Source organism: Poecilia mexicana, unplaced genomic scaffold (assembly GCF_051168715.1).
Source record: "Poecilia mexicana isolate PSO_F unplaced genomic scaffold, ASM5116871v1 scaffold_2, whole genome shotgun sequence".
Taxonomy (NCBI): domain Eukaryota; kingdom Metazoa; phylum Chordata; class Actinopteri; order Cyprinodontiformes; family Poeciliidae; genus Poecilia; species Poecilia mexicana.
This window is the reverse complement of record NW_028263371.1, coordinates 1709273-1831168: the sequence shown is the minus strand read 5'-3', so window position 1 is coordinate 1831168 and position 121896 is coordinate 1709273. Positions and strand designations below refer to the sequence as shown.

General features: G+C 39.1%; 6 protein-coding genes across 9 annotated transcripts; 1 reads left to right on the top strand and 5 right to left on the bottom strand.

The window, feature by feature from the left end:
• Positions 1-334: 334 nt before the first annotated feature.
• LOC106906083 (oxysterol-binding protein 1-like) lies at positions 335-23612 on the bottom strand. Of its 2 annotated transcripts, XM_088008786.1 has the most exons (18): positions 23299-23612; positions 15591-15770; positions 14297-14505; positions 14049-14211; positions 13826-13937; positions 13549-13747; positions 12366-12480; positions 12216-12273; positions 11949-12116; positions 11595-11840; positions 11344-11464; positions 10778-10881; positions 10599-10694; positions 9350-9534; positions 9007-9236; positions 8754-8801; positions 7625-7663; positions 335-3339 (listed from the first exon to the last, which is right to left on the bottom strand). In XM_088008786.1, exons 2-18 carry the CDS (start codon positions 15731-15733, stop codon positions 3197-3199), a joined length of 2379 nt encoding a protein of 792 aa, XP_087864912.1. In that variant the 5' UTR covers positions 15734-15770; positions 23299-23612; the 3' UTR covers positions 335-3196. The 2 variants fall into 2 exon arrangements, with proteins under 2 accessions (XP_087864912.1, XP_087864908.1); XM_088008782.1 differs by lacking the exons at positions 7625-7663; positions 8754-8801 and having other exon boundaries at positions 23299-23601.
• A 650-nt stretch (positions 23613-24262) lies between these two features.
• sart1 (spliceosome associated factor 1, recruiter of U4/U6.U5 tri-snRNP) lies at positions 24263-27228 on the bottom strand. Its single transcript, XM_015012522.2, has one exon. It carries the CDS (start codon positions 26871-26873, stop codon positions 24555-24557), a length of 2319 nt encoding a protein of 772 aa, XP_014868008.2. The 5' UTR covers positions 26874-27228; the 3' UTR covers positions 24263-24554.
• An 800-nt stretch (positions 27229-28028) lies between these two features.
• pcm1 (pericentriolar material 1) lies at positions 28029-58262 on the top strand. 3 transcript variants are annotated; one of them, XM_015012517.2, is made up of 40 exons: positions 28029-28190; positions 29229-29343; positions 30305-30550; positions 31495-31812; positions 33205-33375; positions 33916-34032; positions 34247-34433; positions 34709-34818; positions 35121-35394; positions 35486-35627; positions 36493-36711; positions 36897-37063; positions 38157-38383; positions 38913-39055; positions 39135-39264; positions 40448-40618; positions 40712-40890; positions 41480-41671; positions 41772-42030; positions 43056-43201; positions 43282-43508; positions 44115-44289; positions 44399-44700; positions 44815-44976; positions 45173-45229; positions 45434-45606; positions 46092-46223; positions 48647-48773; positions 49186-49341; positions 49459-49556; positions 53599-53733; positions 53821-54027; positions 54123-54182; positions 54441-54594; positions 55149-55309; positions 55398-55458; positions 56018-56226; positions 56313-56405; positions 56485-56608; positions 57541-58262. In XM_015012517.2, the coding sequence occupies exons 2-40, from the start codon at positions 29248-29250 to the stop codon at positions 57564-57566; spliced, it is 6333 nt and encodes a 2110-aa protein (XP_014868003.2). In that variant the 5' UTR covers positions 28029-28190; positions 29229-29247; the 3' UTR covers positions 57567-58262. The 3 variants fall into 3 exon arrangements, with proteins under 3 accessions (XP_014868003.2, XP_087864882.1, XP_087864876.1); XM_088008750.1 differs by lacking the exon at positions 28029-28190 and adding an exon at positions 28613-28788; XM_088008756.1 differs by lacking the exon at positions 49186-49341.
• A 40-nt stretch (positions 58263-58302) lies between these two features.
• On the bottom strand, positions 58303-63891 carry asah1b (N-acylsphingosine amidohydrolase 1b). Its single transcript, XM_015012521.2, has 14 exons — positions 63553-63891; positions 63429-63475; positions 62495-62585; positions 62328-62414; positions 62161-62239; positions 62009-62083; positions 61866-61911; positions 61047-61191; positions 60912-60966; positions 60743-60824; positions 60164-60295; positions 59783-59906; positions 59613-59669; positions 58303-58776 (listed from the first exon to the last, which is right to left on the bottom strand). Exons 1-14 carry the CDS (start codon positions 63724-63726, stop codon positions 58687-58689), a joined length of 1284 nt encoding a protein of 427 aa, XP_014868007.1. The 5' UTR covers positions 63727-63891; the 3' UTR covers positions 58303-58686.
• A 6439-nt stretch (positions 63892-70330) lies between these two features.
• frg1 (FSHD region gene 1) lies at positions 70331-79126 on the bottom strand. The gene is made up of 9 exons (XM_015012524.2): positions 78958-79126; positions 78354-78421; positions 77202-77324; positions 75523-75580; positions 75173-75287; positions 73401-73505; positions 73118-73209; positions 71100-71210; positions 70331-70499 (listed from the first exon to the last, which is right to left on the bottom strand). The coding sequence occupies exons 1-9, from the start codon at positions 79014-79016 to the stop codon at positions 70463-70465; spliced, it is 768 nt and encodes a 255-aa protein (XP_014868010.2). The 5' UTR covers positions 79017-79126; the 3' UTR covers positions 70331-70462.
• Positions 79127-92283: 13157 nt separating this feature from the next.
• On the bottom strand, positions 92284-96141 carry LOC148160328 (uncharacterized). The gene is made up of 4 exons (XM_088008744.1): positions 95543-96141; positions 94217-94300; positions 93534-93626; positions 92284-92667 (listed from the first exon to the last, which is right to left on the bottom strand). The coding sequence occupies exons 1-4, from the start codon at positions 95654-95656 to the stop codon at positions 92557-92559; spliced, it is 402 nt and encodes a 133-aa protein (XP_087864870.1). The 5' UTR covers positions 95657-96141; the 3' UTR covers positions 92284-92556.
• Positions 96142-121896: the final 25755 nt, after the last annotated feature.

Genomic DNA, 121896 nt, shown 5'->3' with positions numbered 1-121896 from the left:
AAGAAGAAAATACTAACACGATGTGGTGGTAGGAGCATCCACCAGTTAATTTAATCTCAACTTTTCAACACCTTTGCCTGACCGTGTGTGCATTTTGGGGATGACATGCAAGAGGTTTTTAAACAACTTTAATATATTGTGAGAATCTTGAACCAGAACATCTTTTTTTCCAACTAAAGCTGCTTTATTCCTCATGGCAATTTTTTTCATAATTTTTTATAATCTCTAATTATAATCCATTTCATAATCCTCGTTTTCAATAACCGAAGTGAACAAAACTTGGGAACCTTTAAAATGAAACTTTCCAAATGACAAATCTTTTAAGGACCCGACATCCAAATGAAACCAACCATTTATTAGTCATATTACATCCTGGAACACTCAGTTAGATAAAGTTTAACTTTAAATCTCTTCTGTGAACAGTGAGTCTACAAAGTGCAGTGTAGTAACAATAATAAGTGGAAATGGAGAAAATGAGATTAAAAAAGATTTAATAAAACATACAGACCGAAACAATGGAGCAAGAAAACCACAGAGGAATTTATGTTTAGAAAAAGAAATCAAGAATCTGTGAAGTGAATCATTTGAAGAGATGCAGTTGGAAGTTTAAATGTAGTGGGTAAAAACATGCAATTTTGTGGGACAAATCTATAAATATTCCAAATACAAAGCTGGCCCTGCTAGTGAAGAAACTTCAAACTGTAAAGCAAAAAACAACTTTAAAGTGCTTCTCTATCTAGGACTCCTGCAGCTTCTTCCTTCACCGTCTGATTTATGTACACAGCATCGTTTTTCAACACGCCTTCATTTGTAAGTACACTTTAATAAGAAATATTAACATTTCACTTTCAGCTGCATCATATCCCAGCTTGAATTATACAACAAAGAAACAGAAGTAGCTCCTTAAGAACTAACACCCAGTAATATTGCTCTGGAAGAATGTGACACCTGCAGCACACAAATAACTCAATTCTCCTTCCATAAGGTTAAAGCTGTGATTAAGAAGTTATATGGTAATAATGAAACCCTCCTTCAGAAAAAAAAAACCTCTTGGACCATGTTTTTTTTAGTTCACTACTAAAACTCCTTCTCAAAGGTGAAGATCAAATCCTTCATCTTCACCTTTTATACCGAAGGATTGTATGAAACCAGGTCATTATAGCTAAAGATACAACCTGCACTGTTTAAAATGAACTACTGAAGGAAGAGACACAAATTGATTCTCACTGACCTAAAACTGATTTCTTGGATTGTTGCTTTAGAATTCATGTTAGCAACTCCTTTATTCACAGGAGGGAAAACAGAAATAAGTAACACTCTGCACAATATCAGGAAAGATATTCAGAAACTGGAAAAAAAATAAAAAATACACCACCACTTAAAAATGAAGCATCTGGACATCCAGAAACAGCTTCTCCGATCTTTACCATGTGTTTCTATATTATTCTTTAAAGGAGGGCAAGAGTCTGGAAAGAAAGGACTAAATAAATACTATTAAAAGGTTTTTACAGGTTAGAAAAAGTAGACCTCCGGTAGAAACACACAGCACAAGGGTCTACATATTTTCCAGCTTTGAGATAATTCAACTTTGCTCAAAGTGAACACGGATTCACTGCAAAATAATTCAAATCAAAAGAAGAAAAAAAACAGCAACAATGAACTGCCTTTAATGGAGTAACTCCCATGAACAAAAAAACAAATACATACAGCGCTTTGGAAAAGTATTAATATTAATATGTTACAACCACAAATTTCAAAGTATTTTACTTTTGTTATAAGTAGCGTATAATTGTGACATTGAAGGAAAATGATACAAGGTAGTTAAAAATGATGGGGTGGATTTCTATTTAGTCCCCTTTAATCTAATGCCCTCAAATAAAACCCGGTTCCAACAAGTGCCTTCAGAAGTTGTCTGATTAGTCAATAGTCGACCTGAATGTAAATTAACCATAAATCCAGCGGGAGGTTGCATCAGAGAACAGAATTATGAAGACTAGATGTGCAAAACCTGTAGATTTTGTATATTCTACAGTATAGAAAAGATGTGGAGTTGTAGCAATAAGAGGTTTATCAGGGGAATTTAATGGAAATGCACCTGACATTTTTACGCTTTATTTCAATTAATCCTTCCTCTTCCACTTCACAATTACACACTACATTGTGCTGACCTATGAGATGAAACTTTGACATAACGTACTGGAGTTATGATATGACAAAATGTGAAACGTTTAATGGAAGGTGGGTGAATATGTTTATAAGGCACTGTACAGTGGATGATCAAATCATAAGAAGATCAGAAGATTTCAAACTGGGAGAAGAGTGGCAGTGGAGAGAGGAGGAGCTCTGAAAGATGATGCATTTCAGTGAACACGAGTCAGATTTTCTGAGTTCTAGGAGTAAAGAAGTTGCTTTTTTACACCATCCACTCCAAATCCAACACCGCTGCTTCATGCATGAGGAAAGCTGACGGTTGAGCACTGCGATTGTTCAAAAACACAAAATTCTCAAGTATTTTTGGTCTAGTTTCTAGTTCAAATATCTTAGTACACACAAAATAAGACAAAAGTAACTTTCCAGCAAGATGATATGAGCTTGTTTTAACTCAAATTCCTTAGTATTGATGAAAAAGTTATAGTTTCACTAGCAGATTATTCCCTTTTTAACAAGACATGTTTCCCATGTTATAAGTGAAATAATCTGCTTTACTTTTTCATAAATATTAGGGAATTATTAACTTAAATCAAGACCCTATGTCTTGTTGAAAAGTTACTTACAAGTAAATTTTGACTTATTTAAAGTACACTAAGATATTTACACTAGAAACCAGATCAGAAAGATTTGGTGAAATGTGTTTTTGTAGTGAGGTGATCAACTTTAGCTTGTTTCTTCTGTCAATTTGTCCAGGAATTAGTGAATGTTCTGTTCCAGTGACTGAATGCACAAAATGCAGTATTCTGTGTTTTCTCCTCGTGTCAGTAATAATAGTTACGATTAGCATTGAGCTGTCGGAACATAACTTACTGCTTTTCTCTCTTTCCCCTGGAACACGGTGGAACTAGAGGGTTTTAGATCTGACTCATGAGGCCAATGGAATGCAACACAACCAGCAGCACAATGACTACAATACCCATGAGCACTGAGTGTGCTTTGAGGGCGACATCCAACAGACTGATCCTGAGGCTACAGGTATCTGTAATCAGAAGATGTCGGGACACATTTCCCAACTTCCCTGTTCCTTGGCGTCCCAGTAGCCTCCCTTATAGACATGCAGCGTCTCTCCAGACACGGAGTCGTGGATCTTCTCGAACCACAGCGCTTGGTAGTTGTCTGGATGGGCGCCTGAGGAGGAAGCCAGACAAAATAAAATCACAGTTTTAACACAGAATGTTTAAACTGCAAGTCGAGAAGCAACACATGAAGCTTTAAAGCAGTAGTATGTAACTTTTGTTAAAAAAAAATAAACAAACAAAATATATATAAATTTATTTTTAACATTTGTTGAAACTGTCATTATGTCATGGCAGTATAGTGACAGTTAATCTGAAAGAAAAAAAAAATTAAGCTACTCTGCATTCTCAAAGTGCTCTCTAGAAAACCAAGCAGAGCCAGGAGGAGGGTTTTAGCGCCGTCAATCACCACTCTGTGTGGCGCTGCTTTCATGAATGCTCATGCTAATTAGCATAGCCACCGATTACAGCAGATCAACATGTTCCTGTAACGGTAAGTCGTTTCTCCACCATTAGCACAGTTAGCAGTGTGTACATGAGATGATTGACAACACCAAGACCCTCCTGCAGTCTCTGATTGATTGTTTTTAGTTGGTAGCAGTGCATTTCTTCAGACAGCAGTAGCAGCTCAGGGAGGATGTAGAGCAGGTTGATCTTTTCACTGATTATTGGGGCATGCCATTAGCATTACATAGAGAAGAGCTATGTAATGCATGGCAGGCACCTATTGTTCTACACCCAATAGAATGTCTCTTCCTGACTACCAGGAAAAAAAAATATTGTCCAATCACCTTTTTTTTTTAATTCCACAATCTTTGTAAGGTAATTAGCATACTAAAAACTTTTTTTTTGGAAAAAAAAAATTTATTTTTGAAATATCATGTGTCCACTACAGTGGACATCGGAACCCCATACATTTGAAATTGAACCTTGATGGCAACCAGTTTGTCCCAAAGAAAATATCCAAACATCAAGATAAGAATGAATTTCACATTGACAAAACTGAGCACTGTTGCCTAGCAAGGCGGCCAAGAACCCAGAACCTGGCCCAGGGTCTTTCTGCATAGAGTTTGCATGTTCTCCCTGTGTATGGTGGGTTCTCTCCGGGTTGGATGGATGGATGGATGGATGGGTTGGCGGGAGGATGGATGGGTGGGTGGGTAAATGAATGAGTGGATGGATGGATGGATTGATAGACGAATGGATGGATGGATTGATAGATGGATGGATGGGTTGGTGGGAGGATGAATGGATGCGTTAATGCGGCTCGTACCGCTGCGTGTACCCCCACAAAAGTGGTATCAAATCGTGCGGCTCGATGCCGAGAAGGGAGCTATTACTTTTAGTGGGATTCTGAGATAAAATGACAACATAACTTGAGAAAAACGAGAAAAGTTTAGACTGAGTGTCTCACAGAATCACTAAGATTTCTCTCTGAAACACACACACAGCACAGTGGAGATCTGACTCCAAAACTCTTTTTAACTCCCCCTCACAGGCACAAATAGAGGCCTATTGATCTCAAAGTTGGTCATGACATAGACACATGCTTGCTCCAGTAAAATGTTTTCAAAATTTTCCTAGGGCTTATGGTTTTTTGTCAGGGCCCTGAGACCGACGCTGGGTGTCTCACAAGTATAGAAACAGACAGAGCCAGCCCAGGTGCAGATAATTAATTACCATAGCAACGGGTCCTAGACAGAGGCAGTGAGTAGACTCACAGCGCTGAATCAGATCTCACAATGCATTGTGGGAAGAATACATATTTCCTGTGACTTCATGTTTTGCTTACATAAAATTATTACTTCTCTGAATTTTTGACTGTAAATTAAAATCCTTAGTATAAAAATTTTATTTATTTTAAGAAATAAAGAATTACCAACTTTCTTCATGTTTTTTTTTATTTATTTATTTTGAACCATGAGTGAGAACAAAATGTGCGAAGCTTATAATGTACTGAATTTCTCTGACCTGGGATTTAGCCATAACATTTTAATATTGACTCAGTTCATGTATATACTTATGATATACTTGACAATACTTTAAGTTATGTATGTTAGACCAGCATTGATCTTTTTATCAGGACAAATCTAAAATGCTGGGACTGAAGTGATGGGCACACTTTGGCAGGCCTCTTAAAATTTCTGCAGGAATTTTTTAGTCTTCCATTACCGTTAATGCGGCTCGTACCGCTGTGTGCCCACCTACAAAAATGGTATCAAAACGTGCGGCTTGATCCCGGCATTGGAGCTATTATTTTTATTGGGAATTGGAGTTACGATGGCGACGTAAAAAGTGAAAAACGAGTGAAATTTCCAACTGCCGAAACGCAGAGTGTAACTGCCACCAAGTGCCGCTCTGTTAGAGTGAAAAATGGACTGGATTTTTGACCCCAAAATGATTTTGAAATCGCTCTCACGCCTACAAAAATTGGTCCATCGGTATGAAAGTCAGTCATGACATCGATACGCATGCCTGCTCCCGTAAAATGTTTTCAAAATTTCTCTAGGGCTGACGGTTTTCTTTCAAGGTGCTTCAGAGCGAAATCATGTCACAGGGTAACCTCAGGCACTAAACCATTCATTTTCAGACTTTTCTGAAAAATTTCTGAGCTCAGCGCACACCATCTTTCTTTCATCACTGCAATTACTCTGAGTGACCTACAGATGGTAATTGCGGAAGTATCGGAGACGACAAATAGCCCTCTCATATGCTTCAAACGGTTTTTGGATCGGCCTTACGGATCCTGAACGGGAAGCAGTTGTTCGGACTGCATTTTTTCATCAAAACTGACTGGGTGTCTCATGAAGATAGAAATCTTTCTCCACCTCTCTGTCTCACACACACAGCAGTTGGCTGAGGATTAATCACTATAGCAACAGAGAATACAGAGAAAGGCAGAGCTGCTGGTTTGGACTACAAAGACGCTATCTTTTGGCGGAACACTTTAATATAAAGGGCAGAGCAGAATGTCAGAACTGGAACACTCAACAACATGCTAGTGATGCTCCACATGCTACTGGCAACATTTAGACTAACATTAGCATTTTGGCTAATTTTAGCTTATACACTAATTTTAACATAGAGAATGGCATAAGTCCATGCTACTCAACAATGCTGTTGAGTACATTGCAGCTTTCTTTAGCATTGATGCTAATTTTTTAGCATCAAAACACTGGGTTTCAACCGACTGGGACACTTTGGCATGCCCTGGTTAAATTTCTTCAGAAATTTTCTAGTGTCACCACATAGAAGCAGTTTTAATAAATATGCAAAAAACATGTTTGTTTTTTAAAATAAAAGTTACATACTGCATCTTGAATTCAGTTCAGACGGTCATAATAATGCTGTTTTGGATTAACTTTATTTAAAACAAAGCAGAAAGAAAATGAATGAGGAGTCAGTGGAAGCAGCCAAGGTTCCATCAAACGCCAGCAGATACACAACTGTTACACCAAGCTTGTACATCTCAGCCTATGGAGCAAAATTCTACAGCCAATCACAGCTGATCTACATCCAGCTCTATGACAGGTTACAACAGAGAACAGGGCACTGTTACTTGCTTTTGGCCAGGGCTCCAAAAGGTTGTTCTTTGTCTTCCGCTGAGAGAGGGATAGTGAGACGGAAAGAGGAAATGAATTGATTGCTTAATATTGTGTAGGGTTCTCAAACCAACACCCTACAGGTGTTGGTTTGTTTATTAGAGCTATAGGGTCGATCGGATCCCATTTCTGTATCTGAGCTGATCCCCTTCCTTAAGGAAGGGGATCAGCTAAATATAAGGCTCTTGACTTATATTCATAGGTTCTTGACTTTTTTTAATTTAATTACTTTATTTTCACAGTACATGGCTTAATAAAACAGGAGTTTGTTCCTCATGTATGCACACAGTGCAGGGCTACCTCTGCTCATGATTAATTGATGACCGTTGGCAGAATTAAATTACACATTCACAAAGTAGTTTTGTTGTAGATCAAGAGGCTTTTTAGCCCATTGTACACTCAGATAAACCCTCAGAGTAAAAAGCAGAAGACTTCGTTGACTTCTGGAGTCTACAGCTCCCCCAAAGTGCTTATTTAGTGTCCAAAATTAAAATTAAATATTAAGCCTAAGGCGTTCTGGATCAGAAACTATCAGTGTCAGCAGATATTTATAAAAATTCAGAAACTGGGATTGGATCAAAACCCCCCCCAAAATTGGGTTCTGAGCATGTCTAGTTTTTACTACATGATGATTTTATCTGAATACTTGCTTTGGTATAGAGGGACAGAATGTCCATAAGGGGCTAAAGAAAGAAAAAAAAGATTAAAAGGGTGATTTTCCTAGAGTTTACACATGATATTTATATTTCCGTTAAATAAATACAACAGAGGGTGAAAGCGTTGAGGGATACTTGCATGCAACAGGTGTGAGGGGGGGAGAGTCCTCTGCATCAGCTGAGCAAACCCCAGCACAAACAGAAAATATCAGTTCATAAAACAATCCACACAATGTCGATGTGTAGTTTAAAAAAAAAAAAAAAAAAGTGCCATGCGTTGCATTAATGATTCTGTTCAGTCTGGCTGATTTATTTAGAACCAGTTCACAACAAATGTCATCTAAAAGCGTTTTAGAAGGCGCACAAATCCATGTTTAACATAATTAAGTAACTTCTGCAATCAAATCTTGATTTTAGCGGCCGTGTCTGTCTGAAAGTGACAGGAAACAAAGTCTTTATAAAATTAAAGAGTTTGCTTGGTTGTTTGTTGCTTAATCCCAAACTTTTGCTTTGACAACATTTGAGCATTTTGGCAGCAAGCTCTCCAGTTGGCTTAAACCGACACAGACAAATCTGTTGAAAAATTCATTTCCACCATGAGGACTGTAGACTTTGGAGTGGCTTCTGATCCGTTTCATTATTTTGTTCTCCAAATATGTGACCTGTAGCTTTCAAACTAACTTTATTAAATCAAAATATTTTATTTATATTGTTTTAGCTTTACTATGAATCCTAAATTAATTTAATACTGACATAAGTTTTATATCTCAAAAACACAAAGACAGGGATTACTACTAAAATGTTATTCAGTTTAACGGGGCAGAATCATGTATTTTTCAGGAACATGGTGCCAATTGGGTCTCTTTAAAAACTCTTGCTCCTTCTGGAACTCCACCTCCAGGAAGTCATCCCAATATGGCTCCTCTATTAACCCTTTAACAACATTTATACCAGCGTTTCACTGAGAAGTAGCTCCTATAAAGAGCTCAGCAGATGCTCAGTTTTACCAGGTGTTTGCTAATTGCTGTTGGCTAGTCTGAGAAACTGAGTGGGGGAGTCATGGAGGAGGCATGCTCTGTGAGGCGGATGTATGAAGACTGCAACTGAATGGTTGGCATGGGAGATTGAATAATTTCTAACACGCAAATGAATCAAAGCAACAGGAATGTTTTGTGTAAATTTCCCATGTTGTAAAATTTACAGAAATTTCTTTAAAAAAAAGCAACACAGGGCACTTTGTTCCGAGTCAAATATGAAATGATACTTGCTTTCATCAGAAACCTCACTTCCTGTGGTGCCACCCTCATGTGCAAGAGCTAAACGGAACAAATATGGATGAAGAGATGTTAAAATGTAGGGAAGAATGTTATCAGCAAGACAAAAATGAAGAGTGAACCGATTTCAACACCAGTTGCATCCTCAGACATGAACTTGGTTTAGGGATGATGACTGAAGGTGACAGAACATGGATGGACAGACGCCAGATCTGCAGATGAACGAGTTTCTCTGATCGGCTCCTACCTTCCTCAGGCGTTGGAGCCGCTTTAACTGCGTCTCTTTCCCGTTCTCGCCGGGTAGAGCGCTGCTTTTCTTCAAGCCGTTGCTTCTCTGCATTCGCTTCGTCCCAGCGACCTTCTTCCATCAGGCGCTGGTCCGGACGCCGCCGGCTGTCTGTCGGCGCCACGCCCTCCTCGGGTTCGTTCAGGGTCAACGCGAGAGAGGAGAAGTAGTACATGTTCTCTGCTCCTTCCCTGTAAGGACATCGTCAGGCAAGATCTGAAGCACCAAGCGTCACTCTGGAACCTCGTGAATTTTCACGTTCGCTCTAAATATTAGAAGGATTAGATAAAATAAAAAAAATTACGGTAACGGGTTCTTTCTCCAGATTTCTTTGGGTTTGAGGGTTTGGTAAACAGTCCTCTGTTTGCCCTCGGTGCCATTCTCGCCTTTGCTGCTTTGCATGATCCTGGAAAACTCCATCTTCTCATCCCATGTTCCTGACAGAACATAATGAGCCTTCCCGTCCTTATCCGTCACAACTCCTGTCACCTGAGAGGAAAATACCCACATTTCACATCCCGCGCAGTATTGGACAACACGGAACTGACAACACACAGTCTTTGATTCTATTGCTGGGCCCATAAGATTATGATTCTGTGACCATGGCTTGGTATATATATTTTAATACTTAATACATTAATCCAGAGTTTTGCACACATCCTTGGGGTCTGCTTCCTACAACAATGTATTAGGGCCATCGTAAACAGGGGGAAAATAAATTAAAGAGTACATTTCTCCCCAAAAGCTCAGAAATTTTGAGATTAATCTCAGAAGATTTCTGAGCTTCAAAGGTTGAAAAGACATGAAAATATTTGGATTAATCCAAAAAATGTTCTACAATTTCTGGACAAACAAGGAATTTTTTTGATTAATCTTAAAACATATTTTATAAAAAAAAAGGACATTTCTGAGTTCCCAAAGTTTTTTTTGCTAGAATATTTCTGAGATGATTCTCAAATTTTCTGAGTTATTCCTTTGTTGTTCCCCCCCACCCCCCTTTCTACAAAGCACCGAAAACGCCGCCGTAGTTTTCTCTCCTTTCAGCAGAAAAAATTGTCTAGGACCTCACAAAGGACTATAGGAGTTAACTCGGGTTAAGTTTGTAAATTGAATGTAAACACATTTTTATTTTCAAATGTAAAAACAGAGAGATTGGTTTAATATAATGTGAAATGCAGTGTGCCCAATCCTTTTAATCTACATCTGATAATTTGGCTTTGCTGCTGTCAGAATAGGTTTGCTCATTTAATACCATGCAAATACCAGAGTCATTGAGATAATCAAGAAAAATATTTTAAACCTCAAAAACTTTTTAATTTGAAGGATTTTTTTTATTATTTCAATGTAGAACACGGATTCAAGACAGAAAAATTACCAAAATCCTGTTCCAGGTTCTGAAATATTAAACACGTCACAGTACATCTTCCACCTAGAACCTCTGGAAAAGATGTCTGCAAAAACCTTAAAATGCTGTTTTCCAATCTGAATCCAACAGAACAGAAAGAAGTGCTTCAGGCAAAGGAGCGTGCTCCTCAACCAGAACGCTGGCTCACCTTCCGGGGTACATCTCTAGAGAAGTAGCTGTAAGGAGCAAACTTGAGGTGGCATCGATCTCCTGTCTTGTGGTTCACCACATCGATCTCTCCTGACTGACGGAGGAAGTCGAGTCAAATACAAAAACCACTGAGGGTTTTTACACAAAAGATCATTTTCATACAACTGCCACCGCTACCTGATCAATCCACAGTTTCCCAACGATGATGTTGTGTACAGTCGTCGTGACTTTTTTCCAGGAGTAGTGATTGTTGCTCTTATCAAACATACACTGGATGGAGCCTGGTGACAGATAACCGGAACAGAGGTTTATTCTACTCAAAAATAAATAAATAAATAATACCGTAATAATAAAAAAGAAGAACAGCCAGGAGGAGGGTTTTAGCGCCGTCAATCACCTTTTTGTCTCTTACGGTCATGACATAGTCACAGTTTTAACAATCATGTAAAAAAAAAACAACAACTAAGTTTTGTAAAAGTTACATACTACAACTTTAAAAAAGCTGAATATCGATCAATGCTCGCTTGTTGCCATGGAAACACTAACTACTCCCCACTCAGTTTTACAAAATAATGCCAAGCTAAAAGAATTGCACGAAACTGTCAAAATTCGCACAGAAACATAAAGGTAGAACCCTAATAATATGCTTAGACAGTTTATCAGTTACAAAAATAAAGACAAATAGTTGATTTAGGGATTAGTTTCACTTTAAACGACAACTATACAAACAGCTGAAAACTTACCCAGAGGCATAATGGAAAGGTATTTTCCCCGGAACTTGCTGGCCAGTGTGATTTCCTGTCTGAGGGTCCAGCCCTTCTCAGAGAAGGCATGGTGGGCTGCAGCTGGTGGGTGGTGGCTCACCTGAGAGGGGCGGGGCCATCAGGAAGACATTTAATCATTCATTCATTCATTGCTGAACACAACACTGAACAGAAATAACCGGCATAATCTAAGCAAACAGCTCAGGTGTGTATGTATATTTTTTGCAGACCTGTTCACAGAGCGAGCGGTAACCGGACTCTCGAAACCGGTCCAGCTCAAAGGTTTCTCCCAGTAAGGGGTTGAAGGGCTTCCCCGTGCGGTGGACCGTGGTGGAGTAGGACGAGACAGTGAAAGCCGCTACGTAGCACATCTGCTCTAAAGAGCTCTGACACTTTGCAGCTTTGTCCAGGAGCTCGTAGTACTCCAGGTCTTCAGACAGACGCTGAAGCATCGACAGCGGCTCATTGAAGTTCACCTGGAAACGCAAGACAACAAGGAAAAAAAAAACTTTGTTTTACTTCAATTAGGGGACAAAAAAAAAAAAGAAAGATCCAAGATTTCAGGTGACGGATTGATTTCTTACCGGCATCGGTATCTTTGAGAGCTCCTTCCCGATACAATTCTTCATGATGCTCCACAAATTAAGGTAATAGTTGGGTTTGTCGGGAATACGAGTCCGTCTTTGTCTGACCGGCTCCAGTTCAAGAGGCGGAGAAGACTCAGAATTAGACGCCAAGGACATTTCGTCATACTGATTGGGGAAGAATAAAAGGGGGAAACATCTGGAAGGTTAGTGTAAAGTTAGCCCGTTAAGTCAATGCAGATCAGGAGAGAAAAACGAGAACGTTACCGACTGGTCGTCCATTCCCGTCTCGTTGCTTATCCCACTGATATTGCTGCCAGATCTCCTAGAGAACAGAGACGAGAGAAGACATGACGCATCGCTGGAGTGAGGTACTGCAGAACACAATATTTAGAAAAACAGAAAAAGAAGATCAACCTGTGGTACTTGGGATCAGCAGGAACAGTAATAAATCCTGTTGGGTCTTCCATTGCATCGAAGAACTCGTTGTCATCGTCCTCATCACTGGCATCGCCCTTTCCTGAAACACCGCCTTCAAACATGACAGACAATAAAAACATAATAGAATGAGAGGATAGTTGAAAATATACTTCCAAAATATTTTACATTTTAAAAAAAAATCTTCTGAGATCAATCTTTTCATTTTTCTGGCCGACTGAGTATAAAAGAAGAGAAGAAGAGAGAAGAGTTTATTATCTCTATGTTTCAAAAATGACGACACCAACACGTCGATGTATTTTAACTGAGTTAATGTGGTGAAGGCAGTAACTCAACCTTTATCTTTAAATCTAAAATGTTTAACAAACGATTGAGTAGTTGTACCTAGTAGATCAAATGTTACCTGACCAAGAGAAGCGATCTACTCGCTATGACAACCAAAGAGGTAAAGTCATGTCAATCATCAGTTGTCAAATCACTCAGAACTATTTTATATGGAAACAGGAAGTAGAACCAACCTGGAATGAACATGTTTGAGAGATTTCAGCTTTCTTCAGAACCATTCTCTGTGTTACCACATCTGAACAGGAAATGGTTTGTTTACAGGTAGAGATGGAAGGGAGGAAGTGGTCACACATGGGGAATGCCAATACTTTGTTGACCCAGTTCAGGAACAACAGGTGCAGTTTGATTTTGAAATTGATGTGCACTTATCTGAGCTCTCTCAAACACCAAAACAATCTGGATTTAGAAAAAAAATTCTGTGTTTTGATTAGACAAATTTCTATATTTAATTAATATCACTGTAAAAAGTCATTGAGATTTTATACTTATTGCTAATTTAATAAGAAAGTCCCAACTGGAAGCTACTACATTGTTCCATACGTCACCAAACCTGGACAATGATCAAATCAAGCGTTTCCAGAAGAGATGCAAAACTTTCAGGGTCTAGTGATTCAATTCTATTATTATTTTCAGAGACACAATTCGATTCAGAACATATTTTTTGTGCATTTTGAATAGATTCTGAATTCCCAGGACTAGGAATTGTAATTCTCAATAAAATGAATTTGTTTCTGCACCTTTAGTTTCCAGCCGCTTAGACTGTGTAGGATTTCTGGTAACAGACTAAGAAGACAGAAGTCCAAAATGAGAGCCTTACTTTTAATGCTTAAGTTGGGATTGCTGAGGGAAGGTGGCAGAACAGTGGCGCCTCTGAATGCTCTCTCCAGATGGTTGTGCTGTTTGGCTAGTTGCTCCAGTGTCTCCTCCAGGCGAATCCTCTGCTCCCTCTCAGTCTGTAAGGCCTTCTGCCAGCGCTTACTGTGGCTCTGGGCGATGGACAGGAAGTCCCTGCAGGCCTTCAGGATGAAAACTCTGTCATGTCAGGAAGAAAAACTCAGAGCAGCCTCAGCAGCTCTAAACAGACTAAACCTTACATTGATCATGGCGTTGGAGGTGATTCGGAACAGTGTGGCCCTTTCTGTGACCTGTCTGATCTTTTCCCCCATGTCCGTTCCAACTTGCAGCCCCTCCAGCTCTGATAAAGACCTAATGTTTTGTGAAAGCAGTAAAAAAAATAAATAAAAATAAATAAAGCAAGAATGCTAATGAATCATTTGCAGCTTTGTTTCTCCTGGATGCTCTGTAGCAGACGCTAACCTTTGGAGAGCAGAGCCATGTTTAACAATCAGATCGTTGCAGGTGGTGAGGTCCTCCACCTTGCTGCCCAGGGTGCGCAGCGTGGACTGGACTTCTGACGGATGAGATCCTGCGGCCTGTGTGGAGGCAGGGGTTGCTGCAGATAACTCATCAGCAGAGTCGTCTGATGACAAACACAAGCAGCATGTCGTCTCTGAACGCAACGAGAGTGATCGTGACGCCTGTCTTTATCGGGCCTTTTGTCTCACCAGATTCGTCCTGCATGCGCACGGCTTTGGCTTTGGCAAGTTCCAGAGCGGTGATCCATCGTTGGCGCTCGATTTCGGAGCTGGCCTTCAGGTGGTACGTCTGCGCCCCCCCGTTGGAAATGACGAAATTACAAGAGTCCTCCACGGTGATGTTGGCGGTGGCCAGGTTTATGGTGCCTCTGCAGGTGTGACCCATCTCTGCCTGACACCTGGAGACAGCACCACAGTGGAGAGTCAAAAGCATCTGGTTTCAGACACACAACATTTCTGCAACATGAATGTGTGTGTAAACAAAAACAAGGGAAAAAAATTACTTAAAGGAGATCCAATTTTTAAACATAGCTTTTTGGGGTTCTTCCTCTTAAAACAACAGTCTAAGTTTTGTTTGAATATAATCTTAATTTACCTGCATTTATACAAGTAAATTTCAACAAAATATTCCATGTTTGCGTACTGTTTGTTTGTGTCCACCAAACTATTCTTCCACTCAACTTTATATATGCACACACACACACACACACACACACACACACACACACACACACACACACACACACACACACACACACACACACAAACACGCGCACATAGCTTTTTATATCACTTCCAATTTTTACAATGCCTGTCTGCTCTTTGACTGACAGGGGCATCCAAATTGCATGATATAAAATAAATTCATTCAATCAAGTCCAAAAGAATTAGAAAACTGGATGCTTTTAAAAAAAAATATAATAAACATGAAAAGTCTTTTTTAAGTTTTGGACCTATTACAATAAATAACAACCCTTTCCTACAAAAAAATACAAATTAATCTACCTTATTTGCTTGATTATTGTTTTCTTATTTATTTTCTTGGCCCATGAGTTCTTTTGACTTGATGATTTTGGCCCATATGACAAAACATTTGGACCGTGAGTCAGCAGTTCTGACCATAATTATGTAGTTTCAGTATTAAAAATAAGCTTTCCACTACATCATACACAATTGCTAATATTCTAGCATTATTTCAATAGAAACAAAATGTAGCGTTTTCACAATCATCCAAACTGACAGAAATAAATGTCTGGCTATAAACCACTCTGAGCGTAATGAATCTATATACTAGATTTGGAATAGACTTTATTTACATGAATAAAATATTTGAAAGTAAAATGTTGTTTGATACCAACATATAATAAAACCACTTTCTATTTTTGAGGTTCCATGTACATTAGCAGATAAAGCAACCTGAATATTTCCCCCATCGTTTTACAGGTTTTATACATTATTGTACATTTAAATCTGTACTCCTCACCTGTAGTAAGACAGCAATCCGTTGCTGAGAACAAACCATCGTCTCTGGTAACCTTTTATGTAATTAGTCCATTTGAAGAGCCATCCCTTGTACGTGTCTCCAGGGGTCGGGGTGGTAGGAGTGGGGGGTTTGGGCTCAGACATCACAACTACTTGTGATTTCACTCAGCGAGTTTAAATCCTGGAGTGTGACAACACATATTAAGCATGTACAAACAAATAATTGCAAAACATTATCTTATATATATATATATATATATATATATATATATATATATATATCTCAGTGATTCTTGAGAATAGGGACAAAACAGGTCCTATGGATAAAGCATGAAATTTGAATAAAATATACACAAAATATATTTTTTTCAAATATCTAACTAAACTAACCTGGGTCATGTGAGCACAACAATGTATATTTTTCTTTTTTTTGCTGAATATTTTTTTATTTTAAACATTGTAGTTGGTGGATGATGCATGTAAAAGCCCTTGTCCAGGAGCAGAACTCAATACATTCTTATAGTTTAAAACAATTAAAGAAATACTAAAATTATATATTATGACAATTAAGTATAAGTAGTCATATAAATAATTATAAAAGTATCTATAAATTGAATTAAAAATAATTTTTAGATATTTTCCAACTCCGTTGAAATTTGTCCTTAGTTTTTGTCAACACCGTGAGAAATGAAAAGAATGTAAAAAAAATCAGGCATTATTGGGGGGCACCAGAACTTCTGAGGACCCCATGACGTTGTCTTTTCTCTTCCTTTGCTAGGAGGGCTAGTTAGCTCCGGTTAGCTTAAGTTATTCTTTAGTTTTTTCTTCTGTTTTATTCCTAAGTTGTTTGTCACAACCATGATGTGTCAACTCCATAACTGACAATTTACAAAACTTTGATGAAATTTTGCGAAATAAAAGCTTAATTTTGGTATAATGTAAAGTAGAGGTGTGCCGATCGATCGGTCACCGATCATAATCGGGCCGATTTTCGTGAAAAAGTGCATGATCGGTGATCGGCGATCATTGTCTCTTTTACCGATACCCATCACCTGCTTCTCATTTCGCAGCCTGCCTGTGCAGCTGGTCTCCTCTTTCCTTCACACTGCGCAAACGCGCAACAACAAATCTTAAGCGATGTGGAACTATAACGCACTGAGTGAATGGGGAAGTTTGCGTGTTGTGGGGAAAATTGAAGCACGTCAAAAATGCATCAACACAAGGAAGCTAATACGACATAAAAACAATGCCATACTTGACGGAGTTTGGCTACATCGAGGCTCACACTGCAGTAAAAAAGACATACGGAGGATCAGATAGCAGGTAAAGCAGCGCACAGCTACAAACACTCACCTGGATTAGCATGACGGTCAGAAAGCTAAACAAATAACCTGCAAAATTATTTAAGTCTTCGAGCTGCGATGTAAGACGCTGGTTCTGCTCTCGCTGTTGAACCGCTGCTACGCTACAGGTAGTAATATTTGACAGACGGAGCTTCGCTTCTGCTCCACCTGGTAGTGACTCTCACACCGAACCTCTGCTTAAAGCTGCAGCATCTAACTTAAAAAAATACATTTTACCTACATATTAAAACTTTCGCTGTCCTAACATGAGACAGATAATCTGTAAAAAAAATAATCGATCTTCTCCCTGTTCTGCATAATTACTCCGCTCAGTCAGAAACAGCCAATCAGAGCTAGCAGTAATCAGCTAGCCACCATGCTAACAGGAAGTTTTCATTCAGTAACTGGATTGTTTATTGTAATGGAACCTGTTTTTGCCTTTGAATGTTAAGTTTTATACTTGAACTTTTTGGCAATGTTGAGAGGTTTTATTTTGGCTCTTTGCATTATTTAGCCTCTTCAGAGCTTTCATATGTTTTCAGTCTGTTAAAGGTAGTATTATCAATACCAGTACAATTTGCACATTGCCTGTTTAGTTTTCTTCTTGGAAAAAGTTATTAAAAACAAGTTTTTGTCTAAATTAAGGTGAATTCATGGTTCCTTTTTCCACATAATGTAACCGGTAGTGTTTGATAAAAAATAAATAAATAATAATTATGTGATCGGTATCGGTGATCGGTATCGGTGTATCGGCCCTCATGGGTGATCGGTATCGGCAGGAAAAAAACCTGATCGGCACATCCCTAATGTAAAGATTTCATGGACCTGACGAGCTACAATATGGCCTCCTTCAGAATAACATCATATAAATTGAGGTAGTTTGGCATTTCGTCAACTCCGTCAGATGTCAACTCCGTCAGAGTTTTTCTGACTCTTTCAGTGAAATTGTTGTCAAATCTCACTTAATTGTGCAACTAATTCATTTTAATGTATTTTACATGAATTGCATTACTTCACATGTACCAAGTTTTTCATTTTACTCACTAGTTTGTCACCACCTTCAGTTCTGTGTCAACTCCGTCATGCACTGTCAACTCCATCAGATGGACTTTTTCTTGTTTTTTGTTTTAAATAATATTTATTTTATTTCTTGAGAAGCATTTGTCTGTAAATTGAATAAAAATATCACTAATGGGGTATTTTAAAAATCATTTTAGATTTATTTTTGTCAGATGGTGATGACAAAGTTTTGGGTCAGGTCGATTAAAAATGTAATTTTTTTTTAAAAATTCGCAACTGGGAGCCTGTACCTTAGCATCTTCATATTTTCTAAACATTATTTGTCATATTTGCATACATAAGGTTGAGAAATAATTTAAAAAAAAAATGGGAAAATTAAAACCCATTTTGTCCCTATTCTCAAGAATCATATGAGAGATGCACACACAGTCCAGGCCAGTTGCATCTAAAATTGAACAGAATGGCACAACTTAGAAACAAAACAAGAGAGATCAGATATTTTATTTTACTGGGAGATTCAACACTAAAGCTCTGATGAGGGAGATCAGACTTGGATTTAAAAACTACAGAAGAAACCAAAACAATTCATATTTATCCTGCAATACACTAAAATTTATAATGTGAAATAAGATTGGGCCTGTTTGCCAAGTGGAAGATCCATTGTTTACAAAGAAATTAGTCACACTGGCTTTAATTTAAAAGTATTAAATAAAAAGTGGAGTGAATACAAACATATGTTACAGTTTTTAGATTTGAACTTCAAACTAAATTCTGAAAAGCCTGCATCATTTTACTACCTCTTCACAAATATGCACAAATTTACACTTTGCATACTCTGCATCTGCTGCTGTTTGTGTGTAGTTCTTACCTTGTATATTTAACATTACTGCAGTTTCTATTTTAGTTTTATTATTACCAATCTATAGCTGTATCTGTTTGTTTCTTTGCTGCTGTTACATTGGAGATTATCTATTTACATATATATATATATATATATATAAATTTCCTTCTCCCCCTCTCTCTTTCATCCTCTGAGCTCGGGTCCTCTACCAGAGGCCTGGGAGCTTGAGGTTTCTCCTCCAGTATCTTGGCTGTGCCTAGAACTGCACATTTCTGGACTGAGATGTCTGATGTTGTTCCTGGGATCTGTTTTAGCCACTGCTCCAGTTTGGGGGTGACTGCCCCGAGGGCCCCGATGACCACAGGCACCACTGTGGTCTTCACCTTCCAGGTCTTTTCCAGTTCCTCTCTGAGGCCCTGGTATTTCTCCAGTTTCTCCTGCTCCTTTTTCCTGATGTTGTAGTCACTTGGTATTGCTACATCCACCACAACGGCTTTCCTCTGTTCTTTATCCACCACCACAATGTCCGGTTGGTTCGCCATTACCATCTTGTCTGTCTGGATCTGGAAGTCCCACAGGATCTTAGCTCGGTCATTCTCCACCACCTTTGGGGGTGTTCCCCACTTTGATCTCGGGGCTTCCAATCCATATTCTGCACAGATGTTCCTGTACACCACATATGTCAGAGTCAAGGCCCGCGGGCCACATCCGGCCCGCGAGAAGTTTTTTTGCGGCCCCTGGGATGATCTTGATTTATTATTAGAACCGGCCCGCAGACCGCAGCAAGCCGGCACAACGTCTGAAAAAAAATATCTTCCTTATTTGAACTGTAAGTAGTTCTTTAAATGTTCTGTGAGATGATGTACTTACCCATGTATCCATAACAACCGGAACTTTCAATATCCACCAAGTTATTGCCGAAATATACCGTCTATTAAACGAGTGCCCCCCGGATTAATTACATTCTCTGCAGCTGCAGCTGCGAAGTTACCGTATTAACCCGATACTTGCTGGAAAGTGCAACGTCTCCCCTTTCAGAAACCGTTGGAATTTTTCCACTTAGCGCTACGTGTGGCGGAATTACGGTACTGCAAATTTAGATGTGTCGCCAGCGACACATCTAAATTTGCAGTACCGTAATTCGCCGGCGACACATCTAAATGCCTTGACTCTGACATATGTGGATTAGTAGATTTTTGCACTTTATTTTATTGTATTTCAATCCAATTATATTTTAAAAATATTTCAGTTGTGTCTGTTGAAAATTAAAGATTACTGACAGAGCCATAAGAAAATATTGCTTTATTTATCTGATCATATTGGAATATATTTGTTAGGTTTTCAGTAGGTTCAATTAGGTTCACTAGACTATATGCGTCATTTAAAAAAATTTCAATGAACATTCGATCAGTCCGGCCCTCGGCTTGTAGCTAAATTTTTTATTTGGCCCTCCGTCCATTTGACTTTGACACCCCTGCTGTACACTATGCCCGCCACTTGGTTATGTCGTTCCATGTACGCTTTCCCTGCTAGCATCTTGCACCCTGCTGTTATGTGCTGGACTGTCTCAGGGGCCTCCTTGCACAACCTACACCTTGGGTCTAGTCTGGTGTGGTAGATCTGAGCCTCTATTGCTCTGATCTACCACACTGTATAATTAGCTTCAATGTGGTAGATCAGACTGATCTACCACACCGAAGGTGGTAGATATATATATATATTAGAGATGTGCCGATCAGGTTTTTTCCTGCCGATACCGATCACCCATGATGGCCGATACACCGATACCGATCACATAATTATTATTTATTTATTTTTTATAATAAACACTACCGGTTACATTATGTGGAAAAAGGAACCATGAATTCACCTTAATTTAGACAAAAACTTGTTTTTAATAACTTTTTCCAAGAAGAAAACTAAACAAAACAGGCATTGTGCAAATTGTACTGCTATTGGTAGTGCTATCTTTAACAGACTGAAAACATATGAAGGCATAAAACCTCTCAACATTGCCAAAAAGTTCAAGTATAAAACTTAACATTCGAAGGCAAATACAGGATCCATTACAATAAACAATCCAGAGTTACTGAATGAAAACTTCCTGTTGGCATGGCGGCTAGCTGATTACTGCTAGTTCTGATTGGCTGTTTCTGACTGAGCGGAGTAATTATGCAGAACAGGGAGGAGATCGATTATTTTTTCAGAGATTATTTGTCTCATGTTAGGACAGCGGAAGTTTTAATACGTAGGTAAAATGTATTTTTTTAAGTTAGATGCTGCAGCTTTAAGCAGAGGTTCGGTGTGAGAGTCACTACCAGGTGGAGCAGAAGCGGCGCTCCGTCTGTGAAATATTACTACCTGTAGCGTAGCAGCGGCTCAACAGCGAGAGCAGAACCAGCGTCTTACATCGCAGCACGAAGACAAATAATTTTGCGGGTTATTTGTTTAGTTTTCTGACCGTCATGCTAATCCGGGTGAGTGTTTGTAGCTGTGCGCTGCTTTACCTGCTATCTGATCCTCCGTATGTCTTTTTTACTGCAGTGAGCCTCGATGTAGCCAAACTCCGTCAAGTATGGCATTGTTTTTATATCGTATTAGCTTCGTTGTGTTGATGCATTTTGACCTGCTTTAATTTTCCGCAGCAACATGCAGCAAACTTCCCCATTCACTCAGTGCGTTATAGTTGCACATCGCTTAAGATTTGTTGTTGCGCGTTTGCGCAGTGAAGGAAAGAGGAGACCAGCTGCAGAGGCAGGCTGCGAAATGAGAAGTAGGTGATCGGTATCGGTTAAAGAGACAATGATCGCCGATCACCGATCATGCACTTTTTCACGAAAATCGGCCCGATTATGATCGGTGACCGATCGATCGGCACACCTCTAATATATATATATATATATATATATATATATATATACACATACACACACATACATATATGGGTGATTCTATAATTGGAGATACATTTGGCACTTCAAGAAATGACAAAAAATTTTCATTTCTTAAAAAGTTTCTTAGGTAAATCTGTAATTGCCAAACATTAGCTACATATTTTATAATTTTTTCTCAGGAAAAAAACGTATGTGTTGCGGTATGTTATGTCAACTCTGTAACGGACAATGTCAGTGAGTGAAAAAAACAATAAATTCTAGCAGACTAAAATATTTTTATTCCATTAGACCAAGTGTCCTACTACCCAAATACTTTAAATTGAGATGTTTTACTTAAAAATACATTTTAAAAAATCAAAACATACTCAACTTTTCACAGAGTTATTTGCATAGTTTTTCATTAAAACTCATTGAAAACCATCATTCTTTTAGAAATAAATGGTCAGCAATACTAAATCACAGCAGAAGTCAACCAACAATGTATATGGTGCTCTAGACAACAGTTTTCCTTTTTTTTGTGTGAAAATATGTCATGAATATGTTAACTCTGTTACCTAACAGAGTTGGTGTTAGTAACAGAATTGACAGGACCATAATAATTTAGAACTAAAAACTCTGTTACCATCAACTCTGTTACCCTATTTGGTAACAGAGTTGATGGTAATAGAATTGACCATTTCAAACATTTTTGTTAAAAGCTTCACTTGTGAGTAGAAATGCTGAAAATACATGACACCAATGAGATAATGGTTTAAAAACCATTAAATAAACTTGTCTCTGATCAAAAATCTGTGGGTTTTTTCTCATTATAATTTGGTAACAAGATTGACGTTGAAAAAAATAACCCCTGGTGATTGTGATATTTAGACTAAAATATTTCCCAGAGAATGGCACAAAGACCTCTGTGTGTTTGGGGTCTTATCAGTAAAAGTAAGTGACCTAATTTTATGCAGTTTATACAGCCGTAGAAGGCAATTTCACAGACTTACAGGGACAAAACCATATGGTAACAGAGTTAGCAGAAAATTCTCAGACACATTTTTTCAAAAATAAGGGTATTTTGAGTTAATTTAATGTGATGTTATTAAATTGACCATTTAGGCAGTTTAAAAAAAGATAGAAAAAACAAATTTACAAAAGAAAAATAACATAGGTTTTTGCATCACTTTTCATGTTAATAAAAACACAGTACCCAACTTGGACAACAAGAAGTCTTGGTTTTTCAGCTATATAAAACAATTTTAAATGTATTTACCTAAATGTTTTTACTTGTTAAATATTATGATCCATTAAAATGAGTAATAAATTACTAAAGCAAACCTACTCAGTTCCCATAACAGAATATGTACAGTTGTTCCTAAAGACGACATTCAGGACCAAATGATCACCGTATGGATACCGGTGGGTAAGTTACAAGTGAAACAGACGCCAGAGCTCTTCACTTCAAAGCTACTTAAACTCTGGCTGCGTTTAAGCTCACAGCAAGCTAAACCAGATGAAAACGAGTTTAAGCCTTGCGCGCCCGAGAAGCTAACTATACGAACTGAGCAACTTCACTAAATGTTTTTATCCCATTTTCAGAACTAGGTCAACCATCTCTAGGTCTCTTACCTGTCCGCAAGCATCTCCTGTAAGAAGACAGGACGAAGGAGCAGAAGCGTTAGCTGTGCTAAATACTTAGCAACGCGTTGTGCATCGGAACGGTGTCCGGCCAACCTCTTTAATCGTTCTTATTAGTTCCGCTGAAGACTAGCTATAAAAAAAAGAAAAAAAAGAAAGAAAAAAAGATAACCGCGATGGATCAAATCACGTCAACTGAATGTAGAAATAAACTTTGCAGATTTTTTTTTCATAATTACTTTTAAAAATACTTTCATATACAGGGCTGACATATCAAACTGCAGTGATATGTTAATAAAAAACAACCAACATTGCAAATACAGCAAATCTATTAATTAAATTTGCAGTGTTTTCTATTGTATTTTGAGTTTTTCAAAAAGAATTCAAATAAAAGTGTATATTAAAAATAAAATGCAGCAAAACATAAATGGTCTATCTAATTTAATACTTTCAACCTAAGATATTCTTTGATGCAATTTATTAGATTTTTATTATGTGATATTTTAAATGTAAAATATCTGATATCTCATTTGAGGGTGTTGCTGTTAAATCAACTTGGTTAAAATCTCTATTTCATTCCATTTTTTTAAAATGTGTAATATTTAAAACAAATGGGAAAATAAATGTGTTCAATTTTTGTTGACTATTCCAGGCTAAATGACTAAATCATATTTGTAGTCATTTAGGGGTAGGATCTAAACATTGTCAAAGCTACTTCTATCATGTCTATGCATAACAGAGCCAAACATCTCCATAGTTAAATGAAAGACAGCTCAATTATTTAATATAGAACCAACCCAGTTTGCAAATTCTTTGTAGTTTTATGTCAACCGAGCTGTTTAATACAACTGTATTAATAGTCTTCATATTTTATCCAGTTACACGTCAGATAAGCTGCATAAAGTGAATTTGACCCGTTTAAAAAAAAATCAAAGTTAAAACCACTGAGAAGAGCTTCATAATTTCACCAATCTTTATTTTAAAACATGTTCAGAATTTTAGATGCATTTTTCTCTTTTCTATATCCAAGTTCAAAATTATGACACTGACTGTATCTTGCAACTGAAAATATTAACAACACAAATAAAACTGTCTTATAGTTGCACTGATTTTATTCAACATTTTTATAATCTGATTTTTTTTTTTTTTTTTTTTACCAGCTAGGACAAAAAAAAAAAACAAGGAATTATCTAAAAAGATCTCTGCGTATGTCTGTGTGTTTCTATGCTACACATCGGACCAGGAAGTCATTTAGTGATGTTGTTTGCATTCATGCTCTTCCCACTCCCACTAAGCACTATGTATGGGGTTTTCTGAGATTTCTGCTTCTCCTGGAGCAAAGCCACCGTCCCGAGAGGAGTATCGCTGCTGCTCATCTTCTTCAGCAGCGCCTCTTCCTCCAGCTTTTTCATCCTCTTCTCTGTCTTCATCTTTCCAGAACCCTTCCCGTGGAATCGGTGCGACAGCTGTCTGAAAGCTTCCTTCGGCGTGAGCTTCCGCCCGGACTCATCCACGTACTCGATCTTGACATCGGGCTTATAGCTGTCCTTCTCCTTGAATTCCTGCGTGAAGCCTCTGTACTCTTCTCTGCGGCTGTACTTGTCATCGAAGCCCATCTTGTCCTCAATGCAGTAGTTGTCATTGGGCAGGGCACCCTTCGGTGCCTTGACGCGGGCCACCTTTTGCATCTGGGTGTCCAGCAGGCCTTTATTGGTGCACAGCTTCAATGCAGCTGCGAGGCCGGAGTTAACAATGGGCTCCTCGTCCAGAATAGTGGCAGAGGCCGTGGAGAAATCCGCCTGTTGCTGCTCTTCATCCAGGTTAACGGTGCTCCATCCGACGTTCTCGTCAATTTCAGAATCTGAACCTCCGCCGTCATCTTTTTCTTCTTCGTGCTCAAAGTCCATGATGTCCTCCTGGTCCTCCCGGTTTCCAGACAGTCCGTACGTTGGAATGTCCCCCAGAGTTCTGCAGAACTCTGAGGTGGCATTGAAGACGATGTTGTTCTTCTTCTCGGGATCGTGGTCGTCGTCGCCTTTAGCCAGTACTTTGATCTGCGCCGCCACCTTCTCCCCAGAGTCTTTGAGAAGCCGCTTCTGCCTCAGCTTCCTCTGCTTCTCCAGCTGCTTCTGGAGCTCCTGCTCTGCCTCGTCCTCCTCAATCACGGCCGGCTCAGGAGGAACGTAATCATCTTCGTCACTAATATCCATCTCTGCCGTCCTGATGTCATCGGACATTTGGGGCAGTTCGTGCGGCCAGCTGCCACCATCTTTAACTTTCTCTTCGCTCTCCTGTTGTTGCTCCTCCTCCGCCTGTCTGTGGCCTCTGCCTCGCGCCCTTGAGCCGAAGTCAGAGGTGCGGGTGTCGTCCAGAAGTTCATCTGCGATCGTCACCTTCTCTTTCTTCCTGATCTTTTTGACTTTGCGCTTCGTCTTCTTGAAGCCGACCATCTCCTGAGGCGTGTAGTACTCGGAGGCGATGGTGAGAGCAGGCATCTCCAGGGACTGAGCCTGATTCCGCAGCGTTTCTTTCATCGCCTGAAGCTCGCGCTCTCGCTCCCCATCCGCGAAGCCCCAGCTGCCCAACCGAAAGCTCTTTTTCTTCTCACCCTCGATTTCTTCGTCGTACTTTGAGAGCACAGTGTGCGGCTTGAAGGTGACCATATCGTCCACGCTCTCCTCTTCCTCGTAGGGCTTATAGTCGGGCTTCTTCTTCTTCAGCTCCACGTTCTTTTCAGCTTTCTCCTTGTCCACCAGTCCCACGTTTACCAGCACATCTTCCTCCTCTTCCAGCACACCTTTGTCCTGCAGGGTCAGGACAACAGTCTGGCCCTCGGTGAAGGAGTCCACCTTGTGCTGCACTTTGAGACCCTTCAGATCTTGTGATGAATAAGAGTCCCGCTTGCTTTGGACAAACTCCTCCTCCACCAGGCTGCTGACTCCAAACTCTTCGTCCATCTCTTCCAGGAGCTTGGCTCTCTTCTCTGCCATCTCCTTCTCTTTGGCCAGCTTCCTGCTTTTCTCCACCCAACCGGCCGTGTCGTCCAGCCAGTCATCGTCTCCGATTGATTTGACTTTACCCAGTTTTTGATTGAGCAAGCGCTTTTCTTTCATGGCAGCGAGCTTCTCTCGCATCTCCTTCTGCTGTCGGATCAGAACGGGGTTGATGGTCTCCGCCACCATCGGCGCCTCCTTGGTTCCCAGCTCCTTCTTGCCCTCGTTCAGCTCTAGGGGCTTCAGGCCCAGCTTAGCGCGCAGTTTGTTTGTTTCCTCGATGCTCAGGGAGGCATCTCCGCTGGTGCTCTGGGGCTGGATCTCTGCGCCGCTCTCCTCATAACCAGGGTCTACCTTCTCCCTCTTTACTCGGGGCTCTCCGCCGCCTCTTTCGGCCTTGCTGTGGCTCTCCCGCCTGCTCTTTTCTCTGGATCTGGAGCGCTTTCGTCTGTCTTTATCACGGTCTGACACATCTCTTTCTCTCTCCTTGTGGCGATGTTTCTTATGTTCGCGACGACGATCCTCTGCGTCCTTGTCGCGGCTCTTTTCCTTGTGTTTTTTAGAAGAGCCCATCGCTTCCTGTGCTGGTTACAATTATAAGGTCCAAACGAGTGGGTGCGCAAAGGCTGAATCGCTTACAGAGTCTTATTTAGATGGGTTAGCGAGGAAAATGCTGCTAGCGTTCACTCTTAAGCTAGCTAACATTAGCTTCAGAGGCTAAATGAACCACGATGACAACTCACTCATTTCGAAGAAACTTAGATCTTGTTTTCGAGCTCTGATATCCACAAAGCGCAAGTTAAGTTGTTTGAGCTTTAATAATTTGTGTTTTTCAGTCCAGTTTTACAATCCACAACCTTTCACGACGCTAAAGTTGAAACGAATGTCGAACGACAACCTTTTTCTTCTTTTGCAGTTATCAGGCGGCTCGCAGAGCATTATAAGGTGAGCTAGCGCCACCTAACTGGATTGGATTCCCAACAGGAGATGCACTCGAAAATATTGTTCTTTCACGCGTCTTCGTTAAAAAAAATTATGAAGAAAAGCCATGTACATTGCACAGTCTTTAAAAGTCAGTACATATGTATTTTATTCTAAACAAGTGCACTCAATTAGAACAGCCTTAATAACAAATAAATGTGTGCGTGAATGAACATGACTGACTTCATATAAAGCGCTTTTGAGTATACCAATAAAGCACTATTTAAGTCTGATGTAATTTCATTATTATTATTATTATTATTATTATTATTATTATTATTATTATTATAAGCAGTAGCATAAAAATAGTTGCGGTCTAATTTATTTTGAAGAGCCAACTCTACTTCTTGAGAAAAAAAGAGTAAAGACTAAACAATGTTTATTCAGTGGTCTCACAATAAGTGTATTAATAGTTTGTTCTTCACATCACTGATAAACATATGAAGCTCATGGTCTAATGCCAAATGTAAAATGTAAAACCAAATAAAACCAAATAAAGATAAAAGAACTTCAGTTCTATTCAGACATGTAAGTAAATTCAAAACATTTTTTCTTTTGCAATATAATTTGAAACAAAAGACAAATGCATCATAGTGTCACAACAAACTAAATAGTCGCAAGTTGACCCCAAATCCTTGGAACAGTACAGCACTTTAACGTTTGTCTCAAAAAAATGCCACTCACAATGTGGCGGTGACAGCTTTCCACATCCTTTCGTTTTACCTGATGCATTGTGTTGCCACCTGTTGTTGGGAGGTTGTAATATCAAGCTAGTACCATAATTGGTTGCTGCGATGTTGGGAGCCATGGAAAATAGTTACAGATTCGTGGATTAGCAGAAGAACATATACTGTCTTTACTTGAGTATACGAGGCTTGTCACTGCGAGTCTGTTTTATTGTTTTAAACGGTGAGATAATTTTCCGGTTTAAAATGTTTAGCTAGCTGTTTTTGAAGCCAGCCACAGCTTGCCTTGTTGACGTTTGTTAGCCTCTGTAGGTGTACAAACGGTACCCGTGCAAGTAACTAAGAAGATAGTAGATTTCTAAACGTTATGCAAGATTTTTTATTTTATATCAAATATTTTATTACGGATATATTTTAAGTTGTCTGTGTTGTGTGAAGCTGGGACCAAGCTAATGGGTATTAGCCACCTAAATTGTTAAGACATACAACTTTAGCAACTTGTTAGCAATGATTTAGGGTAAGCCTAATACAAAAAGTGAAAATACTTAAGTACAATACAAAAATATCGTATTGTTTGTTGCCATGGCGACTCGTGGTTGGAAATAAGTCACAAACGTTAGGCTAGTGGAGTTCACCAAGCATCAAGTCTAGTGTGAACTGATAAGAGTGGCTACGACAATGGCTGTTGTTTCACTTTTTACTTGGTAACGAAGGACCTAACTGGAAGCTCGTGCTAGCCTCTCGCGCCGTGAGGAGACGGTCAGTCCAAGCGGGCCATCACCACCACGCACAACCCAGCTGCAGCTAACGCTAAACGACAGGTCACCAATTAACCATAACGGTTTTTTTCGTTCTCGTAGAGTTACGGAAAAGTTACACCGTGGAAGGTTAATGTTTGTCGCAAATAAGTATGAACTCATGTCAACGTTAACCTCTAACGTTTGGTGTTACAGCTTAGAATAATAATTATGTTTTCGTTTTTGGCTAACTGATTTGAAACCGGTAAGCAGTTTTGAGGAGTCTTTTTGTGATAATAATCAATATTGCATACAAATCTAATTTTAAATTGTTGTCGAAAAAACTCATTTGTGCCTGTTGTGAATACAAACACAGTAGAAGTAGTACACTGATGAACATTCGTTATAAATTATGATTGAAGTGAAGCAGTTTATGTAACAGCTCTCTTACTTTGGGGTTTTGAACTGAATTTTCTTGTTTTCCTGTTCTGGAAATTGACCCTCACACTGTTTGTTCTTTCCAGCAAGCTGTAAGTGGGTGACATGGCAACCGGAGGTGCTCCATTTGATGACAGTGCAGAAGAGTTGCAGACCTGGACAGCACCCAATGGCAGTCTGGAAGACAGACTGAACAACATGGTAAGGGCTGACACTTACACAAAGTCCCACTTACACATCGTTTTTGGCAATACAACATACAGACCTATGGTACCAGTTATTTTCCTATTATTTTATCTGTACATTATACAATGGTTTGTCAATCTAGCTCCTTTATAGAACACTCTTTATCAACCTTAATAAAACAAAAACCAATTGAATGTATAATCTTGCAATAATAACTATCAATTAGAAGCAGTCAATGTTTGCTGGCTTCAAAATCAGATATTGGGTATTTGAGCAAAAAATAAATAAATAGTCTTGTAATTTATATCCTCCATTTTAAATTAAATAGAACTGCATCTGTCCAGCAAGTTTTAATTGAAGGCAGACATTGGCACACCCAAATCTGTTTTTATTACATTTGACAAGCAAGCATTTTCAAAATTATCTTCTTATTTCTGAGAGTAGACCAAATGTATATATTTTTTCCCAATAGTGTCCAGAAGAATGTGCAAACTAGATACCATTCTTTATTAAGGCAAACATGCAAAGCCTTCAAGTTTTAGATGTACAATGATTTATCACTTTCCTACAAAAAAAAATGTGACTGGTTTATTTGTTGGATTAAAGTATTATAAGTGTATTTTATTGTTGAGCGGGTAAAAACAATACTCAATATAATTTTTTGCTTGTTTTTCTTTTTGGGCTGCGATTACTTTGGACTTGACAGTTTTGGCCAAAATAAGAACAAGTTTGCATTCCTAATGTAGAGCCTGTCTGGAGATACAAGGCTTTCTGTTGCCATTCATTTTCAATGCAAAAATCATCATTGCAGTTTTAATACCTGTGATCCTCACTGAGCTTGCCATTACGATAAATGTCACAAAAAGTGTGATTAACATTTTAAATTTGTGTCTCCCATCATTAGTCTCTGCAGAGAAGTTTTTTTTCTTCTTATTAACAAACAACATTTCTTACGTTTGCTGTCGTGTTTGAGCAGAACTGGGGGATTCAGCAAAAGAAAGCTAACCGGTCGACAGAAAAGAACAAGAAGAAGCTTTCTGCAGCAGTGGAGAGCCGCCTGACCAATGATATTTCACCAGAGTCCACCCCAGGGGCCGGCCGCAGGAGAACACGCACTCCTCATTCTTTTGCCCACATCAAATACACGACCCAAATGTCTGTTCCTGACCAGGCTGAACTGGACAAGCTGCGCCAAAGGATCAATTTCACAGACCTGGACGAGGTAGACATCACAATGTCTTTGACGTTCTGGATCCACATGAAGTATATAATAAGGAAAGTAGCTGAGGGGACTGACTGGGAGTGGGATGAAACTCTTCAGTGTCTCAGGAGTTTTGGTTGTTATGTGACTGCAGAACTCAACCAAGTCTGTACAGATCAATCAACATATTTTTGCTTTTGTGGATCTTTAATATTTGTATGAAATATCCACAGAACATATTTAAAAATATAAAATAAAAACCAGTAAAAAAAAAAAAAAAAAGGATACGAAAGTTTAAAAAATAGTTTAATGACCCAGGGGGGGAAAAAAAAGTCATTTGAAGTTGGAGACAGAACTGCTGGCATTTCCTGGGAGGTTGATGTCTCCATGGAGACCACTCATTACTAACTAAGCCTACCTAGAGCAGGTTTTGGTGATCAATCCTGGTGTTTCTCTGAAGTCCAATATTTTTATTCAATTGTTTTTTTGTTTTGCATTTGCGTGTTGTGTAACTGTAGCCTATTAATGTGCGTAAAATTCCGTCAAAGTTCCCCACAGTCTCAGATCTACCTTCAGGATTTGCAGTTGATTTGTTTGGCTTTAAAACCCCTTTCATACATGATTTACTGAATCAGGAAAATGCCTGAAACATCATTTGTCAGAAGATCACATTCCTCCACTCTACTGTCATAGCAGCAGTTTGACTTTTAGTGTCATAGGAAGGTTTTTTTAGTTTACCAGCAGAATGTTAGATGATGCTCTTATATCAAATAACAGCTTCATGTTTTGTTACTGAAAACCATTTCCTATTAAATGATGTTTTGTGATATTTTTTTAAACTGTAAGGCACAAAAAGGGCATGACTGATGAGTGCTTGTGCGTCTACGTCGCTTGAAGTTTGAAAACGAAAATCACGGCCAAGAGCCCAAGTAATGATCTTTGTGGTCTGATCTTTGGTCAACCAGCGGAGCATCGGCAGTGACTCCCAGGGCCGCGTTACGGCTGCCAACAACCAGAGGCAGCTAGCCGGAGAGAACAAGAAGCCTTTCAACTACCTGCCTCTGCATGTCAACACTAACAAGAGCAAAGAGCTGCTCCATCCCTCAGCTTCTGCCCCAACTACCCCAGCTATCACCAAGAAGCAGAGTCCAGGGCGGAGGGAAACATTAAGTCCCGTAGGTCCTCGCAAGGAGTCGCCAAGGATGAGTCGCTGTGGGACAGACAGAGGACTTCTGATGCAGAGAGAGTACGGGAGGCCAGAGCCCAAAATAGACAGCAGCCAGGTAATGCTTTGTGGTTAGAGACGTCTGTATGGCAGTGACCAAGTGTTTGATGCTGTCAAAAATAGAAAAACTTGCAAAACGATTGAAAAGCTAGCATTTTACATTATTACCACAAACTTCAATTACTCCCGGATGATGTGGCTGAAAAACCTGTCAGTCGATATCAATATAATTGATATCGATTAGTTTTTTGTTTTAAATATCTGAAGTAACACCAAACTGGTGGCATGACCGTTCCTGTTGTACCCACAGTTTTCACTCCATGCAACTGAAACTGGAACCTGAAACTGCTGCTGCACACAGTACTCAGCAGGTTGTTGCTAGGTAACCAAAGACTGAGTGAGTGAGTTGAAGCCTTTCCTCGTCAGAATGCCAGAATGTTGTGTCGTTCTGGATCGGAGTTCAGTGAATATTGTATAAATGACATATTGAATATTCTATCAGACACATTATTTATTGATATTGATCACATCATATGTCTGTTGTGATATATATTGTTATAGATTTATAGTCCAGCCCTAACTTCAGTGCATGTTATTTTGATGGACCAAAACAAAAGTAATGATGAATTGGAGGTAAAATTAAAATGCAGCTTTTTATTTAATGGTTTTCAAAAAATATTACAAACACAAATACAACAAATGTGAGGTGTGGCTGTGTCAGTACGGAGTAGAACCAGGTTCTGCTGAAGCTGCACTTGCTCTGGGTTTATCTCCACCATTTCAAAGCAAAAGTCTTGGCCTGTTTTTATTTTTTTTTATTTTTATTTTTTTAAAGCTACTCAAGCTTACTAGAGCTTTAAATACCTGACATATCTGAGATCATAATGACTTGTTGTCATGTCAATCAATGATCCTAGATCTCCCACCTTCATCCTTGCTCTGCTTTTTGCTTTTCTCTAACTGGACGGCTTGTGGGGCAGAAAGCCAAAAACATTCACTGCAGAGTTTTAAAAATTTCTTTCCAAAAAAATATAAATTGAGAGCCATACCATTTACTTTCACTTTGGTTATTCACTACTTTGTGTTGGTCTGTCGTATAAAATTGCAACAGAAAGCGACAAGATGTGAAAAACCCTTTGAAGCAGGGTGAAAGCTTCTTTGTGTCTCTGTACGGCTGTGTATTTGTACATGGCAGTTCTCTCGACTGCTTGGGGAAAAACCAAAACTAGGATGAAAGTGAGGGAGAGGTTGTGCAGCTAAAACCAGACCATATATAGGACAGCTTCTAAATATGCCACCAATGGCGCCCTGCGAGTATCTTGCCCAGCCCCCTCTCAGCCCTCGTGTGTACCAGTCACAGCTATATCTACAGATGCTCACCTAATATTTTTAGGTGTTTTTCTTCTCTTCATCACAAACCTCCACCGTACTCCCATTTGTGCGCTCTCAGGTGGTGAGCAAACTGGTTCAGATTCGGGAATACATCAGTAAGGCCAGCGCCATGAGGGACGATCTGGTGGAAAAGAATGACGTTCCCGCTAACGTTGAGCGTCTCTCTTACCTCATCGACCACCTCAAGGAGCAGGAGAAGTCCTATCTACGCTTCCTGCAGAAAATGCTTGTAAGTGTGTCCGGTTTTCTCATGCATATCTGTAGTGTTTTTTTTTTGTTTTTTTTAATGCTATAAGACTTTAGCTAAGTTACTTCAAAGTAATATGGCCTGAGTAAACAATTCCTCAAAATCATAAAGAAAGAAACCTGTTGCTGGGTGGCTGACAGGTGTATAATTTTAAAGGGGCGGTATTATGTAAAATCTAATTTTTTGAGCTTTACATGATGTTATAATGTTATTCCCTCACCAAAAACTTACCTGGAGTATTTCTTCCATGTATGTTTGAGAAATCCTTGTATCCTTGTAAAGGGGTCTATGTGCCAGGAAAACACATAATTGTTCTCCTTTGATGTTTTAAGTGGAATATGTAAGTTAACTTCTTGCATATGTATTCTCTCTGGGGTTTGGTTCAGATTTTTATTTTTTTTTTAGTTTTAAAATTTAGTTATTCCATTTCTTCTTATTGTGTTCTGAAGTTTAACTCGTACAGTTACTTTCTTCGGCATGTAGCATAAGTTCCTGATGAATGTTTGTGTGACTTTTCTCCAGGCCCAGGAGAGTGACTGTGAGGTCGGGACGCTGGACTCCGTGGTCGGATCAGGGTCACTGGCTGACAGCTCCTCCCTTAACATTGAGGTCCAGTCTTCAGATGCTTCAAATATAACAGTGAGTACATTTGTGGGAGATTGTTTAATATTTTAAACTTTAAATTCCTAGGAAAAGAGGACAAACTACAACACTAAAGGAAGATCTAAGCGGGTGTTATTAGTTAATCTACTGGAATTTAACAAACCATTTTTCTGCCCAACCCGTTTGTGCATACTTGTTCCTCTGAACCATTGACCCTTGGTGCTTAAAATTTTGTATTGTGAATTTTCAGGGTGGTAGGACAGAGGGTGGGCATGCCGACCAGAAGGAGGAGCTGGAGAACCTGCGTAAGCAGCATGAGCTGCTGAAGAAGATGCTGGAGCAGCAGGAGCAGCTCAGAGCGCTGCAGGGCCGACAGGAAGCTCTAATGGCCATGCAGCACAGTGCAGAGCAGGCGCTCGCTGTGATCGAAGACACAGGTGATGTACAGGCCCACAGAGACGCACGTTTTCAAACTAGTTCTATCTGGAGCTTAGGTAGATCTTTTCAGTCACTCATCATTTCAGTTCCATTTCTTCTTTCCTCACAAACAACTTTTTTAGATACATTGTAGGAATAAAACTGAAATATTCATACATACACTTTTCTGTTTTGGAGCTAAATGTTTAAATTTTGGGAATAAGTTTTCCAAAAATATTGTCAGAAAGACACTTGATATATTTTTTGCTCTTTTAACATTTGTTCTCGTCTGCAGTCGTGACAGAAACCACCGGCAGTGTTTCCGGCCTGAGCATCACATCAGAACTGAATGAAGAATTAAATGAGCTGATTCAGCGTTTCCACAACCAGCTGCACGACTCTCAGGTACAGGAGAAACTGTGTCTATGGGTAAGTTACCATGGTAACTGCCCTGATATATCTGTACCTTCTTTAAAATACTCAAACAGTGTGCCTACCTTTCATCTAGTGCTGGCCACAATAATTAACATGCATATTAAAGATGTACAAAAAGTCTTAAAGTACAGTGTGAGAGGTTTGCTGCTGGAAAAAATGAGTTAAAGATCTTATTACAAATGCTAATAAATGTAGCTGTTACCGTAAGTATTAAAGCTAATAGATTTAACATTAGACAGTTGGTTAAGGGGTAAACTGCTGTCTTCCACCAGACCAAAACGGTGCCAGATAACCGTCGTCAGGCTCAGAGCCTGTCCCTCTCCGGAGAAGTGTCCTGGTCCCGCCCCCACCATGCTGTTGGTCCACCTCAGCACAGACCGCTCCTCCACTCCGCTTCCGGCCCGCATGCCGGTCTGGACGCCGAGGGAGCGGCCCCCACTGCCAAACTCACCAAGTTACAAGAACTTAAAGACAAAAAGCAAACAATGGACAAGATTCTGCAAGAGTTGCATTCACTGCGAGACCAGACTCTGAACAACAACCCATGTATGGTTCTTTTTCAGCCTTCTTTTTTTTCAACCTTAGTGCAGCTTTAACCTTTAAGAAGTGGTGATGAATTTCCTGTGGTGTCCTTCAGGTCGGGGCTTGTCAGCACAGTGCAGTCCAAGTTTAGGAGGATCTTCAGATTGTACATCAGCTCTCTGCTCCAATGCAGCCTCCACTTCCTTTCAGCCTTTATTCACACAACAGGACGGCTCCGGTTCTTCAGACAAGCTCAGGTACAAACACACACACAGCTATGAGCTCAGAGTCAGATATGAACAGCAGAGTGTTTTGAAGCATAGGTGAACTTTCTGCTGTCCATCACCTGAGGACCAGTTTTAGTTTTCCTCTGCTAAATTAAATTTTTAGTGTTTTTTTGAAATGCAGTCCTGGCTGGAAACTTACTTTCATCCATCAGCATTATCAATGTGATGTTGCTTTAGGATTTTTGTGTTTTTAACTTTTACAAATAACGGCTTACATATTTAGGCAAGTTCGAATGTGTATGTAATTCTTTTTTCTTTAATTAGCACTGTGCCAGGAAAAATGGAAATGAACATAGAAATACATATTTGGCTTGATAGTCTTTTAATGTGTGAAATATTGCATCCAAAAAAATGTATAGAACCTTCCCAACCTATTTAACTATACAATGTAACATAAATGATCATTTTTAACATAATCAGGCATTTCATTTTCCATTTTATTTCCGATCTTATTCTTTTTTTGATCATATTTTTTTCATATTCTGTATTTATTCAATAATTTAATAATTCCCTTTTTTAAAATCATATATTGATTTATTTTCTACATTTCTTCTTTGCACTATCCTCCTGTTTTATCTTATATTTACAGATTTTTTTTATTTCCTGCACGGTCCATAAAGTGTTAATGGGGTTTAAACATTAGATCACCTCATTTTTACTTTAAACGCCATTGAGGTTGTGTTGTCGTTGCATAGTCATCCCCCACAGTGCAATGGGATGCCATCTTTAAATAAACCATTAAAAGAAGCAGAAATGTAACACTTGTCCAAATTATGAGTGAATATAAAGTTTTCCACTGAAGCTGCATTCATCATTTTGTCTCATCTGGCAACAGGAAGCTGAAGGAGGTCCATAAGCGCCTTAATGAACTGAGGGAGTTGGTTCAGTACTACGAGCAGACGTCTGATATGATGGTGGATGCCGTTAATGAAAATGTGAAAGAGGCTGATGATGATGATGAGGAGGAGGATGAAGATGAGACGGAGGATGGATCCATGTTTGAAACTGTGTTTGAGTTGGAGCATGAGAATCACCATTCTGGTGCAAACCTTAGGTGGGTGGGAAAACTAACCGACCGAATACATGTAGAAATGGTCTCTGTTTTTTTTGTTTTACATGCCACTTTCTCATTCAATTCGGCATGTAATTATGGCTAAATGTCGTCATGGCTGTCAGTTGGTCACATTCCATACTGATCGTCCTGGACTGCATCAGTGATGCTCCCCTCTGTGTCTCCAGAAACCCACAGCGCAGCAGTAACCGGGCAGACTTGAATAGCCTGACCAACGGCCGCAGCTTCAGGAGCGGCACCACAAACAACCAGGACGGTCGACTCAACACCGAGTGTGAAATCAACAACCGAGCAGCAGCCAACCTCCGCAGCCTCAACGTCACCACGCCTATAGGTCTGCTCAAGCAACGCACAGTGACACTAGACCTGAGGAAAAACATTCATTCTTATGGCTGCAGTGTAGTTAGAGGATTTAGTTTGGGGGGTTTTGTAAGAAAATGTTCATAAAATCATATACTCGTAAATGACAGTTGTTACAGAATTAATTACATATAAGTACTGGAAGTATTATCGCCAACAGGTTAGTGTTTCTAATACAGCAAAACTAATAGTCTCATCTTATATTAGCAGTTTCTGTTGTTTACATCAGGGTTCCTGCTGGCTCGTAAATGTTTTCAAACTTAGGCTCTGCCTGTTACGATGACAAATTTTGCTGGATGATCAGTTGTCCCAGAAATTATTGCGATGACTGATAATGTTGTTTTGAGAGCATTTTCAGGTAATATGTTGATAATGGCATAATAATACTTTAATAGGTTTTCCCTCTCAAAGACCAATATGCTTTTAATTTTGTCCACATAACTCCACACTGGAACTGGAAAACATTTTAAATATCCAAACTAAAACCACACGCATACAACCAAAACCATAAATAAAATGGATTTTGATGTCTCTGTGAACAAAATTGCCCTTCAAAAAAAAATCATCAAAATGGAAATTATCAAGCTCATTTTAATTTGTCATGCGATTAATAGATTAATTGCTTATTGTTCATTCTTGTATGTCTGCAATATGGGTGAGTGATATTGCCAAACAATAATATCAATACATTTTATTAAATACCTCTAACAATATCATAGATAATATTCCACATTTTCTGCCTTTTTCTTAAATTGGGTTTAGCTAAACAAAATATGTAACTTCAAAAACACAGCGTGTTAAAGAAATATAAAATAAATATAAATGTAAAAAAAAAATTCTAAAGTCTGAAAGACTTAAGTCAGATTTCAGCTAGCAGGTGTAAAGAAAAATACTTAAATGCACAAATGAAACACTCTGGTATGGTTCAACAGAATACTAGTTTTACAAGTTTTACTAAAAACTGTTGTTAAATTACATTTTAAAAGTTCTACTTGAGATTCACTCATCTTTAGGTTTATGTGAACATGACCTTATTTACCATGGTTTTAACTTTTATCTTGATTTAGAGTGCCAGTACAACAGGGACCTCCCTTACGTGCAGGTAAAGGATGAGGATGATGATGAAGACGGCGTGGATAATGATGAAGGAGGCCGGGCCATTCTTCCAGACAGTGCGTCGGAGTCCAGTCGAGGGAGCAGCTTTGGGAACGCTGCGGGTTTCCCTCCCAAGGTTCACCGCCAGACGGCGACGCAGAAGCTGAGGCAGCTGCAGGAGCTGGTTGCCATGGTTCAGGTATGACGCGCAGAGTCTGGCTAACTAACTGGATTGGCTGAACTGAAGAACATCAACTAACTTTACTAAAAGTTTTCCACCTGTTATTAAAGCACTTGTATCATCTACCATTATAGTATTTTCCCAGAACATTTGAATTAAAACTTTTATTGCTAAACACCCATTTCCCACCTCAAGTACATAGAAAAAAAATTATAACAGAAACGCTTGAGCAGTCATCTGTGAAGGAGTTTCATCTTCACGTTTCCCTTGATTAGCAGAACTGACTGTTTTCTCTATTTTAAACCTCACTAGTTAAAACAGTTTTAAACCTCACTAGTTAAAACAGATGTTATTATTTTCAATGAGCTGGTTGCTCCTGTAGCAATCAGCTCCTGCTGGTGAATTGTTTTAAAAGTGCTTGGAAGCATAAAGCAGTTGTTTCTTTAACAGAATTAATATTTTTATCATTTTTAATTCTTTGTAAAGAATACAAAATCTAATGTTGTGATAAAGAAACAATGAGTCTGTGGATCTGTTTGTGACACAGAGTGATGACACAGATGGAACAACAGCCAATGACGAAGAAGCTTTACACCAGCAGCCCAATAACACCCGACCTGCTGTATGCGGGGCCTCAGGGGCCGGATCCAAACAGAGTCCAAGAGACCTAACTCTCTCCATCAAGGCCAGGTGCAGTAAAATGAACCGTTAGCATCTAGTCCTGCAACTTGTTGTTGAGTTATGTAATTATCATGTGTTTTTCTAACAGGGAGAAGCTGTACGAGGAGAAGTTACGTCAGCAGAAGCAGGAGCTGAGGCAGCTTCATGAGGAGAGACAGAGACTCATAGAAATCCAAGGAAAGATCCAGGACTTGCAGTGGACCTGCCCCGACCTTCCGGTATCTGATTCTAAACAGCTAAAAGTTTAAATTACAAATTTGCTTGTCCAAAAATTATTGAGAGTTTATGTGTACTAAATTGTGAAGGAAAAAAAAAAGTGAAATTCTGTTTCTTCTCTGGAGGAAATCCTTGACATAGAGTCCTCCTTTAGATCAACAAAAGCTTTGGGAGGGGAGCAGCACCCGTCCAAACTCTAGGCGTCCGATTTGCAAAATGTAATGTAGTGACGTTAGGATGGAGACATGACACTTGACATATTTAGAAGATCAGAAATAAGAGAAGAAATAAAAATAGCAAACTAATTAAAAGAATTGAAACAAGGAAACAAAGATTAATACAAATCAACAGTCTAGAGATTATTTAAATTATGTGAATGACAAGAGTAAAAGTCACTCTTAATAAATAGAACATTTACCAATATATAAACGGTAATAAAATATATCAAAGAATTATTCCAAACCCATACGGTGGCCAAGTGGACGTGTAATGTGATGTGCAATATTCTCACAAACAGGACCCGCAAAGGTGAACAATGTATTTTAAAATTAATTTGTGAGCATTTTGAATCGATTCAGCATTCCCAAAACTAGGAATATAAATTATTCATGGAATCTTTTTTTTTTCTGGACCTTTTAGGATGAGACAGATAATCTGTAAAAACATCAAGCTCCTCCATGAGCTAGTATCATAATATGGATAAATGTGTTGCTCCTGGTGACAAACAACCAATCAGAGCCAAGAGGAGGATCTTAGCAATGTTAATCACACTCATGTATGTGCTGCTCAATGTGCTTTGGACAGAGAGACAACTTACACAAAAACTGTTTATCCATCGTCATCATGCTAACTGGACTTAACATTCATGACAGGCTTTGTTGTGTTGAACTAGCTGTAGCGTAGCAGAGAGTAAAGGAGAGAACATGAGCACTGTGCACACGAGCATGACTGACAACGTTAATACCCTCCTCCTGGCTCTGATTGGTTGAGCAGTGTATTTCTAGAGCATTGGGACAAAGCAGAGGAGCTCGACATTTTTTTTTTCTTTTCACAGGAAGAAACATATTGTTTATAAAAGTTACATACTCTAGCTTTAAAGCTTGCACCAGTAATTAGAAACATCATGCTAATGCTAATGGGATTTGATCATTTGATTTAAAAGTAAAAGTATTTCCTCCTCTGCAGTCGTCTGTGTCCAGCACAGGCAGCCAACAGGGTCTGCTGAGGAAGGCTCCGCTTGCAGCTTCCACCCCTGCTAACTTCAAAGCTTCTCCTTCCCCGGGACCCAAAACCAACTTAACCGTGCTCAAACCCACTGCTCAGGAGGCAGCTTCTTCTTCCGTCACTGACAACGAGGTAACAGATTCACACCCTCAATCTCCACCCAAAACACTTTCCAAACCGTAAGCATCTCGTCATGAGGGCTCTCCGTTTTTGCCCTGCCAGCAGCTTTGGTCCGAAATGAGGCGGAGACAAATTCTGCGAGAAGACCTGCGACAGCGGCGAAAGCAGCTGGAGTCACTGATGGCCGAACATCAGAGACGAAGCGGTTTCCGTGACTCCCCCTGTCAGATGGAAGAGCAGGAGGGGAGTGCTACTCTCTCGCAGTCCATCAACAGGGATGAAAGGTAGTAGACGCACTTCCTGTCAAATCAGTTGCAATGTTTCATTTCTCTTGGGGGTCAATAAAGTACTTTTGAGCTTGACTTTTGTGAATAAGTGTCTAGTTTAAAGCTCTGTTGTCATCCTGGTATTATTGTTTGAAGTATTAATTGTTGCTCCACCAGCAGCTACATGTATTCAGGATTAGCTGATATCTGAGGTTTATTATTGCTGACACTGATCTAATACAGAAAAACAGTACTGGATTGATTTAAAATGTTTTATTTTAAATGCAGACATAAATGTACTGAATTACAAATGAATTTGATAAATATCCACTAGTACAGCACATTTTAATACACCAACAGCTTCCCAAGCTTGGTCAAGCATGTAAATAATAAACTGCAACAAACCTTTTTCCAGTAGTTCAGAAAGTGCAACTAGACATTTTAAATATAATGTGAAATAAATAATAAAGCGTAGAATTTGGCTGAATACATCTGCCCTCATGGACTGGGAAAAAAAAATCTAAAAATTTTTTTTAAAAATAGTGACCGATACAGATATTACTATTGGCTCGGTGCGTCTCCTCTCATGATTCTCATTTGTTATTAGAACAATGGCCACATGGGGTTCCAGTCCTTGCAACCTGGATGATGAGAATGAGGAAGCGGATGATTATCACTCTGAGATGTGCGCAGAGGAGGAAGAGGAAGAATGTACAGAGAGCAGCTCCGATGATGACATCCACATCTACTCGTCAAGGATGAACCAGAGCTCCTACAGTAACAGGAAGAATCAGGGAAGGTGAGTCCAGCCGGCAGAAGGTCCACACTTTGACCGTTTTAGGCCTGCTGGTGTGAGATCTGTCATCTCTTTCTCCGTCTGTGTGCGCTCAATGCTTCAGTAACCTGAAGCCTCCGGCAGCCTTTTCCGGCGACGCCGAGGCTCATCTTCACAACGAGACGAAGGCGAAGGATCAGAGCCGAGGCACGAAACCGCCTGCAGGCCAGCATGGAGGCGTCCGACGTCAGGAGAACCTCCGCTGGGCCTCAGAGCTCTCCTTCACTGAGGGCTCCATCCACTGGCAGGAGCAGATAAACCAGCTCCAGAGGCAGCTGGACTTCAGCACCAGCATGTGTCAGACGCTCCTGCAGGACCAACAGGTGAGTGATCCAAACAGACACATGCTCTCTGTTGGGACCTGGTTCTGACAGGTGTCACTGGTGGATGTTCTGGTCTGATTCAGGATGGAATGGCTGCATGTTCACATCTGAGCTGTTAGACCAAAATTCAGAATCTCAGACTCTCATATGGTTTCCAACTATGTAAACATGTTGACTCATTCTTCTGACTCTGGAAGCAATAAATTCTGTAACAATCTGAACAGGATGACCAAATTTCAGGAAAATGAAAATTTCAGGAAATCTGAGCCCAAAGTAAAACCGTGGCTCTGTCTCAGGATGCACCCATCCACTTTCTTCACTTCTGATACCGATACAAATATCTGAGATTCAGTACCGATCCAATACAGGAAAACAACACTGAAATGACTTTAAACCTTTCTTTTTGTACTGAACTACACATTTATTTGAAAGCTCTGCACCAGTCCAGCATATTTTAATACACCAACAGCTTCATAGGCTTGGTCAAACATGTAAAACCAACTTTAATTTGTTCAGTCAGTGCAGTTCGGAGTAGAACAGCCAAAGTAAAATAAATAATAAACTGACAAGGAAAAAACAATAGGTTGATAAACGTTCAAAGAATAAACTGCAACAAACATTCTTTCAAATGGTTCAGAAAGTGCAATGAGAAATTCCAAAATTGGGACAAATACATATATTGATATCAGATCAGTGCTTCTGTAAATGTATCTTATTAGTCCTCAGATTCTTTTTGGAGGAATATAACTCGCATATCACAAGTCTTTTCTGTATATACAAACATAGCAAGATGGAAACCGTGTGACTGCAGCTTTACTCTCCAGTCCATCATATCTCACCATAGACTGGTTTATTGATATCTTTAAAGCATTCTCTAACAAATGCACTTGTTTAATCTAAAACTGTCATAATAAAAGCAGCTTCACACGCTAACCCCGTGTCTGAACAGCTTCTGACTAACAGCTGTGCTGGTATTCCATCATGATATTTACTCAGTCAGTGAAAGTGATGCTTTTTGTCCACAGACTCTGTCATACATGTTACAAACCCTGCTGACGGGTCAGTACAGCGTCTTACCCAACAACGTGTCGTCACCTCAAGTCCACCTGGTGATGCATCAGCTCAACCAGTGCTACACCCAGCTGGCCTGGCAGCAAAGCAACGTCCAGAGGTGGAACGACAAACTTGTATCAATAAACAGGAGTCAGTTCTTTAAGATGATTTGTCTGTAACGTTTCCCTTTGCTTTCAGGCTGAAACAGGTTCTGAACGACCTGATCCGCCAGCAGCAGCAGCAGCAGCAGCCCTCCCCCTCCCCCTCCCCCTCGGCAGCAGGTTGGCAGACGCAGAAGCGGAGTTCGGCTCAGGAGTCCGGTCCCAGCTCCTCCGCCTCCCCCGGCATCTTCCTTCCTTTCACCTCTACGATGCATCCTTCAGCTATCAACGTGGCGAACTCCGCCTTATCTCCGTTCTCCCCTGGTATGGCATTCATATTGACCAATTTTGGGGCTTATCTTGCCTGTCGCAATAAGCAATTAATCAATTAATTGCATGATAAATTGGAACAAGATCAATAATTTTCATTTTCATGACGTATAATTTTTCTTTTTTTGCTCTTTTCGTAAAAAACTGCATGACCAAAGTCTTCAGTGTGGTGTTTTGGTTTCTACTAGCCCTTTTTTTTAACAACAATTGTGTTTACAGAGGCTTCATAATTCATTTTATTTGTTGTTTCTGTTGTTTTGTTTATTTATTTTGAATATTTAAAATGTCTTCTAATTCCATGTATTAAATGTTTGTTAGAATTGAAAGTTTATTGGTCTTTGAGTGACTATTCTTCCATTTTTTCCATTTTGTTACCTGAAAATAACAATGTTATCGTTGATCATAACTCCTGACACAATTTATCGCCCAGCAAAATTTATCATGAAAGGCCTAACCTTGCACAAGAAGCAGCAGATTTTTAGGTCAAAAATTATCCCTTTTTTTGCAATAAATGAAGAATAGGAAGTCTGAGGTTTTTTTTTCTTCTTTTTTTCTTGCCAGTGTGTTAAACGTTTCTCTTGTCTTTCATCCTCACCTGAGGCTTCAACTTGTTTCCGCCGTTCCCTGGTGCCATGGGTGAGTTTCCTCAGAGTGCAGAAGGTCCAGCTTCACCTGAACGTCATAAACTGGATCCCAACACATCGATCAAAACCGAGTACATGGGTTTCCCTCCGCCACTGCAGCGTTCTCCTCTCAATACAGCTTCGGAAAGAGGGTAAGACAAGATATTTATTGTATATTTATTGTCTGTTATTTAGGTTTAGATTTTAATTTCTGCTTGTATTTTCATTGTTCCATTTTTTTTTTTTTTTTTTTTTTTTTAGATCAGCTGCGCGACTGAACACTTCCTACACCAATAACATAACCCGACATCTGCCGTCTAAAGCGGAGCTGCAGGATTCTCCTCCCTCGTCCCCCACTTTTAACAAATCCCAGTCTAGGCACCAGGAGTTTAAGGCGTCACAGGACAGCTTTTGCAGTATTCCCGATCCCGACGATCCTGCCATGGTCACAAAGACCTTCAAGGCTGGGAAAAAGGCCTCTGCACAAGCCAACCTGGCTTCTCGAAGCAAAACCTCCAAAAACAGACGCAGGAAGAGCAAAGGGCACAACAAGAACAGCGAAGGTCACCATTCTCACTCTGCTCGCAGTTTACTAAACACGCTTCTCACATGTATGAATACATCAAGCTTAATAAAATAGATATTACCAGATTTCATCGTTTCATTTTGTCCTCCAGGCCAAGACAGCGACAGCTTCAGCAGCCCTGCAGAGTTCGGCCAGGAGAGGGCAGCCTCGTCTCATCACAAAGACCAGAATCAGATTCTGTTGGACAAACTGACTCAAGAAAAACTGGACAGCAAGGCAAGGCTTGGAACCAAACGGAACGACCTGTCCTCCGGTACGGCTCCACCGCTCAATGCTCAACGCTCCCACTATACCTTTATGAGTCCATGAATTTATTATTCACAATATTTTTCTTCATTTTTAGCTTCATTTTCAGTTTCTTCTGATTCGGTTATGTTTCTTTGCACATTTGTCATTGCCCTGACTATTTTATTTTGACACAAGTTGCTTTTAATTTATCCTACTCACAGCTTATGCTTGGAGAACTCCCTTCCTCTCTAACAGAATTGCATGCACAGAAGCTCCAGGTAAAGTCACCATGCACGTCTTCCATCACTTGGTTCTTATTATCTAACCATCATGCATGCCTTTTATTTACCTAAGCCCTCCCTATGATATCTACTTTTATGTGCAACCTTGTTTGCTCAGTAAAAGTGTCATTTTTTTATTTAGTTTTGATCAGTTAAAACACCAAATGTTCCTAAGGCTGACATGAAATCTCTGGCTTGTAGATGCGAGCAGTGACTTCTCCTTGTTCGAGGCGCTGCGGGAGACCATTTACTCCGAGGTGGCCACTCTGATATCGCAGAATGAGTCGAGACCCCACTTTCTCATCGAGCTCTTCCATGAGCTACAGCTGCTCAACACAGACTATTTACGCCAAAGAGCTCTGTATTCGCTGCAGGTGACTCCCGTTCCGCTGATCATCTGTCTGTCTAAGCCGGTGTTTTAAATGGAGATGTGTATTTTGGGAGAAACCTGCAACAGGATCTAATGAGCCACCATTAAACAGAGAATGAACTGACACAAAAACATTAAAATATCAGATGCTAAAACATCAGATGCACTGCAGAAACTCAAAATCTTACCAAATATTTTTGGTCTAGATTCTAGTGCAAATATCTTAGTGCACTTGAAATAAGACAAAACTAACTTACAAGTAACTTTTCAGCAAGATGTAGGAACTAGAACGTTGTTCCTACATTTTCATGAAAATGAAAATATTAAATCATTATTTACTTAAAATAAGCTCCTATATCTTGCTGAAAATGTACTTCTGAGTTAGTTTTCTCTTATTTCAAGTGTATTGAGATATTTGCACTAGAAACTAGACCAAAAACACTTTGTAAACAGTTGTGTTTTTTTGCAGTAATGGTGTGTTTCCCACAGGACATAGTGACCAAGCACCTGGCAGTGAGGCGCGCAGCCGAGGACCAGCTGCCCCCTCTGGGGTCAGTTGTGTGGACAGCAGGCTCTCAGTCTGAGCTGACTCCCAGCCAGAGTCTGGTCACCAGTGATGAAGTGAGTTGGCCGTTAGTCGGTGTTAAGGCTGGATAATAAATCAATAACAATATATGTTGAAATAGACACGTGATCCATATCAATAGATATATACGTCTAATGGAATATTGAGTCATTTCACAGAACCACAGAGCATTCTGGGGGATGGGCAACAACCTGTTGCTAGGTAACCTGTTATGGGTATTGTGTGCAGCAGCAGTTTCAGGTTTCTCCACAGTGCCTCCATAACTGATTAAAAATAAAAAACGCCATGAAATGAAAACTGCGGATAAAACAGAAAAGGTCCCGCCTCCAGTTTGGCATTATTTCAAATATTTAAAACAAAAAACTGATCAATAATTACCGATATCAACTGACATGACTTGGACTAGGCAGGAATATGCTATGATGCTCTTTCTTTTTCGCTCTGTCTGTTTCTCTCTTTCTCTCTATAGTTTTCTCTTTTTCTCTCTCTGTTTCACTCTCTCTCAATTCTGATTAGCTTTTCTGTTCCTGCTGTAGAAAATCTTCCCTGAAGAGTTACCTAATTTATTTTTGAGTTTTATTGCATTCAGTTAAAAGGGGCCTGAATACATACCAAATACGCTTATCGTTTTCCGTCCCTTTAACAATTCTGCACTACTTTGTTTTTACTCTCAGGTAAAATCCCAATAAAATTCATTAAGGTTTGCGTTTGTAACGTGACACAATCTGACAAAGTTTGAGGGCTATGAATACTTTTCCAAGGCACTGAACTCTCCATCTGTAACCTTTTTGTTTTCTCATGTTTTAGATTTCCTTTTATTCTCTCCTTCAGCCCTTATAGCCAACCCCTCCCTCCACTTCCTTAACATCCTCCCTCTTCTATATTTAAATGCATCTTTCATTAGTTTCTCACTCAGCCTTGTCTCCTTTCATCTGTCTCTGTCTTGTCCCCTGTCATCCTTCCATGTTTCTTTATTCTCTGATCTTAATTTTCTCTCGCCCTTCTTCATTGCCTTTGAATTTGACTCGACAGCAGAGCCTCAGAAGCCCGTCTATAAAAAATGACCCCCATCTCTCCGCGTCTCTTTTGCCAGATTAGACATGTGTTCTTTGTTCTCTCCCAAGGTCCCCAGAGTTGTGCTAATTGGGAGTCAGGTCTTTTGTCTGTCTGAATATTCCCTTTGTTCAAGACTGATGGGTGAAATGTTGGAGTTTTTTTCCCCCTCCTGATCTGTAAGGAAAAACATTCTGGGGAAGTTGTTAAAGCGTCTATAAAATTGCCCCGTATTTCCCCTGTGTCCGTGGATTCTTTAGGAAGCAGGGCCATCTTTGTGCTAAAATTTCAAACTCAATATCCATCTGAAGAAAAATCCTTGATATCACTTGCAATACTGTGGCAACATGTTTTGAAAGCACAGGATTGCATCTAGTGGAAAGGGAGCAGACATTAGTTCTACACTTGTCTACTCCCAGAATGCATCTGCCCCATTTCTGCCCCCAAATGGTGAAATACAGTAGGATTCCTGTGCGAATAAGAGAAACACAACAACCAATAATAGGTTTGATTTAGCTGTCATGAATCAAACCTTTAAATTAACACATGTTTAAAGGGGTTAGGTGGGTGGGTGGGTGGGTGGGTCTCTTTGGCTGAACACAACACAGCTGAAATCTGTCATTAGGTTTACTCTCAGTTCTCAAATTTCAGACAGCAGCAGCTGCGTTTTCATTACAAATGTGAGCAAATCTTAGTCTGTGTTCTGATAACATCGAAAAAACACAATTTCACAATTCTATTAAATAAGAAATTAAATTAAAATCAGACTAGAATAAGCTTGTCTATGTGATAAGTCAGTAGACAGTTACACGCAATATGTAATTATCATCCTGCTACTACTTCCTGTTATCTTCTACATCGTTTCCACCAGTAGCATCATCCGGCTGTTGAGCATGCGACTTGTGTGCTGCAAAAAAAAAAAAAGCCATTTCCATTTGAGTTTTTTCAAAAGTGCCGTTTCCTTTAAAAAATTTTCTTTTAAAAATTTCAGTCAGCGAAATTGAACGATCCCGTTAAAGTACAGATGAAGAAATCTCCGTGGAGAACTGCTCCACTAGTAAGAAGTGAAAGAAGCCTCTGCCGGAGGGCTCAGGATACGTGGCGTAAAACTCGACTTCGCATTCATTATGAAATCTACTAAGAGAGACCACATTCAGCACTGAAACATGCAAGAGAAACGTTCTTCACAGAAATCATAAACCAAAACATCAACAATGCTCGTGCCTCGTTTGCCACAGTGGACAGGTTGACCAGCCCTCCTGTGACTGCAGCATCTGAACTCCGCTCTACCACGACCGGCAATGACTGCACATTAACAACTCTGTTGGGTTAGGATTACAGGCGTTTAAAAAGTGAACATGTGTGTTTAACGTGAACCCTAACAAAGACCGCCTTGTTGTTTCAGGAGGTGTTGGAGAAGAACTTGAGGCATGAGCAGGACCTAAAGAGGAGAGAAGATGCAGAATCTGTTGATAACGACAGCAACATCTCAACCTCCTCCAACCTGGAACCTTTTGCTAGTGATGACCTGGGTATGCGTACACACGTTTCTGTTCTGCTTCGTTTTCTTTTTAAACATCAGGTTCAGGTTTACGGTTCACTCTCCTCTCCCTTCTCCTTTGTCTACTGACTAAGTGCTTTGCTTATAACTTGGAACTTTAACGAAGGATCTGGTACTTTTTTTTTTAACAGGGCTTCTCAAGTTTCATCTTTAACCAACCAGTTTACACATTAGGATTAATTCTGCAGAGTAAATTGGCTACCTTTCATTAGCCGACCTCACTGTAATCAATTCAGAGTGAGGCTGGGAAACTGTGTTCCTGTGCTGTAAAGCTGGTTGCATTAATATTCATTCCGTTCCTCTTCCTTCAGCTCATTGATTGTTGAACCCTTCACGTTCTTTCTGTCTCTCTCCTCGCCCTCCTCTCTGTGCCTCTCTGACAGGCAACACGGTGATTCATTTAGACAAAGCTCTGGTGAGGATTAGGGAGTATGAGCGCATGAAGCTTAAAGCCGAGTTTAACCCTCGCAGTGCCAGCAGCAGGTCTGACACGACAAATGCTAGAGGTGCTTCTGCTAACATCGCTGAACCAGTGGAAGGTATACGATCACATGACAAAGCTATGAGCTCAGCACGTCCAGAAAACCTGGAGCTGTGGTTGTCTCTTTCATTGTGCTGTTGAAGCCTCCGCGCTAAGTGATGCTGTCTGTGTGCAGAAAGTGCAGCCAACGGTGTGCACTGCCCTCAGATCGACACCCAGCAGCTGGACCGGCAGATTAAAGCCATCATGACCGAAGTCATTCCCTTCCTCAAGGTACAGTAAAAAAAAAAAAAAACATTACCAATATAAGTCATAGGAATCAATGGAATGTTTCCAGAAATGGAGGAGACATTAATCTGCTGTGCCAAAGAATTTGCTTTCTTGGATATGGACACACAAAACAAATTTACAGCCATTATACATTATCAAAAAAAAATCCATTCGAATACTCCATAAAGTGTTATATTAGGAACAGACAAACCCGTTATTTTTTTAAATCAAATGTACTGAAATTCTGGGACCTTGTAACATTTAAAACTGTACAATTCATGTACAGTTTAGAGTAAGAAACCATCATCTTCCACAAAATATACAAAAAATGAGAAGGACATTTTTTTTTAAATTACGCATTAGAGTTTTTGTTTATCAGTGTGTGGAGTAGATTTATGGAATGGATTGGAATGATGAGTTAAAAAAAGTATAAATATTTACCAGCTTAAAAAATGTTTAAAAAGGAGCTTATTGGGAAATATGTTGTATAAGATGACTGTTTCAAAGACCAAAAATGCTATTGATGATATAAAAAATATATAAGTAATTGTACAGTTAAGGATGAGAATGTGAGATTTAAGTGTCATTTAATGTGAAAATAATTTAAGTTTATCTGGTTTTTGGAGACTTAAATGCTTATAAGTTGATGAGTATGAGAGCAGCAGGAAATCATAAGACCTTGTACCATCAACCTCCTCCTCTTCGAACAGAAAATGTAAAATTGCATGTCAACTAGGAATGATCATTTGATTTATTTATATATATATATATAAAAAAAAAATAAATTCCCTTCTCACCCTCCGCGGGTGGTCTCTTTCATCCTCTGAGCTCGGGTCCTCTACCAGAGGCCTGGGAGCTTGAGGGTTCTGCGCAGTATCTTGGCTGTGCCTAGAACTGCACATTTCTGGACTGAGATGTCTGATGTTGTTCCTGGGATCTGTTTGAGCCACTGCTCCAGTTTGGGGGTGACTGCCCCGAGGGCCCCTATGACCACAGGCACCACTGTGGTCTTCACCTTCCAGGCCTTCTCCAGTTCCTCTCTGAGGCCCTGGTATTTCTCCAGTTTCTCATGCTCCTTTTTCCTGATGTTGTGGTCACTTGGTATTGCTACATCCACCACAACGGCTTTCCTCTGTTCTTTATCCACCACCACAATGTCCGGTTGGTTCGCCATTACCATCTTGTCTGTTTGGATCTGGAAGTCCCACAGGATCTTAGCTCGGTCATTCTCCACCACCTTTGGGGGTGTTCCCCACTTTGACCTCGGGGCTTCCAGTCCATATTCGGCACAGATGTTCCTGTACACTATGCCCGCCACTTGGTTATGTCGTTCCATGTACGCTTTCCCTGCCAGCATCTTGCACCCTGCTGTTATGTGCTGGACTGTCTCAGAGGCCTCCTTGCACAACCTACACCTTGGGTCTTGTCTGGTGTGGTAGATCTGAGCCTCTATTGCTCTGGTGTTTAGTGCCTGTTCCTGGGCGGCCAGGATGAGGGCCTCTGTGCTGTCCTTGAGTCCAGCTTTCTCCAGCCATTGGTAGGATTTCCTGATATCAGCCACTTCAGTTATTTGTCGGTGGTACATCCCATGTAGGGGCTTGTCTTCCCATGATGGTTCCTCCAGCACCTCGTCCTCTGTTCCCCATTGTCTGAGACATTCGCTGAGCACATCGTCCATTGAGGCTTTGTCCTTGATGTATTTATGGATCTTGGATGTTTCATCCTGGACAGTGGCTCTCACACTCACTAGTCCTCTGCCTCCTTCCTTACGGCTCGTGTACAGTCTCAGGGTGCTGGATTTGGGGTGGAACCCTCCATGCATGGTTAGTAGCTTCCGAGTCTTAACGTCCGTGGCCTTTATCTCTTCCATTGGCCAGCTGATTATTCCGGCAGGGTATCTGATTACTGGTAAGGCATATCTGTTTATTGCACGGATCTTGTTCTTGCCATTGAGCTGGCTTCTCAGGACTTGCCTTATTCGTTGGAGGTATTTGGCTGTGGCTCCTTTCCTTGTGACCTCATCGAGGTTGCCATTTGCTTGTGGTATTCCCAGGTACTTGTAACTGTGCTCTATGTCTGCTATTGTTCCCTCTGGGAGTGAGACCCCTTCTGTGTGGACGACCTTCCCTCTCTTTGTAACCATCCGGCCACACTTCTCTAGTCCGAATGACATCCCAATGTCAGTGCTGTAGATCCTGGTGGTGTGGATCAGTGAGTCGATGTCTCGCTCGCTCTTGGCGTACAGCTTGATGTCATCCATGTAGAGGAGGTGACTGATTGTGGCCCCATTCTTGAGTCGGTAGCCAGTCTTGTTGATGATTTGGCTAAGGGGGTTCAGGCCTATGCAGAACAGCAGTGGGGACAGAGCATCTCCTTGGTATATGCCACATTTGATGGACACTTGTGCAAGTGGTTTGCAGTTGGCTTCAAGGGTGGTTTTCCACAGCCCCATCGAGTTTGCAATGAAGGCTCTTAGAGTCCTATTGATGTTGTACATCTCTAAGCATTCAATGATCCAAGTGTGTGGCATTGAGTCATAGGCTTTCTTGTAATCAATCCAAGCGGTGCACAGGTTGGTGTGTCGGGTTTTGCAGTCTCGGGCGACTGTGTGGTCTACAAGGAGTTGGTGTTTGGCTCCTCTGCTATTTATGCCGATGCCCTTCTGTGCCGTGCTCATGTATTTATCCATGTGCCCGCTTATCTTAGCTGCTATGATGCCTGACATGAGCTTCCATGTTGTAGAGAGACAGGTTATCGGCCGATAGTTGGATGGGACTGAACCCTTTGAGGGATCCTTCTGGATCAGGATTGTGCGCCCTTCAGTTAGCCATTCAGGGTGAGTCCCATTCTGTAGCAGCTGGTTCAGTTGAGCTGCCAGTCGCTCATGGAGGGCAGTGAGTTTCTTTAGCCAGTAGGCATGGATCATATCAGGCCCTGGTGCTGTCCAGTTTTTCATACCCGAGACTCTTTCTTGGACATCTGCCACAGTGATGGTTACCGGGGCTTGTTCAGGGAGGTTGCTGTGGTCCTCTCGTAGAGAGGTTAGCCACTGTGCATTGCTGTTGTGGGACGCCTCCCTTTCCCATATGCCTTTCCAGTATTGTTCAGTCTCCAGCCTTGGTGGGTCTGCTCTGTTGTTATTACCCTGCCATTGAGAGTACACTTTAGCTGGTTGGGTGGAGAAGAGCCGGTTAATCCTCCTGGCTTCATTCTCTCTTGTGTATCTCTTTAGGCGGCTGGCCAAGGCTTGGAGCCTTTGTTTGGCAGTTTCGAGTGCTTCAGGTATGGGCATCTGGCTGTACTTCTTAGGTACTGATCTTTTCATTGCACCTCTTTGGAGCTCTGACAGTTGGCTCACTTCCCTCCTTGTTATCTTGATCTTAGCCTCTAACCGTCTTTTCCATGATGGATATTGGGTCTCATGGTTGCTCTTATAGCCGAGCAGTTCAAGGATCACTGATGCTGAGTTGTATATCAGCTCATTGGTTTCTGTTATGGTGTTGGTAGGGATTGTTCTCAATGCTGCATTCACATCTTCAATGAGACTTTCTGATGGTACTTCACTCAGCCGTTGTAATTGGCGTCGGGGTTGCCTGGTGTTCATTCGGGCCACAATTCTTTCTCTCAGGTCAGTTGCTGTCTCGTTCAGCTTTGATAGTTCGTTCATTACTGGGGCTGCATACCCAGTCTCGGGGTGGGGAGTAGTTAACTCCCCCCTGACCTTACCTCTGGGCTCCTCCCTTTTGCCGTAGCATTTGTGTTGTACCTCGTCAATCTCAAGTTGTGATAGCAGTTGCCGTTTGCGGATGTTGGAACACTGAGCTACTAGTTGTTTGGCAGTCATTGTAGACTGTGGGTGTCAAAGTAACCATTCCACCCTCATATATATATATATATATATATATATATATATTTATATATATATATATATATATATTTTCTTCTTTTTACGTTTTGTTTGTTCTAAATAAATAAATCGATAGATTTCAAAGTTTCCTGGAATTTTGACTGATCTATTTTCTTGATTTAAAACATTTTTTTGAAGGAGAACATGAACGAAGTGTGTTCCCATCAGCTGCTGACGTCCGTGCGCCGCATGGTGTTGACTCTCACCCAACAAAACGACGAGAGCAAGGAGTTTGTTCGCTTCTTCCACAAGCAGCTGGGAGGAATCCTGCAGGTAGGACCAGCTTCCTGCTCCCTGCCATGCAGACCCAACACGTCGAGGCAACATTACTGAAAAACCTCTCCTTTTTGTGTCGTTCAGGAATCTCTGTGTAAATTTGAGGGCCGTACGCTGAGGGACTGCGGGGAGGACCTGCTGGTGGAGATCTCAGAGATCCTCTTTAATGAGCTGGCCTTCTTCAAGCTGATGCAGGATCTGGACAGCAGCAACGCCGCCGCCAACCTGGGAGCTAAATATAAAAATAAGAAGAAGTCTCCACAGCTCTGTAAAAGAAATCAGAACCTGGAGGTTATTTACTGTCAATTACATTTTACATCCCACTTTTCTATGATGTGAAATCCCGTTGAACTAATTAAAGTCTTGTGTTAATTGCGGTTGATTAGGAGAACTCGGAAACAGATGCTGTTAAGCCTGTTTCTCCAGCATTAACTGATGAGGACAAGGTGAGTTATTGGAATAATCCAGATCTTTTTAGCCTTTAAGCAGGATTGTTGTGTTCTACATACTTTTTCTAGAGTTTATCAAATAAAAATGTTTTTTATCAAAGTTCAGGCTATTAAGCTTGCAGCCTGCATTTAATTAGTGGTTGGAAATGTTGTTCCTTCTAAATGTTTTGGTGCATTTATACTGAAAGGGGAAATCAGTTGTTTTCAGAATTTGACCTGTTTGATTTAGAAAAAACTGCCCAATGTTTCTCACAGGATCAAGATGAGACAGAAAAGCAAGAATCTGGTGTCCTGCAGGAGGATTACCTGCAGACTGAGGGGAGGAGCAGCAGGAGCAGCCATGGGTCAGAAGGTGAAGAGGAGGAGGAGGATGATGAAGGACATGAGGAAGCAGCTCCTCTGTCAATCAGTAAGTGAAGCATTAAAAAAAACAAGCTGCAGGAATTCTCAAATAATATTTCTAATATAATATTGTTTTCAATAGTGACGCAGTAATCTGATAGTAATATTTGTACCAGTTCTAATATTGAAAAAAATTCTGAATCAGGTGTTGATGAAATAGCACCTGATCTATAAGGGCAGATCTATTCAGTCTAGTTCTATGCATTGTGCATGAGCGATATCATGCTTTTTTATTTGTTTTATATTATATTTAGAATTTTTAATTTCACTTTCTGAACCATTTGAAATAAGTTTGTAGCGGTTTATTTTTTACATGTTTAACCAACATAGTCAACCTGTTTTTGTCAGTTTCAGTTTGACTGTTCTGCTTCTAATTGAACTGACTGAACAAATGAAAGATGTTTTTACATGTTTGACCTGTTGGTGTGTTCAGGTGTCCTGTTCTGATGTAGAGTCATCAAAACAATTCATTCAGTACATTTATGTCTTTGTGTTTAAAAAAATAAATGCTTTAAGTCAATCCGGCTTTGACCTGAGTTGATGTGATTTTCTTGTCTTTAGGTCTGTCTAAAGCAGAGACTCAGGCTCTGACCAACTACGGCAGTGGAGAGGATGAAAACGACGAGGAGGAGGTGGAGGAGTTTGAAGCTGGACCTGTGGACGTCCAAACATCTCTGCAGGTTTCAGCTGACGGACAGGTGGAGCAGGAAGTCGTTGCGGCGGTGAGCCTTGATGAGAATGTGTTTCTGTAGCGCCAAGCAGCTGCTCTGTTCACTGAGATTTTAACTTTGTGTTTGTGCTTCATTCCAGCTCACAACCAGCAGCGAACCTGAGGAAAAAATCTCTGAACAGAGCTGTTCAGAAACAAACGGTGAGCCCAATGTAATTTCAGTTACTTTTTTTTTTTTTTTTTACTTTTTATGTGAATAAAGAAGGATGTTTATGTTTTTAGTCATTTCTAGTCGGCACACAACAACATAAAACCTCTTTATAAACAAAGAAAATGAAGCATAAATGGTTAAAAATCCAGTTGATTGATTTTTCTGGAAGGCCTACGAATGATACACTGGCCTCTGTTGATTGGATTATTCAGTTATGTTTGTACTGGTTTTGTACAAATATAGTTCCTACATTCTGTTATGTTATTCTGCTGCATTCCTTAATTTGTTCATACATTATGTCGGTGCTTTAAAAATTAAAAACTGGACAAATCATCAAACCAGTCAAATAAATTCCATGCTCAAAAATTATGAGAAAGAGGGAAAAAATCCAGTTTGTTCAGTAGGATAGTAACATTTCATCTCTTAGTGGATGCTCTGGAGGAATCCCAGAGCTTTTCGAGCTCTTCCCCTCTGTTCTGAATGAAGACGCGACCTGATGAGTCTCCCCATCTCAGGTTTTAATGGTGCACATCTCCTCCTGTCCTGCAGAGGTCAGTAATCCAGCTGAGACCTTGGACTCCTCAGCTGAAGAGCACACTCTGGTGGAGCTCCAGAGCCCAGAGGAGCAGCAGGAAGCTGGGGCTGATGCTGCTGCTGCTGCAGAGGGGGCTGCTGAACCCTCCCATGACGTTCCCAAGGAGACGACCAGCAGCAGCAGCAGCCCCAGCTCAGACTCGCCCGTCCTCGTTAGCGGCGACGTGAGTTTGTTTGTTGTCACTCTGCTCAACACGAGTCGTTCATGTTAAATCCTTTGATTAATGATGCTCAGCTTTCTCTCGTGCAGGAGATCGGATCGGGAAACACAAGTCAAAAGTCGGACGAGGAAGACTTCGTCAAGGTGGACGACGTTCCTCTGCAGCTTACAGTGATGTGTGAGGTGTGTGGAAGGAACTTTGCAGTCCACGACTCTGAAAGCAACCAGCGGACAGGGTGTCATGTGTGCTGTGTGCCAACAGGAGGAGCTGCAGAAGAGGATTGTGGAGGAGCAGCAGAACAACAACCTGTCCGTAGAGATCCTGAATGGGAACGCCGAGCTGCTGACCGGGCTGGTGGGGAACGCTCAGGCTCTGAAGGAACCAGGTAGGAAGGACCGAGAGCTGCGTCTCTGTTCCAAATGTACGCAAAACTTTGTCCATATTCCGCTAATGTGAAAAAATATTATCACATTAAATATCACAATTATGGTGTTTCCATGAAATAAGAAATGCAATTAAAGCCACACATGAATAAGTTTAATGTGAAAAACAATGTTATGATCCTCCTGCTACTTCCCATCATCATCATCTTCATGACTTGTGCCAGTGGCAACATCCGGTTGTTGATCATGTGACTTGTGTGATGCAAAAATGTGTTCCATTGCAATTTTTCAAAATAAACCAATTTTGATACGACTGAAAAACTACCTCATCCTAGTGCCAAAATTTTATCGGAAAACGAAAATGTTTTTTCCAAATTAGTGTTTCCATTAAACAGATTTAACTTCAAAATATGAAAATGTGTAATTTAAATGGTCAGTGGAAATGTCTTGGGATCAAAGCGTCTGGAAGCACCACCTGTACATCACTAGCTGCGTTTCTATTGGGCATATAATTGCACAGTTCGACATTTTGAAAATGGAAACACAGCAAGTATAATAAACTTGTTTTATGATTAAAAGATTGGCACAAGGATGAGGTGTTTTTTTTTTTTTTTTTTTTTTTAGCCGTATCAAAATTTCTTTATTGTGCAAAACTGCAATGTAAATATTTTTTGCATCACACGAGTCACATTATCAACAACCAGATGTTTCCTCTGCCGCAAACCAGAAAGGAAGTTAGCAAGTGTTTGGATGCTCATGATGCAGCATAATTTTTAATGACTTATGTGAACAGGCTTATTCACACGTGATTTTAATTTAGTCTTTTATTTAATGAAAGCACCACAATAACAAAATTATGTTTTTACTACAATTGTGTTTTGCTCACATTTGTAACGGAAACTCGTTACAAATGTAACGAAATGTGTTTTTCCAGACACCACTGATGCCCAGAGCGTGTAAAGACGACTCCAGATGTGTCACTGCTGATTTACTGAGAATCCTCCCCTCAGTTCGCTTCTCCAATCCGCTCGTTTGGATGAGAAAAGTTCTACGTTAGCTGTGAATCTTTAAGGAAGCTCAACACTATAAGTTCATTTTATTCCTTAATGTTTGTTGTAATTTACCGCTTTGTTTGGATTTATCTCCTGCTGCTGATCACATCCAGATGGTTCTTTGGTTCTGGGATTAGTTTGACATGTTTTATTAATATTTTTATCTCTTCTTGCCTGGCCCTGCTGTAGCTCTTTTCACCATATTCGTAATCATAACCATCTCTTGATGGTTCAACCAGCTGCTGTTACAACAAATAGTCTGTGTAAAATTAACTACACCCTCTTTAAATTCTAGGGTTTTATTATTTGGAGGGTTTTTTTCCTGGCAGTGTATTTAATTTTTGGCCACATGTTCCATGTTAACGTCTTTGGTTTTCCACTTGAGGTTAGATTCAGATAGTTTTAGTATCTGTAGAGATTATTAAAGTTCTGGAACTGAGAGTGTACTTATTTTAATGACTGTATGTACATATATACGTGTGTCTAATGGGGTAAATAGAGCAAATCTGTTAGTTGAAGTTTTTCTGCTCAAAATGATTCTTCTGTCTCATCCTCAGAACTGTAATACGTTTCTGCTTTTCTTATAATAAACCAAATGACTGGAGCTGCTGGGCTGATTATTCAGAAGGAAATCAGTCACACCCTTGTTTGGTAGATTAGATCTTATTTCAAACATTGTGAAAATTCTGTTACAAAACAGCAAAAAATCTGGGAATTTATTTGTTTACAAGAAAAAAAAAGGTCATCATGAGGTACGTCTGTCAGTACGAGCTTAAAACAAACATTTCTTAGAAAGGCAGGACTTTTATAGTAAGACGAAGAAAGTTCAAGAAAAGCAAACAGATCTGCAGGTTTAGTTTCCCTCATAACAAGAACTGGAATATTGTCCTCCAAGCTTCACAAAATCCAGACGTCTGTGGGACTTCAGTGTTACAATGAACGGTTCAGGTCATCAGTTGCTGTGCGATCACTTAAAGCTTTTGTGTTTTGTGCCAGGAAGAGAATGCAGCAGATCCCCAAGCTGAGGATCACCAGGGCATGCAGGGGTTAGGACAGTCCCGGATGTATGCCTCCAGCTTGCCTTCAGACACTTGCATCAGTGTTGTGTAGGTGGTCAGCTAAGAAAAAAAAAATTGAGAGCTTACTTTAACATGAAAAAATATATATATTTTGTAGATACTCTACACAAGTAATTTAGGAAAAACAGATTTTAAAGTGGCAGTATTAAGTGTTTTCCAGAAACATAGTACCATTTTATAGCACAAGTAACTTGACCTCAGTTGTTATAAAAATGCTATGAATACAACTTAAAAGAAATTTGACTTTGCAATTTGAAATTGGGCCTCTGTCTCTTTAAAAAGTCCTATTTCTGAAACTCTACCTTCAGGGAGTCATCACAACATCTACCCCTTTCACATTTTTACCAGCGTTGCACCAGGTGTTTGCCAATTGATGGTGGCTAGTCTGAAGGAGCTGAGTGTGGGAGTCACAGGGAAGGCTGCTCTGAGGCAGAAGCTTATACTCGAGTACAACTTTTCATCTCTAGATATTTCTTATTTATGTTTGTGTCTCTAAACACCATTATTTTGTGGACTGACGTGGAGTGCTTTTTTGACGTCCACCATTTTGTATATTGTGTATTCATCGTGATGAAGAGTGTAAAATGTCCAATCTGCTGCTTCATCGGGACAGAGTTGGGTTTAATCCCATTCTGAGCATTCAGCATGCCAAGCTGAGTGAATCTTCATCAGCACAGACAAAGTACCTGTATGGTGTAGACATTAGCTGAAGTTATCTGGTCACTGCTGTGACATTTGTGAAGTTGTGATGCTTTTTATGTTTTTAAAAAAGGTGTTTTAACTGACGTTTAAGAATAGAAAGCAGATACTTTATAATTTCAATGTAGCAGCGTATTATCATGCAGTATGCTGTACAATGGGAAATAATATATTACCTTGTTTAACACTGGTTTGGTAGAGAGAACATCATACAGGGTTTTCATAGAGATGTTCTGAAACAAAAAAGAGATGATAGGTTATGGGTGTCATAACTCTACAATAAAACAGGAAGTTCAGTCAGTCTTGTGACCCAAAAGGCAGCAACTTAGACCACTTCAGTGCTTACTGCCTGTGTTGTCTTGTTCATGCACTTCATGGCAGGAGTCCGGCGGTCGTCCAGGAAGAAGGGCTCCTTCCAGTGGTCGTAGTTGGTCTCCAAAACGTACCAGCGGTCCAGTTTCACGTCGATGCTGAAACAAAAAAGACCAGTAAAGACGTCAGTCAGGTGATCAGAAACCAGAGGAGTCATGAGTTCCTAGTTGAGCAATGCTTCACAAGACGGACATGTCAAAAACTTGGAAGTTGACTGCTTTCCCCATCACGTTGCTTTTTCATGATGATTGAGCAAAAGCTCCAACACCCGAAACGCACACCTCCAGAATGGATTTTCAGAAGGAAATTGAAGGAAATGCAGGGCGAATGAAGCGGCCCGAGCCTCATAACTCACTCCAGCACGTCGATGCTGAGCTCCCTGGACCTGGTGATGATGCAGCCTTCTCCGGGTTGGTTTCCTCCCAGGATGAAGTACGCTGGAGCCAGCATCTTGGTCAGAGCCAGCTGGTTCTTGGCTTCCTTGTAGCTGTTGGGAACAAAAAGAAAAGTCACTACTGGCATCCACTTAAATACACTAATGGCTTCACATGGCTTGTTCTGTTCAGTCAGTTCAATTAGGAGTAAAACAGCCAATGGAAAATAATAAACTGACAAAACCAATAGGTTGACCACCTTGGTCAAACAGGTAAAAAAATAAACTAAAATAAAAACAAACCTTTTTTCAAATAGCTCTGATTCTAAATATAATGTCAAATCAATAATAAAGCATGACGTTGGTCAGAGCACAAAGCATAGAATTGATCTGCTTTTATGGATCGGACACATTGTTACCGATACTGGATCTTCCCCCCCATCCCCCAATATCGGTATGAATACAGATATTTATATCATATCGATATGATATAAATTATCTAATTATTATCTAATTGAAATTTAACTTTGTAACATCTTTCAGATATTAAAATAAAAGAACCTGGTTGCGTTCTCCAGGACCGATCGAGTGAGAAAGCTCATCCACATCCCATCTCTTTGTCCCATGATCCACTCCAGGATCCCTGCATGCAAACAAATCATCATGAACCGCCAGTCATAAAAACTCACCACGTTTCCATAGATGGTGTGAAATTCTGGCTGAAACTCACCGATGTATCCTCCATCCAGGCTGAAGCGCTCGTTCATAGTCAGCGTGAAGACGTGCTAAAAACGGCAGAAAAAAAATACTTTAATATTTTTGCTTCCCTTGCTTAGGGAAGACGTTTGTTCTTAAAAAGTCTTACCGGCTTGATGCCGGTGAGCATGCCGACGTAGCCGGCGAAGTTTGTGGACTTGAAGACGGTTTTGTTGTTCTTCCTGAAGTCCAGGTTGACCACCAGAGGCTTCAGCTTCTCACTGATGATCCATGACTTGTTCTTCACATCCCAGCTGCAAACAGCCGCAGGTTAACATGCAACCCGCAGTAATTCTGCCTCAACCCTTTTTTTACGTTTTGTCATGTTGCAGCTTTTTACTGGGACTTTTGGTGAAGGACCAATGCAAAGCGCTACACAATTGTGAAACAGAAGGAAAATTTATATACGTCTTTACGGCAAAGGAGTTTTTTTTCCTTCTGCCTCACATTTATTCCCTTCTTTGTGTTTGATTGATCAAAGAATCTGAATAAAACACAGAATTTTTAGGGTAACTCATTTTATTTGACAGTGTGTGCATAAGACTGACATGACACCTGTCATGAACATGAATGTCTATGACTGTTATGAAGTTTCATTCGGTAAATAATTAAATTTTTAATGTAGTTAGTTTAAAAATGCCAACTTTGTATGATTTTGTATATAATGACACTTTAAGGCAAAGTTGGCACTTTTAATGGACTTTCAATGTAACTCTTAGAGCCACTTTGCATTAAAAGTGACACTTCATGACAGCAGTCAGACATTCATAAAGACTCCTTCATGTTCATGACAGGTCTTATGTCATGTTTATGACATTGTCATGTTAGCCTTATTCACACCTCCTCAAATAAAGTGTTACCATTTTTGGTTTATGTGACAAACAGTTGTGCATTGTTGCAAGGCACATGTAATCCTTGATGTTCTTACCCTAAAAATAATCCAAAATCTAAATTCCTGCCATGGATGAGGTTCCCTGTTAAAAAAAAAAGAAGCACAATTCCAAAGAATTTTAGCCCATGTTCAGATTTTCATTGAAGTTCCCTGGCTGTTTGTTTCTCTTTGGTACTCACCTTTCTGATCTTGTGCAACAACAGACGTGCAAACGGTGAACACCTCATAAAAGATGTTAAACAGAACAACTTCTCCTGCGACACAGAGACAGGAAGGTCAGTTGGGAGTTTTCTTTTACCAACTGAAGAAGCATCGATTCCCCTTTATTTACCGAGAGGAACCCCCGAGGCGTCAGCGATTCCCTTGATCTCCTCGCCAAACGGGCTTGGGAGAGTGTCCGCCATCAGAGGCTGGAAAATATTAGAAAAAGCAGAAGGTGTAAAAAATGACCTTTCACCTCTCCGAAAATAAGTCGCTCTGTGACAGAGGACAACTGACCAGCGTGATGTCAACCAGCTCTATCAGCCTTCCGCTGGGAACAAACGCATTGGCCAAGTCCCTGATGGCTTGGATCATCCCGGCCAGCTGAAAACAAGCACATCCTGAGTGACTTTCACGTCAAGAGTCACAACTCGTGTTCCCCATGGCCGGTGTTATCCTCTTACTTCAGTTTTTTTGTCAGTGATCACAGCCGTCCATCTCTTGCTGGGCGGCAGGTCGAGGTTGATGGTGTACCAGCTGACCGGACCTTTGAACCTGGACAGAAAAAAAACATGAAGTAGGTTAAAAAGGCAAAATGCATTAAAAAAAGAAAGAAGAAATTAATTTACAACTAAAACAAGTAAGCTGCTTCTGACCTCAAATGTTGGAAAGGTTTGTGTCAAGAAGTTAGCAGTACTGTATGAAGTAACCAAGGACAGACCACTCAGGAATTATCTCTGGTACAAAGGGCCGTCTACCTTTATTATCAGCACTGGTAAACGTGTAAAATTAGCTAAAATACTCTTTGTATTGTAATTAAACAAGTTCACTGAAAAAGTTGATGCATTTTTGCTCCTCGGTGAGAGATGAACACCGGGAAACACATTGATTTCATGAAACATACGTTTAATTATTGATCTGACTGTTAAACAGGGCAAGTTCAGGCAAGCAGCTTTTCCTGGTGCAATTTTCAAGCTTAGGAAGACACACACACCTACACTATGTCACTGACAAGTTCTCATGTTTTTCTTATTTAGAAGAGTGACTAAGACGTTAAATTCTAACTGGATTTTATTACTGACTTTATAGCTTTATTCCGTTTAAACCCGGATATTGTGTACTGAATTAGGCTCAGTAACGTAACGCTCATGTAAATGAGCACCAGAGGAGGCTGTCACGTGTTTTTCATCTTTAACAACACAAACATCACGCCATGTTTCTAAAATAAAGCATCAACCCCCACAAAATACTGTGTAACAACACATAGCCTCTACAAATGTCAAAAATCCCGCGTTAAGCTGCAAGTGAAGACAGCGCTGACATTTCCAGGAGCCAGCGAAGGCGGCAGGGCTCAGTTATTGAACACACCAATGACTCAACAGTGTTTGGCAAACTTACGTCGGACCGTTCGGAGGGTACATGCCTGTCTGGCAGTCCTCTGTGTACTGAGAGGAAATGACACCATTAGAACAGGTACCAGCACAGCTCCATGTTAGCAGTGGCCGAGCCGGACGGAACTCACCGGTGGGACGAACTGAGCCGCCGAGACGGCGAGAAAAGTGGCCAGAAGAAGAAGAACCTCACGAGCCATTCCTACCAGTCTGGCTGAACGCGGAACCTCCGTCTGTTTGGGTTTTAGTGACGCTTTAAGTTTGCGGAAGTTGCTGCGTCTCCTCGTGACTTTGGACTGAGCCATTTTCAAGTAGGGTAACAGACACACGAAATAAATAAGTTAAATATCTTGTGTTGTCCTAGAATGAAATTGTTTTTGAACAAAAATTATATGTCATTTTCTTGGAAAAAAATAAATAAAGCAAAAACAACAAAAAACAAACAAAAAATTACATAAAAACAAGTTCAAACATCAACCCCTCCCCTCATATTTTTAAGTCAGTTGTCTGTCCCATATGGAAATGAAAGTAAACCACAGAGCCATTCGTGTTGTAGATAATATTCAGTTCTGCATGTGACTCCTGCTTCTTCTGTTGAAATAGTGACCAAACGTGTTTGCTAACCACAGATTTGCTCCACCGAGTCTCTTTACTTTGGTTTTGTATCAGATAAGAGAGACGTACAGAGGGGGAAAGCACGAACACAGTGAGCGAGCAACATGGCAACGGCCCCATTCATTTCAGTTTTTTTTTACTTTGTCGAAAAGACATAATTCAGTCTCCCGATGACCCAAACACAGCTGATACACTATTGAAGTGTTCTTTAGCTATTAAGTCATCAATGGCTGAGAATTTTCTTCAGCTCAATCTGAAGCATTCCTGTTTTTAACTTCTGTAAGGAACTTGTTGCGCTTCACAGACACACACACTTCACAATGGATGTGCCTGGTGAGGAGCTGAGTCTGACAGCTGAGACTGATGAAATAAAAACGGGATGAAAAGCAGACTAATGCATTTCTAATCCCTGACCAATCTGTAATAATAAGCAATCTCTGTGGAAGAAATGATCCAAGATCACCTAAACATTTATCTAATTCAAAACAATCCATAGAAAAATCTCATGTTTATGTCAATAAGGCTTTGTGGCCTTATTAAAAAGATAAATAACTTTGAAATGAGTACAATTTGCAAAGAAGACAAATAATTTACGGAAGCGCATTGCTATCACGCAGGAAAAAAAAATTTCGAGCGCTATCACGTTATAACGTGATACGTATCTCGTTAAAACGTGATAGTATGTCGTTAAAACGTGATACGTATGTCGTTAAAACGTGATACGTATGTCGTTAAAACGTGATACGTATCTCGTTAAAACGTGATACGTATGTCGTTAAAACGTGATAGTTATCTCGTTAAAACGTGATACGTATGTCGTTAAAACGTGATAGTTATCTCGTTAAAACGTGATACGTATGTCGTTAAAACGTGATAGTTATCTCGTTAAAACGTGATACGTATGTCGTTAAAACGTGATAGTAACTCGTTAAAACGTGATACGTATCTCGTTAAAACGTGATACGTATGTCGTGAAAACGTGATAGTTATCTCGTTAAAACGTGATACGTATGTCGTTAAAACGTGATAGTTATCTCTTTAAAACGTGATATTTATCTTGTTAAAACATGATAATTTTAGGTCCAGGAAGTGGCGGTATTATGCTAGGCTAGTACAGTGGCTAACATGAATTGGTCAGGTTTCCTTTCATGTTTGGTCTACAACATGTAGAGATACGGATGCTGCTTTGCACTGTGGTTAAAACCATTAATAGCATGCGTACTCTGAGCAGGATCCTAAACAGAACGGGACTGCACCGAAGGAAACGTCAGTCCGGTCCTCTAGCTGTAGCGGCGTTCCTGACTGTCAGGATCGAAGCTCAAGTTGGCTTCCGATTGTAGCTTCTGATTTGGGAAATGGCTAAAGGGAGATTATAACGGAGGCTCAGACGTATTTGCTGAACAGTTTCTGTTCAGATTTGTTTTAACAGTACACTTGCTGAACTACGGCTGTTCGTAACCAAGCAACCGAAATCAACAGAAGGCTCGATAGTGGCAAAAGACAAAACTAGATCCTGTTAAGCATTCTTCAAAATAAAAGACTTCCTCTCTCCAAAATAAATCATAAATCAGCAAAAGCTGAATGGCCTCCTTTAAGCGTCCTGAGAAACAATCACCTAATGATCGTGATTCATAAATCTCTACTCGGCTTGGCTCCAGCATCCTTAAACTTTCTTTTACATAGGTCTGTTAATTCCCATTCTTTACGTTTTAACAATATTTTTCTTTTACATGTTTCACTTTTCTGAACTGAAAAAGGGAAGCAGGCTTTTAGTGTGATGGCTCCTACAGCCTGGAAACAGCTCCAGTCTGAAATAAAGATGTCAAAGCTGGTTTCACTGGACTTATTTCGAGCGATTCTTAAAAACAGACGAGATTCTATTAAACAGTGTCACTGTTTTTCAATTCTTTTCTACTGTTTTACACTTCTGCATATGCATTAATTAATTTTATTTTGTAACCAGGTTGCTGTGTGTTGCAGACTTCTACCCAGGTCCCTCTTGAAAATAAGATAAGATGTGTATCTCAACGGGGTTTACCTGATAAAATAAAATAAAAAAATAAAATAATAATATTTGTCAAATATTGGTCAACAATTTTTAATATTTGTCGACAAACAAGGAGCAAAGAAGAGACACCTCTCCTTTACCATATAGGTGACTTAAAATAATGTTTTCTAATGGAGACAAAGAGGGTAGATAAAGATTATTGTGTTGCTTTGATAAAATAAAACTCTGAACTTGAACGTAGTTATAGAAATATTTTGTAGGAATATCATGTTTGTTTTTAATTTCTTCAAGTTACATAAATACCTTCCCTGAAAAAAGATCAGACACTTTAGTTATATTCTTAGCAGTTTAAATCCTGCTCTACATGGATGAACATTACATCGGATAGTTGTTGCATTTCTCCCAAATAATCAAGTGTTTTTTGCCAGATCATCATTGTATTTTTCAGAAATGGGTATTTTGTTTGCTTAATTGACCTTTTCCTGCCTGATGAGTACATGTACAAGTCTATAGCAATAGAGATCCAGTGGGACACAATAGTAACCCATGCTGGGGGCTGTCTGGCAGTAAAGTAAAACATTGCTGCCCTGATCTGGGTTGAAATAACATAATAGGTTTGATAATTGTTAACACCCTCTGTCATATGGCTGATATAAGACAGACAGTTTCATTCTCGGGCGTTTACCATTTAAGTGAAGTTGGAAAAAGTTATATTTAGCTCCTTAAAGAAGAAGGGGAGTGAGGAAATTGAAACTGATTGGAAAACATATAAGAATTTTGGCAATATTGTAATTTTTATAATATTGATGTGACCAATTAAGGAGATGAGTAGCATCTTTAACTATTAAACTTTTATAGCTAACATACTTAGACACTTCTGATCTGGAATAGATTATTCATCTCTGATGCTACGTTGCATCACTATAAATCGGAATCTGAAAAGTTGTTGGCATTATTATCCCAGCTGATGGATCCTTGTAAGCCACACAAAAAGGCAGGTGCTCTAGGACAAAAAAGTGAAAGAAAACAGAAGGTTAAAATAATAACAAATATTGTAAATGTGATAGGAGTTTATTTCTAATGCATTCCAGATGCAAACATATTTTTAAATCTCTCATTGCTGAGGTTTCAATTCAGATAAAGATTTCACAAATCACAAACTAGGTTTGAAATATTCTGCCATTAGCGTAGATTAGAATAATCTACTCCAGATTTGAAGTGTCGATGTATGTTCGTTTTTAAAGCAGAACAAATGATTTCTTAACATTTATATGTTAAATATAATTTCCATGATTAGTTACTTATTTACAGTCATATGTCAAGTCATATGTTAAGTATAATTTACATGATTATTATTATTCACCGAATTTAACTTTATTGTACACAATTCCAAAAGGTGACGTGAAAAATAATTAAATTCAAAGCTTTCTGTATGATTTATTTTGGAGAGAGGAAGTCTTTTATTTTGAAGAATGCTTAACAGGATCTAGTTTTGTCTTTTGCCACTATCGAGCCTTCTGTTGATTTCGGTTGCTTGGTTACGAACAGCCGTTGCCGTTGTTCAGCAAGTGTACTGTTAAAACAAATCTGAACAGAAACTGTTCAGCAAATACGTCTGAGCCTCCGTTATAATCTCCCTTTAGCCATTTCCCAAATCATAAGCTACAATCGGAAGCCAACTTGAGCTTCGATCCAGTCAGGAACGCCGCTACAGCTAGAGGACCGGACTGACGTTTCCTTCGGTGCAGTCCCGTTCTGTTTAGGATCCTGCTCAGAGTACGCATGCTATTAATGGCTTTAACCACAGTGCAAAGCAGCATCCGTATCTCTACATGTTGTAGACCAAACATGAAAGGAAACCTGACCAATTCATGTTAGCCACTGTACTAGCCTAGCATAATACCGCCACTTCCTGGACCTAAAATTATCATGTTTTAACAAGATAAATATCACGTTTTAACGAGATAACTATCACGTTTTAACGAGATACGTATCACGTTTTAACGAGATAACTATCACGTTTTAACGACATACGTATCACGTTTTAACGAGATAACTATCACGTTTTAACGACATACGTATCACGTTTTAACGAGATAACTATCACGTTTTAACGACATACGTATCACGTTTTAACGAGATAACTATCACGTTTTAACGACATACGTATCACGTTTTAACGACATACGTATCACGTTTTAACGAGATACGTATCACGTTTTAACGAGATAACTATCACGTTTTAACGAGATACGTATCACGTTTTAACGAGATAACTATCACGTTTTAACGACATACGTATCACGTTTTAACGAGATAACTATCACGTTTTAACGACATACGTATCACGTTTTAACGACATACGTATCACGTTTTAACGAGATAACTATCACGTTTTAACGACATACGTATCACGTTTTAACGACATACTATCACGTTTTAACGAGATACGTATCACGTTTTAACGACATACGTATCACGTTTTAACGAGATACTATCACGTTTTAACGAGATACGTATCACGTTATAACGTGATAGCGCTCGAAATTTTTTTTTTCCTGCGTGATAGCAATGCGCTTCCGTAAATAATGGATTCAGAAGGAATATGAAAAATTATGTGATGTGTCAAGTTGTGGACTCATTCTGGTGCCGAGTGACAAAAGCTTTACAATGAGAGCAGAAGATAAAGTAGCATTATGCTCCCAAAGAATGAGACCCAGAGGACATCAGAATGTAATGAACGACCAGGCTTTCCCATCCAAGGACTTTAATCTTCCCTGATGATGCCGGTATATTAGAAAAGGACAATGTGTCAGAGTTCACAGAGCTCAGACTGTGGAAGAGAGGTTCAGGGAACAGCAGGAGCTTAAAGTCTGTAATGTTGGGAGTTGTTTCCAGATCTGGGTGAAAACATTACCAGAAATGTGAGGGAGGGTGGAGATAAACAACACAACACTGAACAAGTTTATCTAATAAAAGATTGATGTCAAGATCAAGAAAATGTTAACATGACCTTTAACCAAGGCTGTTTCAGACTTTCAGGCCATGACGTTTTTAAAAGGCCGACACATTCAGGAGGTTTTTCTCTGTCTTTAAAAAGATCATTCTATAAAAAAACACAGAAATTAAATCAGAAATTACTCAAATATTCTCTTGTCTTTTACCCTGACCAATTTTCTTTATTACTGACATCATTACTCCCATGATGAAAGGCAGTCATAGAAATAGAAAAGAGAATCAAGGAGCCATGGGAACAGCAGCTTGTATTTATGTCTCTCAAAATATTCTAGAGTTTGTCAACCTTACAACCACAAACTTCTATTTTACTTTTATATGACCAACACTAGGTGTGGAGGAACAATAAGACATGTTCAAAATGTTTATAAAAGCCTAAAGTGGGCCCTTTTATAATCTAATACCATCAGATAAAAACCCTGTGCAACCAAACGCTTTCAGAAGTCCTGCTGTTATAGTTACTAAGAGAAGCACAAAGAGGCTCAGGTAACTCTGTCAATGTGTTACAATGGTCTAGTCAAAGTTCCGACTGAAATTCTATATCAAGACATGAAAATACCTAATAGATTGCAGAGGTGTGAATATGTTTGTAAGTCTCATTAGACTGTTATTTCCACACACAGTCCTGATTTACTCAGGGTTTTCCTAACTCTCCTACTTCATATGAAGCAATAAACAGTTTGGAACTAAAACCGCTCTGACTTCTTTATGCATGTAGAAATAATCCAGGGCCTTTGGGTAAACTAGTCCAGATAAACACAGTATTTACAAGCTCAGTATATGAAACATTAAATTCTCCTCTGACAGTTTGCTCCAGGCATCTGCAGCCAGTCAGCTCTTCAAACGTTGGGATTTCCTACAGTAAAACACATTTAGCTGCTTTCTAATTCTAATTAGGATTATGCCTCTTATATTATGTACAGCATCCATGTGCTACAGTTAATTTGTTGCACCAATGACTTTGTGTATTCCAAATAATAAATCCCAGCTTTAAGATAAACTTCTTTGTGCTGCTGTGTTTCCCCCTTTCTGTGCTGCTTTACGTGACATAGTTCACCATAAAAATAATCAATGCAGCACATAGCTTATGGCCAAACTGATTGATTTTGTGATAAATCTCAGACTGTGAACACACTGGGATCTCTGTAATGATATTCTAGTTACTGCAGGGCGACGTGGACACAGACTGGTTAATTATTAACAGTAAAAGGCCAAATGGGTCACCTAAAATTCATAGCTCATCACAAAATGAGGGCATCCAAGCAACGAAGTCATTTTAACCAGTAAAAGGTTTATTTTTAAAATATAAAAACAACAACAAAAAAAACCCAGCCACATCACACAACCACAATTAGACAACAGACAGGACTTTAAAAAGAACACGGTTGAAATCCTCCCGGTCTTCATTTGCAGTATCTGTCTGCTTTCATTTTGCTTCTCCTGCAAGCAAACAAACAAAACAACATTTAATCTCACCAGTCTAAATATGTCACTTTAGTTTCACATTTTTACTACGTACACAACATGTATGTAGAAACACTACTTATATTCAACTATGCAAGAAAAAGTAACATTTCTATTTTGGAATATGTTCATTATTTGTATATTTTTAATGTAGACTTAGAGAATTTTTTGGGAAGTGGAAGTTGAATGGTTTTTGCCATTTTTACTTAAAATTACAAAGTCAAATTTCTTTCCAGTTATATTTGACATAAATAAATAAAAATACACACACACACACAGCATTTTTATAGCAACTGAAGGTAAGATAATTACTTGATTGTGCTATAAAATGACACTTTATGCCTGAAAAATACATTATGCTGCCCCCTTGAGAACTTTAGTACCTTTGATTTGTTAAAAAATATCAAAGTAAAAAAATCAAATAGCATTTTGGCAAATGGCAAACAGCATTTGCCAAGAGTAGAAAACCCCCCTTGAAAAATCAACCCCCCCCCCATACTTATTCAAATGTAGAAAATGATTAAATAAACTCCCAGACTGTTTGGGAATACCTGTGTGTTACTTCTGTTTTCATACCTGTCCAGCAAAGCTTCATGAAACTTCCCATCCACCCTGGCCTTCTTTAGCGTCGATGCATCGTCTTCGTTAACCCTCAGCCTTCTGTCCTGGAAACTCTGAAATTTCTTCCTGTAAGACAGAGAATAAAAATATCACAGCTCTACGCCAGGAGTAAACAAAAAGGACTGGGTGTTCTTGATTTTATTAAGCACTTAACAAAAAAACAAACATTCAGACAGCGAAGAAGATGATCCGCCGTGCACCATGTGGTGTGTTATAACTCGAGCAGGGGGTTTGATAGAAATAATTAGGCTGTTAAGTTACGCTGAAAGATCTGGAACGGAGCTGGAAAACGACCTGGGGCCTTTCTGGGTCTGAGCGCGCTCCTGACAGTTCGTTTGTCTCGGCTCAGCCGGTGTTTTATGATTACCAGACTGCACTCCATCCTGAAAGGCGTCTCACGTGCTAAACACTACATCACCACGCTGCGCTCAGGGGCAGCCATTATCAACATGTCAGCATGATGAGTCCATTTTCCTCACATTCATCTACAACAAATAACAGAGTGGAAACACAATCTAAAGCATGCCAACCAAAGGAAAAAAAAAAAAAAAAAAAAAAGGCTGCCTCAGACATACTGTTTGCAACTTTAATAGGCAGCAGGAAAAAAAACAACAAAAAAAAGCCCCAGTGAAATGTGGCGTTCCTCGCGCTCTCATCACACTAACTGCAGACCATCAATAGCACCTCTGAGGGACGGCGCTGATGAGAAGGCGTCGTCTCATTCAAGCATGTGGTTTTACTGTCAAAATCCTGCCGGAGCAGACGGACACGACGGGAAAACAAAGGGATCTGAATAAAAAGCTTCAGCGGCGCCGACTTCAGAGGCCAAAAGGTTTCTCTGCTTAGGCTAGGAAAAATAAATATCAGAGAGCAGCGAAAACATCCAGACACCATTACACACGTCTGATGAAGCAGTAGAGCTTAGGACAAATTGCACAGCAGTGTGGGTTTAATGACACACATAAAAGATGACAAACAAAGCTATCATCAGAACAAAAACAGTTTAACGCGATGTAACAGTTGGGGAAGACAATTGTAGGACATCTGTGGTGACATTTCTTTACTTCAGCTCCTTCTAACAACATGTTTTAAATGACTCTGTTGCTCTTTGCTGGGAACTTTGTGTTAAAGGAGAAGAATCATGTGTTTTCAGTGTCAATTTAAAGCATAATGAAGTAACTATGTTAACTTCACTTGTTAAAAAATGCACTATACAGCAAATATGACTTATTTCATAATTTAACACCTTGAAATTGGGTCTCTTTAAGAAATGCGCCACCTAGTGTTCAATTAGCATCACAACAGGTGAGTAAGTGTTCAACGTGTTTTATTCTTTTATTTTCACAAGTCTTTTGGGTCTCTACTTATTTTATTTGACATAAAAACCTGTAACTGCTTAACTGGTAAAATAGGAAAAAAATCAGTACCTCACAATGTCTAGATCTACTTACACATCAGATATCAGTGGAGCAACAATCAGCAATACATAAAAACCAACTCGAATATTTCAATAAAATATACTCCATGTTTTTAAATGACATTTCATTGCCGGTGAGTTATGAGTTATTTCTGTTGTCGTTATTCGTTCTATTATCCGGTTAATTGTTTTGTAGATCAATACCCCTTTTTGCTTTTTGTCACTCTATAATGTTTGTTGTATATACATCTGTTGGTGAATAATAAATATATATACACAATTCAAAGAAATTCTCCTGAAATTACATAACAGTAACACTATCTGAAGGGGTGTGCAGAAGACTGACATGACATTGTCATAAACATGACACAGCATCTGTTATGAACATGAAGGAGTCTTTATGAATGTTTATGACTGTTAAGTAAAGAGCGTTGGATTTTTTTGAGTTTTTTGTTGTGCACATTGCCGGCTGCAGAGCCGATAAGATGCTGATGTAACACGCACGCTGCTGTTGCATAAATGAGTAATATTCATTGAAACTGTGGTGATAACTTACACATAATTGACCTCACAGGATTTCACATTCCCTCTGTCCTCATCTGCAAGCTCATCTTTGTGCTTGACTTCCCGTTCTGTATTGGTCCGGATCTACTCATTGGGGCGGGGAGAACACACAAAGAGAGAAGGCGTACGTTAAATACCAACACCTTGACCTCCCTCAGTGAGGAGGCGACCATTTCCCCTCCTCTGTTGAACCGGTCAAGTTCCTGCAGAGACTGCAAAAACAGTCTGAGGATTAACACGAATCCTCAGAGAAAGAAAGGCAGCCGATCCTTCACCTTCAGCATCTCGGCGTCCCCCGCTGTTTTGCTGTTGGCCACGATGTCTCCATCATCACTGTAGGAGATGAAACAGCTATTTGCAGCCAGCAGAGCCATTTTACCCTGAGGGAGGGAAGAGAAACAAAAAAAAAAAAAAAAAACACACATTAAATACAACTGCAGTGAGACGGGTTGTTGTGACAGAAACATAAAAAAACCCAGATCTTTGATGTAAAACACATCTGAAGATTGAAGGTTTTAACAAGCCACAGAGGATGACAGGGTGATTGGTTATCACCACAGCTAATTTTTACCTGTCATCCGTCTAGGCATGGAATACAATAACAACAACAACACGTCCAAAAATCAAATGCTGCTAACATATTTTGATGTGAAAACCTGAAAGACAGAAATGTTTTTGAAACTTTATCTTTAAATAAGTTATTGCGACTTTCATTCCACCTGTTTTGTTTTTTTTATTCCTGGTGATGTGTAAAAAGCTCTTAAACAAACCAATCTTTCATAGAAGGAGCATCATATCACATAGAACCAGATCCAACCTAGAAGTTAAATATGTTCATTCAATGAGGAAAAAAACTATCTAACATTAAGATTATTATTTCTATAAAAAAAAGGAAAAGGAATGGTTTTTGGGTATTTCAGCATGGAAATCCGCCTTCTTTTAACTTGGCTCCAAAAAGTGAGCCATCTATAGGAGACGGGGAGGTTAGCTGAGGACAGGAGAGGACAGCCTGACAGAAGAAGGAGGTTTCTGGATAATTTAGAGGAAATGTGCCGAAGTCCTCTGACTGAATACTCCAACTGTCAGAAATGCAACAAAAACAACTATTAATATTTATCTTAAGAGGGGCTAACAATGAGCACCACAGGTCATTTTAATGAAATTACTGGACACAATGTTAGCTGAATATCAACGAAGTTCTGCGCACATTTGTAATGGAATCGCAGCTACTGAGTACGGTTCTTTTTTTGACTTTTATTCCGACTTCATCCAGTGAAACAAACTTCAAACATATTCATTAAACTCTGTGAAATACAGAAAGGATTTCAAAACAAAGTTCTTGTTGTCATTTCTGGGAATAAATAAAAACATTTCTAGAGCAACAGTTGAAACAGGACACCAGCCTTTTATTAAGGCAAATGTTTGAGAGGCTGTTTGGATCCATGATTTGTTCTTTTCTACAAAAATCAGATAAATATGCATCAGCATGTTTATTAGTTTTGCTGAGCAGGTACAAAGAAAATAATTCCCACTAAAATGACTTTATGATCTTAACTTGGAAATAAAAGTCCACTGAATATTTCCAACTTGCAGTTTTTAGTCCACAATACAAAAAAAAAAGTTTTGATACCTCTCTCTTCAAGAAAAAACCCATTGGATTCCACTAACAGGAATCCAATGTCTGTCATTGTCTTTACATCCTGATCTTCATATAATCTCAGCACGCTGTCATGTCATTTCTTGTTAATATTCAAAATAAAATAATTGATTAGATAATAAAGCCACACTGTGAACTAAATGGCTGCAAATGATTAAAAAATGAACATGAGTCCCTACAGTGTCAGCTGGAAGACATAATGATAATGAAGGCAATTAGAAATGAAGCTGTTTTTGTAATAATGACGATGCCTTCAGGTGAGTCTGGATATCAGCAACATGCAGGCTCCAGTGGAGCCCAAAAAGGCAGCAGTTAAAAGTGAGTCAATTCAAAACCTACAGTGGCGACAATAACAAGAAGAGCAGGAAAAACGTTTTTAGATCTACTCACGTCCTGGAAGACGGGCTCCCATTGTTCTCTTGAGCCAATGGCGTCGGAGCGCCCCATCACCAAACCATCAGAGTTGATGCCCAGGTACTTTCCATATCCAGATTTAAACGCAATCCTTCAACAAGATAAGGAACAAATCATTTCCTGCTGACTTTGGTTCCCTCTCTCCTAGAAAGAGTTTGAAACAAAAGTATCATAAAGAGCAATAAAAAAAACAGGGCAGCAATCAGAGACTCCTTGGAAACCTGCTGGTCTCCAGGCAGAAACAAACAAATCTTTAAAAAAAAAGAAAGGAAAAGTCATGAATTCAAGAGTGTTACAAAGAGCAGTGTGTGTGTTTGTGACCTCACCTTGTGTCTGACAGTTTAATGGCGGTGAGCTGCTCTGGTGGGTCCGGGCCCTCGTCATCTGAAACGTCACACACATTTTAAGGCTTCACACTCATCATTTCTGATATATAAAGCTTATACTTCTGGCGTGATGACAGTATTTCCTAAGATGTACAATGGAAAGCAGGTTTATTGCAAAATTTCCACTTTAAAATGCCAGAGTTTACCAGATGACTGCTTTCAGTTTTAGGTTGGGCGCCGTGGCAACTCTAAACAATAAATTAATACAGCCATATACCGTAATGTTCCTTTTTAAATTAACGTTAGATTAACGCCTCATAAAATCTAGGTTGGAAATGCTAATTATCTTCATAATCTTGTAGAGACTGACCACGTTCTTGAGTGGCTCTGTGGTCTTTCCACTGGAAGCTTTTGGTCCCTTTCATCTCATCCAAATGGGCTTATATGCATGCAGAGACCGAAGGCTCACTGAGGGAATTGGATGTTCCTGCTGAGCATGGGCAGAATTAATTGTGTGCCGGGTGTTTTTCAGGGCAGACTGACTCAATGAGCTGTACTCTGTCAGAAGTGCCTGCAGGTAGATGGAGGTAATATCTCTGAATTAGCTCTGGCCTTCTCTTCAACTCGGCTCCTATCAGGCGTTTCACCTGGCATCTGACTTCACCTCCACTTTAGATACTTTGTTGGTTAAGCCAGAAGACAACTTTATTCCCACAAAGCTCACTGAGCAGAAAACCCAGGTTAGGTTTTCACTTTTTTGTGGAAAAAAGCTGGACAGCTGGTGGTATTTCAACCCGATTGGCAGATTAAATTAATCTAACTTTTATTATCCACATTTTACTCAACTCATCAAGGCTCTATAATCGTTGCATAAGGACTTGGCGCTTTCATCTCTGTGCTTTGTTTTTCCTCCATATTGATTTGATAGAGAATATAAATTCTTATAAGTTCAAAATGTATTGTACAATTCAAGGCTGGTTTTTAAAAATATTTTATTCATCAGTTGTTAATATCTTAACAACTGACAACAAGTGTTTTCTTCTTAAAGGTCATGTTCTATGGTGATATGCAGATTATATCTATACAAAATATGAAACAAAAAAGTCACAAATGTGGTAATAAAATAATACTTGAACAAACTGATATGACTAATTAATTTACATATTCATGTGTTAAAAACACTAATGAGTAAAGTTTTTGTTTTATTTTGTTGTTTTTTTAAAGTAAATAACAGTAAAAACCAGGAAATATTTTGTCACTTATTAAACCTCTGCAGTAAAAGTTGTCATTTTTTTTGGCAAGATTATATTTTTGCTTTAGAAAAGTAATTAAAAAGTGTTTTAAACTAAATGTAATAAATTCTTAAATTTAAAGGATCTTGCTCAGTGAAATCAGCAGGAGGTTTAGACATCAAGGCCAAACAGATCATCTGCATGTAGAACTGAAAGGCTTACAATATTAAATGTAGTAGTTTAATAAATATTGCATTCAAGCAGGCCTTTGTGATTGCAATATTGCACACATTGATATCACAAAGCCAACTCAAAGTAAATATATTGTGCAGCTCCAATAGAAATAATGGAATCGCCTGGCTGGAATACCAAACTGCTCATGAACCGCATGAACGAACTAAACCCTTGAAGTAATAATTGCATCATAATCCCCGTCTCTCTTCATACCTCCATGTGGTGCGCCAAGTGTGAAGAGCCCAGTATCCAGGGCATGAATGTATGAGTTGTTCTGCATCTCTATGGCAACCGTTCCTGCAATGTCTCCGAAACTACTGACACACCACCAACCACCTGGGGAGCAGAGAAACCAAGGTACCGTATGAAGCCAAGAAAAATGAAGTCATAATACAGCTTGAATCTCTCATAAAGGCCCAGTCATGGAGACGTTAAATTATACATTTAATACAGTCTCACTTGTTGTTCTTTACATTAAAAACTGGCAGGATGTAGAGCCTTGTACAGGAAGTTGGTCATGTCATTCAGGTTACTGGCAGATATTTCAAAATATGACTGACTTTCAGGGGCTATTAAAAAAAGGATAGTTAATATTTTATTATACAAGTCATTAAAATGACCAATGTTGAATTTATCTACATTTAGAGAACAGGTCTGGGAACACAAGATGAGGAGTTCTGCATGGCAGAAACAAAAACAGGTAAGGAGAATAGAATGTAAAGGCACATACCTCAAGTTCTTTCAGAGAACACATACATACATACATACATATATATATATAATCATATTTTGAGAACCAAATTTTAATTCTGCCCACTGTTATTAAATGAAATCCATAAATTATTGCGCTTATAAACTGGTCTTTTATTAATCCCCAAAATCTAAATAAACTTGTTTGGATTCTGTTTCACTCATATCACAAACCAAAATGAATCAGACATGGTGACAGATACAACAACAACAATAACAACAAAAGACTACAAACCTCTGTACTTTAGTTCTGACTGTAAAAATATGTAAAATGCCTTTTGATAAAACCACCTGTGGAGACCAAACCCAGATACTTAAAACCAGTTAATATTTGTCAGTTCTTAAACCTGCAAAATACTGCAGAAAGCTGTGGTTAAAGTCTGGTAAATATTTAGGTAAATAAATGTGTTAAACGTTTCGTTTCAAACTAAATTCCCTCAAGTTAAAGTTGGGACACATTTAGACTCTACTGCACTACAGCAACTGGAGCATTGTTCACTCAATCTATTATGAGTTAAACCCTTTCAATAGCATTCTTAGCATTCAAGCACACTTTAGAGATTGAATAATAATAATAATAATAAAAATAATAATAATAAGAATAACAGGTCATACCAACAATATCTTGCGTATCTTCGTCATTTCCAGATTTTCTCTTTTTATCTTTGTGCTTCTTCTTTTTCCTGGGGAAAAAAACTATCCAATTCAATCTTCATGTTGTGATCATGCGCATATTAACATGCATGTACTCTGTATTCCCAAACCAATCAAATCGAACAAATTCCTTATTTCATGAAAAGCTCATCAACAGACAGACAAAACCTCACACATTCTGCTAAGTTTGCATATGTTAGTAGATGTGGTCGTTTCAAGGTGAAACAAAACCAACACCTTAAACAACTGATGTTAAAATAAGCGTAAAAAACACTGCAAACCAATGAGCTAACAGCTAGCACGTTAGCTAACTCTGCATGTGGCTGACTAATAAGCTAACGAACTATTCTTAAGATTCAAGTTATCTAGCTATAGCCAAACATAAGTTACTCTAAATAATGGAGACATTTTAAATCTTAAAGGTTCTTTGAGGTCTTTCATGATTTCCAACGTCACTGTTTAGCCTAGCGCCCTAGCTAAAGCTAGCTAGGGAAGAGACTGATTTATAGCTGCAAACAACGCAGCATCTCAATAACTAGCGCTACAAACAAAGAAGAACACTTACCCTTTATTCTGACCCTTCAGAACAAGCTTAGTTGATTTTACATGTGAATATTCAGACATGTTTCTCACTCCAATGCACTTAGCATGAACGTCTTATTACTCAGATAAACAAGTCGTGGTATAGTACGGCAGCCGGGAAGGTCCAGTTAACAACTGAGACGTATTCGCAGACCGCCTGAGTAGATTTAACCGCTTACTTAAAAACCTGCCCTGCTTGAAAAGATTATAATGTCAGTTATTATAAAAATCTGATTAATTGATTATTCGAGCTTGTTCTTAATCTAACATCAGCATGAACACGGCTATTTTTGGAAGGTATCAAATATCAAATGGAACACACACACACACACACACACACACACCCACACACCTACACACACACACACACACACATACATATATATATATCACCGTAGAATATGTAGAATATGTCCTGATCATATATGACCTTACATATCACATATATATGAGTTTGTATAGCTGATCTATTTAGCTGCATCTAGCTTCCTTTTCACTATAATCAGTTTCCATAGTCCAGTCTGTAGTAACCATCACCCCAGCATGATGCTGCCACCACTATGTTTCAGAGTGGTGGAAGTGGTGAGACCGACTCACCACTTACTTAAAATAACGCCATTATTTTGTGTAATATATTTTTTATCTATAGCTAGTTAACTGGAAACTTAAGAATAGCTCATTAGTTAGCCAGATGCAGAGGTGGCTAACATGCTAGATGTTAGCTCATTAGTTTGCAGTGTTTTCTGTTTTCATTTATTTTATATTCAGTTGTTTAAGGTGATTGTTTTTGTATTTGAAACAACTCCAAACACCTGTGCACATATGTAAGACAGAGGGTGATTTTCATATTCCAGTAAAACAACATTTATTAGTATAGAGTCAGCGCCACAAAGCAGAGTCTATTCATGTGTTAAAATGGTCCAGGCAAAGTCCAGCACTCCATCCAAGGGAAAATCCATGTCAAGGCTTGGAAACTAATTCTCATTGACACTTCACATTAAGTTTGACTAGGCTTGAGTGATTTTGCACAGATAAACAGGCAGCCATTTCAGTCTGCAGGTTTCCCAAGTGGTAAAGACATACCACTCAATAAAGTAAGGTGTTTCTACAAAACATTGACGTGGAGAGTTAGTTAGCCTCGCTTTTTTAATAAACAATCTATAAAGGTGGACCTCCAACTATAAAAATCATTACATTTATATTCATGTAGGTGCTTATCTCCAGCTTTGACTTATTAAATTGAATATTTCTTTCATTGGTTTCGGCTGATCTCAGGTATAACACACTGAGTTTATCAGTTACCACTGGAGAATAATAAAAGAAGATTTTGTAGTTTACTAAAATTTGCAATTCAGTGATGTTTTCTTTTCTTTTTTCTTTTTTAAATATGACCTAAAAAGTCAAACAGGCAGCACGAGAACAAGCAATTCTCCAATTTACCACCATGCGCATTTCAATGTTATTTTTAGTTTTGCAGCAAAGAGTCTAAATCCTCCTGCTAGTCAGCTATGAGGTCATCCATTTTCATTTTCTCGACTAACACAGACACCCACACACAAAAGTAAAATATTGCTTGATTTAACCCCCTTACGCCCTTTCTCAAATACAAAAATAAGATAGTCAAACCAATCAAGGTTGGCAGAGGTAGAGCTGACCTCGCGGATGCTGTCCTCATCTTAATATTTATGCTAATGTGGCCTCATTAAACAGGAGTGGCCCAATAAGGAGACTGTGACAGGAGGTAATAAATCATTTGTGGGCACTGTCAAGAAATAAAATAAATTAGACAGTGACTTGTGTTATCTGCTCAGTGCAGTAAAACTCAACCTGCGTGAGGACTCTGTCACAGAATATGACTTTGTGTATTGGGAAAAAAAAAAAGAAGATAGAAATAAGTCCACAGCTGGAGGAAGCATTCAAACCGACCACACTGGAGCTAAACATGTCTTAATTTGTTGGGACGTTAAGGTGGGAAATAATGTTACGGTGGGACTCATGGTGATGCTGTGAAGAAAAGCTGCATCAGAATTTTTGAGATTAATTTAATCAGGAAAGTCCTGTAAGCCTGACAGATGTTTTCAGGAACCACGAGTCAACGCTTTAGGCTGATCTGAACCCCGAGTGGTTCTCCTCTCGTTATTTGGCAAAATTCTGTGAAACTTTGACAGCAATCCCTGTCGCTGGTGGGATTAAACAATCACAACCTGCTCTGGGGAAGCTGAGTGTTTAAGCCCATAAGAACTTTAAGCAAGCTGACGTTGTCAAATGGAATGGTAAAACACCATATTCAGTGCTACTGAGCTTCTTTGGGAAAAGTAAATGCAAAAAGTGCATTCAAGAGCAGCACTCAGCCCACACTTCAGATCAGGCAGTATTATAGAAACATTCAGGGAGTGGGCTGTCTTAATAGGTAAGAATACTACTGAGAACTTAAATCTGAGGCCCAGAACTGCTTTGATTGATGTGTTTGTGGAATGTTTTAATGCTATTTGTCTTCTTTACTGAAAACTTGGACATGATGTAGTTGCTTCTAAACATCTAGATCTGTATCAAGAAAGTTAGGTGGATCATTACAGATGAAAATAAAGTCCAGATATCAGAAGGTAATGCATAAAGGTAATGCATTATCTGCCAAAAATAGATACATTAAAAAAATATATTTTATTAAATGCCAGACAGCAGATTGCATGGACCAGTTTGGGTCATGGAAAACAAAGGGAGATGTCTTAAGATGTTCTCTATTGAAAACAATATCTAAACCTAACTATGGACAGTTTAAAAACAGCAAAGTACAGTAAATGCTGACACTGTTTGTGTTTGTCTCTATTTAGCCTCTTAGTTAGAATATACCTGTGATGAGCAGCAAAATCTCAGTTAGCATCACATTCAACCTGAAGGCGAATGTCCAGACCATCCCGTTCCTGATCTTAAGCTAATCACACTTTGATCATGCAGCAGGACAGAAACGTAAAGCCCACCAGCAAGTCCAGTTACAAATTCACCAAGAAACAAAGCAAAGCAAAAAATAAAACATCAAGAGAAGGTTGTGGCCTGACCGGGTCAAAGTTCAGGCATAAATCGGGTTCATTCAGGAATCACCTTAAACAGTCCCACACCTTAAACAAACCCAAGTGCAAAGGATTGTTTGAATTTTTTTGCAGAATTGCAAAGCCTTAAGCCTAAAGTTATTAGGTTTAAGGGTCAATCACTTCTTCCTACATATTACACTGTACATAAAAAAATGCTCATTGAGATTCAGTCCAATTGTAATCTGTATAGTTTGTATGTGCTTTGGAGAATACATCATAATGCCTGAGATAATTTACGCCATACTGTAAATACCCCCACCCTTTTTAATGTGTAGGATGACATGATATAATAAACCGTGTGGCAAATGTTATGGTTAAAACAGTTGATCTGTAATTTGGTGAAGGAGAGGTAAATTCTGGAAAAGTCCCATGTCCTTTGTGTCTTTCATGTCCTTGTTAAAGTGTTTTTTTGTCTAACAAGTCTCCCTGCTCCATTAGCTGCCTTTCAACTGTGAAAGAGCACATTCATCATCCTTTATATACACAGTTCAAAACCAACAGAACTGCCAACAGGGGATTAAGTCACTTTACTTTTTATTCAAGGTCTGTCAATCTGTCTGACTGTGGGCCGCTTTGATCTAAAGAGAATCAGCAGAGGAGCAGAGTGATTACTATGACATTTTGTGGAATTATAGACCCTAAAAGAAAAAAAAAAGGTGACTTGTTATCTACCGGCTCATCTCTCGTGGGACCTCCTGGATGGATTGCCAATGATAGCCGTATCACTACTGTTCCTTTTGTGTTTGGAGAGTTCTTATGTTGCTCGACCAAAGGGGAGGTTAGGATGCAAATGAAGAAGCTTGTGCTAACTTCAACATCATCTACTTTCTACAAGAAAGAAAAACACCTAAGGAAAGATTCCTTTTTTTGTCAAGGGAAATAATCATATTGTAAACATATGATTATGTTTACATAATCATATGTAAACATAATCATATGTGAACTCAAACTGAGGTTTGAGTTCACAGAGGCTGCATTAAGATTGAAAGGTAAGATTTGAGTTAGTTTTCTATTTGGGGCTTAGAAATAAGACATGCACGACATGCTGTTTTACGTAGATGAATGTGCTGCAGCATTCAGCTTCTATGCGCCGTAAATCTGGAAGAAACTTCCAGAAAACTGCAAAACATCCAAAACGCTGAGTTCCTTTAAATCAAGGCTAAAATCCCAAATGTTTAGAGCTGCGTTGGAACCATAATAAATGGAACATTGACCAACATATTTGGTGGGTATTGATGATTGTAATAATGTAATGCCTGTTATTGGTATCACAACTGTTGACTGTAGGGTGTTTATGATGTTTTGTAAAATATATTTTAATGATCTAAAAGATAAAACATGACATGTTGCTGAAATGTTATATACAAATAAACTTGACTGACTGATCATGGAATGAGTAAAATATCATTCTGAGGCTCTTTGCACAAACAACCTTAAAATAAATCTGTGTTTTATTGCAGTAGGACCCATAATTATGTTTATAGTAGGAGGCCAGAGACAGAAAACTACAACAAATATAGTCATCATGAAGTCACAGAGTTTTCAGAACAACTGTCTACATACCATTTGATTATATGGTATGTAGACCATGGCAATAAATGGCGCGACAATAAATGAGCCTTTTCTGTCCGACCATCACAAATGAAAACGTGTTGATTGGACCAAGCTTGAGATTTTAGCAGGTAAAGTGAGACTGACATAAAAGAAAGCAAGAATAATCAGAAAAGCTTGAATAGGAAAGTTTTCAGCTGCCGAAGTCATGTTAAACTGCTGAGGTGTGGCTGGGTTTTAAAACAGGTCTGAGCTGAGAAAGGAACCTCATCTGACCAGTGTTTAGTACGGCGGGGAGGGGGGTGGGGGGGTTGTGATGCTGTGGGTCCTTGGAATCAGTTGTCTTATATAGGCTAAACCCAGTTGTTCGATATTGACACTAAAGCCTACATTGATTAAAAGGAAGTTGACACCAAAAAGCTCTATCAGGTTGTGTTGACGCATGAACTAATGAGGGGTCTGATTTGAACACATCCCTATAATTACCTGTCTTGTAGACGGGGTTGTCAGCTCTTTCCTCTTGTCTTCATTTCCTCTAAGAGATGTTCTCTTATTCTTATCTCACAGCAAAAATCTTTCTTTTTCTACCCTAGATTACTTTCTCAACTTTACTCTTCGCTTTGCCCCTGTCACCCCCGTCTCCTAAACAGGTCTTGTCTCACTTCTGTCACGTCTAATCCTCCGCTGAGGGATTTATGTGATAAAAGGTTAAGTTTCTGACAGTGTGCAGCAGGTGCTTCCTGCAGTAAGGGAGCTGTGTGTGCTGCTACACACTCCTACTTTGTCAATGTCACCGCTCCTTCCTCGTGTGTTTCCTTGACTTCTACGCTGTGTGTTTCTGCAGAACACCTGAGTTTATGATGTGAAAAACATTTGAGACAAGGAGACAGCTGAGCATGTCTCAAGTGGTTTGGTCTGAGGCCTCAGGCTGCTGAGATAACAATGTTGATAATGTCACATCATTAGTGTGTGCCAGTGGAGAAGAAATAAGAAAAAATGTTGAATTTTCACACATTTCATTACGCTAGAAAAACATCCATTATCCATCTGTCCATTATCTGAGCAGGCTTAAAACAGTTACAGAGTAATTTATTCCAGTTGGACATATTGGTAAAGTGGAAAGAAGCTGACACATGGGTTTCAAGCTTTTTTCAAATGAAAATCTAAAACAATATGTCATCCATACTTGCCATACTGATTCCATAGTCATCCATAATTTCAGCCATATGTCTTTTGTCTTACTTCTCTATCAGCTATTCACATGGCTAATAGAGAAGGTCTGTCAATCTGTCTGACTGTTAAGAAATGATTGCTTGCTGGAGGTGTGGACTGTGCTGAAGTTTTAAATGATTGGATCTGATTTTACCCAGTTGCGAAGGTTTGGCTATGAAGTATAAAATGTGCCAACTTGATCATAAAGGAAGCTAGACTATGAGTCTTACCACCAATTACTGTAGACAACCGTCTCCCAGTGCGAAGAGAGAAAACGCACATCTTTTCCAGCAATCAAATTTCCTAAACATTCCTCTTACTCCGACTTCAGCTGATCAGTATTTGAAAGTGTGGCCAACATGGACTGAATTGTTCATGTTTGCTGCTGCCAAACTATAGCTATAGACAAACTTCAATTATAAAACAGCATTGAAAATCAACGTCATCCAACATGCTCCTTGTTCTTATCGCCCTAAAAGTTCCACCTGCTCCAACCCTTCGCTTCTGTCAAACCTACTGATGCAACAAAAACCAAACCCCCTGACTTTTCTCACTCCTCCATGACTTTCATCATCCTTGGCAACCGTAAGCCTTTTCACTCATCTTCCAACAATATTCACATCTCTTACCCCTTTCTGTTCACCGTCTTGCCCTGTCGCTCATGGTGTTTCAAGAACCTACTGGATCCAGATCACCACACTGCCCACTATTCACTATTCACAATAAACTTGTTAAAGGGGCAGGATTATGTATTATTTTTTAGATTTACGTCATGTTGTAGTGTTATTTGCCTCATCCAAAACATTGCTCGACCCTCTCTCAGCTACTTCAGACTAGCCAGCAGCAATTAGCAAACACCTGGTGAAACTGCATATCTGCTGAACTCATTATGCAAGTTACTTCTCAGTGAAACGCTGGTAAAAACATTGCTAAAGGGTTAATAGAGAAGTGCTGTTGTTATGACTTCCTGAAGGCAGAGTTTCAGAAAGAGCAGAAGATTTTAAAGAGACATAAGCCCAATTTCAAGACATTAAAATAGAAAGCAAAATTTCTCTTAGGTCATATTTGATATATAGAGCCTTTTTATGCCAACTTAAGTTAACATAGTTACTCTGTTATGCTATAAAATGGCACTATGTACTTGGAAAACACAGAATACTGACTCTTTAAACTTGTACCTCTGACTCCTGAGAACTACGTGGGTCAGAAATGTATCTAAAATCATGGTGGAATACTCTGCTTTATATTGTTCTTAACATCTAGATGAGATTTCTATAAAGCTCAGAGTAAGAATGAAATCAAGAACAGTTATTAAATTTTCTTCATTTCCCTCCTTTAGCTGGAGTCTTGAAACAGAATCCATGTCAGGCTTTGCTTGACTGAAATTACCTGTCAAGCAGTAATTAGGTGATGGAGGATTGCTTTTCAAGTGGCGATTGAGCTCTGAGGGGAAAAAGGAAACTTCTCGAAAGAATGTGTGTTGCTATTCTTGTATCACTAAACGAAGGATACAAGACCATTTATTAACAAAAGACATGTAATTATAAAGGGGAGCCACTCTCCCCCTATGAACTAAGTGGCTGCCTTAACCCTTTTCATGGTGGACTGAACTGTGGTATTACTTGTCTTCATGGGGTGCTGAATCTCAAAATTGACTACAGTCTACAGCCATTTAGAGGTCTTATGGCAATTTTGCAGCAGGTAATGGAAGAGAGGAGTTCAACGAATGGATAAACACCTGTGACATTTCTTTTCAGCAGTGTTCAAGGTAACACTTCCCACACAACCTGTTTTCTCCTTTTTGCGCCTCCCGTCAAAGGAATTCTACCTCTTCTCTAACATGACTTACACACTGCTCTTTTTCCTCCTTGCCCTCCAACACACAGTCCCCTTTAGCACTAAGAAATTGACTGGAAAAATGCAGCGTGACTCCTCTAAACATTTCCTCGACATAAATTTGCTCTAAATATAAAGCCGAGCGCAGAAGAGTTGGGAAGCGTGCTTAAATTAAAACGAGAAATCTGAATGTGTGAGCTGCAGGCGGATGAAATTGCACTTTTCGGAGTTCAGAGGCATAAATCTGCGCGACACGTCTGACCCCTCGCAAACATATGCTACTCATCAAGGTTATAGCGGAAATAGATGATGTTGAAACTTTTACAGCCTGCTGCCCTTGAGGACTGCTCTCAGTGCCAGGTTTTATAAAAGGTTCTGTGGCAATTGTCTAATTATAAACCTCCTGAAACCCGTCATTTTGTGAGCCGCTGGAAAGATTTTCTTCTCCCCTTTTCCTTTCTCCAAATAAACAGAATCAGTGTTGGATGCATGTTACAGAGCCTTGCAAATATATTACTACAGCGTGAGGATTTTCTCATTTTTCATGTTACGACCATATACTTTTTTATGTGAATTTTATGTAATGCAACCATGCACATTATGTGCATGGTTGCGAAGCATAGGGAAAATAAACACATTTTACTGAAAAGTGTGGCTTACATTTTTTCTCAGGCCCCTATTTAATGTTATATCCTTAATTGCAATCTAGTGCAACAGTCACACTTCAGAAGGTATTTAACAGAGTGCAAACCTTAGCATAAATCCAGCTGTTGTGTGAAGGCTGCAAAGATTTGTTTGAGAACATTTGTGGACAAACAGCACAGTTGATGGCGTCGTTTACACGGAGTCGCTCTTCAGTTAAACCGTAGCATTTTTGTTGTAATCCAGCTGCTCTTTTACATAACACCAGAAACCAGAGTCTGTCACACCGGCACTGTGTGACGCCTGCTCTCAGAGTGAAACATTTCTGTCACACCTCCAGCACATCAGCTGTCCCCTCAGCCGATGTGAGAGCGGACATGCACATCAACGCATGGCTGCAGGATTTATTCTATGCATGAACTGCAACAACAGAAACAATGGCGGCTGTGTTGTGCTACTTAATCTGTTCAGTTTAGCACAATTTCTGAAATTTCTGGCTCATAGGAGACATCTTACTTTTTACAAGAGGGTCAAAAGCATGCTCGTTCAATGACAGGCTAAAATCACAGCGCCATACAGTGGCCTGGCATGACAACTACAGCTGACTCAAAGTGTCCTGGTGGTGCTGTCTGAACTTGGAGCTTTTTCTCAGTCGACATCTGAAAATACCGACAGTTTCCAGGCATCGGTCTCGCGTAAACGTAATCTAAGAAACACACGAGTGATGGAGGAAGTGGTTCCCAACCTTTGAATATCTCATCAAGCTTTGTTCCAACAGTCATTGTCATTCACCTAAATTGACAGATATGACAGAGACAGCATTAATCATGGTAGCTGTGGAGGAGGTGCTGAGATCTACAGCTCAGATGTGAAAGCTCTATGTATGGAGGAAAACTAACATGAAAACATTGTTCCCATGGGGACACATGTTAGTGGCAGCATCATACCCTGGGAGTGCTTTACTTCTGGAAAAGTAATCTGGTCAGAAATATTTGGAAGATGGATGGAGCTAAATACAGAACAAACCTGCAACTGTTAGATGACTGGGGGCAGAAAACTGCACCAAGACTGGACCGTTTTGCAAGAAAATAAACTGTCGACAATTTGAGTGTCTAAACTTGCAGAGCTGGCCAAGACAAACCTCAATCAACCTGCAGCTGTGACTGCAATAAAATGTTTTTCCATAAGTTGTTCCCTCAGGACAACCGACTACAAATGCACACAACACTTTCAGATTTTTATAAAAGAAATAAAAAGACTTTCTTTCCTCAATTATGCATTACTACTTCTTGGTCTGCCACATGCAATCCAAAGCAATTGACGTTTGAGGCTTTAGGTGAGAGTGTAAAGCAGAGAAAGATGACTCAAGAACACCCGTCTCCTTCCTTTTAGCTGAACTCACTGATATTTGCTGCTCTTTTGCTTTACAGGGTTACAGACTCGCAGTCAGGGGTCCTGCTGTGTTGTTTCGTTATGTCAGAGCTTCAGAGCACCACAGGGCTCCCTCTGTAACCTCCAACGTTTCCTGCTTTTTACGCTCCGCGCTTACTGTCTTCACAGCGCCTGACCTTCTGTTGTGAATGTTAAAAAGAGGCTAATTTCTGACACCAACCAGGTCCCTCTGCAGCCAGGCAGCTCAGCTACAGAGCATGATGCACTCAGTCTCCTCGTTCAGCCCTCCATCACTAGGTGGCAGTACACACACACGGCTCTGTGGAAGCAGCCAGCCGGTGCACAGCATGACATGTCCCCCCTCATCCCACCCAGCCCTCCTCCCTCCTGCTGTTTGCTGTTTGCCACAGTGAATTTAAGGCTGCATCCTCTGATAACTCAAGATGAGATATTTCTGAGTAATGCATTTATGTATGCTGCAGATAAACAAAGTCCAATTTCTGTAAGATTTGATTCCACCCAAAGAAAAATAAGTTTCACAGCAAACCCCCCCCAGCCCCCAAAAAAAGAAAAACGTGAAAAACCATGCATTACCTACCAGGCATTTTTCATTAAAGGAAAAGTATATGTTTATATATGTAAGGGAAATGTTCTCATTAACACTTTCAAACACTCATTTCCTTCTAACTGAGCATGCACACTGAGCATGCAGCTGCATGCTTTTGCAAATAAATTGCCTTATTTACATGCTCTATGGGTGGTATACCATTTTCTTCAACCCCCCCCACTGTTGTTAATAAACTAATTGTCCCCCTTCTTTTCCATTTTGAACAACATTTTGTCCATTTTATTCAATTCCATTGTACATCAGCTATTTCATCTCAAATAAAAACAAAACCCCGGTGTTGTCCTCACTGCTCACCATGCCTGTGCAGCATGAAGTCAAAACGCATCTGTGAGTGTGAGAAGAACGGCTGAATAATTCACCGTCTTGCATATTTTTAAACTCGTCCTTATATTTATAATGCAGTAAAAATATAAATCAAGACACTGACACTCTGTTAATGTTTTAGCTTCTGCAGATCTCTGCAGGCTTTTAGTGGCACATCACTGCCAGTTAACGAATACATGAGGCACACACCAGCACACAGAGTTCAGAGAGCATTAAGGGCTAGGATTCATTTTCCTGGTCTTTTTTTTGTCACAGTTTTACAAAATGTTCCTGATGCCCTTTTGACTAGAATTGACATCCATATAACACCAGGCTCACATCAGTAACAAGCTAGAGATGCAGGAATCCAATATTAATATCTGTATCGGTCCTGATACTGAAAATAAATTCTAGTTCAGGTATTGGTGACAATGTGCCCGATCCATAAGGACAGATCTGTTCAGCCTAATGCTACACTTTGTGCTCTGAGTGACGTCATGCTTTATTATTTGTCTTGCATTATATTTGAGAATACTAAATGAACCATTTGAAAAAAGATTTTTTGCTGTTTATTTTTACCTGTTTGACCAATTTTATGGAGCTATTGGTGTATTTAAGTGTGCGGTACTGGGATTCAGTACATTTGTGTCTGTCTTAAATGTTTTAATTAAATTCAGCACTGTTTTTCTGACTGCAGAAAATACTGATCTGCATCAGATCAGTATCAGTTCATACTAAACCTCAGATATGTGTATCGTATCGGAAGTGGAAAAAAGAGGATTGGTGGATCCCTATGAAAAACTCAAAATATTTTGCTGGGAAATTTTTGTGTCCAACAAAAGTTGTAAATACCAAAACTAATAAACAGATATGCAGCAGTTAAGTTCCTGGATATGCAATGAACCGAAGCGAAGCAGCAGTGGATGGATATCTAACAGGATCTGAACTGGAAGAGGAGTGAATCCATCTGGGATCCACTCCCCTCAGTCCAGATCTGCATTATGGAATATACTTTAGAGATTCTTCTGAATAGTGTTTGTTTTTATTAACAGCTGCATAACACTGACAAACATACTTCTGGATAATAAAGTGTGATTTACACAGCAGAATTTCATTTAAAAAATAAAACAGCAAACTGAAAACTGCTGTACATTTGTGTCAAGTTTGTCAGACTTCATCCCTGAAAAATAAAACTCAGATAAAGAAGATCACAATCAAGTGGAGAAAGGTTCTGGTAGGATATTTTACTAGGCGCTGATTTCTTTTTATTATTATTATTACTTCAATTTCAGCTTCCTAATATAATTTGACCAGACTATGTGATTTTTTGAAACTGCTTGATTGGACATTTTTCCTATTTCATTCTGCTCCAAGGAACAGCTTCCCTGTGTTTAATTGCCTCCAAATTGCAGCTCATTCAGTTTTTCCACATTTTATGTTACAGCCTTATTCGAAATTGTATTAAACTAATCTCCTCTCTCAAAATTCTACACACTAACGCTGCACTATTACAATGTGCGGAAAAGTTTTTAAATGTTTTGCAAATTTATTAAAAATAGAAAACTAAGAAATCACGTTTACATAAGTATTCACAGCTTTAATTAATTAAGAAATTAATTTAACACAATTTACACTAAATTAAATTTGCAATTCGGAAGCTGGCCTCTTCCTTATGCGATGTCATTAGAGGTATTCATACTTGGAAGTTTTTGCACAGGCAGCATTTGATCACAATTAAATGATGAGTTACAACAAAACACCAGAATGAGTGTGGCATGTTATTTTATAGGTCACAAAGTTTTATGGCAGAGGTTACATCACAACCTCTATTTCTCAGGTGAACGGATTATTCAACATACAACAATATAACAACAGAGGTTTCTTTGTTTTTGGGGAACATCTCAATCTCAATTATTTGAGCTTGGATGTCAAATTTTTCCATGTGTGGGATAGAGCACCTTACAATAAAATCAAGTGCATGCACTCGATTTAATAATTTATTTGCTAATTCGTTGTTGTACAAATACATCATCAACAGCCCAATATAAACACAAGATTCAAGTGTATTTAAACTTTTGACTGGCACTACACACTGAAAAAAATAACTCTTTGGATTAACATAAAAAAATCATGGAAAGATTTTCCACCTGATTACTTTGCTTTATTTCAGCACTATGTAATTTTGTTACTCCGATTTAAAGGAAATGTGTTGGTTCAACTTAATTTATTAAGGTTATTCCAATTTAAAGCAAATGTGTTGGCTCAACTTAATTTATTAAGGTTATTCCAATTTAAAGGAAATGTGTTGGTTCAACTTAATTTATTAAGGTTATTCCAATTTAAAGGAAATGTGTTGGTTCAACTTAACTTTTGTGGTTGATTCAACTTATTTACTTTAGTTGGACCCAATGTAATTTAATAGAGCCAGCCTAACTAATTTTACACTGATACCTTCACACTACTTAATTAAGTTGATCCAACCCATGAAAACTAAGTTAGCTGAACAAACATGCTTCATGCTGAAAGAAAGCTATATAATCGTGTGGAAAATCTTTCCATGATTGAATTATGTTAATTCAAAGACATTTTCTTAAGTGCTATTAAATGAAGTGTTTTAAGACCACAATGAAAGAAGAAAGAACACTCAACAATGAGAAAAAGTACAACATGAACTGTATTTTCAAAATTGTTATCCATTTTCTTTTTACACAGCACAAAAAACAGCTGAGTTGAAAGTTGAAATAAACAACAAAAGGTCAGTTTTGTTTTTCCAGAAAAAAACTGGGCTGTGTTTAGCATAGATCAAATTCTTAACAACATAAAAAGTGTCAGTAAATTCGCTCAACTTTGCGAACTGTAACAGTTAAAATTTAGTTTTCGACTGCGGTCTTTAGAAAAACATGTAAAGATAGATTGCCCAAGTTGTTCATCACTTCCACCCCGTCCAGGACAATCCCAACATCCTCAATGGCATCGCCAGGCTCTGCACTCTCCGGTTGGATAACGAAGATTCCACAGACGGTCTCGGCCATTTGTGCACCTTGATGATGGGAACATGGGTGGGGTATTGGGGGGGAGAGATTTCACATCTCATTAAATAAAAAAATAACTTTACACTTATTTGGCTGACTCACCAACAGCTAAGGTCCATCAAAGACCTGTCTGTGTTAATTGTGAGTCCAGTGATAAGATTTCCCATTTAGAAAAGGTACCATATTTTCGACATTTTCACAAAAATCGTCTTATAATGCGGTGCACCTTGTGGTGCGGAAAATACGGTATATTGTCTCATATGGAAAAACATGAAGAGAAGGGATGAATCCCAAATAGGCCCCATATTCCATGGCCTGTTCTCCTCAATTGAAATGACAGTCTGAGGATCCACCACACAGACTGTCATTCCAAACCAGTCCTACTTATGTGCAAACAAAGCCCTGACTCTGTACACAAACCAAACATCTTATACATGAAGAACCTGTCTTATTTCCTGGATGGAGGAAATGTCATGACTATGTGTGGTAGTTATTTCCAAATAGATCAGTACTAACATCTTAGGTAAAGTTACTTAATATTTTTGTCTGCGTATGAAACAATGCTGTTAGAAAAAAAGGCTAAATAAAACAGGCCAAAGATCTTTTTGTGGAGTTTAACTCACCTAAAAATCCTCATTTTAAACCCACTTAACAATAACTGTAATTATATCAGTCTTACTAATGATTATCCTTTTCTGTGGGAGAAATCTAAAAGCATCTCAAAAGTCAAATTAAAATTGAATGTACCCAAGTGAAAAAAAAGAAGAATTTTAATGATCTTCTCTTACTTTAAATTTATTGGTAATTCACAGGAAGTCCAATTAACTCCAACTATCATCACCTCTTTTGTGGACACAAAGATACATTAACATACCATGTACTCTTTCTCCAGCTTCTCTGGATCTTCATCCAGGTATGCACACAGACCTTTTAGGATCCACTCTCGTCTGACTTCAGCCGTGTTTTCCTAAATATGCAGATCAGAAAACAATGAGAACAACCGCCAAAATCCAGCAGTATACTATAGGGTCACACACTTGAAAACTTAGCTAAATTCAAATGAAGTCACAACGAAAGTGATCAGTGGCTTGCAGCCTATTTGAAAGATCTTTAAAATTGTTATTCTCCTTTCATTATGCCATGACTAAAATTAAGTTTAACATTTTATTTAAACTTCTAACTGAAGCTGTCACCTAAGAAATATTTATGTCTGAAACAAGGGTACAGTATAGGGGGATATACTGTGAAAAATCTATTTCCTCTGCCTTCTCCCAGTGCTAGAAACAACCAGTCAGTGGCAGGAGAATTTTAGTGCTGTCAATCACAATCTCATGTTGCTGCTCATCCTTCTTCCCCCTTGCTCTGTACTATTCTGTAGCTAGCATAGGGCTGATAGCAGCTCATATCTACTAGACAGAGAGAGACAACACTCCTTACAGTTCCACATCCCCACGCAAATAAAGACAAATAAAACTGACTTACCAAATACAAGTTTAGCTGAACCCTTATAATCGCTCCAACACTAGATTCAGTCATTTTAGATCTGGCAAAACTTACCATTAGCCACTGCAATCTAAAACTTGATGGCCGATGACCCCCTTCACCAGTGCTTATGTAGGTGGATAACAGACAGGTGATGTTCTGAAAGAGATCAGATTTTCAAACATTAAAATATGTAATTCACCCTGAGCAGAGTTGTATCTGAACATTCAAACTTTTAGTACAAGTCTCTTGAATGGATCATGAATCAATCAATCAAATTTTATTTGTACAGCACATTTCAGCAGAAAGGCATTTCAAAGGGCTTTACATAATTAAAAACAGAAACACAGAGTCATGCAACATTTAATATACAGTGAAACAGATAAAAAGTAAAGCCAAAAACATTAAAAACATTGAAGACATTAAAACCGCACTAAGCCTAATTTAGCTATAAGCAACTCTAAACTGGTGGGTTTTAAGTTGAGATTTAAAGGCACCCAGTGTTTCAGCTGTTCTGAAACTGAATATAACCACAAGCATGTATGTGCAGAACAGTGGTGAATTGAACATGGTAGAAAGCAATAAAAATATAAAACATAAAAATCAAAACAAAAACCTCAACATTTCAAAATTAAACCGATAAACTTAAAAATTGTTTTTGAACTACAATTATTTATGGAAAAACAAGTGCAATAACAAAATACATCTTTAGAGCAGAGGAATATATGCATAAAAAAAAAAGAAAGCCTGTTCATGGACTAATAGGAATAATGGACAATCCTCTGAGTGTTTCAGCCAGAAAAAATACTAGAAATCCATAGTTAGCAGGTGGACATTTATGTGGACATTGCAAGCACATTTAAAGCTCTAACAGCAAAGGTTTCCGCAGGTTCCTCTGACTCAAATTTAATACTTTTTATTATTAATAAATTAAGAATCTGTATTACGATAGAAAGCCACAAAAGTGTGTGTGCATCCAATCTCCACTCTGCATTTACCTACATAATAACAGTACTGAAATTAAATAATAATAATAAAAAAACATTTAAATAGACTTATGTTTGGCCCCAGTGTTTAAAATCCACTAAACCTCAGACTTCAGAGTTTGTATGGCACCAGATGCTGAATTTACATCAGTCCAACTTTTTTCCAGGGAGTTTTAACAACCTGAGGAGGAGCAAAACTGTGACATTTATGGGGTCCGTTTTTTGTCTTGACAGCAGCTTTGTGACCCTTACACTGCTTCATGTGATGTTAGCATGATTTGAGTACATCAATTACATAGAAACGTGACCGAACATAGAAAAAAGTTTTTTTTTAAAAGTCTGATGATTTTAATTTGCATCTTTTTATTTCGATTTTTATTTTGATTTAGACGGATGAAAATAGACTGAATCTTACCTTTTTCAAATTAAGCAGATCCAAATCAGGAATCTTCCCGCTTCTCTTGAAAGAACAGTTTGAAGTTTTCCCAGACACAAGATCTCGCGTGATCTTCCGTAATTTCGCTAGCATCTCGCGTGATCTTCCATAATTTCGCTAGCATCTCGCGTGATCTTCCGTAATCTCGCCAGTGTCTCGCGTGATCTCTGGGTCTCGCTAGACCCTCTTCGGCGGGAGATTAGTCTGACTAAATTGAATCACGTTGTCTCAACTTGAATACATTTTATTAACGCTAGGTTGTTGAATTTTATGTTTATTTGACGTGATTTTGTCATATTTGCCTTTGAAACATAAAATAATTCTGTTAAACATGTTATTTTTTATAAATGCAATAACCACTTCAATTCAGTTGTGCTTTGACACAAGCATGGAGCAAGCAGGAAATGGTGCAAATGTTAGAAAAACGCTGATTAATTACCAGCTAACCATCACTTCATGTGATGTTAACACATGTTAGCCACTGACATGAGTACATCAATTACATAGTGTGAAGGTATCACTGTTAAATAAGTTGGTTTCAACTAAATTTGCATTCATCTTAATCAAGTAAAGTCAATTATTTGGTCCAAAATATTGCAAATTAGTTGGTCTGGTTCTATTAAATTACATTGGGTCCAACTAAAGTAAATAAGTTGAATCAACCACAAAAGTTAAGTTGAGCCAACACATTTGCTTTAAATTGGAATAACCTTAATAAATTAAGTTGAGCCAACACATTTTCTTTAAATTGGAGTAACAGAATTACATAGTGCTGAAATAAAGCAAAGTAATCAGGTGGAAAATCTTTCCATGATTTTTTTTTTTTGTTAATCCAAAGAGTTATTTCTTTCAGTGTACATAGCAACACTGATATGTGCACAATCCTGCCAGGAATATTTAGTATTCTCTAAACTGCAGCTGGCGTTTTCCTGGCACGAAAAACAATCATCTCGCAGGGCCTCGTGTGATTTCCCATGATCTCGCGGGATCTGCCGTGATCTCGCTCGTCGCCTCCAGCACAAGATCAGTCTGACTATAATGAATCGTGTTATCTCAACATGACTCAATTTCATAAACGTTAAGTTGATGAATTTCTTGTTTGTTCAACATGATTTTATCACGTTTTTGTTTAAAACATGAAATTATTGTGTTAAAAGTACATGATATTCTTTTATTAATCTAATAACCCCCTAAGTTCATTTTTTTGAGTGCATGTCTGAAGCAGGTTTGATTGTCTTGTACTAAAAAAATAACTTTAAACAACAAAACTAATAGACGCATAACAGAGGAATTATATACATGAGATTTTCATGAATATAAACAATACTCAATTATTTGAAAATTATGAAGCTATTGTAAATTTTTGTGGAACATGGAGCTACTGACCAGAGGATTTATTAAACCTTCTTTAGTGGACAGGGCTCTGGCCCAGGGGCTCCTGGCCCAGGGGCTCCTGGCCCAGGGGCTCCTGTCCCTGTAAATCCGGCTCTGCTAATCACTGTGTTATGTTTAATCACAGCTTTCAAAACAAATTGTATAATTTACACTCCAAGGACTGAGGCGTCTTGTTGTGGAAAGGGGCTCGCGTACACACACACACACGCACGCACGCACGCACGCACACCTTTGCAGAGTAAGATTTGTCAGCATGCGCTCATTTCCTTCTTACATCTCCAGCAGCACAGATGGCCTTGTTTTCCCCTCCTGCTCCAACACACTAACAGAGCAGTTACTCCACTTGACGTCACCTGCCAAGAATCGCTCCAAGTCCATCTTCAGTCCTCCAAAAATGTCATCATCATTCACTCAAAGAATGATCAGTAAGATGCTAAAGATTTCACCTGTGTTCCTCTGAAAGCAGCTCTGAGTGTTGAGGCGAGGCAGTGGGGCCCACAGAGGAGCGGGAGGAAGATGGAGTGAGATATGATGTGAATCACCAGCTGGATCTGAACCAGGTCTGAACCCACAGCCTCACAAGCATATGGTAGTTACACAGTTACACGATAATGAACTGGTCTTTGTTGTGTTCTCTGGAAGGTATTCTCCCAAACATATTGTAAAAGGTTGTGTTCATCCAGTGGCATTTATGCTACACACACACACATACACACATGCAGATCTTTCCCCATCACTGCTCTCAGGGCTGTACAGGATTATTTATACAAATCAAACCAAACGACACAATGATCTGAGTACAAACTAAAGAGGGCGGGGAGCAGTTCTGGCCTATACGTCTCTTTCAAAATGTCACACACTGAATATGGATGAATGTCCGACTATTCAAGTCCTTGTTGTACATTCTGCTCACACACTCAGCTCTCCTCTGCATACATTTGCAAAATGTATAATGAACTGTGGGAATAGAGTTCAAATTTCGAGGTGCTACCATGCTTAGTGCTGCTCTTTTTTTTTTTTTTTTTAGTCATGCATCCTAAATGCTGCGATATGTGAGGTTAATTCATTATGTGTTCGGGAGATAACTTATATAAACAGAGAATTAAGCCAGATTGCGAGGCTGTGCGCCAGGAATATTTTTCAATTTGTTTTCAAGAGCAGATGTGTGAAAAAATGTTGCCGCACCACAAGCAGATACTTATGACTGCAGTTTATATTGGTTTGTCCAGAAAAACAAACCAACTCAAACGAAGGAGAATTAAAGACATCTGGCTGAAATTAAGCCTTCAGCTACCAGACATGATGTAAGGCTTTTCTTGCTTTGACCATCCGTCATGTTGCCAGACCATTAGCTTCGCTTGAAGTGTGCTAATGTGCATCTACTCCCTGCATTCATGCTAACCATTACAGGACAATGGGAGTTAAAGCTGCAAATTAGCTGCACATTATTGTGATTTTCCTGGAGAGGGGTCAAGACAGGGGTTCAAATGGTTAGAAAAATAAAACGGTTTTGAAGCGACTGAAAGACTTTACTATTAAGGACAACAAAAGGCTAAATGTGAAAGAAAAACCGTTTAAATTAAGTTAGGAATTAAAGTGTGTAAAACTTTTGAATGATGTGTTTGCTACAAGTTTGGAATATTTTGAATTGTTTTTCAGCAAAACGTCCCCAGGGTTTTTATTTATTTATTTTTTTAATTAAGTTTCTTTTGCTACATACCCTTAAAGATGAAATATGATGTTTTTCCAGGTGCATAGTGACATTTTATAGCTCAATGAAATAACTATGTTATCTTCACTTTTTAAAAAAAATGGCATATTTATAATTGATGAAATAAATTGACTTTGTAAGTTAACGCCTCGAAATTGGGCCTCTGTCTCTTTAAAAACTCCTGCTCTTCCTGAAACTCTGCTTACAGGAAGTCATCACAACATGGCTCCTCTAATTACTCTTTAATAACGTTTGTACCAGTGTTTCACTGAGAAGTAGCTCATATAATGAATAATGTGCCTAAAAGGTGGTGCTAAGTCCACCCCGGCGTTTTGCACAGTTGTATTGTTGCCACGGGAGAGAAAAGGTTTTCTCAAACATGCATAAAAGAATCAAAGCAACAATCCAGGTATGTTTTTGATGAGAGAATAATATAACATGATGTAAAGCTCAAAAAAGTACGTAGCGCTTTATGAATGCTTCTTTTCTTGACAAAGTCTCATAAATTCGGGCCACTGATTAGAGTTAATTAGTCATTTTGGATCAGACTTGGACACAATGTGTGTGTTCTTGGGCCTCGTCCACTTCTGTTGGGTGGAGTTGGCGACATTCGCCTTGTTTGCAATCCTGCAAATGGAAATAGCCGGCTCTTGTAAATGCGACAGCTTTGCCGTTTGGACTTTTTTTGTTTCTATCTTTATTAGTTTTATTTTGTCTTCTTAGTTCTGTGTTAGTAGTTCAGTGAGTTTTTGAAAGTATTTGGTTGTCAGATGGAATCCTTTTTTTAAAGAATGTTTGCATATTTTAGAGAAGTTCTCTTCCACACACGTGTTATGTTTCTGTCCAGATAATGCCAGTACTGGACTTATTTCATAAATTATTTTGAAACCTAGGCTTTATCAGACAGGCATTTATAAATAATAACTGACAAAGGATTCAAACTGTCAGTAATGTGCCTGACAGTTTCATTTCCGCTCAAACTGAACAACATGTCTGCTGAAATTGCACCTTAGAGGTCGCTGGGTGTATAAATCCATCCATAAGCCATTGTCTTTCAAATAAATGAATATTTGTTCCTTATAAAAGAAGCTAATATAAATAAAACACTCCTAGTTTTCCCTAAAAGGAAGAATCTGAAGAGTTGTACAATATTCATTGAAAGGTCACTGTTAATGTAAATAGAACTCATTTATTGTTAATTAGAGGTGTTCATTTGTTCTTTGAAATCCTCTGTACTGTAACTTTTGCAGTTCATGAGTGATTCTAATGGTTTCTCACAGATTTTGGATGTCAAAAAGTGATTTCAGAGAATCGTGAGTGTGTTTTCTCCTTCCCCTTTTGAGCACCAGCGGTCTCAGAATGTGTTCTGGCGTAGATAAACATAAAACAGACTCACAGACACTGTATTTTCTGTCTTATTCCCTGTGTCTAATCATAATGTCATAGAATACCGGATTATGCATATAAAGAAAAGAAACTTTTCCTACTCAGATTTGCACGTCTGGATTAGTGAGACCTTGTAATGGGGGGCTTATGAAGCGCTACCATCTTGTCCTGATGCATGCTTGCTTTGCCTTTTAACAACCAAAGCGTTATTCTTCTGTGCGTCTGCCAGCTCAGATAATTTCTGCAAAGAAATTTCTTCTGTTGCTTATAAACTGAGGAAGCGACGGGGAAGACTGTCCCACTCTTTAATTATCAACCTTAGTAACCAATGTGCTTGCTTTCTGCAGTGTCTTCTGAACAACAGCTACTACATCAAATGCCCTAATTTGCATCTGAAGCGTTGGGGGAAAATTGAGTGAATCAAGCATGGCGTTCTGTATGTCTGCATCTTTCGCTGACGCCCCAACAAAGACTTCAATACATCCCAGACAATTTACATGTATATAGAGAGGAAAATAAAAAAATTATAATGCTAATCTAAAGTCCCAGAACTTACACTGACTGTCGTTTCTCTTCCTGCCTGATAAAACTCAGCTGTCCTCCAGGATTGTGCCTCCCAGTTGAACATATTGTGTTCGTTCGGCGGGAGGCTGTGCTGCAATCTTGTAAAGATCCAAGTTAAGCCAAAAGGAAACTTACACAGTCTCTTATTTATGTTGATTTTTTTTTCCTCTCATTTGCTTCGGCTTACATTTGACCGACAGCAAAATGTGACGTGCATCTTAAACGCACATCAGATTGGATTTGCAGCAGATCTACAGCCGGTAATTATGTATAAGAACGTCAGACGTGTTTTTGTTTACAGCAAAATCGTCTCTGCCTTTGATATGAACACATACTGAGTGCTTGTAAATTTTAATCATGTGCATTTGCTGGTATTATCAGTCAGCACTGTTCAAAATTAGGCCAAAAAATCTGCCAGCAGAAATGTTGAAGCAGGAACGCCTCTGCTTTACTTCTCCTACCATCTGGATGTCATGAGCTTAAAAAAAAAAAAAAAAAACTTCTGACATCTGATGCAACAATAGGAAATAGAAAACACTCATTATTCTGGTGTGAAACAGCTGTAATATAGCTGTACTGGGAGTGTTGGTAAGTCTGTAGTCCAAGTGGTGGTGAAGGGACACAAGTGGATGGTGGCAGGAGGCATGTTCAGGAGCAAAATAAATCCTTCAATAAAGCCAACAGACCTGAACTCACAGAGCAGGAACGAAAAACCTAAGTGACAACAGGGAGTGGCAACGACAGGACAATTTAGTAATGAACAGGGGGGTAAAGAACATTTGATATATGCTGGGAGGAAGTGGAAACTGGGAATAAGACACTGGGAGTCAGGTGGAAAACAGCTGGAGAAATTCTTCAGTTTCCTGGTCCGTTCACAAAACTTTATTCATTTCAAATGGGAAACAAGTAGCCACAGGACAAGAAGAAATGTGCATAAAGAACCAAAACCAAAATAATTATACCACTATTTTTTGTTTAATGTGATATATCAATTACTGACATAATAATTATAAAAAATAGGTAATTAAAAACATGTTGTGGTATACATATAACTGTTCAATTTATAACTAAGTTATAAACAGAAAACAGGATGATTACAGGCGGACTCTCAAAACATGACAAGAAAATTTACTGACCAATAATAATAATAATAATAATAATAATAATAATAATAATAATAATAATTATTATTATTATTATTATTATTATTATTATTATAATTTTAAATAACAACCAGATGCACAGTATCAGAATAATGACCAACTCTTTGTCAATGTACACCATACAGGGTGGGCCATAAGTCTCCGTATATATAAAAAATAAATTTTTTATATTGGACAACCGTTTTTATTTTGTGGGACTCTGTGTAATCGCTGCACGTCTTGGAGCACTTTATGGTTTATCTGCAATATTTCCAGTTTTCTGAAACTTACAAATACGTTTTGCCACAGTGTCGTGTGTGAGGCTCGTTCCATGTTTTCTGCTAAAGTTTGATGCAACCATACGACTGCTTCCTGATCCAGCCATCAGTATGATTTCAATTCTTTGCTCTTTTGTCACACACATCTTCTTGTGTATCTGAAATATAAAAGAAATATACATTTTACATTCTCCTATGTCTGGAAACTTATGGCCCAACCTGTAGATCATAATCTGATGTTACAAAATGTTTTTATGTTTTATTTTATATTAATCTGCATGGCTTGGCATTCTATTCTATTCTATTCTATTCTATTCTATTCTATTCTATTCTATTCTATTCTATTCTATTCTATTCTATTCTATTCTATTCTATTTCTGACAGGTCTTGTCCCACCACCAAAATCTTCCTGTCCTCCCCTGAAAATGAAACCTTTTTCACTCTTTCCCACTACTTCTCACTTGTATGACATTTAAGCAATGCCACACTGAGGGAAATACAAAGAAGGTAATGGCTAAAGAAAATGAAAGTGCCAAAAAGAATGAAGGAAGTAGGAAAATCTGACAAAAAAAAACTATGCAGAACATAAACCAAAGAAAGAAAGAGATAAGGTGAAACAAATATCAAACTAAATCATTTAAATTAAAGGTGTCATTGCAAAGGAATTGCTATGCCCAAATATTCTTTCAACATAGTGTGCTTTTTAAAGTGACATTAATAAGCCATTTTTATTGAAGCCATAATTAATATTTTTTAAAGGGGATTTTGTAGGATTTTGCAGTAAACAGTTCTGTCCACGGTCTCAGTTTGGAGAAACAGATTAATGAAGGGAATTGGAGGTGAAAAGATTAGCACGTCATTCAACTGGGCCTTGGTGTAGAAGTGAAAAACTCTTTGCCAAGCAGATTCTCTAACACATTCGCCCAACATTTAGCTGCTACTTAAATAATATTGAGAATGCATTTGTGGGGAATCTGCCTATATGTATGTATATGTTTTTGAAGCTACAGTCAGAGCACCCGGCTTGCTTTTTTTGATTAAATGGAGAGAATCCTGTCTGCTAAAAGTTGCTGGCCTTATAAAAAAAGGCGTAAAAAGGGTGTCATAAAAAATAGAATTCATCTTCAACTGTTAGTGAGGTCTCTCAAAGTAATTTCTCTAATCAATCAAGCCACATCATTTGTGTTTAAAATCACTAATTGATGAACCTGATTGTGTTCTTGTGGGAGAGCTATCTTGTGTGCTTTGATTTAAAGGGAAACAATGCCTACAGCTGTTTATATATTATTTCTAAATAATTTTCCTAAATATTTTTGCATTCTTCTTGTTTGTTTAATTGATAATTAACACCACATATTTTCTTACTGGTATTTGATAAATTGTATCCAGTATTTTTCATAGTATCTGTACTGTGGCTAAAACTCCACCCGACTCTGCAAAGATGGCTTTGTACTGTAGGTGAGAATAAAACTGACTGCTGATAAATACTCTGCAGAACCCCACTCAAAAATGAGCCCAAACAGAAGGCATTTGTAATTGATGAAAATTCTGAATACATGGTGATAGAAGGAAATAAAGAGACATTTCATTTATGTTTAAAAATTCTTTAAAAAAAAAGGCAAAAAAGGGAATAAATCCATATAATGCCAACATATGAGAATATGGTCACAAAACATGAGAATGGGGGAGATCAACAATGAGCCACAAAAAAAAAATATATATATATATGTATATATTTTGATATATATATATATATATATATATATATATATATATATATATATATATATATATATATATATATATATATATATATATATATAGCTGACTGTATAGCTCAGTGGGTAGACACCAGTCTACCACCCGGGAGACCGGGGTTCGAATCCGGGCTGGGGCGAGTTACAACAGTGCAATTGTGCAATTGAGCTATGCAGTGTGGGTCCTTAGGCAAGACCCTTGGAGCTATATAGCCTACCTCATAACATGAGAGACATTGATACGCATAACATGCCGGCTCAGACGTCGCCCGGCCAAACAAGGTCTGCGTCAGGTGCTGGGAAACCAGAGCACCTTGATGAAAAATGGGCTACTGGAACAAGACGGAAATGGGCGAGAGACGAAAACATGGATCTGTTGGAATGCTACTACTCAAGTAACCCTAGTCAGAGGGGTTACATGCAAAGACTGAGGGTGGAATGGTTACTTCGACACCCACAGTCTACAATGACTGCCAAACAACTAGTAGCTCAGTGTTCCAACATCCGCAAACGGCAACTGCTATCACAACTTGAGATTGACGAGGTACAACACAAATGCTACGGCAAAAGGGAGGAGCCCAAAGATAAGGTCAGGGGGGAGTTAACTACTCCCCACCCCGAGACTGGGTATGCAGCCCCAGTAATGAACGAACTATCAAAGCTGAACGAGACAGCAACTGACCTGAGAGAGAGAATCGTGGCCCGAATGAACACCAGGCAACCCCGACGCCAATTACAACGGCTGAGTGAAGTACCATCAGAAAGTCTCATTGAAGATGTGAATGCAGCATTGAGAACAATCCCTACCAAACAAAGGCTCCAAGCCTTGGCCAGCCGCCTAAAGAGATACACAAGAGAGAATGAAGCCAGGAGGATTAACCGGCTCTTCTCCACCCAACCAGCTAAAGTGTACTCTCAATGGCAGGGTACTAACAACAGAGCAGACCCACCAAGGCTGGAGACTGAACAATACTGGAAAGGCATATGGGAGAGGGAGGCACTGTGGCAGATGTCCAAGAAAGAGTCTCTCTACAACATGGAAGCTCATGTCAGGCATCATAGCAGCTAAGATAAGCGGGCACATGGATAAATACATGAACACGGCACAGAAGGGCCGTGTTCATGTAATCAACCGCTTGGATTGATTACAAGAAAGCCTATGACTCGATGCCACACACTTGGATCATTGAATGCTTAGAGATGTACAACATCAATAGGACTCTAAGAGCCTTCATTGCAAACTCGATGGGGCTGTGGAAAACCACCCTTGAAGCCAACTGCAAACCACTTGCACAATCAGTCACCTCCTCTACATGGATGACATCAAGCTGTACGCCAAGAACGAGCGAGACATCGACTCACTGATCCACACCACCAGGATCTACAGCACTGACATTGGGATGTCATTCGGACTAGAGAAGTGTGGCCGGATGGTTACAAAGAGAGGGAAGGTCATCCACACAGAAGGGGTCTCACTCCCAGAGGGAACAATAGCAGACATAGAGCACAGCTACAAGTACCTGGGAATACCACAAGCAAATGGCAACCTCGATGAGGTCACAAGGAAAGGAGCCACAGCCAAATACCTCCAACGAATAAGGCAAGTCCTGAGAAGCCAGCTCAATGGCAAGAACAAGATCCGTGCAATAAACAGCTATGCCTTACCAGTAATCAGATACCCTGCCGGAATAATTAGCTGGCCAATGGAAGAGATAAAGGCCACGGACGTTAAGACTCGGAAGCTGCTAACCATGCATGGAGGGTTCCACCCCAAATCCAGCACCCTGAGACTGTACAGAGGACTAGTGAGTGTGAGAGCCACTGTCCAGGATGAAACATCCAAGATCCATAAATACATCAAGGACAAAGCCTCAATGGACGATGTGCTCAGCGAATGTCTCAGACAATGGGGAACAGAGGACGAGGTGCTGGAGGAACCATCATGGGAAGACAAGCCCCTACATGGGATGTACCACCGACAAATAACTGAAGTGGCTGATATCAGGAAATCCTACCAATGGCTGGAGAAAGCTGGACTCAAGGACAGCACAGAGGCCCTCATCCTGGCCGCCCAGGAACAGGCACTAAACACCAGAGCAATAGAGGCTCAGATCTACCACACCAGACAAGACCCAAGGTGTAGGTTGTGCAAGGAGGCCTCTGAGACAGTCCAGCACATAACAGCAGGGTGCAAGATGCTGGCAGGGAAAGCATACATGGAACGACATAACCAAGTGGCGGGCATAGTGTACAGGAACATCTGTGCCGAATATGGACTGGAAGCCCCGAGGTCAAAGTGGGGAACACCCCCAAAGGTGGTGGAGAATGACCGAGCTAAGATCCTGTGGGACTTCCAGATCCAGACAGACAAGATGGTAATGGCGAACCAACCGGACATTGTGGTGGTGGATAAAGAACAGAGGAAAGCCGTTGTGGTGGATGTAGCAATACCAAGTGACCAAAACATCAGGAAAAAGGAGCATGAGAAACTGGAGAAATACCAGGGCCTCAGAGAGGAACTGGAGAAGGCCTGGAAGGTGAAGACCACAGTGGTGCCTGTGGTCATAGGGGCCCTCGGGGCAGTCACCCCCAAACTGGAGCAGTGGCTCAAACAGATCCCAGGAACAACATCAGACATCTCAGTCCAGAAATGTGCAGTTCTAGGCACAGCCAAGATACTGCGCAGAACCCTCAAGCTCCCAGGCCTCTGGTAGAGGACCCGAGCTCAGAGGATGAAAGAGACCACCCACAGAGGGTGAGAGGGGAATTTTATATATATATATATATATATATATATATATATATATATATATCAAAAGGAATTTCAAAGACAGAAGTATAAAGAGCCAATAGTTGAGTTTAAATGAACAAATAGTCCAGGACCATCTGTGGATTTCAACCACCAAGGGAGCAGATATCAAATCAATAAATCAGAGATGTGTTTAGAAAGGAGGAGATTCCAGGCTTTAAAAGAAAGAAATGAAATTTTGAAATCAATGATGGACTCAGCTGAGAGCTGGAGTGGAGAAGCAGCCGTTACGTGACCTGGTTCTATTTCGGTGCTGATTCAAGCTGCATTGTTTCTAATCAAATAGAGCAAATTAGCTGCACTGATGGGAAAATGTGCCACAATATTTAAGTAGTTGTTGTCCAGTTTGGTTAGCTGCACATCTAACAGCATGTATGAAAGTTTCTACTATTTTAGACTTATAAGAAAAGAGCATAAGTAAAGTTGACCCTGATTTGTGGTAACCTCTTCCGGGGTAGAACAAGCTGTGCCGAGCAACTTGATGGACAGCAGACTGCATTCATTGATTGGCACTGAAACATGTTTCCTTTACGTGTTTCAGTGTTAAATAATAGCTTTGCATTGAGCCTGGAGTTGAGTTTTTGTTCAGCTCTTTGACAGATGCTTCTTTCACTTCTTGCAGGTTCATCACTTCTCCATGGAGATTTCTCCCTACAGACACAATGTTCACTTTAACTGGAGCAATGGAATCAATGATGTCTGAAATATTAGAGTAGAAATGATCTGCCAACTCATCTACTGGCTACTTGAGAAAAGGCAGATGAGAGAGTGAACCTGATTGGAGGTTTCAGGTGCTGCTCTTATGAGGATAGGATGACATCAATTACAGACACCTAATATTTACCCTGACTGATCATCAGGACCAGAGTGTGTCCTGTGTTTGTGTGTTTGATTGGTTTGATTACATGTTGGGTCAAACTGAAGTTTTGAAGTGTTATCACATAGTGAAAGGAAGTGCTGTGATCAGTTGTTATGTTTTTAGATATTTCTTTTTTGGATTTTGTTATCCTCTGGACTAGAGTACAAACCCCACTACACACACCACCGTCACATAACATAAAAACAACAGTAAACAAACAAAATATAAATCTATCTGTCACAAAACTACAGCATATAACAATACTAACCAAGGTTCAGCTAAACGGTAATAAAATGATAAAACATGAATTGATTATATCATAATTACTGAAATTGTTAGGAACATAAATTGAAGCAAAATTCACATTGAAAAATACTTCAAAAGTAAAGACTAAAAAGTGATTTTTTTATTTGGTGTAACCATCCATACAAATCTGTTCTTAATGCAACTACTTACATTTTTTCGATTACTAACAAAGTGGATTATAAAATATCTATCTATGGAGATGCAGCACAATTCAAAGAAATGCAGGAAAACCTTGAAGTTTAAATTTTCCCCCATTTATTTAGGAGAAAGCTGTGAAAGGTGATGCGGTTTTCCGGTTCTTATGTCGTCCGGCGCTCCCTCCAGACGTTTTCCAGACAAGTTCCTCGGAGGATGCAGGAGGAATTACGTTTCCTATCCCGCACCGAATCACTGCAGGGAGCAGCTGATGCATGTGATGTCTGAACTAAAACTCACTCGCTGCTTGTAAACCACAGTGCAGCAGCAGACTTATTACTCTCTGGCATTAATGTGGCTTTCCATAAGAAAGAGGTTCGACTGAAAATGCAGATTCAGTTAGAGGAAGTGCTTTTCTTAACCCGGGATTTCTTGGCTCATTCAGTACATGAAACGGCTCACGGACTGGAAAGCTTTTTGGCTTTAGGCTGGGATTTCTTCACTTTTTTTTTCTTTTTTAAAGCCGAGCAGCTATATTGCCTTTTTCAACCTTGAGAGTAACTGGGTCAGATATTCTGGAGTTTTACTCTGTCGTGTAAAACTTTTTACATCTTCTTTTCTGCGGCCCTTGTGCTTCGGTTACCTCTGCGCTCTTCCTCTCGGTAACAAATGCATTTATAAATTCTCCATGTCCTCCTCCTCGCTCACTCTTACAGTCGACATTCTGTCCTCTTCTCTTTCGTCTGTGTCTGTGTATAGTCTTGCTAATCACAGCAGCACCTCCAGCATACTTAGAAGGCTCTTGAGAGACATGACGGACATCACGTGTATTTACTGAGACACGACACAGGGACTAGTAGAGGACATCAGAGGCCAGGCTGCTAATTCATTCTGAAATGAAAATGGGCAGTTTTGAGGGGACAGAAAGAAGTAACTAAGTTTGGCTGAAGTGGAGGACATTTTGCTTTCTGAGATATTTGTTGAATCTAGAAGTAAGGCTGAATTCTAATTTACTAATTAGTCCTTGAAAGAGTCGTTTGAAGAGTTATTTATTAGAAATGTTTTTGATTTATTTAAAGGAGTCTAGAATTATTCTTCATACTTTTTGTTTAGAGTTCATTAAGGCTGTAATACAGGGGTGTCCAACGTGGGTCCTGGAGGGCCGGCATCCTGCATGTTTTAGTTCTCTCCCTCGTTTTGTGCACCTGGATCCAATGATGTCTCATTAGAGGCAAGAACATTGACATGGTGAGGAGAATGTTACTACCACCAGGGAGAGAACTGAAACATGCAGGGTTCCCTCAGGACCGTCTTTGGGCACCACTGGGTTTGGTTTGGTGAAATACCAACAACCAGAAGGTTGTGACCTTCTGGTTGTTGGGTCCCTTCCTGACACAACAAAACACTACAGTTCACACCATTGATCCCAGTACAAACACACTGTACAACCACAGAGTGCATAAAAACCTGCATACATAGTTCAAAAATGTGACAAAACTTGATTTTCCACAAAATCGACTTTGTTTACAGGTGTCTAGACCGGCTTACTCCAGTCTTTTAAAAGGTTTATTGGAAAGATCAAAACATGGACTAGACAGAACCTGAAAACTAAGGTACCTGTAAGAATTCATGACTAAGAGTGAAGCTCTGTACAAGAATGTGTGTTTGTGAGATTGAGGTTTTTGTTGCTGGTGCAGTGTTTGTAAGTCCACCTCTGACGAGATGGAAGAGGATAAAATTGCTGGCTAAATGTGACCTTGTCTTTCTTACCATAAGTGGAGCCACGTTTTGCTGCTTTCTGAACACAATGACTGTAACTGCTTCTTGTCATTCCATCAAGAGCCCCCTCTACGCTTCCCTACAATCTGTCTCTTGTGTTACGCCTGAAAGGTGGGTCTCCTGACTGGAGGGACATCATGTCATTGTTTCAAGCGTCTTCACAAACAAACTGCTGCTTCTGGTCCAGCAGAGGGATTTCAGAGGCAGGGAAAGTTACAGTTAGCTTAAATATGAAACATGAATTTGTATCTCCTTCATTTATGTGAAAGTAGCAACATTAGAACCTGAATTGTTGAGCTTATTTAGTCAGTTTTTAATATTACTTTTAAATGGCTGCATAACCTATTTTTACTGTCTTGAAAATGAGAAACTGAGATGTTGAATAAAATATTTTGGCAAAACAAAACACACAAAGATATGAATAAAAATGTCTTCAATCCTTTCGCCTTTTTCCAGTCTGACACGAGTTTTGCTACATCTCTACATGTTAATGTCAGAAAACTTAACTGCTGCTGCAGAGAGCACAGGGAACGAGCAGCACAGCCGCGGCCCGTGTCATTCTGCTTTGCCTTAGTGGACGGTAATGAAAACTGCGTCCTGCATCACAATAACCACTGACCCCTGTGCCAGGATTTGATAGGCTCCTCTGTGGCATCCTGGGCGTCCTCTGAGGAAGGTCCTGACCAGTTCGGACCTGATGGGAATATTCATGACAGCGTGTTTGTAAGCCAGGAGACTTGCATCGATTCGTATAAAACAACCCCAAAGGTGTAGCTAGCAGGGGGAGCAGAGAGGATGGAAGAGGGTTTAATGAATGTGAGAGGTGAGGCTTCTCTCTGTGTGTCTCTTAAAACCCATCTATCAAAAAACCGGCAAACGGATCTGATCAGGGTTTGTTTTAGCTGCTGTGCTCTGCTGACAGTTCAAGGTTGAGATAGTGTTTAGATATTTTGACTCAAATGGCCCAACAAAATTGGTCAAATAATTGTAATTTAACATGATTTGTAAATTGAAAGATGTGAAAAGGATGACCAAAATGCAAACCAGTGGAAGCTAATTTAAGACTGTTTTTATAGCGTTCGAACAACCAAGTATTTTTTTTTACTATTATAAATCTCTTGAGACTCGTTGCCTCGTTTTCAACAGATACCTGTCGAGTAAATAAAAACACTGAGGGAGAGATGAACTGACCAAAACCACCGTCTGATGTGTAGCAAACAGCAAAAAATGATGGAAACAAAACTAAAGCATCAAACTTTAAATTAAATTTTCAACATTGATTAAAATTGTTTTATTTATGCTCACAAAAACTATTCCCATAAATTATGACTGTTTTCAGTTATCAGACGTATCTGATAACTCAGAAAGAAAAACAATTTTAATTTCCCAGGGGAAATATCCCCTCAAAAAACAACTCCAAGGAAAACATTTTAAGATTTCAGAAAACACAACTGATGTCACTCATAAAACTGCAGTGTTGAGGCTGTGTGTATATATGTTTTGCATATACACTCTGCCTGTTTTGTGTCCATGTGGATGGTTAATTGATGCTCAATTGCTTAAGTATAAATTGTCTTTTGAGAAAAGGGGTACTACATGAGATTTTTTTTCTTCAAACTACTACTTGTCACTCAAAACTTTTGTTTATGTCAACATGTGACGTGTTCATTTGAACCTGTAATTGAATGACTTAGACCAGAGAGGTTACCAAGCTTCATTACAAAATCTGTTTTCTTTATAAGGTCAAAGGTCCAGCAAACCGCTCATTAGTAAAACCTATTTAATGGACTTGCTACTTGAACTCGTCTGTTTTCTGAATCTCAATAGCAGACTTTCCTATTTCAGAACACACAAGTATATACAGTCATTCATAAAATGACCCAAATTTGTTTTATCCAGAAAAAAGACAAGAGTCCAAATGATCCTGTCCTTTAATTGCCTTCAAAAACTCATTCCCATTTTTTGCCAACACATTCATCCCTTTCCCAGTTTGATGCGAGCCGATTGTTGATCGAGAAGTTGTTTTGACCCCTAGCCGTAACACAACTTAAGCTGCTTAAGCTGAATCTCAACGTTATTTAGTCTGGCCTGTTTTCCACTGATAAATACTATACGTTTCCAAAGGTTTAGTAATTTCTCAGTCTCGTTTTGAAGCATCTCAGAGCCCGATAAAGCTACAGGAGAGGAAGATTGATCTCAGTGCTACCTTTGATACGCTCACTCTTTATCTCATAACTCTCATTGATTTCCCAAGCGCAGAAACACGGTTGAAAACGTCGGGCGCAGCTTTTATATCTGCCTCTCTGATACTGAATCATAGGGATTCTAAAGATTCTCTACATTTCACTGTTATTTACCAGCTGCTTTGTTCCTTAATTCCTTAAATGTAATAAATGTGGAGAAAGTTTGATGTTTACTAATATTTGTTGTTAATATTTGCAACAAATATCTGAAAATAGTCTTAAACACAAAGAGTAAATTCATAAATGCTTTAACTAAACTTCTGGCCCTACAACGGCTATAGAGAGACTTGGAAAAAGACAGTGTTTTTCTGCTATAGATAATATCAAACATGTTTGTGCTTTGCTTCAGACGTTGCAGTAGCAGTCAGTGTTACTTGGCTACGGATCGCAGACCCCCTGTTGTGAAGGGAAACCTGGTAGAGGGATTTCTCCAACATGAAAATCTGCCAGTGAACCCAGTCAAAGGAGAAAACTGTGTGTACATTCATCTCAAGAAATGAGAAAACTAAACAAGCATTTGTTTTTGCATGCTGGCAGGCCTTTGCGTGCTCAGCAGGCCTTTTGGTGAGCGATGATTGGTGTTGTGTAACGTGACGATACTTGAATCGAAACTTGATGACACTCTGCTCCCTGCGGAGGAAGGCCTTTCTCCGTTTCTGTCAAGAAAGCAAAACTTTGTGTTATTTTCCTCCCTCCTGGCTGATTTTAACAAGGAAAACACACCCTTTCTCTTTTTTCTTTTTCCTTCCCTCTACCAGACCTACTTTAGACAGAACGAAAAAATGCCAGTGGGGGAATATCGAGCGGGCTAAAAGACGATGACAGAGTTGCTTCAGAGAGATGTGAGTGACATCAGAAATGATGCGAGTGTGTAGGTGGAAAATTCAATCATACTGAGAGTGTAGTATGCAGAACAATCCTCCAGAAGCACAAGTGAATAATTCTTACTTTGATAGGGCCAAATCATCTACGAACCTTTGAAGGGATTGATAGAAACTGAGATGAGGAATTGCTTTGGAGGGTTGGGGAGGCAAGCACAGTCAGTTCTACGTGGGAATATCTGTTTTATTTTATGTTTTTCCTAACTTGAAATGTTAATAGGGGCTAACTGGCCTCTTGAACCCAGAGGACTGGCTGGCCTTGACTGCAGAAAACAACAAAACGAGGAACCATGAGAAACCATCAATCACAGCCAGTCATTCCAGTCATTTGATCATTCAGTCCATCTGCTCACACAGTGTGGACAGACTGAAAGTCAGAATAATTACCATTCACACACGGCGGTCACAGAAAATGAGTGTAATAAGAGGCACAAAGAAATAATTTAGCAATGGAGTCAGGACACCGCAGAGATCGTTTTCATTTGGAGTTTAAGGACATTTGAATTTAAGTTGCTTTGTCTATTGAAATGTTTTGAATTTTGAAAACATTTTTTTTTACAATTATTCTTAGTTTGATGCTTTCAGGAATGAATTTGTGATTCGTCTATAAATTACAGCATGACCCACTTCTCTGAACCCCATCAGACCAATGTGATTGAATCACAGTTCAGTCACATTGAACTGTGATTCAGTTCAATGTAATTCAGCTGAAATTTGTATTAAAGGGGCAGTATTATGTGTTTGTCAGGCACATAGTGCAATTTTTACAGCACAATCAAGTAACTATGTTAACTGAAATTGTAAAAAGAAAATTGCTGTATATATGATGATGTGGGTTTCCAGTCGTTTCGAAATAAATGCGTTATGCAAAACTCATGTGGAACCATTTTTTTTCGCATCACACAAGTCATGTGATTACTAGCTAGACATTACTACTGACGGAAATGATGAAGGACACAATGGGAAGTAGTAGGAGGATGATGGCTTGTTTCAGTTTTTTCCAGACAGTGTGCAGCTGGCTCCACCAGAGCTCTTACAGAAAGACGTCTGACATTCCAACATGTTGAATCTGTAGCTATAATGTAAAATGACCAACTACAGTTTCCCCAAAATCCCACATATGTAGCCAAGTAGGCGGGACTTGTCTCTCCAATGCCTGAATAAGACTCTGATATCTGATAGTTGATCAGTGCTAGCGCCTTGGCCGAGTTATGAATATATATCATAATGTTTACATCCATCCCTACTATGATTTTTAATGACTTGTCATGTGAACAAGCTTATTCACATGTGATTTAAATTTAATTTCTATTGAAATGGAAACACCACAATTACTGAATTTAATTGTTTTTTTTTTGTCATCAGGAGAATATGGATAAAGATTTGCTCACATTTGTAATGAAAATGCAGCAACTGATGTTTAGGGTAGGAAATAACTATGGGACCATGGCACCATTTTTAGTTTGCTTGATGTTTTTCTAAGGTGTAAAACTGAGACCCGGTTGTTGAGACGGTGAGATTTTCCAGTCCGGATCGAATCCTTGTTTCAGCATTTTCTCCACAATAAAAGTCCAGAGGGGAACCAGCCTTCTCATGTCCCCTTAATTAACCAAACGCACAAAGTTTTTAAAACTTAACGGTATCTTGAACAGTTTGCAGCCACAAACGCTACGCAGCCCCACAGAACACAGTGAGAAGATACAACTGCTGCTCAGATATTACAACAATACCCCAATAAAAGATATGACTCAATCATCCATCTACTCCCGTGGGCATGGAGGGTTTTTAATCTCATGTATGGCTTTCATTTTAATTTTATAGTAAGTAGGACTGCAAACATCTTGCAACTTTATTATGATCATAAAGAAATGTAATGTCTGTGGCCTGAGAATCACACCATCTGGATCATTTTGCCCTGCGTGGCAGTTTGAATTCTTCATGCAGCTGGATTTGCACTTAGCTTACTTTTTTATTGAAGCAGGAGCTCTCATTCAGCTTTTACATGACAATACTGAATAATAAAAACAATATTAAGCTTTTGTTTATTTTTCACTCATCTCTGTATTTGGCTGAACAAAAATATGCACTAACTGTAACGATAGCTGGGCCTCCCTACAGCTCTGTGAAATATAATATCATGGCACCATTAAAAAACCCAAAAAAACAAAAAGAAACCAACAACAAAAATCACACCAAAACATTTAGTAAACCTTCTAGTTTATTAAATACAATTCATTGAACACATTGCAGTGAAGTGGCTAATCTCATCACAAAGCAGTATGTCTCTAATTATACAATGTGTAAAACAAGAGCAGGTGAAAGGCTCAATGTTAAGCAGACGGGTGCTAATTAACGGTGCGTATTGGACAGAAAACACTCAGCATCGTGATTCATCACCAGAGTTTGTTCTCACTCCAACATATGTTGTTGCAAACCTTAAATTGTTAGTGATGGAGGATCCAACTTTTTTATTGCTGGAGATCTTTCATACCTTTTCGTTTCGCTGCTGTACGTTGGTAAGGTTTTGCTGGTCTGGGACCCAAAAGGTTTTCGATGCACTCCAACGGTGCCCAAAGCAAAAATGCGCATAGGAAAACAAAAACCGCCTGATTATGTTTCACATCCTGCCCATTTTTGTCCAGATCACAGAGACGCCTATTCACTTTGGATAAGTATTATGACAGGACCGCAGAGTTCAGCAAAACATAGAAGGTAATAGAAATGCACTTTGTTAGACTTTTGGCTGATATCCAATATGCCGTTATATTAAAACTCATCTGGCCGATAACCGAAACCAATATATATTCAAAGCTTGTAAAATGTGCTGCTTGTGAGGTTTTATTTTTTCTTTTTTGCGGTTAGCCGCTCTCTTGCTTTCTCTTTTGGCCACCATGAACTCATCGTAATGGTTGAAATGGTGGATCTTGAGATGGCTAAAGTTCAAAATCTTGTAGGACTTTGTTGCTGCTCCTCCTTGCTTCACCAATGCTAATCAGTCATTGCAAACAGCAGCTCTGGTTTCAGTTTCTGACACTTAAACAAACTTCCACACCGCTGATGTTTTCACTTGGTTCTGCTCTCCAGCCGTGATCAGATTTAGTTTGGCGCGTGTGATGTCATGACATTGTGCTGTGCTGCAGGCATCATTGTCCCTAGTTTGTCATATAAGAACAACACCTTTTGTATATGTGAGTTATTTTGACAGAATGGCTGATTAAATCTTACAGCTAATATCGGCCGATACTGATACCATGCCCATAATATCGTGCATCCCTAGTAGGATAATTTTTACTTTACAAATTACTGACATGTTTGATTCGCACGGGATCAACAGACAATCTCTGCAGTTATTACAAACAGCATGACGGTTCCACAGTAAAACTAATCCCATGCTAACAGCTTAGCATGTCCTGTTTTCTTTACCACATATGAAACGTCAAGCAAGCATTTCTATATTCATAAGTAGTCTGAAGCGCCATGACGACTAAAAGCTAGACTGGTCTTTATTGTCCTCAGAGTGAGCTACATCTCTGAGTGGATTTGAATCATTTTTACTGCATAGTGTAACTCTTAACCACCTCGGCCACAGGAGGCAGAATTAAGAAAAAGTCTGCCAGAGTTCTGGTGTGTAATGCAGACAGTTTTTTTTCCCTTTGATCTACAAAACAACTGCATCTTCAACACAATACAAATACTCCCAGAGCTCCAGCAGTCATAGTTGTGAAACCAGCTAGATGAAAAGATTGACTCACTACACCTCATCTTTGAGTGTTTGCATTGTTTTCTATAGAAACCCCCGATGGTTTATAGGAATGACACGCTTCACCGTCACTTCGCAGAATCATCCTGTCTCCCAGCAGGTCGATGCCGCAGACTTCCATGGTGAAAACTGTCCCCATGACGTCTCACGGGGTTTTTCTCAGTTTCACTGGAGCTGATTTTCTGAATAAATAGAAAGAAGACATCTAAGATGCGAACTCACGGAAAGGCAGAAAATATAGGACATGCTGCCAGGGACGACAGCGTGCAATGTTGGAGACCAAAACAAAATAAATACCAAGGATTATACACGACTACGTTCATCTAAGCTGTAGATGCATACAAATATACCAAAACCACAAATATAGATGAACACAAACGGATATCCAAACCAATACTCTGGAGACATGCGTGCAAGTGGCTCTTTTATCCAATTTCTATTTTCTCACTCACTTCTTATTTGCCGTCCCGCTGCTCTCATTTCCATTGTAATGACGACTCTGCATGCATGCAAAATAGCTTCTTCTTTTAAAATGCTTTAATAGCCACAAACATATTTGTGTGATTCCCAGTGGAATTGTGCGGAGTTGTTTTAGCCTAACATGACTGCATCAATCCTTAACTACTCATGTAGAATTGAACTACAAGGTGTGTCAATGTTACAGCGTATGTGATGGTAGGAAGTTTCATTTTATGCACACTGCACAGAGCCTGACGCATAAAGACAAATTCATTCATGTGTATTTGGTTCGCGTATTAATGACCAGGTAAACTAATAAAAACAGAATGGACCTTTAAAATCTTATTGAAATCATTTTGAAGACAGATTTAAAATCATACTGAATAAAGACAAACCTCTTATTCTATGTTGTGTTTTTGAAACATTTCATTGTCTCCAGATTTTCAGGATCACATGATGTTTTGATGTCCATTATAACGTCAGATATCTTGAGGTAATCAAGTCTTTTTTCAAAAAAAAGAAAGAAACTTGTAAATTACCGTGATCAACCAGGTTATGAACCAGTCTCTCTCCTTTAAGATGAACTCTGTAATATTTATTTTTCTTTGTCTTTGAATTTAGAGAACCACAGAGAAGAGCCTTGGTTTAAGAGACTAATTGTTATTGAAGTCCTTCCCCTTTAAATGCTCGTTGGTTAGCCTAAATTGAAATTCAAGATGCATCTCTAAATCATGACTGGACTGTTTATCATTTTACGATGACCTTGGTGAAGGTCACATGCCTAAGCACATTAATCCAATGATGAAGGATGTTAGCATGTCAGATTTTAGCTGTAGATCAAACTTTCTGGAGGGTTTTTATGTCTTTGCTTTAAGGTCTTACAGACGTTTTACAATTTTACCTTTTCAATTGCTCACAAAGGTTATTTTATTTCCATGTCCAAGAAACGTGGAGAGAAGTGCCAAAGAAAGAAACTGAGCACAAAGCAGTCGACTTTGCAGCTGAACGTTGCCAAAAGTGATGACGTTATGTGAGGAACACGGATTTTGGGCATGACTGCACAACACAGTGGCCACCTGAGAAAAAGAACAGTTATAGCAAAGACTCAGACTCCAATGTCAGTTTATAAAATGACATTTTTATGGCAATTTGCTCAGTGAGGCGGAGGCAGCATTAGAGGAGACGCTACATGGAAACGTAGCTGGAAACTCTAATGGAGCGGCACGCTAATCGGTCCAAAGCGCTCTGCTGGGAGCGCAGTTGGTCTGCACATTTTTATGTGGCCTGTGATTTATTACAAAAATTAGAATAATAATATAAAAACTAATTCTGGTATTCATGTGAACAATTTCTTTTTTTTCTGTTTTGTTATTTTATTTTTTATGTAAATTGTCATCCCTTCCCGTTTTACCCCAACAACTGTGTCAGCAGAATACTTTCTACTGCTCAGCTGTGTAAAACCGGAATGTGAATGGAAGTAGCTGGAAATCTCACTTTTCTCTGACTGATTTGACTCAGGCACTGGGAAAAAAAGAAAAAGTTGTGTAGGAGCTAATCTGCGGTTGACAGACTGTAAACCAACATGTTTTCTTATATGAGAAACTTTATGTTTTCCTTCAACCAACACAAACAGGACCTGGTTGCCAACTGCCAGAGTTCTCTGTCAACATGGCTGCCTTAAATCTTGTGTCATTCATTAAAGTCAACATGTACCTTCTGTTGCAATCTGTTTGCACGCAGAAGTGTCACAAACACTTTTTTAGTCATTTGCTGTGGCAGAAGAAGACACCGGTTGTAGCTCTCAAGGTGTAGCAGCAGATTTAATCTTGTTCTTCACTGTAAATAAATGACACGATTCCTGGTGGGTGAAACAAGAATATGTTTTCTGTTTTTTTTTTAAAAAAGCTTTTTGACCTTGTGTTTTCAAGCAACACATCATCAAGTTGGTGCTGCTTTCAGAGGGTGGTGGCTTCTAATCCTCAATTTTATCTTAAAAATGCAGCTTAAAATTACCTATCGTTAAAAACCATTAAAAACAACAGAAATGTTCATTTGCATTTCTTTATAAAATAAAGAAATGCAAATGTTTTTTTTTTGGTTTTGGGGCTATAAACTATATTTACTCTTTAGAAAAACTGATCTTTCAGTTTCTGCTTTCTCTTTAATGTGTACAAAGCAGCTTTGAGAATGAATGGGGAGTAAAGTAATTCGCTTATTAACAGTTTCCAGTGTCAAGATTAATGAATTAATTACTGAATATAATTTAGATTGTGACCTGCTGTACATGATACACAAATAAAGTAAATAATAAAAGACTTGAACAATGTTTCTAGTTGTAATAGAGACTAAAGTATGGTTCGTCTTCAGCTGTTTTTACCTTAATTTCAGTTCAGTGCCGATGAACAGAGATGAGTCAGAACCTGGTAAAGCTCAGATAATGTCGGTGTCATTCTATTATGAGCTATAAGAGACATTTAAAGAGGCATTAACCAGATACCAAGGTCAGGCAACAATGAGCATAAAGAATGACAGCTCAAAGAATTATTCCGCCTTACATTATCACTCACATAAAGCATAATGCATCAACCTTTGGTCAGGGCTACAGATATCTCTCCATTCTGTCAGTCTGTCTTGAGGAGCTTAAAGCTGGGCGGTGTTGCTACAGCCTGACTTTGACAAACCATTTGGAAAGTTTAGCAATAACGCAAAAATAATCGATGAGAGACTGAATGATGAGTGTTGGTTATAAATGTGCATCTGAATCATCTAGAATGTTATCTAAATGATTATTAATTTCACGAATTCTGTGCAAAAACAGAAGTTTAAAGGTTTACACATTTCAAGTTTTTATTTCTGTTCATTTTGATGATTATCACCTCACTGAAAATCCACAGATAATCAGAAGATTATGTTAAACTAGCTTTGTTTTATTGTATTTTGGTTATTTAGCAGACTAATGTAGGAAATGTTGTTTAATTTGTTTAACAAAACACTTTATGACTACAGATTTCTAACCAAAACCAGTCTGGACTCTGGAAGTTCTGTCCTTAGCTAGACTTATAAAAATTAAAACATAGAAAACACTTCATGGTAAACTGCAGATATAAACTCCAAATGTAATATAATCAAAAACAGTGCTGGATATATAACAATGCCAACTGATTTTGGAAATTTTAGCCAGTGTCTTAAATAAAACAACATGTTTTTTATAGAGCTGTGTGTGCAATATTTAACATTACACACGTTTCCCACACATGATGGGTAAGTCTTTGTGATTTACCCAACTCTCAGAGAACATCAGTATCTCCTCGTCATACAGTCATGCTGACAGTCTTTCCATGACTGTGTAAAACATAATGTGTTCATAACATTGAATTTGGTATTAATTAAATTTATAAACTTGTTCTGTTTCATTGATCTGGTGTAGAATTTTAATTTTCAAACAAGAATTTTAGTTTTCATCAGTTGCAAGCCATATTAACCGCACTAAGCAGAGTAAATATATCAATTTTTGTGTAATAAAGTTAAATGTCATAAGGTGGACATTTGAAAAAATAAAATTAATGTTTCTATGAATTCAAACTAAATGATATACTTACATAAGACAAATGAAAATAATTTTTTCTCTGAAACTATTTGTTTGTCAATACACTTTTTCCATGTCTGTTGTATCTGTGGTACATATGTATCTTTTTTTTAAGAATAGTTTTTTTAACCCCTGTATGTAGCAATAGCAAAATCCACGTATTTCCAAAGTAATTAGAACCAGCAAAATTTCAACTTTAGCTAATCGGGAACTTCAGTGTAACATGGGGGAACTGCTTCAGAATCAGAGCAGAGGAGCTGTGAATTAAAGGAGAGGTGGTGAGGAGGAGAGCGGCGGCATTAAATTTAAGGCAGTATCTAATTGGATTTTACTTTGATGTTCAATACCAGTCACCATGGGATGGACAGAATGGGCCTTCTTCAGGGAGATTTATCTTAAACACTGTAAAAATATTCCATATTTTCTTATTAACTTTAATCTGCAACACTTAGCTCAACAGACAATTCAGAAAACAAACATGTCTGTGCCACAGCGGAAAACACACTTCCTGGAACGACTGAAGAAAAACTGGTCGACTGTAACAACCTCACTGACTTGTGCAGTGTGAGCTCTCAATAAAAGTAGTTATTTAACTCAAATTCTCAAATGTCACTCATGTGAGAAGCTCTGGAAATGTTTAACTAAATGAAGAGTGGCATAGAAGAGGGTCCAGGAGAAACAATTCAATTCATTATTTGCTTCTTTGGCAGCTTAGTTGTCTTAAAACCAAAACGGTGGTAAAAGATCCACAAGACAAGCCACTTGCAATGTTCAAGAATGGATTTAGTCTAATATATCTTTATTATGTATGTGTGTGACCTCAAAACACCTGAAAAAGTATTTTATTTGTTAATGAGAATTAGATTGAGGTAAAAACTTATTCTTTCTCAGAGTAAAAGGTATCTCAGTCAGAGAACAATTGTATGACTCAGAGTATTTTAAAAGGGGCAGTATTATGTAAAATTGACTTTTTTTTTTGACATGTTATAATGTTATTCCCTCATCAAAAATATATTTGAGGTGTTGCCTTCATTCTTTCATGCATGTTTGAGAAATTATTTAATCTCCCGTAGCAACAATTCTTCTGTGCAAAATGCCTGGGTGGACCTTGCTCCACCTTCAAGAACGAAGCTCCTCCCCAGAGATGCAGTTTCCACTTCAAACTAGCCAGCAGCAAACAGCTGTTGGAACTGCAAATCAGCTGAGACCATTTTATGAGCTACTGCTCAGTGCATTGCAGGTAAAAACTTTGTTAAAGGGTTAAAAGAGGAGCTTTTAAAAAA

What these genes read in the sequence shown, in the direction of transcription:
- LOC106906083 (XM_088008786.1), bottom strand. Translation starts at nt 15,733, where the DNA reads ATGTCTGAGCCCAAACCCCCCACTCCTACCACCCCGACCCCTGGAGAC. An exon ending in CATGGCTCTGCTCTCCAAAG is followed by an intron (nt 13,938 to 14,048) that starts GTTAGCGTCTGC and finishes ACAAAACATTAG; the next exon opens with GTCTTTATCAGAGCTGGAGG. An exon ending in CCTCCAACGCCATGATCAAT is followed by an intron (nt 13,748 to 13,825) that starts GTAAGGTTTAGT and finishes TTCATCCTGAAG; the next exon opens with GCCTGCAGGGACTTCCTGTC.
- sart1 (XM_015012522.2), bottom strand. Translation starts at nt 26,873, where the DNA reads ATGGGCTCTTCTAAAAAACACAAGGAAAAGAGCCGCGACAAGGACGCA.
- pcm1 (XM_015012517.2), top strand. Translation starts at nt 29,248, where the DNA reads ATGGCAACCGGAGGTGCTCCATTTGATGACAGTGCAGAAGAGTTGCAG. An exon ending in GCTTCCTGCAGAAAATGCTT is followed by an intron (nt 33,376 to 33,915) that starts GTAAGTGTGTCC and finishes ACTTTTCTCCAG; the next exon opens with GCCCAGGAGAGTGACTGTGA. An exon ending in CAGCAAAGCAACGTCCAGAG is followed by an intron (nt 43,202 to 43,281) that starts GTGGAACGACAA and finishes CTTTGCTTTCAG; the next exon opens with GCTGAAACAGGTTCTGAACG.
- asah1b (XM_015012521.2), bottom strand. Translation starts at nt 63,726, where the DNA reads ATGGCTCAGTCCAAAGTCACGAGGAGACGCAGCAACTTCCGCAAACTT. An exon ending in CCTGGATGGAGGATACATCG is followed by an intron (nt 60,825 to 60,911) that starts GTGAGTTTCAGC and finishes GTTTGCATGCAG; the next exon opens with GGATCCTGGAGTGGATCATG. An exon ending in CTCAGCATCGACGTGCTGGA is followed by an intron (nt 59,907 to 60,163) that starts GTGAGTTATGAG and finishes TTTTTGTTTCAG; the next exon opens with CATCGACGTGAAACTGGACC.
- frg1 (XM_015012524.2), bottom strand. Translation starts at nt 79,016, where the DNA reads ATGTCTGAATATTCACATGTAAAATCAACTAAGCTTGTTCTGAAGGGT. An exon ending in CTGAAGGGTCAGAATAAAGG is followed by an intron (nt 78,422 to 78,957) that starts GTAAGTGTTCTT and finishes TTTTTTCCCCAG; the next exon opens with GAAAAAGAAGAAGCACAAAG. An exon ending in AGATACGCAAGATATTGTTG is followed by an intron (nt 77,325 to 78,353) that starts GTATGACCTGTT and finishes TCTGCTCCCCAG; the next exon opens with GTGGTTGGTGGTGTGTCAGT.
- LOC148160328 (XM_088008744.1), bottom strand. Translation starts at nt 95,656, where the DNA reads ATGCTAGCGAAATTACGGAAGATCACGCGAGATCTTGTGTCTGGGAAA. An exon ending in ATCTGCTTAATTTGAAAAAG is followed by an intron (nt 94,301 to 95,542) that starts GTAAGATTCAGT and finishes GATCTCTTTCAG; the next exon opens with AACATCACCTGTCTGTTATC. An exon ending in TTAGATTGCAGTGGCTAATG is followed by an intron (nt 93,627 to 94,216) that starts GTAAGTTTTGCC and finishes CTGCATATTTAG; the next exon opens with GAAAACACGGCTGAAGTCAG.